The following is a 118,464-nucleotide window of genomic DNA, read 5'->3' on the forward strand; positions in this document are numbered from 1 at the left end:
TTGCTTTTTACCTACGCAAGGCTGAAATTGTGTGCAGTCATCTATTGGCTTACCCAGCGCATCAGGATGTCAAGTCTGCTGCGCACCTCTTCAACAGTGCGTCCGGCAATGAATGCCTCAACACATTACACGACTTACCAGACCATTGTAGGAAGCATTCCAGATCAGGCACTCGGGTGGATCTCTGTACTACACAACCCACTCCTCAATATACAGAAGATGTATCTAGATACACAGAAAAACATTTCTAATGTGTCTAAAATATCTGCCCATCTTATAGAATTGCTGATTATAGCGAACCATGCAACATTCTACTGGCATGAATGCCTTCTTCAAACGAACAATAAATACGCTGAGCTATGTGATATGCCAGTTTCTGTCTACATCTTTTTTTCATAGAGAGGACTGGCTCTTCCAGCTCTATCAGGACTCAGTGTTTGGAAACCACTCAAGTTGCTGGACATTGATTTCATAAGTGAATTTAGAATTGCTGATTATAGCGAACCATGCAACATTCTACTGGCATGAATGCCTTCTTCAAACGAACAATAAATACGCTGAGCTATGTGATATGCCAGTTTCTGTATCTACATCTTTTTTTCATAGAGAGGACTGGCTCTTCCAGCTCTATCAGGACTCAGTGTTTGGAAACCACTCAAGTTGCTGGACATTGATTTCATAAGTGAATTTACGACGTTTCCACGTCTCCGCCGTAAGCATTAGTTCAAAACCGCATTCGCGCTTTCTACCGTCAAACTTAACGAGTACAATAGGAACTTTCCGTAAAAGGAAAAGGAGAACTCTCCAGAGCCCCATTATTTAACCTCTCTTAAGCCCAGCATATTCAGCTGAAGCGTACTGTACTGCAATTGTCATTATATTTTCCATCGGGAAGTGAATGGGTATGCTGCGGGATTTTTATGTAGAATTTCCTTCGGTTTGTTCGAGAACTACTGCTCACTTGATATGGTAATAGCAGCAACATTCTTACCCACACATCAGAGATCTTAGAGCTTCTCTACCCCCTGTTAATAAAGGAAATTTGGGTCCACCATCCTCTAAAGAAATTTTCACGAGCACTTCTCTTTAAGCTTTGTAAATATTGAGCATTCGTGACGTAATTAGCTGAAATTGACTTTTTATTCCCACATTTAAGCTATAGACCGTTACAATGTCTTAACATAAATTTCCATAAATTAAGCTGCAAATGGAAGTGTTTAACTTTTCCCTTGATCTAAACAGTTGACTGTTGTCTTTATTTTCTCCTTCAAAAAGCGAAAGCTATGCTCGAATATAACCATCAAAAGTACACCACTACAACCTGTTCTTAGAATTCTACCACCCATTCCTTTAAAGTATACTCGATAGCCTTCCTCTCTCCCAATCGTACGCAACGTCTGAAATAAACGTCGATATTTCACAATTCGTCTCCCATATGCGTCTTCCGGTTGAGGTCCTTGAATTTTGACCCTGGCAACAGCGACGGGATAAATTAATGCGGTGGATAAAGCACTTGCTGCAAAAGCCGTTGTTGCTTCCGCTATGAACTCAATGCCCTCCGATTTTTCTTCTGGCATTAAATCGTAAATACCATGGTAGAATCCAAAATAAATCATATTAAATACCGAATATTTAGTAGCGAGAGCATCTACGCCTTTGAAAAAGCCCCGAACTCCTTCTTTCCTTAATGTATTCCTTACAATACACCAAGCTGACGGCGACTTATGGACAACTTCAAAATTCAACTGTTGAGTAATCTTAACTACTTCGAAGGGGTTGACCACAACAGCTTCTGTTGCTCCAGCCATAAATCCAGAAGTCATATAAATCTGTATAGGTGTGTAAAATATAATACAAACCATAAAAGCTTGACTAAAATAGAAATACAAGAATTTCACATTCTTAACTAAAATTTTAAACAAATCAAATGGAAGAATTATATCCTTTATAAGATGACTACTTACTAAATAAGGAGCAGTCTCCCAAAAATCGTGGTAAAACAAGTAGTCTTTATATTTTTCGTACGAAAAGAACCTAAGGGTTTTCCTTGGTGTAGTAGTCATCAGAAGTGGCAAGAACCCCTTCCAATACGCCAGGAAACCTTCATTTTTGAAAATTTGGAAAAGGCATCTAACAGCTGATGGATTATTTGGTCTCCATTTCATCCTAGTTCGGACAGTGTCAAACGGATGCACGATTGCCAGCTCTAAGACGCCAGCCTGGCCACTCGCTGCGATTAGAACCAAGTCTTCCGTCCATCCCGAATAGCAATTAAGGGAGTTTTCCATTTGTCCACGAAATATAATTTACATGTAAAGAAAAATCCATTAAAAAAAAACTAAAAAAATTCTTATCTAGATATACGGGAAATTTGACAAATAATGACTTTTGATTGATTGTCATAAAATCTAAAAGGATATGCTAGACTGTATGATAAAAAACATAATTCTATGGAAAACGAAGTACATTTTATGTACTTTGTACTAGAGCACACTCGAAATAAAAAATATTAAATTTTTCAAGGGAAAAGCTCTGTATTCATATTTTATCAAAATTCCGATATCATATTCTTCATTCTAGAAACAATTCATATTACCTTTGCATTGATAAAATCGACATTCATTTGAAATTTGTACACAGTCACGCATAATACACAACAATCAAAGGTCAAAATGAGATGAAATCAAAAGACTTAGGCGCGAAACCTGATTTTTCTCAGTACTTGATACTTTCGTGGAATGTTAAGAATTCATTCGACTATCAGTCATTTTTATTCGGTCGCTCAACGCCCGTCAAACTTTATCCAGAGAGCATCTCCGCAACATTGGATCATTCACGCTCTCCTGCAGAACCGCATTCACAGCTTACACACAGGTGTGCCTCTTTCTATTTACCTGCGTCTGCATACTAGTCCGAGTAACATGAACGTTGTAGAAAACACAGCACGGCATAAGAGGGAGCCTGATGCATGGTAGATCTGACTACTTTAAATTTTCTTAGACGAACGAATAATATTTTTACTCTAATTTTAACCATACAGTGCTTTGTCTTTTTGTTAGGAAATTGAATAAGAATCTTAGACAGTGAAATTGGACACAATCGAAAATTTATAACCATTTATAACCACGAAAGAGAATTTGCTCTGTTTATGCAAACAACTAGTTCTCTAAATTACAAGGCTCATTGACGTATATAAAATAAAGGCAGATACCCCTTAGATATGAAGCTAGGGCGGCAATCCCTCTATCTGAGAAAGGATGACGAATGGATTGTCCAAGAAACCCATAAAACTTAACCCTTAAAAATGATAGAGCATTGAAGTTGCTTCTCTTGATTTCTTATTATTTCTCCTCCCGAATTTCATTTCATACAATGTCCTTAGAAACAAGATGATCGGGTCGAATAACAAGCCTCAGAAAAATGCTAGGGCGTCCACATCAGTCGACGCGCCAGGACGAGCCCGGACCTGTTGAGAAATGGAGAAGGGTCCTTGACGCATGGACGGCATCAGAACGTAAGTGAATTAGTCCGAATAAAACAAATACATGTCTGCATGCTAAATGTTGTCACCGTAACTGAAAAGACCGAGGAACTCGCAAGAGCCCTTCAGAAAAGGAGCATTGTTATCTGCGCTCTGCAAGAAACTCGATGGCCTGGTGTCAAAAGCCGCAACATTGAACGCGAACGCGGTAAAAATGGCTATAAACTTCTCTATTTTGATAGCCCACACACTCAATATAGTGTTGGCATTGCCATTTCAGAGGGTTTCCGTGATGCTATTAAAGAAGTCGAACGATTTGATGATCAGCGGATGATGCTCACCATTATATCAGCTGATCGTACTATTCACTTCTTCACCGCGTACGCACCACAGACAGGTCGACCTGATGCCGAGAAAGATGCCTTCTGGCAACTTCTCGATGAAAAGACTTGTCACGTGCTTGCTGACGATTATATAATCATTGCCGGCGACCTTAATGGTCATGTGGGTGAAAAGGTAGACGGTAGCAGGTGCTATGGGGAAAAGGGGTTCGGAGCGCGCAATGGGGGTGGCGAGCGTATAATCGATTTTGCGAACACCCCTGACCTTGTACTTATGAATACATGGTTCATCAAACGATTGTCACCAAGACTTGGTGATGCCCAGAGCTCAACTATTTCTTCAAAAGGAAACAAATCGCGTACAAGCGTTTTAGGGCCAGATCAAAAACTACAAATTTTCTCATTTCAGAGGAGGCTACACGATTATGGAACGAAGAGATGCCGTGAGATTTGAACCGACCTGACTCTAGCAAAGGATGTAAAGTATTTCTGAAAATACATGAAAGTTATCCGTTACGACCTTAGTGACAAATCTCGTGGCTGAGACCCAAGGTGAAACCTTGAATATCTTGAATTTCTGGCTGGGCAACTCTGCTCCTCATCGCCCTCCCTGCCAGACTACCTAAAATATCCCACCGTTTCTCAGCCTCTCTTGGAAGAAGAGTTAACGACTGTCCTGCTTAGGCACAAGAATGTCTCTGCCCCTGGTCCAGACAATATTACTTAGCAGTATATACACTGGTTAGCGCCGGAATCTGCTTTGTCGCAAGGTGTAAACCTCATCTGGTGCAACTTAAGTCCGCCTGAGGACTGGTCTATTATTAGAGTGGTTCCCATCCCCAAAACCCTTAAGGACCCAGAACTTTTGACTGGCTACCGCCCAATTTCCCTCATGAATGAGTCTTTTAAAATGGTTAATTCAATGATAAAGGTTGGTATCAATAAATTCATTGAAGAATACAAAATCCTCCCCGCAAACTGTTATGAATATTCTGCAGGTAAATCCACATTCTCTTTCATCAATGATGTCTTATTGCACATCTCGACCGAAGTGTTGGCTGTGGGGATTAATGTGAAAAATGCCTATGAGAAGATTAATCTGGCGACGCTAAGTGACACAATGTCAGCGTTCCTTTTTCCTGCTGATATTCTTCAATGGGTGATAATGTCCAATCCTGGTCTGGACTGTGCGCAAGTCGGTAGTGGCATTCCCCAACCCTTTTTGAAATCATCCCACCTTTGCTGTTATTTATTATACGGTTCCTTCCTAGTTTCTCTTCGGAAGTCCAAAGTCAACCCGGATAGATGAGCCCTCGTTCCTATGTAGAGATAGAGCCTTATTCACTATAAGACCCAAGGGGCGATAGTACACACCCCGCCTTACTTGATGCTGTCCTAAAGGCACTACACCTCACAGCGATATTTGCCAATATTGTCCAATAATGTCCAATGCTCTGTCCAAGCAGGAGTCGCGTATAGCGCAATAGATGCTAATTGTTCTGCAGTGAGCACCTGGCGACTTTATTTTGGCACCCTGATATCAGGCATCTTCCCTGCTATACATGAACTACCATTATTATTATTGTGGTAGCAATAAATTTTTGGAATAGTTTGGTAACAATCCTATTTATTATTAAATTTAGGGCCTCCTAAGCCTTCATATCATTTCAGTATCACATTAAAGTGATAGTGTAAAATCCATGACGAAAAAAATTCTTGATAACTGAGAACCACTGGACAATCACACTCAAACATCAATGAAAATTCATTTTTAAGGTTTTGTGTAAAGCAAAACGTTATCAAAATTGGTTTACTGTCTGTCTGTGTTTCTCTTTTTTCTGCCGATGGAAGGTGGAAAGCTTCAAAAGCTACCGTTCCTGCCACATGGTTTTGTGGGGCTCTTACCCACTAAAATGACCTCCTTCTCATTCCACTCTCCCCGCGGGACTCCCATTTAGTATTGTGTCGCGGGACTGGATCAGAATTTTTTCTGCACTCGTGTTAACATTCGTGTTTCCCTCGCGTTCATTCTTTCGGGTGACTTCTTCCTGCCTAAGCTTCTTACCGATAGCAGCAGTCACCTTTTCGACTTCGGTTCGTATTCCATTTGCTTTCAACACATCTCCATTGTATGTTCGGGTGTAAAGTGCTCCCCGGTTGTAGCTTCTAATGGGCTGCGAATCTCGGGAAATAGAAAAAACGTGCTCTGCGTTCTCTGCAATATTTGGGCACTTTGGGCAATATGGCGAATCGTCACGCCCAAATCGATATAAATATGCTCGATAGCCTCCGTGTCCGCTCAAGAATTGAGTTAGGTCTAAATCTACCCCGCCTCGGGGGCGCTCGATCCATTTCCGGATATCCCATATGAATCTGTGAGTCCAGCTGCCTTTTTCTGACTCGTCCTACTTCTCCTGCCATTCCGCAAACTTTCGCCGACGGGCAGGAGATTCTCCGGTGAGATACGTTCGATCGTAAAGTGATTATCTTTCTTTCGCCAGAATCTCAATCGGGACCATTCCTGCGCTTCATTGGATATTGTTCTGTAAGCGCAGCATGTTTAGAGTACACTTATGCGATATGCAGCTCCAATCTTTCTCTTATTTGCTATATTTTTCAGTGCTTCTGCATACAGTAGGATCGAACTGACCACCTTTGAAATAAGGAGTCGATGGCTCGGTCTTGGGCCACCTGTATTAGGTAGCATTCTCGCAACCAGCACTCCGATGTTATATGCCTTGGTTGCTGCACCTTTCACATCCGATCTGAAGTTTAACCTCTGGTCAGTCATTACGCCCAAGCGCAAGCTTGGAATGAATTGTTTGCATTCCAACGTTGATCTTCATGGAAGTTCACTTTCTCCGCTTGATAATAAGTACTACTTTCGTCTTATGTTCTGCGAGCTGTAGACCAGCATTTTCTAACCAGGATTTAATCTCATTGACTGCTTCATTTGCATAAAACTCGACTTCTTCGAGAAAGCGTGCAACAACCGTCACACCAACATCGTCTGCGAAACCAATAGAGGGCGCACCAGTAGGAAGGTGTAGCGTCAGTACTCCGTTATACATAATAATCCACAAGAGTGGCCCTAGGATGGACTCTTGTGGAACTCCGTATGTCGTTTGGTATAAGTTCATTCCTTCATCTGATTCACAGCACAGAACCATATTGATTAGGAAGTCAGCAACGATACGCGCCACGTACTTCGCCACGCCTAAGTTGATTAGGGACTCAAGTATCTTACTTCATCTAGCGCAATTGAAGGCGTTCTTCACATCGAGTGTGATCACTGCACAACGTTTGTCCTTGTCAAATGCCGTCTTAGATATGTTAGTTACTAGGATAACTGCATCTGTTGTTGACCTCCCCTTTCGAAAATCGAACTGTTTCTCTGAGAGACCGACATCCTTTTCGGCAATTGGAAGTAATCTGTTATAGATTACTTGTTCGAATATTAGCTGTAGGACGAAGCTTCTCCCAAAGGTTGGTTTGGCTTGCTTGTTCCGTTGTGTAGGAAATGTCCCCTTTTTAAGGCATGTGGTGAACGCCTCGGCAAACATATTTCGAACTATTTTCACTACTGGCTTGAGAGCTTTATTGGGGATGCTATCCAAGCCAGGTGCTTTATTTCCAACAATTTTTCCGCAGCTTCAAAGAGCTCCTTTTCACTTATCATGGGAACTTCGGCGATGTCTATCTCGACAGTGGGAAGGTTAGCGGTACTCACATTGTGACCTCGCGCAGAATATCAACGTACTTCACTCTTTTTCGTTATTTTTAGCACATCGGGCCGACTTCTCTTCTGTAGCTTTTTCTTTTTTTCACTTTAGTCCAAGTGGAACCTTGATTGCAATTACCGTCTTTCGTCGTAGGGTCTGGTAGTCTTTCGTGTGATTGCTTACTTATTTGCCGTGGAGAAGTTTTCTCCATTTTGCGCTTTTGGCTGCGTTGAGGAGATTCCGCTTCCCCATTAGACTCTCTCAGTCTTTTACGGAGCTCCGGAGTTTCCTTTGTTGTGCTGCTGCATCCATAATAGTGAAGGGGCTGGCTCTAGATTAGATCACTCTTGGCGTTGACTGCAGTGCTGCAGTTTCTTACTTTCACTATATTCTTTTAGGCCCTCTCATATTTCAAGAGTCTCTCTGTCTGTCTGTCTGTCACACACATTTTTCTCGAAGACGGTTTTAGCGATTCATAACAAATTTTTGAAAAGGTGAGAATTGTGAACGTTCACGCATATAGTGAGTTCCAAAATTCTATATCGAATTTAAGGAGAGCAAAAGAGGGGTCTGAATTCATTTCACTACATATAGTCATGTGGGGTATTAAATGAAAGGTCTCGATTAGTACTTTCCGAATCCGGTATTAGTTTTGTCATTTTTTGGAAAGGTGAAGAATGCGGGGTTCGAAAGTGACCATTTCTTTAATTGACGCAACCAAAAAATCTGAAAAAAATCAGGAAGCTACCACTATATGGTGCCTAGGCTCCGAAATACCCTCCATACCGATGTCTATCCAAATAAAGTTAATAATTGTATATTGCTAGAATTTTTAGTAATTAGCTGCTAAATCGGAGAATGGCTGAATGAAATGCCGGCCACTCTCCAGTCATGCAAGTTAAGCTTTGCTGGGGTGATACTTATTTATTACGTAAAAACTTCCTTACATGCAGTTAATGCAAACATTTTATTCTAAATTTGAAGGGGTGTATAACTTTGTTAGGATATCAAATGAAAGGTCTTGAAATAGTTCTTCTGTCACGTTTAAAAGGGGACTGTCCATTTCCAGAAATTATTGTCCCGAAATATCTGTAAAAATTCACGGTCGTGTCTCTACATAACATCATCCTTCATAATAATTTCCATTCCGACTTCTGAGTAAATAAAATTATTAACAGTATATTGCCATATTTGTCATAAGTTGATACGAGAATCATAAAATGCTGCTGTAATATAAGCCATAAGCGATATCGAAAATTTTGGTGAAAATGCTACCATTGTTAACGAAATTATATTTCGTGTAAATTTACTATACCATAAGACATCATATGTACATATAAGATCCACAAAACCTTCAATACCTGAAGTGTCCAGTTTTTGATTTTAGACTTGCTATTTTAAGGACTTCTCCTTAATACCGTAGAACTTCACGATATATCGTCAGTTACGTATTCCGAAAACGATACTAACAAAAATTTGGATGACTATTTTTAAAATAGGAAATAATTAACTATCTTCCACTATCCCCAAAGCAATCTAGACTTAATAAGAGGAAAATATCTTCTGTGCACACACTCTGCACATAGAGCAACCTTCCAATTAGGTCCGAACCAGTTTCATACCAACTTGAACGGCTTACTTTTGGTCACTCTTCAGTTGCAGACAAACGGTTGAGTGGTAGTGACGTGGTGTTGCACGCGGGTTACGTTCGAACCCATCGAGACCCAACAGATGAAATTAACCATTTAATTTCTCCATCTTAACGTTGTTTTGATCGCGGCTTGATGCAATGAATGAATATCCGAGTGGTACTTCTATACTATCTATTAAGTTGGCTATCTAGTTAATTAGATGATTTGAATCAAATATCATAGAAATAGTGGTTTTTATGGAGAAATAGAAGAAGTTACGGCACTGAAACCGTTAAGCATGATTCTAGCCGATGATTGTGAGCTTGATATGTACGTTTTGTTATAAGTGAAGATGTGCTAAAACGTGGAGTCTTGTGATACTTCGAGTTGTATGTTGCGTGTAATTGTGAATCAATCTCATTAGCACTCGACAGAAGGTCAGAAACGTGAATTTTTTTAGACTCGACTTTCCCCTAAGGATACTTTCCCGGACCTGAACACGAAACACTGGTCACTCATCAAGGTAACAAATTTATTCAAAACTTGCGTTTATCTGAAGGTATTTCGTAAAGAGTCATTGTCCTTCGCAAGTTATCACAACCAGACTTGTTTGTATAAAAATATCTCAAGTGTCTGTACTTGCGAGCGGCCGACCTAATTACTATCTGCAACTTTTTATCGAATTATGTATCTCTGTATCTCGACTGGAAAAGACATTAACCCATTTTTGCCCAAACATATGAAGCGATCTTTGTATAATACGAGTATATTGGCTTAGGAGGAAGTTGCAATATTTTTACGAGTGGTTTCGTCGGTATAGCGCCCAACATTGCTCATTGCTACCCACATATGCGAAGTTTCGAAAAAAATTTATCGAAAAATAAAATCTTTGTTGAAGATTTCAGAGTTTTGCCTGGAAACGAAAATGTGTATTTATACATTGTTATAGAGTGGCTTCTGGTATGGAAAGATGTCAGTTTGGTTTTTAAAAGACTTACAGAAAGTTGGATTTTTAAGATTCTTCATAAACAACTTTCCTCTGCAAGCATGCTTTCATTGGAATATTGTCATTACTCAGTTCGTCAAATTGAAATGGATTGCAAAAAAAACCAGCTTGATATGATACTTTCTAATGTACAATCTCGCGATATAGTTTACATTGAACGAATTTAACATTTTTTTTCCTTCAGATATGGTACAAATATTCATACCGATCATATCAACCCGACACATATTTTTGCAAAGACAAGAATGCCTTAAGATAAATATGTATTCGCATTCATGCGAGAAAATTTGGAACTCATCGGTTCTTCCCTTGTTATTGGAGACAGATCCGCTGAGTTTTTCCATTGTGCCTTAGTGGAAAATATATATCCTTCTGGTCAATTCATTCAACCGTCAGCCTATTAATCTCCAATGAAACTGTATTGAAGTGAAGGATTCTGGTGAAATATAATAATAATCGTTGGTACGACAATCTATTTTGATCAGGTCCCAGACCATAAGGGTACACCACAGGATTATAGTACCCCATAGGAGACAGCATTACGCTCACCCGAGATTATTACCCTGACACAGCTGAGTCCGGTCTGGTATCAGACATCAAATCACAATACAAATCCCACTGGCATCACTGAGATTTGAAGCACAAGCTGCTCTAACCACTCAGCTATCCGGACACATAATGCGCTTCTCATTTAAGGTGTAAATAGCCCTCCCAAATTCAGGACGTTCAAATAAGGATGGAGTCAGTGTTCACGTAGTGTGGGCAAAAAAACTGAAAGTTTCGTCCAGAACAGAGGCAACTCATTAGATGGTGTCTCACCTCTGCCCTGTGAGTAGCGTGACTGAAAGTGGTTCCAAAATGTTCATTGTTCCCTTATATACGCCAACGAATACAACATGAGTACGAATTATAACTTGGACGAAAATTGCTCTGCGTAAGTCCAAGCTTGGCCAAAGCAAGTATCCTTGTTTAAGAACAAAGTTCAAGTAGGAAACTACGATTTATCCACAACAGATTTACTAGCTTGAACCACATTCTGCTTCTGTGTTTGTGACTGTAAGGAATACATGCGAATAACCCTCCATTTTTTTCTACTCCGGGTGGCATATAACCCTCTCATAGTGCCAACTTTTGGGAAAGGTCTTAGCTTCCTAGAATTTCAAGATAACCAAGTGCATCAATGTCCAGATGTCTCAATGGTCACAGAAGTTTAAAGAATAGCTTCCTGATATCAGTCTATGTTCAGGATAATAAACCCGGAGAAACGCAAGACTTTACTTATTAGTAATATGATTATTTGAATATATATACGTAACGGCCATCAATTAGTTCAGCCACGAAATGTGAGGGAATTGGATGCAACAAAATTTGGAATCATCATATAACATTCCTTCTATCAAAACTAGTTCTATTTTATGGTAGCACAGACTACCCGGAACGTCTGCTTCATCATCATGCCAGAATTGAATAGCGTTCTCACTTTTTTTCTCCAGTTCACAACAGTCTAGCCGTAACCCATCAAAGTATAAAAATATTTCCATGTTGCGCTCCCATACCAACAGCGGTGGTTACCAGAACTTTGGTTCTATTATAATAGGTCTGACCTATGCATTGTTTCAACCCATGTTGGCATTGAGTTGTTCTGCAATTATTATACATTATTATTTTCATCTTTGACTTCCGAGAGCTAACCGTAAAAAGTATCCTTACTCCTTGTAACGTTAATCTCTATAAGAGTTTGACATTGCAGGACACCATTATACAGAGGAAACCTATCAAGAGTTATGATATCAATTTAAATTGGAGCTCAAAAATATTTGTCTAATCGTTTTTATAAAAATCTATTTCGAACGCTATCCATGCTTCATATGATTCAGCATATGCTCCAAAATATTATCCGGCTTTACAAACACCCTGGCTACATCCTCCGATTTTGACCTATGAACTGTGAACCTCTGATCTGGAAATAATACCTGTTTTCACCATCCGCTACATTTCAACATGTCACACAGTACGGTGAATCGCTATATCTGAATCAACGGAGATAATCTTGGTAACCTTTACATCCACATAAAAGTTCTATTACCATCTATGCGTAGTTGATTTCTCTAAGGCCTCGTTCAAGACACCTGGAATAATTCCGAATGCCCTGAAACCTTCTCGTGACTCTACCCTTCTACTTTACAACTCTGTGATCGATTGGGTTTGGGCTGACTGCTGTCGAATGATGTTTGGTTCCCTACTTGAGAACATTGTGTCGTAGATCTGTAGGCTTAATAATAATAATCGTTGGCCCAACAGTCCAATTGGATCAGGACCTTGAAGTGTGCTAGAGCACTTCATTGCGCCCGAAATAAGTACCCTGATTTGACTCAGGTACTTCACAGCTGAGTCGACTGGTATCCGACGTCAATTAGAGAGATTTAAACCGCGACTTCCGTACGACAGCCTTGTGCTCTTACCACTCAGCTATCTAGACAGGCTTCCATGTGCCAATATGTCAGTAAGATTCGTCCCTGCTAACTCGCATACTGTTTCTGTAGATGTTATTCGATGGGCACAACTTACTCCGAGAGCACTTAGTCGCTGTGTTATCCTACTCACCTTCTTTTCTAACCAGTTGTTTCTGCTTTGACAAAACTGCAAATCATCTGTTAAAAGAATTGACTGGTTAACCCAAAATGGGGGGGGGGAGATCCTAGACCAAAACAGGGAAAACGACTCTCTCAGATCAATGCATTCCGTGACCAAATGGATGTAAACTCAGGATCCATTAATCGTTAAACAAAAAATAATGCAGTTACCAATACTGGCGCTGCATACAGTAAGGCTAAACCAATCACATTTAAGATATACATCCGATGGCTAGGCTGACCCTGACCAATGTGCGAGGCCAGATAAAAGCAGCAGGATCACTCTCGAGACCAGTCTTTAAGGTCAATATCTATGGTAGAAAAAGAAGACCCTGCCCCTGAGATAGAGCGATGGCGGGATATTGGATAGCGGATATCGAATTGGTGGACCTCGGCGCAAAACCGGGGTGTTTGGAGTTCCTTATTAAGGCAGGCCTAGACCGGATTCCGGTTGTTGCGCCGTTGATGATGATCCGATGGCTTTCCCATGGTTCCAATATATCTAGGAATATTCTTGTGAGCATTGAATTAGCTATATACTGCAGGTGAGGTTTGAAATTCTGCTCCGGTCAATCATAACTCTTAGATATAATATTCAAGTACCTTTAGTAAGTTCATGGTTTGTTTGCCAACTTTGACCATGAGGGATGTATTTTTCCTTTACTTACTCATCGGCACGGCCTTCCTTTTATGTTCTGCATGTGACAACATGCTCTAGTTATGGGGCAATATATATTAGGCGATGACGGCTTTTCGGTTTCTTACCAAGGCAGAGGCAAATCGTCAGACGCTGCCTCACCTCTGCCCTGGAAACAGCATGGCCAAAGCAGTTCGCAGATGTTAAGTGCTTCTTTATATAGTCCGCAGAACACAATATAACTACGAATTATATTGAGCGCAAATCCGCTTTATTGACCAGAGAGGTGAAAATATTTTTTTTGAGAATTGTGGGTCCTAAGTCCGCATCAACTTAATGCCGGACCGTGCCAAATGGGGAACAACTTACTCCCTCCCTTTTGGTCCACGGACCCCTCGTTTAGGGCTTAGTACCAAAACTTACTAAATATTAGGCGATGACGGCTTTACGGTTTCTTACCAGGGCAGAGGCAAATCGTCAGACACTGTCTCACCTCTGCCCTGAGAACAGCGTGACCGAAGCGGCTCGCAGATTTTAAGTGCTCCTTTTTGCCTTGAGATGAGTACTAGCTTTTATTCTTTGAAGAAACACTTGGGAAACCTATTTCCTTAAGCAGTGTATCGCTAACGAAATTAGGGTCTATTATATTATAGAACTTATTTCTCGCATTCACTTCAGGTATTGACAATACTCCCCATGCAGCCTGAAAATACTTCCCATCGGTGTAGGAGCTGCCCAACTGGAAATCAGGAAGAGAAGTTGAGGGTCACGTCGTCTTCCATCGCTGGCTACCATCAATCACTCTTTAGACTTGGTGCAGCGAAGTAGCTTTATATGTGTACTCGTATGTTTCCAATATTGATTAAGTAAATCAATTTCCTCAACTTCGTCTTCCTTATAATGCGATTTCCACAGGTCAATAAGGTCGCTTTGCTACGCCCACATGTTGCCTAGGCACTTCTTTCCGCATTTTTGGCACTCCCGGATTTATTATGTGCGCTAGTGCAATTTCGATCTGCACCTTGTTCTGCAAAATAACTTTCCTGGCAACTTCGATTTATAGGGTTATTTTCGCAATGTGCATCCTTCCGTCTACCTTTCTTCACATTATGATTTCATCCAAATCAATCAATCCTTATTAGATTCAATTTTCTCTTGAAAATCTTCCATTCTCCAGAGATGTTTGTAGAAGAGTATCATCGATAAGCTTCATACATCTTTTCCTGGAGTCCAATGGTTTCCTTTGTGCCTACGTCGGTTTAATTGCGTGAGGATTTCCGGGAAGCAAACGTGTTAGATGTCATTCTGGTTGTTGTCCTTTACAGTAAGTAGCCCTATTATCTAGTAATTAATCCCTGATCGCTCGTAATCTTTCATCATTTTTCCAAGTCCCCTGAACGTGGGGGGTTCATTTTGCTCGCTGTGCATTACATTTGTCCTGCGTAAAGCAACATTTGCCCTTTGATGCTGCATGTTTTCGTTGGTGGTCTTGCTAACGTGAATTTTGTCACTGGCGACTTCCGACTAGCACTCAAGGGAAACCTGCCAGTTTGTTTGGTTTGATGGGCATTTTACAGTCCTCCTGTTTGTGGAAATTTCTCTGTCGTCTCCCATTGTGTACAGATTCGTATATAGAATTTCCAGTGGTCCCCGTATGCAGGAGGCAGGAATTTGGCAGCTCGACCTGTAGGTAATACTTGTAGCACAGATATTTAACATGATCTACCCTGTGAGCCAGTACTATCTTGGTGCTATTACTGTTTATGTCTCCATTGGTCTACTCGGTCGTTCAAACACAGACTATTCATAAACCGTTCTACTTATTAACATGAAATTTGGTGGCTACGTCAAAATAATGAACTCTCACTCACGCTGTGAATGACATCATTTTACTCTAAAGGTCTCAATAAGTGCTTATCGAAAAAGGTCTCCATTCCGAGGTAATAAAGAAGGGAATGGCAGATTAAAAGGTAAATTCTTTTATCAAAGACCTATCTAAGAATAGAGTAAGGGAACAAAAACTGTTCATTAAATGTTCATTAAAAGTATACCATAGGTTCTACTATATTGTCCTACCTTACACAACCCTAAATTGAAGCTACTATTCACTCCCTAATATCAAAGTGACCCGGAAATTTTACGATTCAGATCATAAACTAGAAATATTTTAAATTATTAAAAAACAAGTCCAAAACCGGAAGCTGAGCGCTTCAGGTATGAATGTTTTCTTTTTTCAAGTACTTGAATAGTGCACTTATGATGAGAGTTTGACATTTTTTAACAAGCATACAGAAGTTTGAAATTAAAATAAACACAAAAAGTGGCTGAGAAAGTTATCTCTTTTGTTATTATTATTCTAATCTGTGCACCATTATTAATGCTCAAGTAACTAAATCTGTTTTATAGTTGACTAAAAAAAGTAGCGAAAATTAAAATTAAAGCACTCCCATATGGTTACCAATGTAAATATGATACTAACCATTCCCAACAACGCTTAATTTCTGATGAATAGCTCCCCGGCACTAACAAATAAGAGTGCGTGAGAAAAGAAAGGGGTTTTTACTTATAGTAATAGAGAATGAGAAGACCGATTACAATCGTCTAAGCGAGTGTGATAAATCTACTACCTTGTGCTGGACATCAGAGGAGGGTTAAGCGACTCCAGCATGCTGCGTCTGTCAGGCATGCGGTTTCGAAACCACGGCCGACTCCACCTTCCCGACACACAGCGCCCGAGGTCTGCATCTCCAAGGACTTCGAGACATGCTCACAGGACCTCCTCCTCGGAGGCCGCTGCGCCCACCATACGAAGACCCATTTAGAGTCGTGGAACGACCAAATCACTCCTTCAAGCTCGACGTTCAGGGCGAGCCCAAATGGGTCTCCTTGTCGAGGCTGAGGGCTTTCGCCGATGAGGGCCACTCCAGTAACCCCATTGACGGGATCACATCCCGGATTCCCCCACTGAACCCCATTGACGGGATCACATCCGGGTTCCTCCGCTGAACCCACGCAGTTTCAGCTGGGAGCGGAATTATGTAGCGGCACACGGTGGCAAGAACCACGACTGCATTGGCGGTGGTGAAATCACTTCAGCCGATGTTCTAAACTGCAGCGTGGCACAAGGGCGACGTGCGCACTTCCTCTTCCTTCCTGTGCTGACCGCCGGCGAGTGTGGACGTGGTGCTCCCGTGAATCCCTATGTACGTTTGGTTTCTTCCATTTGAATAAAACACATCGAATTTAATTAATGGTTAAAATCAAGCGGACTTGATTTTATTAAACCGATCCACATAAAAGAATACTTCTATTCGAACAATAAAGGAACTGAAAACAAAAGAAAGAGTGCTGCCCAGTGTAATGATAGGTGTGGAGATAGGAGATCAGGCCGATCATCCTGAGTGACCGATAACGACCTAGAGGGCAGAGCTATCCCAAAAAGCTAAACAAATTAGCAAAATTGACCGTGAAGGTCCGCCCACAAAGATTGAAGCTCTATCAAAGTGCTCGGTCGACACGTTCTTGCACGCCTCTGTGCTAGCCAGGCTCGGGAATGTGGGGGGGTCCTTTGAGCGCTTTGATCCCTCACGCTTCATTACTTAAAACAACGTGCCTTTTCCGATGCGTGGGTCCGCACCGGATTTTAAATTCGATTTTAAGTAGGATTTCGCGACGGCCTATCGAATGAACAAACAGAACGCGAGCTAAATTGGAAAATAAAAAAAAACCGGCTCGACCGCGCGCGTGGAGCCGTAAGTCTCCGGACCCGAGTGCCGCGATCAAGGAGGGGAAGATCCACGACGGATCACCGTCTCTTCCGCCTCAGATCTTGTACGAGGCGCGGCCTCTGAGGTTCCCACCCTTCCTCGACATCCTCCGGCCAGTGATTCGTTTAGAGGATGTCCCTTTTATAAGAATTCTGCGGGAGTAAGGAGGAACTAAGGGGAGGAACTCCTCAAACTACTTCAGATTATTCAAAATTCATTGTTTATAAAATTCTATGATATTAGCCATAAACACAAAAATGAAAATAAAAATAAACAATTATTCAAATACAAAAAAGAAAATAATAAAACAAATGAAAAATAAATAAAAAGAAAAAAGAAAATAAAATAAAAGAAAATCCAAACAATAACTCACCCAGGTCGTCACGCCGAGCTCGGTTGGCGGCTGGTGTACCTATTTTTTTGTTTTTAAAATTCAAAATATTAATTATTACAAGATATATAATCACACAGCGCGGGAATTCCGAACTCTACTTCGCCGCCAAATATTAACTTTAACTCATTTGAAAATTCAATTATCCGTCCCTTCAATTGTTTTCTATGTCTTTGTTTCAAATCACTGTGCCTTTATTATCTGCTAACGATTGAACTTATTCACTGCACCTCTGCTTGAAAATCACTTGCGCTCCCGAACCCTCGTTCAACAAACACTTCCGTTCCTTTTTCCTCTTCTCCAAAACTTTTCCAATTCCTTTTTCTTCTTCTCCCAGACTTGTCCAATTCCTTTTTTCTTCTTCTCCCAGACTTGTCCAATTCCTTTTTCTTCTTCTCCCAGACTTGTCCAATTCCTTTTTTCTTCTTCTCCAGCCAGCAAACCAAAAAAACCAAACTCTTTTCTTTTCTCCGTCCTCACTCCGCCACCCAAAAAACCAAACTCCACTTTTATCAAAATTAAATTCCGTTTCTCTTCCTCAATTCTTTAGCCAAAACCCGCTGCTTCTTTTTCCTCTGTCTTCCACTCCACCTCCAAAACCAATCTCCACTTTTATCAAAATTCAATTCCGTTTTTCTTCCTCCTAGTTCTCTAGCCCAAAAAAAACTGTTCCTCCCAGCAACATTCTCGCTGTGCTTTGTTCGTGCACCGCTTCTATTCCCGCTACATAGCCTTTCTCACTCGGCAATGTTGCGGCAACATGCGCATGCGCCTGCAGATGCGGCAAATCATTCCCCTCCTGTCAAGATCAATTCGCTCGAATACATTGAATAATGTGCAATCTGCGGCGAACTTTAAGGCAATTGCACACTATTAAATGCATTGTTTAAGCAAATTAATTAAGAAAGAGCCGAATGAAATTCCGCTCCCGTCGCGCAGCCGCGGTCACTACACCAGTGGAAGCCTAAATGGGAGGCATCGCCCCACAAGAGCATACCCTTCCTTTCGTCGCCAGGTTGAGATCTGAAGTCTTCATAAAATCATCTGGTGTCGTTCGATTTTGGCTTTCACCATCTTAAAAACGGTGAGAACTCATCGTGTTTGAACCATCACTTAAGCGGTCAATGTGCAACTCTAGAAACCATTCGGCATTATTTTAGATCATGATGTCGTGCCATCATCATGTATTGCAAGCAAAACTGTATCTTCTTTTCCTTTTTTGGTAATAAAAGAGGAATCGGCACTAGTTCCATGCAGCGCGTGCCACGTCAGTGTATCCGTGGTGCGCCGGTTCCAGCATTTCGATGTTTTTTTAAGGCTGTCCAAGTTGCAACTTCCGTTACTCCTGTCATCCTACCCCTCAGATTAGCTGATATAAATGACTTCTTCTTTCAGCGCATTACCCTGATCGAACCTAATCTCATTACTGGGCTGAATGTTTCACTAAAGTCAATTCTCTGCCTCCTGGCAATTCCATATTTCTCCTTATTCGACATATGATCGATTTGCCTTGATATTACTTTTTGATAATCTCAGGTATTCATAAGGTTGCATCTCCTCGTTAATTCGCAGTTATGTACGGAACCAATGCGACCCGACCCGGATCCTGGCCTAAGTCATCGTTTATCTTTGAAGTTTTCCAGCTTGCATCTGCGTTTTTCGTGCTTTTTAGGCCCCATTCATTCGTCTTTCAAAATAAGTCCATTTATTTTGTTTATTACTTCTCCAGCAAGGGGTGGAATTGGGACCTGGTTCGGTATCTCAGCCATTGCTCCTCATTTATATCTTCTTTATTTGCCATTTAAGTTTTTTACCAGCGCATCATGTGCAAAGCTTCTGCTTTTCGCGCATCTTCTACACTCCATGTTCACCTGTAATACGAAAATGAAAAATAATTAGTAACGGATATAAACTCGGAGACAAAGCCCCTACCCCAGTTCCCTGAGGCTCGATCTACGCTTAGCTGACCCCAGAACTCACATACGGATCAGCGCTCGCTCGGAGCAACGCCGTACACTAATTCCGGTTCAATAGACACTTCCCGACCCGGGCCCCGAAGGGGCTAGCTCCTGACACACACCACAACTACCATCTTGGCAGAGTTAGGCTGACAACACTCCATAGGCTCCGGGGACTCCAGTGTATCCCAGCGTGGATCGCACTCCAGACTACCACCTAGAACGCAGGTGTTATGCCAGATAGAAAGTCTAAACTACTTACTCGACCACCTCGGGGATGCCACCCTCCATATCGTAAGCGACCCATTAATGATCTCTCACGCCCCTGAGGCAAGAATCAGGAATATTTGATCACCCTCAGAATTCCTTAATCAACCCTTTGCAGTACCAGTGATTATCTGACTTTGTGCAGCTAAGGCCACTGAGCAGCTGGGCTACTTGAAGGTTATGATAAATTCGATTATGCTTTCGGTTGAGAAACACTAGCATGTCTCTGACGAATTGTGCGCCCATAAATCTCACTCCCGGAGTTGTTGCCACGCGCTGAATGTATGGTACGATCTTTCACTTTAAGAGGAATTGCTTCGTTGTCAATGTTATCTATTCGAGAACCTAAGGTTTATTCGGTGTGGCCTCTTGCGCATTTTGTAATCCGCTGCATCGTCTACCCTTGATTTGTTGGTATTAACGATTCCGTACCAGTGGAAATGCATGGAAGTTACCGATGCTTACGCCTGACGTCGATCTCCATGTGACTCTGGTGTTGCTGTTTTTGTCAAACTTCTGCTAGGAAGAAGAAATATTCCATTTGAAAGTTATAAACATACAAAAACACTGAAACTAACCTTTGTCTTCGCCTAAATCAAAAACCAAAAAGGTTGCTTTTCCGACTACAAAGGCCTCCGTTCATGGTTATTCATACGATATGCTTCTGATAGCTACTCGTAATTTCCTTCTCCATTACATACCCTAAACGCAACTTGAGCCTGCGATGATGATGTGAAAATTGCCATGCAAATGCGATGCCTATGAAAATTATCCATAATAGTAACTAGGAATTAGAATGATCTCAATCTGTAATCTGCGCATCAACGAATGTATTAAATGCAAAATTGACCCCAAAGTTGTCGCCCTGTCTTCCTCTTTGGTTCTGAGTGTTAGCCGACTATCAAAGACAATGAACAGTGCCTCACTGTAATCGAAACAGATATATTGCGCTGGACCACTGGCATAACGGGTCATGACCCCGGCGATACATATGAGGTTGCACTGATTGTGAGAAACTTGTAAGACTAAGAGAGAGTAAGTCTTCAGTGGTATGGACATTTATTTCGCACTGACAACTCACTTGCCAAAACTGGTCTAAACACCGAAGTTCATAGGAAACTACCCCATGACTGATGGAAACAATGATGTCTTGATACGCTAGATGGTGGTATGAAAGCCTTTCGACTTTATCTATATCAGGTTTATGGCCGAGCAAAATGGCGCAATCGATCAAGACAAGACGAATCGGCTTCTGATAGTCACAAAGGCTGAAAAAGAAGAAGAATTTCCTTCCATATTTTGCCATGCAACAGCGAAATTGTTGTTTGCTCATCTACATATGCTTAATTTCCCAAAACAGCCCCAAAGAACTATATCTACTGGGATTAGGCCACATGATTTAGGTATCCAGTTTATCTATCCATTACAGGCAGGTAATCAACCACAAAGCTTAGATGGCAATGGTGCAATATTTTCACATGATTTCTCATCTGTTATCCATTTTTTCAAGTTGGGACTATTAAAAATCTCGAAACATTTGGCTCCGACAAGAGCGCCGTATACAAGATCTCTTGCCTAGACTATGGAATAGATTTCATAGGACAGACCAAAGGACTGGTACACCCCTAGATAGTGGGAGGGCGAAGCAGCTCAAAAGAAGAACAGCTCATACAAAGTCTGCAATAGGCAAACACGTAGAAGCACGAAGACATGATTTGACGTGGAACACGTCCAGATCATAAAAAAAAAGCTGGACCCATATGAAAACCTCTATATTTCAAAATTCCCCCGAAAAAAAAGGTTTAAACATTGATATGGGCAACAATTTTCTTGTTTAAGTGGAGCCTTCAGAGGACAATCAGTAGTAGTCTCTAATTTCAAATTGAACGCCAAACACACCTCCCGGATTTTCTATTCATAGCAACAGCACATTTCCATTTAAATCTTTGGAAAACGACAGGCTGATTCTATATGGTTGCTATTCACACCTTGCAACCACGCTTATGCTGCATCGTTTGAGATTACCTCAAATCTACAATTCGTCCCAGGACTTTCGGAGATCCCTGCACTCCTTCGCTAAGTGCGCTTGGAACGACTCACTCTTCAGCCATCTCGGGAGAGGGAATTCCACTGCATTACGTTGTCAGCAATTCAATTGCCACCCTTCCGTAATATGTAATCAATCAACTGCCAATTTCCCCTTCTGATCATATGGCACGCAGGTGTCAGGTATCCTCTCTCTCCAAATCCAGAGCGAAGGTCCATGACCCAATAAAAGAGCAAACCGAGGTCGTCAGCGCAGTCGAAATATCTGACAAAAGATGTAATCATACATTCAACTGTTCCATGCTCCCCAGACATGCTAACATGAGAAACTTCTAAGGTAACAAGAAGAAATAACATGGATGACAACATGCAACTCTGGCGGACTCCCGTTTCTCAAATCACTCTAAGATTTTACCCCGGTGCAGCAGGTGCCATTTTGTGTCATCATATGTCGCTCTGATAGTAGCTATTTGCCTTTTCAGAGTGCATCTTTTGCGTGAAGCATGAAAATACACTTCCTGCTGATGCTGTCAAAAGCTTTCTCTAAATCGATGCAGGTGAAGCGAAAATCTAAACTCTGTGCACTGCAAGAAATGGATGAATGCCTGATTTCTTAACTTGTCACAATCTCGATGACGAAAGCTCTCCAGCAACGCTCTCAGTAGCACATCAACTTTTTCGACGAGCATTTGGATGATTATCTCCCAGATAAAAGCCCCAGATTAGTCGTTTGCATAGCTTTAACGCATTGTGCTAGCATGTAAATATGCATGACTAAAATTCCACATTTATATACTTGTAATGCGTCAAAGACGTAACACACACAGAACGTAAAACTAAGCACTACCAATGTCCACCACGAATTGAGCAAGACCCTTAATTTTAATGAAGACTGAACAATATTCAACTTTCGACAAGAACTGAAAATCGACTCATCGCTACCCCTGTTAAGTTTTCTTGCGCAAAGTATGTTCAGGTACTTATATTATTAGTAAATGCTCTCTGAAATCTCTATGATGCTAAGGGAAAAGAGCCCTAGAAAAGTTCCTTTATTTACATAAGAGGCTAATAAGGGTATCAGACAAGTGTGTGTAGTATCCACAGCTTTGCGACGTAAGCGGTATTTCATTCGCTTTCTCGAAGGTCAAACTGACAAAAGAGTGCATTCAATAACATATAATATTCTCCCTTTTCTGCCATTTTAACACACCTTAGTTTTCCCAATTACCCCTCTAAATTTCATAATTCTCATCCCGACAGCCATTTATATTCAACATCTAACATTTAAAATAATTAATTTTTCTTATTTGAAAGAAAACCTAACAGTTGGTCGCTTTCCCCTAAACTCAAGAATCCAATTTCATTTGAACAAATTTCGAATTACATTTAATAACAATTCTTTATTGCAAACGTCCGGGAAAAATGTGCAGTGACCCTATTTGTTTGTACCTAAACTTGCCCAGGTTACATATTATTGAACGTGTTGTACATATGCAGAATGGTTGCCCTGCACTAGAGCGAATATGTATGCATTTCGGAATGCAAAAATTTCCGCTGAGCCGACATTGAATTTGAAGTTTAAGACCGGGAACGGTGGAATCAAAAATTTGCGGAACCGGCTGATTGGATGGACAGCTGATCGGAGAGTTCGTTTTGGACTAAAGGAGGAAAAAACGAAGGTGACGCGCAGTCGAGTCGTTATTTTTTTTATTTTCACAATCCAGTTTAGATCGTGTGATGTTGTTTCGGTTGATACGCGCAAACATCCATTCCAATGCGGACCCACACATTGGAAAGAACATGTGAATTTTTATACGATGACACGTGAAGAATCGAAGTGCTCAAAGGACTACCCCGCCCACATTTCCGAGCCTGGCTAGCACACAGGCGTGCAAGCACATGTCGACGAAACACTTTGATGGAGCTTACTCACTTCACGGTCAATTTTGCCATCGTTTTAGATTTTCGGGATAGCTCCCCTTTCTTGGTCATCTCCAAACCCATTTAGTTATTTTAAATGGATTCGTCATTAATTTTGACCTTGTTTGGCCGCGTTTGGTAAATTAACTGTTGAACTCCACACGAGTGACCCCTTTCTTTATTTTTTCTACTTTATCCACCATTTCCCATAAATGGAAAAAACTTCGGAAGATTTCATTTCGAACTAACTTTTGCCTTTACTTAAATCATGCAAGTTGTTTTTCTCAGCACGAAAGCCTCCGTTTAGAACGTACAATATATTTCTAACAACTAATTTCCTTCTTCGACACTCCCACTAAATTCACTTAACTGAAACATCTGAAAATTCTTATAATAAGCAAAGATTGCCAAAGAACTGAGATCTTCGGGGAGAAGAAAGACTGACAAAAAAATAGTCCACTCTATCTGAGTGTAATTATGCGGTGTTTCCAACAATTAATTAAAGTCCACTCTAAGTGAACGCAACGAAATAAACAATAAACAAACAATAGCTGCAGATTAGAATTTGGGCAAAGCAGATCAAACTCCTTTATTAAAAAACATAACATCAAAATTGTTTCAATTACTGATCACTAATTTCGAATAAAGAAAAGGTTGTACTTCAATACTTTATTGAAGTTTTCCGAATATAAACTCAAAAATGTGAAATTGATATTTATATTTAGCCAACACCGATATATCATAAGCAGAAGGAGTTAAACCTCAACAATTAGCATCAGTAGCAGACTCTAAAGTAAAAATAGGAGAGCAAACGTTTGGAAACTAATAAATTGCACCCAAAAAAAGAAATCGAATAATATAAGTTGTGCTTATTAAAAAAGAAAAGCTAACCAAAGCTATTAAAACCAGTGAATCATTTAATAATAAAATCCGTATTAATAACAGCAAAATAATCGAACAGTTGCATAAAAATCAATTCAAACGAAAGATTTAAGCGTGTAACCCGATATGAAAATTTATAAAAAAGTATAATTTCTTATAGAAGAATCCCGCAACCACGGTAAAAACATGATCATTACATCCAATCATTAATAAGCATTAGCTAAGATTATAAATACAAGCAACCATGGGCGAACAAGTTAGTACTAAGCCATTTTACAAATTACCTCGTTGACCATGATTGAACATTAACGGGTTAAAATGCAAAAAAGCGAGATCAAAGTCACATTTCTCATTGAAATCTACCTAAACGATACCAAAACTTGGCTGTTGTTCCACTATTTGATTCCGATGTATACGTGCATTCCACAAATCATGTTGGTTTTGAAACACCTAGAATAATAAGGGGTTTGCAATCAAATCACCAGACCATATACTGTGGAAGACGTTGTCCGTGCTTCTTTTTATTTTCAAGTCGATTTCTTCTTTTTTCCACCTATCGAGGCTTCTATTGTATATGCATATAAGATTGGAGCTTTCTTTTGGTGTTTCATAGCTTCAATTTGAGTGATCCCCCGTGAAGCGTTATGCAGTGCACAAGATAAGCCAATGCTAAAATAACTGTACCGTAACCGTGTGATTTTTTCACACATAGAGTGTGATAATGAAACTGGAGTTTGTCTCGTAATGCGGCTGGAATCTTTGCAGACAGTTTGTGAATGTCAAACAAGTATTCCGGGCGCTTTAAGATGTGTTATACATACTTTATAAGGTATTGTGTCTATTAAACTGGCGCATTATATTTGCTGATGATCCCTTCTGAAAATTATCTGAAATTAGATACTATGTTTCGTTCTTATTTATGTCATATCTACTTATATTATGGAGCTAGAAATATTTGTGGAGAATATTTTAACCAGGAATTTTGAACAAGATGATTCATGGAGAACCATTGGGCTTCTTCAAATGTATTTATGAAATTTTATAATACATTTCCATTTGCAATAAAAAGGTACAACCGATTGACTCATAAATGCAGATAACATTGACTAGTATTTCTCATGTGACAAAAGTATTTAAATGAATGTGAGAGATATTTCACGAAATACCAGATAAGAGCAGAGTTGAACACACTGATTAAATGAAATAATAAAAACTTGTTGTTTCTTTTTTGTTGGTATGAATGTTTATTCTTGCACAACAACTTGTTAGCACTGATGAAGGGAACAAGTGGGTCCCGAAATATCGCTATTTGCAAGAATAAACATTCACACCAATGAAAAAGAAACAACAAGTTTTTATTATTTCAAATAATTAACCGTTGGAAACACCGCATAATTTCACTCAGATAAACACTGATTAAAGCCAAGAAAAAAAATTGACACAATAAATTCAGAATATTTGCTTTAGCTTCATCCCGATTTACGCCATTCATTCTCTCACACACTGTATACGTATCTCATGAATATACAAATGACACCTCAAAAAGATGCATCCACTGCCTATCAAGCGATGAGCGTGGTCCACATTCTATCACCACAATCATTGCTTCGCGTGATATTTCCATTTTAATCTTAACTGAAATATGAGAAATGCAGAGCATTGTATTCATAAGTAAATTAGCTGCTTTCTGTTTTCTGAATAGACCGCTGACTTCAAATATTAATTTAACGTTCAATACAGAATGTTATGGCTTTCTTGTTATTCGCCACTTCAGCTCATCACGGTGAAAGTGAAATTGAGTTTGTTTTAAAAATCGTAATTTTGATGTATGTATAACGTAGATTCGAAACTTGGAATAAATTATTATTGACTTCTGAAATAAACTAGCATGTATTCGTGTTAAATGATTTTGAGGTTTTAACTCTCGAATTAATTCCGATAATTTAGTAGAAACTTTCTCGATAACAACTTTACGATTGCAGCTCGAATTGCAGTGTGGAAATTTAAAAAGAAACTCTCTAAAGTATCACCTTCCATAAAACAAACTCTACTTAGAGTCACTTGCAAACGAAAGATTCAAGCGAGTAACCCATTTAATAAACTACCTGCCTCACTCTTTTTCTTCAAGCCTACATATACGTTGAATGCTATTTATTCCATGCATATATAATAACTTGGAATCTTTTTGTTCATTGGACTTGTGGACAGAATAACATCAATTTTACTACGTTTTCTATGATATAAAAGTACTTTTTCTCGGAAAATACCAAATATGAATACAACAAGTTCGAATCGCGAAGACCAAAAACGGACACAAAATATTCCACTGAAATTAACATTCAACAAAGTTCATCGCATTATCAAGGTTATCAGGTCTGAGAACTGCGGAAAGAACTGGATGGATCGTTTTCAAAATTACGTTCGAATTGAAAATACAAGTTTTTGAAAATCTAGTTTCTTATATTTATGTATCTTGGGTGCCCTGAAATTCTGGTGTTTATAAATTTAAAATATTTTAACTCATCTTACAATTTACTGCCCCTGAATAAAGAAAGATACTTGTGTATCTTTATACAAATTAATTGTAAAGAATCATAACTTTATCATTAATCTTAAACACTTGGGGTCGGAAACTTTTGTATGAATTATGAATAACAATGCAACGGCTCCCTCATTTCGTGCCGCTAAGTCCTTAGCCGCCAACCGCCTTTTCATCGACTTACCATTCAAAGCACCAGTGATGATTGCGTAGTTGTTGATTGATAAATAAATATCAGATAAAATAAGCCTTTTGTCAAGCAGTTATCAGGGGCATTCCTGTTCACCTTGAGAGAACTTGCCTATGGCTCATAGGGATGAAGAAATGAATATAGTCCGTTCAAATGTTAGAAATTTTCATCAAGAATATGAGGATCGATCAACTAACTTAAAGGCATTGTAAAAATTCTGAAAGCCATTATATTCCTTGGTTCGGGACCCTTGAGTGTAAAGACATTGGGCATGCTATTCCATGTTATCATTTTCTAGCAAATCGGTGGTCTTTCACGCTATTATGTTTGAGAATCCCGCATCACAGTTTCTCCATAAGTTCAGCCTACGTATAAGACCTGACGAGGAGTAGCTGGAAAGGGAATGAAAATTTCAATAAAAAAATGTAACAGCCAATGGTGAACAATGTTATGAAATTGCTTTACCCATCAGCTCAATTTGAATGAAGTAGCATTCTACCATTGGCGCTCTTTGTGACCGACGTATCTACGAACGTGTCAAATCAAAATTTTACCACTATTGTTCAGAGTGTCGGCCGACTATAAAAAACAATGGACGGGACCTTGTGGTAATGGAGACAAAGATGTTGCGTTGGGCCAGTGATGGTGATCATACCCGAAATGAGAACATCCGCAAACAATATGGCAAAAAAGGCGTTTTTAATGCTCTGTTCATGTTTCTGCCGAGCCTACATCCTGCTTCCTACAGACTCACATTTCCAATGCATCCTCCTAGAAACTTGGTGATAGCAGTGGGAAATATTCCTGATTACAATATTGTTAAGTCACACGACACCACACAGCTATTAGTCGAAATTCCGGACAGATGCTTCACCCTAACAACACAGATCCGATTTAATGTGCATTCACTCCTAACCTATTCCGGTTAGTAAGGTTAATTAGCTTTAATTCTCCTGTCCAATAAGACGGACACTAAGACTCGGTCTACCAGCGTAAATACAGAAAGGGGAAAATGATTGGTCTAATGCTTCTTGCACATTTTCAGTATGGCCATCTTACTGAGTTTTCAAGAGCCAAAGATGTTTTCAATACTTTAACAGTTGTCTGCCAAGAAGGTTTTCAGCAGTCTTGATGCCACTTTTGTTCAACTTCAGGCAGTCCTTAAATGGCTTCCAGTATTTATGGTTGCAGAAATTTTTCGCGAACATCGTAGTCATCTTCCTGAGGGTTAGAAAGTGCATAATTTCGCACCGATGGCTACGTCATTTTGGCTATATTATATGGGACACGACACTCTATAGGCAATTTTGAATTGGAGGTCTGGGAAATTTAATTCCAATGACTAGCTCCCCGGGGTCTTGATGAAGGACTTCAATAAGTGTGCACTGTTGAGCAACCATTTTTTTTTATTTTTTTTATGGGATGTAGCTGCACAAACCTTACTTCTTTTGCTAATGGGATTATCCTCTGCAATGACATCGCGTAAATTTGGCTAATCCATTGCAGCTCCTTCTGTTGGCTCAACATTGTGTTTTACTCAACTATGAGAGGTCAAAATTGTCATTAGTCTTATCACTGGATGTTACGGTTCTGAAGAAATTTATCATATTTCTTGCTTCTGTTGAATTTATGTTTAGTTTTGTGAGCAGCCTGGCTAGTTCAGCCATTATTGTAAAGGTCTTTAATGGAACCAAAGTTGCCTAGAAAATTCGGGATTCACTAACTCACAACCAAGCTCTCCTTAGTAAGCCAGCCTCAACGTTTCATGTTCCACTATAACTTGAGGCCCCTTCGACCTCTTTTGCGGCATAAAGAAAACAGCCATTCATCAGCCAAATCTACTTGCCCCGAAAACAAAGCCCAAAAGGATCATTACCGGCAAGATGTATTAAAAGCAGGCCTGCACATTCTTATCCTATCAAAGGCGACTAACATGAAGAGGTCTGCGAAGACTTGTCCACTGATGTAGCCTTAACCTGAATATAGCCTGATTGACGTCGTCTTGTATTTTCCTCGCTGAGCACTTAATGTGATTATAGTGAAACTGAAACACAATCTCAATGAAATTGGAGGAAGAAAGAAAACAATGAGATTAAGCAATTGTATGGATACCCTACACCCCACAAAGAAGTTGGCAGTAGGTATTCACACCTTGACCGGATCGGCTATCGGTACTTGACTGGATTTTCTGTTCTTCCATTTATCAGCGTCGGTTGTAATAATAGTCAAAATCAGGTGCAGAACCGTAAGTAATTACATAAGATTTAACCAATAACCAATAAAGGGCAAAAACGATTAAAAACCAGAAAATAAAAAGAAAAAAGTATGTCATGCGGTGATCAATACCGAGGGCCAAACCAAACGAGAACGCAATATTAGAGCCACGAAATATCAAACCCTAAATCGGAGGCAAAAGCAGGTATTAGGTCATTATGAGTTTACCTACCTCGACTACGGTACCCAGCTTTTTTACATATTCCATACGATACAATAGCAATGAATTATTAGATTCAGTGCCCACTCAAGGTAGATAGGTTTGACAAAGACAGAACTGTTGGAGGGATAATCCTCCTGGACGAACTGTGTAAAATCCGCGAATTCTTTGCAGTGAACGCTGCTGTCCGCATCCGACCATGAAAAATGGTGGAACTGCGTCAACAGCTTAAGTGGTTTAAAATATTGAGCCAAAAATTTGTCCCAGAGGAACCGTTTCACAAAACTTGCTCCTGTTGATGGGTCTAACACTGCCCAGCTGACGCCATTTGGTGATGCGTTAATGACGCATGTGATGAGATCCTGGAAGGTGTTTACGTGGTCTTTTGCTTGATCAGGCGAAAAATTTGGTCCGGGGCGAATTTAGTGTGTCCCACTAAAAGTAAGTTTAAGGAAATATCATACTCCCATTGTGTTTCATGTGAACTCGCCATGTTAGGTACTGTATGACTGTATTGTGCTTGTTCTATACCAGAGTATTGTCACAAAATAAGGCTAATTCGTTGACAGGAGGCGCCTTCGGTAAAAAGTCATGCAACATACTAATAACACCATTGGCCCCTTTGCGTGTGTGGTCTGCCTCATTCATCATGTATGTATGCTGGATTTTTTTATCGTCGTTATTAGCTTCCCGGGTTGCCTTAAAATACGACGAACCAACAGCCTGCGGGGATGCAAGGTAGCGCACATTTGGCCATTTGTTTTTGGCCCGTCAAATCTCATCTTGGTAGAATTTGCGGTGGACTTCGGCACGATTCAAATGATGGAAATAACCGTCTAGTGAGGCTTTTTTGTTTGCGTCCTGTATTTAATATACACGTACGGCAGCTGTATTTTGCTGATAAACATCACATGAATCATCAGCTGGCATCATGCAAGCGATATAAAGATCTAGTTCATTTCATGTTTTCAAAAATGTTTTCTTGTGCATGGCGACTTCCAAATTCTCCTATTGGCACGCTTCCACGCTGCCTTGGAGAAGGCTGACGGCAATTTCATGATTTGAAAATCTTTGCATGTAGGTTGGCGGCCTGGCATTGGTATGGCAAACGGTGCTGCGAATGAATGACGAAATCTGACAGCGTACTCCACGTCAGCTTGAGTGTACACTCGGGAAGTACGACGTCAGTGCCCACTCGCGGTTTCAGACATCCTTGAACAAAATCTTTAACGACAATCTTGAAGCACTTTACCTCCACGTCATGCAGAAACAAATACATGGCGCGACAGACTATAACTTAGCGAAACAGAAATGTAGTTATCAGCAAGTGCCTGGAGCGACCTTTTTTCCACTTTGCATCTTACTTTGTATGTTCACTTTCGTACACTGATTCTAATGCTGCTTTTTGGCGACATGCATCCAAGTGGCCTTTTAAAATCAGGTATTTTCCTTCTTTTGTCAGCTATCTGAATGTTTGTCTCGTTTCTTGCACCAAATCTTGCGGTATTTTCGTGCTACATCTTGCACTGCAACGGGCCTGGGAGTAGAATGCCCCCACTTCCTCCTCGGTAACCTCTTCACGGGATGATTCAGGTAAAATAGAAGGTTGTGCAGAAGCTGTACTCGTACTCGGCTGCGGACTAGAACTTAGAGCAGACACATCCATAGGCTGTCTGGAAGCCCTACCTTGCCTTCTTTTTTTAGAGACTCATGTTGAAGTAGCCGCAATTATTTCTTCATCGCTACTATTTGCTCGCTCACTGTCACTTTCCTTCCTCATCGACCACGGATTTTCCAAAGGAGGTTCCAAAGGCTATGCTTATTCGCGTACTGTTCACATTACACTTACTTAGCTAACTGACCAGTCTGGTATCAGTCAACCGGCTAGAACACAAGCACGCGTACTTTCACACCGCCTAAATGCCAAGTTAAACACAACCGTACAACGTATGTCGTGTAACAGTCTTACTCAAATTTAAATGCGTTTTTCTCGAAAAATACCTTTTTGGCATGGGGAAATAATACGAAAAACAAATTCAACATATTTCATATGTTTCACTAAGAAAATATATTGATGAGGAACGTATTACATCATCATCATCAACGGCGCAACAACCAGTGTCCGGTCTAGGCCTGCCTTAATAAGGAACTCCAGACCCCCTGGTTTTGCACCGAGGAACACCAATTCGATATCCCTAAAATCTGTCTGTCCACGGCCAGGTTAAAGAGGACGTATGATGGGGCATCTCCTAGTCGTAGACCGTTGTTGATGTCGATTGGGTTGGGGAGTGATCCCGCTGCTTTTATCTGGCCTCGGACATTGGCCAGAGTCAGCCTAGTCGTATTACAACCTCTTTATAAAAGCTTCAATGCGTTATACGCTTATACAAAAGAAACAAATTTGATCTATTAAAACTTTATTATTAATGTTAAGATTTCGACCAAACTTTCTACTATTGCGCTTTATATGACTGTCTATATTACTGCATTTTATGACTCTTCGATGAGCTCATACTCTAAGAGGCGACTTAATGAATTTTTCGCATTTCCCGATTGAGTAGTTTCTCAGAATGGTTCCGTAGTGCATGGATTCACTCCCTTCCCCCCTTTACTACCAGTTTCTCCGAAAAGTGCTCGTGACAGACACACAGAAGAGTAGACAGACAGCAAATCGATTTAATAAGATTTGGTCCTATACAAAACCTTAAAAGCAGGGTAAATAGAGTTTTCGTCACCCTCGATAAATAAGATAACAGTTAAATTTCTTTTAAAGGTAGATCCCGTGAACATCGTAGCACTTGTAATTGTGGAAAATCAGGGATCTGGGCAAAGAAGCGACGGAATAGAATTTTCCAAGCAGAGAAAGGAAATCCCGAACCGAACTAAGAACCATGCGACATTATGATGTGCCTTAGAATATAAAATGGCACAAAATGGTAGTCCCATGAGAAACTCAAAATGTGGCAGAAACCGGTCCTGCGTCATCTAATACAAATAATATATAAACTGACGAGCAATAAATTACAATGATTTTTATTATCAATCGTTAAAACCTTAAAACAGCAAATTACACAAACGTCTAAAAATATAAGGTGACTGACTAGATAAGAATTATTGAAAGCAGAATAACAAGATAATTGAAATGTCACTTCTTCAAGCCATCATTTAATTTAATCGATCGAGAATGTCATTTTTATCTTGAAAATTTTCATTGGCAATGGTTCAAATATACACCAAAAAATGTTATATAGATGCATACGGGAAAGAAAAATGTATGTCAAATTCTCCCTAAATTCAAGGTTTGGAAAAGTCTTCCTCCAAATGAAGAGCAGCCTTATCCAGAAGGCACCAAAGCCCTGAACAAGCTTCAAATAGTCAATAAGTGAAAAATGAAGAAGAGAAAGCCACAATAATGGTCCGAAAAATAATACTTTCTTTAATTAATATGATTTTCATCTAAAAACGAAAATTGCTTTCTCAATATGTGAGCTTTTAACCTTTTCTTTTCATCAGTAGATATTGTACATGATTTTTAAATGCCAAAGTCGCATTGATTTGAAAGGACTAAATGTTATATACAAATCTATACTATATAGATTGTATGTACTTACGAAATATCTTAATGCCGATACATATCTTGCAACACTCCTAACCCAACGCATTAAAACTGGACAAGCGAATGCAATAATCGAAAGATTGAAGCGGGAAACCCGTTTCTATTGAACATCAACATATGAACTCGTGTGTATTTTTTGTTATAAAAGAACATAAACCCCAATCTTCTCTGAATTTAGATGTTATCACCATTTGAATTCATTGATACCTTCACGCATAATATTCATTTACATTTCCTGAATGCAATGAAATGAGAGATTCGTTTGTTCATCTGTTAAAAAAATGAGGAAAATCAAAACATTCCTCGTGAATTGCATAACGATCCGTCTGATCTTCAACCTCTTAAACGTGTTTATCATGGTGCAAACTGTAGATTTTTATTTAATGATTATGTCATTTATCATCTTTTCCTTGATTTTAGCCGATTTAAGTAAACATTGAATGCTATTTTGAAAAATTTGTGTAGATATTTTAGACTTGTTTATGCAGACATATATGCGTAGATGAATAAATAAAACTGCAGAAAGCGGGAGCTGTTCGATAAAATAAAAGTTTAGATTATAAATGTTTATGCCAGTAAAAGAAAATGTCAAATACCTTCTTTCGGTTATTGTAAATTACAAAAAACAATAGCATATGATTCCATTGACACGTATAAGCAATTCTTCATACTTTAAGATATCTTGAAACTTTATCAACACTACATCTGACAATGATTTTACTACTTTATTAACTACTATCTTATGATGTCATCAGTATATCGTTTGACCCTTGGATAGAACCATTTCAATAGTTTTATTTTGATGCCGATCTTTCCTACTACACAATTATTAGAAACAAATCTAGGGCGAATTTTCATCGTATCACTGATATCTACTAACATTTTCTGCATGACATTACTCATTGATCTTCACTCCTTTGTGAATTACAGGGCATCGCCGTAGTCTTCTTCTGTGATTTATTTTTTTTTTTATATTTCGTTTTTATGTAATTGTTCTTCAGTTTCATTATCGTCACACATAATGTTGCGCAAGTAATAGGCGTTCAGCAAAGGAGTCCGGGGTTTGAACCCGAAGCAACAAGATCATGAGGTTAAGGCTGTATCAACTCGGTCATCTTACCGTCCTAGATATTTCCTGCGTTGATTTTTAAGGTTTTATGTAAAATCTGTCTGTCTGTCTTTTTTGAATTTTTTGTTTTTAAGGTGAAAAGCGTCGAGAGCTTCCGTAGGGTTATGTGCGACTGCTACCTACAGAAACCACCTTTTTCTCCTTCTACTCTACCCGGAGGAATCCCGTATGGCATTACGTCGAGGGGATGGAACAGAATTTATACTGCGCTCGTGCTCCCCACTCGTTCTTTCTTCCGGCTGATTTCCTCCTGTCTAAGCTTCCTGTAGATAGCTTCAAACACTTCTATGACTGCAGTCTACACCTCCATCGATTTTAACATATGACTCAATATATTTTCCAAAGTGAAGTGCTCCCCAATTTTAGCTTCTAATGCGACTCTTTTAACTGCGAACTTCGGTCATTGAAATAACACGTGTTTTCGTCCTCTGTAATGTCCAAGCACATTGGATAATATAGCGACTCGTTATGACCAAATCGATAGAAGTATGCTCAATAACCTCCGTGTCCGTTCAAACTTACGCTTGGTCGAAACCTACTTCGCCGTGCGGTCGCTCGATTCATCTTCGAATATCCCATTTGATTCAGTGTGTCCATCGGCCTTTCTTTGACTCGTTCCCCCTCTCCTGCCACTCGACGAGAGTTTCACTCCGCGCAGACTGCCGCCGACGGGCAGAAGAAATCATCCCTGCTATCACGCAGGCCACACTTCGTCGGATATTGCATGATAGGCGCAACATGTCCGGAGTGCAGTTAAGCAATATGCAGCTTCCATTTGTCTTCTATTTACGTCGCTTCTTTTCCGGCGCATCCGCCTATACTGTGGCTGCATATAGTATGAGCACCCTTGAAACAGGAAGGCCACGGCTCGGCCTTGGACCACCTATATTCGGTAACATTCTCGTCAGCAGTGTTCTGGTGTTGTATACCCTAGTTGCTGCACTCTTCACATGCAATTTGAAACTTAGCCTCTCGTTCTCGTCAATCGCCAACACTGCACAGCATTTTTTCTCTTCGAGGGCAGCTTTGACTATGTAAGCCACTAAGTTAACCACATCAGTCGCAGATCTTTTCTTTCGAAATCCAAACTGGTTCTTAGAGAGTCCACCTTCCTTTTCGGTAATCGAATGTAATCCGTTGTAAATGATTCGTTAAAATAATTTGCCAGTATTATTTAAAAGACATCGCGGTGGGTATGATGAAGGTTCATCCAGAGGTTTGTCTGGCTTGGGTATGAGAATCAGTCTCTGCTTTTTCCACTCTGTGTGAAATGCTTCCTCTTTAGAATATGCAGTAAATACCTCAGCGAACATATTCGGCACTATATTCACCGCTGTCTTAAGGGCTTTGTTTGCAACTTCTGCATGCAACCTTTTGAGTCTTCTGAGACCTTTCCATCGCTTTCCATTAGGATTTCGAATCCCCTTTTACAATAGCGGTATTCACATTTTATGGGAAATGGTCCATCACTATTTCATCTAGAATGTTAGGGGCAGTAATCGAGCGATTTCCTTTGATTTTGCACATCATTGATTTGTAAACGCCTCCCAGAAGGGCCCGAATCAGTTTCCTGTCTATCCGTTTATCCATCTGTTCGTCTTTTTTTAAGGAGGTGAAAATCTTCAAAAGATTCTGGCCTGGACACCACCCCCCCACTCCCCCTACTCCGTGGAACCACCTTTAGGTACTACACCACGGAACGGAGTTAGCTTACTTTAGTTAGATCTCCGTCTGCCCGCGGGGTTCGTAAACGTGCGAATGCTGCGATCATGGAAGTGACCGCATCCCCATCCTCCAGGCAAGCTACCATTCCCCGGACAAAATTTTCTGGTGATAGCACTTCACCTAGAGTTTCCTTTAGGTTCCTCCTTTCTTCCGCGAACCTAGGACATTAGAAGAATACGTGTGCTAGGTCCTCTGGGACCCCGTCGCAGTTTAGACAATTAGGTGAGGGGTCCAATTTAAACCTGTACAGGCATTGACGGTATCCTCCATGGCCGGTAAGAAACTCCCCATGCTTTCTTTCCAGCCATTCCGCAATGGAAGGGATCAACCTATAATTCCAACGATCCATTTCTGGCTGGTCCCATCGCCGTTTCCATCTGTTTATGGATCTCTCCCTTTCGGCTTTTTTCACCTGCGATGAAGGAGAGGTGCACCGGGTGTTATAAATGTTCATCATCTCGATTACCAAAATATCATTTGAGATGAAGAACGCTGCATCATCTGAGACGATCCCGAGGGCAGAACACACCCTTAAAGCTGTTCTTCTGTAGACCGTGCACAGTTGCATGTGCATTGCCTAAAACCTGCAACGCTTTTCCCCAAAGTGGGACTGTATACAGCGACATAGAACTCACCACTGCAGATATGCTGTGGTCCTCCTACGTTCGACATCATCTTTGCCAGAGCCATACTCGTGGTGGATGCTCTTTCGCAAGTATGCCCTATGTACTGCTTAAAATTGAGTTTTCCGTCTATCATCACCCCTAAGTATTTCATTTGAAGTGATGAGGGCCGCTTTCATATTTTCCTCCGCGATTGCCAGTCCAGTACTCTCTAGCCAAGACTTAACAACAATGATTGCTTCGCTTGAGTACAACTAAGCATCCTCGAGATGCTTTGCGACCACAACCAGTGCTATATCGTCGGTATAACCCACCACCGTGGCCTCCTCCGGAACCAGAAGGTTAGGTACATCATTGTACATGATGCTCCACAGTAGTGGGGCCTGAGAGACACCCGCGGAAACAATTTACTCCTTGGGTCCATCATCGATATTATACCAGAGCGTCCGCTCTTGCAAGTAACTATCAACAATAGCAGCGGGGTAGGTGGAAACACCAATCGTCCCCAGAGACTTTCGTGTAAGGTTCCAATTGGCCGAGTTTGGTGGAAATCGCAATATTACTAACAAAGTTATAATAGGTCAAAGTTGCCGCTTCTGTGCAAATTCAACGCTTTGAATGTCAATATCACACGAAAGTGGATATTCTCACATAATATATGCATATATTACGTGCTGGGTACCAAATGTCCACTCAAATGTTTCTCACCTTGTTAATAGATACTTCACTAGAAAATTTAGTTCACATTGGTAAGAATATAGTAATGGACTATGGGTACCTTATATCTATAATATACCTGTCTTTATTGGAGGAGTTACATCCTACTCTATACCTCTTAATAAAGATTCTTTATGCAGACTGGAATAACCCCTTATGTACACTTCCTTCCTTGCTAGGTTTGTAGATAAAAATGTATATTAACATCATCAACAAGATTTTAAGTCCAAACACCTCACTGCCTCCTTTGTCGGCCTCACTACGTTAATTGATTCTTTCATATTTATTAATTAAATTCTTCTTCCACTTTTTCATGATAATATCTGCATATTTTAATATTCAATGTGTTTTTCTTATATTCTAGGTAGGACTGCTTCTCTAATCAATACGAAGAAATGAAAATCAAAAGGTTCCATCAGACAACATGTGAGTTTCGGGATTAAGCATAGATTGTTTTATGGATCTCGCCTGAAAATGAAAAATTTACAAATTATAGATAACTGCAAACTAACTAAAAACATGCTATAATATTAATATCAGTGGAACCAAGTAAAATTTATCTTCTCTTACTATTACCAAAGAAACCCGATGAGGTAAGATAATCCATTGGGTATAATTTATATTTAGATGATTTACATATTTTTTGACAAATTGAATCATTTCAGAGTTGGTACAATCATTTCGTTTATTATGTCACATAAGGTTTTTAAATGTCAATCCATTTGGTTAAAATTTTTCGAGAAAAGATTCAAATTTTTGCCTGCTCAAATACGAAAGCTTTTTCCATAGATGCACTAAGCAATAACAAATTTTATGCGGCCAGAATAATAAAAACTGCAACTAATGTTTGAATCCAACACATTTCAAAATTTATCAAAGATTCTTAAACGTCTTCCCAGTTAAAATCGAAAATAAAATTTTATATTCTTCTGCTTCTTCTTCCTCCCTTACTAATTATGACACTATGGCATACTTAAATATATTCTGTAATCTACACTTACCCGCACACACTTACTTTTAAATACTAAAACAAATTTCTCCCTAGTCACTATATTGATGAATGGAAATCGTAACAACTTCAAATCTCGCAACTTATCTAGTTTTCAAGTAAGCACTCCTCCCCCTCATTTCACTTTCTATGACATATTTGGTCACCATTTATTCTCCTTCTTTCGAACTAACTACCCTTAAAATAAGGAAGTGCGGCTCAATGTTTAGTGTTCCCTGTTAATTCCTTAGTGGAGTATAGGACCACATAGCAAATTGTGCTTCATTTTCACTATCATCATATTGTACAAGTGATAAGCTCACAGAAGCTATAGAAACACAAGACTAACACAGAGCGCCCATGACGACTGGGGTTCGAACCCAGAGCGGCAAGATTGGGAGGTTGACGCTCAACCCCCTCAATCATCGCCCCGCGACTCAACCGCTTCGAGGAAGCGTGCAACAGTTGCAGTTCAATGATGACTGTGAAAATAATAGTAGGACGATCTAGTATCAGTACTCTACTACACGTAGTTATTCATAGAAGTGGACCTAGGACGCACCCCTATGAGACATCGCATATCGTACGATATGATTTCGGTCTTTCACCTGAACCGCAGCACAGAAAACTATCGATATCGTACTTCGGCGCGGTTAATTTGATGAGAGCCTTTAGATTTTGCTTCTTCTCGAGAAATTGAAGTCATTCTTCACAGACAGTACTTGAGCGCATCTTTCGCTCTATTAGCCACTATCAGTCGTAGATCCCTCCGCCTTTTGAAATACGAACTGATTTGCAGAAAGATCATTCTTTTTTCGGCAATCAGAGGTAATCTATCGTACATTACCCGTTCGAATAGTTTGCCAGAATTATTTAGAAAGCAAGGGTTTGTTTGATATGGAAATGGATATCACTTTCTTCTGCTTTCACTATGTGAAATATTCTCCTTCTTTGAGACCTGTGGCAAAAATCTGAGCCAAAATATTTAGCACTATCATGGCCGTCGCCTCTTGAACTTTCAGGAAACCGAAAATTGTTCTTCGTTGAAACTAAACGGATCAATTTCTGGGACGATTTTTGTTCGATTGACATGAAATTTTTAGTGTATATTCAGAATAATTTGCTTAATAATGCTTAATAATTTGAGGAATTTTTTTCTTTATATTGCATGGTTCAATTTTTATTAATAATTTTCAACCAATTCTTTGATTTTTTTTTTTTAAACTCAGTTTTTATCTAAGTGTAATTTCGCGGTATTCCTAGCGATTAAATTATTTGAAATAATAAAGGCTCGCTTAGCACTGATGAAGGGAACAAATGATTGCCCAAATATCGATATTTGCAAGACCAATGAATAACACTAGCGAATAGAAAAAAGCAGGCCTTTATTATTTCAAATACTCGCCATTTGTCTTGAACAACTTAGGTTAAATTTACTAGCACTCCACAGTACTTCTGTAATAAATATCTTTTTACCTAATACTGATATGTTGCGTAGTTTCTTTGCAAAATCCCATAGTTAGCTTTATTTTTGAGCCTCCCTCTCAACTCAAATCAGGCATCATATTTTTGGTTATTTTCCTCGCAACTTCTAGCATCTAGGTTTCTCCTATTAACTTACAATTGGAACTTCGGCGGGGTTTCTTTGGCAAAAACAGGTATTAACGGAGGCTTAGAACTTTCGAATGACAGTGGGGGTCACTTTTCATGTGCTGCTCCCATCCCGCACGAAGATGAACATGGTGCAGAACAACCCCAACTTGATGTTAGTGTTGCGGGATCTGCATTTCCGAATTTTAGACAAAATAGCAAAGACGAATGTAGGCTGTTAATGCGTCGGGTGACACTAAGCTCTCTGCCACCGTCGGCAGAAACAATGCTACTGAGATAGACAAATTCACCGACAGCATTAATGATGCAGATAGGAAAAGTACGATAACCAATCAGGGTGAGAACCTTGATTTTGTTGGTATATATCGTCGGTCCGGCTCCGCTTGCCTCTCTATCCAAATCCAGAGCCATTCATTTGGCCAAGCTCTATGACTTGGCAAGATAGTAGACAGATATCATCATCGAATTGGAGGGGTCTGAGGAAAAATTTCATGGTCCATTCACATCTTTCACGCCTCCGAACAACGCCTGGAACACGTTGCCGATAACAAGGTATAACAGCGGTGACAGAATGCAATCCTATCGGACTCTATTTCGAACTTCAAAGCATTCACCTGAAACACAACCTGTTTACTCCTTCGACAGCCTTCTCGAAATCGACGAATGTTACGACGACTAGTAATTTCATCCACAAGAGGTGAAACTTCACCAGATGCTGTACGGTTAAGAACCGTGGTGAAATGTTCTCTCCACCTCTTAAGCTGCTTGTCGTCGTTGCTAATAAGGAGTCTCCCGTTAACCCCCCTCATATAACTAACATTTAGACCACCGAGATGCGTTTTACGGCAGCTTCCCTGACTAGCGCAATAATGATTTTCCATTTATCACGATCCACGCTATGTTTTACTTTTCGAGATTTTCTGGTGTACCGGAGTTAAAACGTATCAACTTTGCCCGCAATCGCAACGGTAATAAAAGCCTTCAATTCTCTTTGCTCCCCGATTCGCTCCAATGGCCCATGTCAGCGTCCCGGTGACTAGCGCTATTCACATTTTACGAGAAAAGATTCGTCACTGTTTCATGTAGCAAAATAAGACAAATAATTGACAGAAAGCGTTTGCCTTTGGCTTTCGACGCTACTGCGGCCTAAGTCAGCTTTCTTTCGCAGTCGCATTTCGCATTTACGTTTAAGAATGGTGGCTATTTTTTCCGGGTCAATTTGTATTGCTCATAAAGCTGCTGGTATCCAGGACAGTTTCCATTTCGCTAATTGCCTGGCCTTGAGGCAGGCCTTGCTGCATTTCTCGACTTGAAGTTCCACCAAAAGAAATTGCTCAATCAAAAAAACTCGAATAACAATGTGAAGCTGCCTCAGTTGCCTGTCTAGAAATCAGGCCCTCATCTAAACATCAGTTCGGAAAGTAGTTCCGAGCACAATACTGAAAATTCTGGTGGAAGTTCTCCTATTATTTAGAAAAATTTTGCCATCTTTGTTAGGCCCTAACAAAATGTTTAATAACTTTCTTACTATTAATTCTGTACTGCTGTCAAATTTGCTTTTTCACTTTACTACCAGAATATAGTCGAATTGTACTCAAAACAATCTCAGCGAGAGTTAATGAATAAGTGTCAAATTCTGATAATTCTATAACATATAACACAATAATTACGGAAGAATATGCAGACATTGCAAACATCTTTTCACACTCACTCTTAAACCACGAATTCATAATGAACAATCAAGCGAAAGGTGAATTCAGGACTCTCTCAATCCTAAAACAAAATGGATGGGTGGATAACTTATGTGGAATTGGCTTTCTGGTTCCTCACTGCAGACTATTGACTAAGCATTTAAGTCTTACACGATTCACTAAGCTCAAAAAATATTCGACTGGAGACACTACCTGGAAAACAACAAATGCTGAAAAGGAGCTATTTAAGCCATTCTATTCAGTTCCAAGATTTCGACAGTTTAGAATCGCTGTCATCCTATATCATAGATTTGCTACCCTTATAACCTACACATTAGTTCATTTTAAGCTATTATGTTGTTACGCTTAAGTCGGTAGACGGTAACTAGGCTGACCCTGACCAATGTGCGAGGCCAGATAAAAGCAGCAGGATCACTCTCAAGACCATTCGACATCAACAACGGTCTACGACAAGGGGATGCCCTATCATGCGTCCTCTTTAATCTGGCCCTCAAGAAAGTGATCCGTGATGCTGAGGTAAATGCAAGAGGTACGATCCTCTTTAACTCCACCCAACTACTGGCCTATGCTGACGATATCGACATCATGGGAAGAACCACCCGAGACGTACAAACTGCCTTCCTCCAGATCGAGCAGGCGGCAATGGGTGCCAGATCTTGGGCTGCACATTAATGAAGGCAAGACAAAATATATGGTGGCAACGTCAGCACCGAAAACCAACCAATCAACAACATCGAACCACGCTGATCAGAAGAATAAGGATTGGAGAATACAAATTTGAGACCGTTGACAATTTCTCCTATCTAGGGTCGAAAATCAAAACCGATAACAGCTATGGCGATGAAACCCGGACACGGTTGTTGGCTGTCAACAGAGTCTATTTCAGCTTACAAAAACTGTGCTGCTCGAAACGTTTCACCATAGGGTCAAAGCTCTTACTGTACAAGACAATGATCTTGCCAGTCCTCATGTCTTCTTCGGAGACTTGGGTTCTTATCAAGAAGAATTGTGAACTCTTGGCCGCGTTCGAGAGAACAATCCTCCAAAGAATTTTTGGCCCCTTACATGAGGATCGACGATTCTGTAGCCTACATAACGACGAAATCTATGAGCGATATCATGACCGTCCGGTTGTGGATAAAATCCGGCTCAATAGGTTACGGTGCATCCGTATGGATGAGGATGATCCAACCGAGAAAGTCAATAAGGGCAATATCTATGGTAGAAAAAGAAGACGAGGCAGACTCTGCCTAAGATGGAGCGATGGCGTAGGCCAGGACGCTAGACAGCTTTTAGGGATATCGAATTGGTGGATCTCGGCGCACAATGAGAGTTCAGCATTGCATCACCTTAGCACTAACACAGTAAATAAGGCTGTCAACCAACCAAACTCCTCTAGAAGGTTTGCCAGTCCTGAACACCGACTGCGCGAGATAAAATGAGAAACCGGACGATACGTGCTGGAGTTAACCCGAATGCTTGCAGTTCGGTGAGATGAAGACCGAGGTCCTTGGTTTTCAAATATTACCTGTTGCAAGGCCACAGAGATTTTATCACACAAAAGCCAGAAAAAACTAAACCCACCCGGGGTAAATTATTATGATAGAGATGTGAAGTCTGAAAGCGGGCTGATACTACCGCCCTACGGCGGCCCACCTTGGAACCTTGATGTTCACCCCTGTTTTGTGAGGAATCTAAGTCCCTCCCAGACTAGGGATGGGGCGATGGTATGGCCATCCTCCCAACTTCGAATAGTCCGGCCAAAACTGGAAACTACGATCTAAACCAGACACCCACAGATTCAACAAAAACCTGTCGACGAATTTTAATTTTTAATATATGTTGAGTCAATAATTTCAGTTACATCCTCGCCAAAAATTTAAAAGGTGGGGCTCCTGAGCTTTGGATGGACAAGGTCCATTTTACTTCTTACTACATCCTCCAGTCAGGCATGTTGGTAATAATTTCAGCCAACTATGAAGAGGATTTCGCTGAAGAGCCCTGTTTTGAGGGTTAAGCTCGAAATTACAACGAATGTTCACCTGATCAACAAAACCCTCCTAAGTTCATTTAGGATCGGTGTAAACACCAAAAAACAGCGGAAATACGACCTTTCGGGCCCCACATTGGGCACCATATTTATTGCATAGGTAACAGAATTGGCGACCAATGTGGAGTCACAGTTATTGCGTGTGTAACAGAATTGACACACAACGTGAGGCCAAAGTTGCCACAGTTGTTGGTACATAACCGAGTAGGCGCCCAATGTGGGCCACAGTTGTTGAGTACGTAACAAGTTTCGAAGGTTCTTCTTCTTTAACTCCGCAGTCTCCTCTACAGGGGCCTAAACGTTTCAAGTGCAGGGTGCATAGCGGTTCGCTTATGTTCTCAAGGCCAATAAAAGCAAATTTAATTTCTTTGTTAACTAGGAAGTCTATTCAGAAAACATAGTTTACTGGATGATATGGGATATGGTATAGCCGCTCCCAGAAAGGATCCCTATCCAGCGCATTTCTTAGAATGCTTTGATATCCACCTTAAAGTAAGATATTGTGTCTAGCCGCTAAACAGCTCCTGTTCTGTACAAGAATTGTACCTCCTTTTTTTTGCCGGTAGTCTCATTGTGTGCCCAATCCAGTCCAAAAGTGTTTTTGTGGTTCCACAGATGTATTTTACGAGCTAAACATCCGGTGAAAACTTTAAATAATCCTCAATTCAAAAAGTAGTATATGTATATTTCTTGTTGATTTCCTTATAGAGTCCAGGATATCCACATAGTCTCCTCCTTTCTTTTGTATTTTTTCTTCAACAAAACTGTGTTTCAGATTCAATATTTTCGTAATTAATGCTATGCAAGTTGTTCAGTTGCCCCCAATAGAAGGAAGACCACAAAGACAGACACGAGATCGAGAGGCTGACTCTCAACCAACTCAGTCATCGCACCGTTCTTGCGAATATATTCACGCTAAATTCATGTTAATTTCTATCAGTTTGCCGGAAAAAAGGTTTTATTTTTCATAAAATATTGTAGGTGAAATGTCGTTTTTAATTGTGAAGTAGTTTGTCACGTTAGATACGGTATATAAATATTTAACCAGATTCATTATAGATTAAAAAGAAGCGGAAGTTTTTTCTTCAAGGAGAAACTCTAAACATAAAGTAACATGGAGTAACTGACCAATAAAGTAATTCGAGTCCTTGGAATTCCGCTTCATTAAATTCATCTCTCGTAAGCCCGTTAAGTTGGCGGATTTGGCAAATTCTTCTTCACCATTAACAAGATACAAATAATATTGTAGTAGGCCTCTTACTTTGGTTCCTCTCTTCAACATTTCGCTTTGCACATGCATTTTTGCTGGTAAAAAGCAAGTTAGTATTTTTTGGGAACTCACATGGCTAAGGTCAATACCACATTCAATTATTGCGTTTACTCAATAACATGTAATGATGGAGAAATAAATAATTTTTACCAATTGTAACCATGCCGAATACTCTTCATTTCTCATTCTTAAACAGCGTTTTCGTAAACATCGTAAATTGAAAATTAAGATTAACATTCGTAATCCAAAGCATGTAACCTGGTTCCCCAGTTTGGTGAGTTGCATCGAACCAATAAGAATCGAAAGTGACCCCGTTGCATACTTTTACATGGATCATTTTTCGACATTTTACATAGAAAATCTACTTCCTAAGATACTTTCCGACAATATTCCAGAAGCAACATGACAGTTTTTGAAATTCGATCTTAAGCATTTAAATTGCAAATTTATTCAAATCAATAACTGGTTTATCGAAAAAATTCACCGAAGCTATCAAACTGGTAAAGAATTAGCCAAAAATAACCGCATTTCAAGGTGAGACAAATCAACTTTCGATAAGGTCAAGTCGGTGCACATGCCATTGAGGTTCTCCATGGAAGGGACCGAACAACACACGCGGCACTTCCGATAAGTGTTAAAACACATAATTTAAGTAATTTTTAACGGTATCTGTTATATACGATTATATGCCTTTTTTTCATGTTTACATACAAACATTTTTATGGAATTAAATTTCAATGTTACAATTGTATAATTTTTTGTTCACTTGTAACTACACATACATCGGCTTTAACAGGTTTGGGAAGTTGGGAAAAGTTGTCTGCTCACAACGGTGTTCATACAAAGGCAATGGTTTTTCGGAAATTAAGATAAAAGTTGAATAAACATTTTTGTATGTACCAACATGTTTGACAAAAATACCTCAACTGCACCTTGATAAAAAAAATCTGGTATTGTACTTTCCCAAACCACCATGACCATGTGAAAACAAACTTCATGAAGTATTTCCGCAGTTGGTTTTGTTGTCGAGCGTTTCCATTAAAAATAAAACTTGGACTAAATGTAAAATTAATGAGCCTTCAAAATACTAAAATTTATCAACATTTTCCCGCAAGCAAGTATCAAAACAATTTTTAGCATTTTCTATTTAGAAGAAAAAAACTGGAACGAAATCTAAATATTTTTAACTAATCTCTGAAAAAATATATAAATATAAATAAAAATAATAAGGTACCCCTGAATATTAGCAAATTATTGCATCCAAGAAGAAATTGCCCTCATTCCTCCAGTTGAACTTTCCTTTCCCCAATTTCATCTCTCAATTGGTCTGTGGAATTCATACCTTCATTATTTTCCTCATTCGCTTCACGCGACCAAAGGTAGGTCATTGTTGGTTTTCGTGAAGTTCATGGTATCATCATTTTCTGCAGGTATCATTTTAATGATGAGAAAATGGAGAAGGAAGGCAGTGCTCATTCAACAATGTTCGTTTTTATTTATTTACGTTGGAAGTTAATGATATCAAGTAATTGGCTGAATTCTCACATTTGTATTGTGAAGCGGGACTACAAAAGCTGCAAATGTGATGACGAATTGCAAGCTTCTAACTCGAGTTCTTTGAAATGTATCATCAAAAGAGTAATTTGGTTGCACGTTATATTAGTGCCGAAAACATTTTTTTATTTGCACTTGGTTTGAAATGTAAGAACAAACGATAATAAAAGTAAATTGCGGAAGCTAAAAAGGGGATTTCTCACTGAAATTAGACCACAGGGAAGAAACCAACTCAAGAATTGGTAAGTGTCCGAGACATTATCGCCCGAATCATTTATATATTCTTTTCTTATAAATATCATTAGCATTTCCATACCAAATGTAGGACTTAAGCATGCGCGTGTAAAAATCCGCATACCATTCATTGCCATGACATGAAATGAGAAGACGCTATCTATCCCACATTTCATTTCATTTTAATGCAGCATCATCACTATATTCGGTAAAACCGGGTCACCCAATTCCGGGCTTATATTTGTTTTTACTTTAACTACTTTTTGCAACCGATCTGTTTATTGGATTTCCACACCAATACCATTTTGCTTGGTACTGAATATAAAATAAAATTTATTGATAAATTTATTGCGTTAAAAAATTACAATAAATTTATATATTTCCTCCATCAACTTCAATGCAGAACAACGCTCAGAGCGGACAAAGATTCCCTGCGGAAACAGGTCGAGCACCTGTTAAATTCTTGACTTAAAATCGTCAAAGTTGGTTAGTTGTATAAAGTGGATTATCAGCTTCTCAGCTCCCCTAGGAGAACTTCTCTACTTATGTGTAGGTATACTGACGAATCTCCTTTAACTTCCTACAGAAAAGCTTTTTTCGGTGTCGTCTACCTCACTTTAAAATACGCCCAACAGTTCAACCACGGTCGAAGACATGGACTACCCTACAGTTCACTCCGCTCTCAACTTATTTTCCCAAGAGAGTTGAAACTCACCCAGTGTACGTCATCGTTCGTCAAAAGCACCTTCAGCTCATAGATGCTCTTGCGCTCCAAGCATCAAACCATACTTCTACGTCGTAGAGCAGCACGAACTGCAATGGGTTCCTGGGAAAGCATCTCCTGATAGAAGTGATCCCATATATCTGTCCTTTTGACAAAATTGAAAACATTTATAACAACAAGCGTTGCGAGGAACACTATCCAAGATCGACGGCTGTATGCCTCAATTTGATTAACCGCATCAACCCCCAAATTCCATGATACCATCCACTGCAGATCCTCTAGCTCCAAAACCGAACTACCTTGGGAATAAGTCCCTATCGCTTTGTCGAATCTATTCTGGATGAACTTTTCGAAGACCTTCCCTGTTATATCAAGTGTGCAGAATGGCCGCTATGCAGACGAAAGCTCAGATTCTTCTTTATCTTTGCAGAGGTGTGGAGGAGGGAATTATATGCGCAGGGAATAAGGCCGTATGTAAACAGCTTTTTGTGTCTACTTTTGGATGGTCTCATCTCGCTCGACTAGCTCTTCCAACAGCGAGCTTCACTTTTAAGCACAACATTGCATATTCTCCTTTTTGCTGATTTATACTCTGTAATTTTGTTACACCCCCAATTCCGATCTTTTAAAAACGATGGAGTTTACGATATTCTATAAACACATGTCGCTAGCTGAGTGCCCTCTAAGGCATGGAAGTTCCGCTAGATGTCTAATTTCTACTTCGAAGTAACCTGCAGCGCAACTCAACCTTTTCCAAGAACTTCCATGAATCACCCAATGTCCTTCTTTAGGCCGCGCCACGCTAAAGAGGATGCTTGGTCGGTTTGTGTGGGAAAATTACATCAACCACTTCAAGTGCGATATATTAACAGTCGCTTGCCCCAAACCCATCCAGACTACGTTGAGAATGCTTCCTTCGCCGGAAGATTGCCCTGAATATAATGTTCAAAACTGCGTACCGCGTCGGCACCGTCACCACCTGGATCCGTTGCTTCCTAGAGTCCCAATGAGACATGTCCCATGTAAGTCTCCCTCGATCAGGATTCGTAATTTCATACCCAAGACAGCGTCCTCCATAGCATCAAACCTGATTTATGTTTCTCCTTCTTCTCTTTCCTTTTTGTGATATCTAATGCTTGGGTCGTGTTCGTCTTTGCTGTGCTGTGCTATGCTCTCTTTGGAATCAATTATCTGTCGTTTAACGTTTTTGATGTTCTCAGCAGAAATCCCAGCGCATCTTCCGCTATTGCTTATCTGCGTTACTGATAAACAATGCAGTCCAACAGGTATTCCTGTCCCATCGGCCCATTTGCACACCTTCGATGGCATTTTTCTAGAAAAAAGTTTCATCCCCAGTCTAGCAAGAGCAAGAACAGGAGCATTGCAGTGTACTGGCGTTGCTGTCTCCATGCCAGCATAGATGAAGACTTTCTCTATATTTGGCCACGCAAATCGTAGAATCTTACCGGTGTTCCAGCCATATATATTTTCTTCCCTGGACGCTGCGGGAAACAACGCAACTATCCCTCAGTTTTGGTTAATTCTCCAGGAAATTTACAGCAGTCCATCGTGTGCGAGGTGGCTGCGTGCAATAGTCTGGAAAAATTTACCATACATTCGGAGAGTTTCCTCAGTTTCCAGAGGTCTGTTCAACGCTTAGGTAATCGAGCATATCAGCGCTCGTTCCGGACGATATGTTCTACTAATGCCGGTTCAATGCACACTAGCTCACGAAGGTCCCGAAAAAGCAGACTTATAATTCGCACCTCAACTTCCACCTTGGCAGAACCAGGCTTATTTTACCCCAGCGACATTCGCACAGAATTGTCTACGGTTCTGGGGACTCCCAATATATTTGTGCGTGTACCGATCAATCACGGTTGGTTCTGTTCTGCTCAAGGTTGCCAAATGGGGCACATGTACATTAGCAACTAAGCGGTTAGGACTACTTGAACTAATTGGGAAAGTATTGCGCTCCCACGAAGGGGTGACCAGATTGAAAAATTATAGTTTAGGCTACCCGTCAGCTTTGATTGGTTCAGCGAGCCACGACCGGTGAAACCGGGCCGTAAAATAGGCTGAATTTACCTATGCACCCCCAACTGCACTGGTTACACTCAGGATCATCAGACGGTAAGCAGAACTCACCGAATTTCATCTCTGCAAGTTTGCGAGCGCCTCCCTCCCTATTCTTCTACTTTGACCATATTTTCCTTTCTACGGTGTATTATCAAGACCGCTTTCGTTTTCTAAACAGCCTACTAGTTTCCTTACCTGTAACCCAAAAACCTCGTAAACGATGGTCTAAGTTTTTTAACGGTGGCGATTTCCATGTAGAAATCAAACAGTATCCAATAAAAAAAGTTGATAAATGCAGATTCGCAAATACAGATACATCCCATTGAAAAGAAACAAATTTGAAATTACAAATACTGTATTTCAGGAACCAGCTGCCATCTAAAAAGAAATAATTTTGGTCTAGGCTTGATTTGTTATTACTCTCCATAGCAACATTTTCATTCTTACGAAAAGTTAAATTCAGATGTTCCAAAACACACACTTTTTCTAGCACTATAAACCAGGGCAAATTCCCAATACCAAATGACTTGCCAGAACTCTCTCTATGAATTGAGATTTGTGTTCAAACCTAGTTTGTCTTATAACAAGGCACGTCCAAGCATTAATATTGGTATTCTACTTTTTTGATAGCTATCATGATATCATCGGTGGTTTTTTTCAATTACTTGAAATTACGCTATGTCACCATCATGAGGCGCTCAAAAATGTTTACAACTCTTACTCGGCTGGCTTTTAACGCAACAAACTTTGTATATAAATAGTAACGGCCCCGGCATTAAAAGAATAGCGAAATTCGTGAGATTTTCTGAAATTTCTGAGTTTAAGATGACGCCGAAAACGGCAGAAACTACTCAAAATTTCACATTCACCAGACGGACAATAAAGGATCGGATAACTGAACGTTGGCTTCGGAAATTCGGAAGTGGTGATGGATGTTTCGAAAATAGGGTACGTTATGGATGTCAGTAGTTCATGGATCGGCTCAGCGGTTGAATCGCGGTAAAGTACTGCAACATTTCCCAAAACCGAATTAGTACCCAAGGAGAAAATTATTATAAATATTTTGTTGCTGCTAGGGCTATCGAATACACCTTTCTAAATCCAGGCGAGACAGCAGATAGTTGCTATCGGCTTATTTATCAAATGCGCTAAAACGTTCAGCGAAGTGCCCGGCTATGATCCCAAAAAAAGTCTTGACCAACTACTGCATAACATAAAATTACATTACATAACTCCCATCCTTATCGACCACCGAAGTTAAGTACTGTTCAGGATGATTAGTACTTGGATAGGGAACCAAATGCGAGTATTTAAGTTTTTCTTTCTTTAACCGTTTTTAATTAATTGTAAATTAGACTCAATTAATCGAGGATATATCATATAAAGGTGCACAATTTAGAATAGGAAATGAAATAGCTACTTTTTCTCTTTAATTTTTTGTTTTATATATAATAGTATCTAGAATTGATGAATTTGCATTTTAAAGTAGCAAAAAACACCGAAACAAAAAAGTGCCAATCCAATTATCGGCCATTGTATTATACATAAAAATAATATAACTACAGATGCAGAGTTCAATAAAATTTACATAGATTGGCTTCGCACCATTAGAATTAGAGATTTTTCTACTTTAGTATATTACATAATGGCAATCTAGAAATCGACCCGAGATTCATTCACATTGAATGTATTATAGTTAATTATCACTATCGATTCAAATTATTTTGAATTTTAATTCCACTGTGGAAAGATTTTATGAGCAATCTAAACAGAAAGAAAATAAAGAAAATTATTTTTCACATCAGATGGTTGGTAACTTATTCTAATTTCTGTCAATTAGTCGCTGTAATAGTCGTGACGAAAGAAATTGATTGCTTCCTTTACAGCCTTCCATAGCTCTTCAAACTCAAAACAAAAAAAAACAGTAATAAAATCAATTTAATTAAAAATGATATGAAGTCCGTGTGAAAAGGTAGAACCGATTTTGATATTTTTTAGGAAACTCTTGCCTGTAAGCTAATGAATATACGATTTCTGATTAAGATCAGTAATGAAAGGCAAACCTTTGCCATATCAAATTTCAACCGAATCAGGCATCTAAATTTGATATTAGAATACCTTCAATGGAGAAATATCAAATTTAAGAAGAGATGCTAATGATTATAATTTAGGGCGTTGTTAAGATATTCTAATCGTTTAAAAAAAGTCATATGCATATGCAAAAACTGTATTGCATAGTTTGTAACTCAAAAATGTTTTAAAGATATTCAAGAATGTTTTTTCTGATATTAAAAAATTTGATCGATTAATCTGCAACACAGTTTTTAGAACTTTTTTATATCTTTTTGTACTCTTTTGTGATGTTAACATGAATTAGTCGTCATCAGAAATTACGGAATACAATAGAACGCTCTAGTTCCTTTGAAATAATTGGGATTCGCCATTCCTATTCGTTAGTAATATTTATTAAGCTTGCAAATACCGGTATTTCGACCAACTCCAAACACATATTTAGGAAGTTTCCTATCTTCGGCTCAACATTCAGCATATACTGCGAGATCTCAGACACGGGACCAAGACCATATATTTCACCCAATTTCCGGAAGGAAGTATTTCACGCTGTTCACGATCTAGCGCACCAGGCATTCGAATAACGTATCGGTTAACCACCGCAAAGTATTTCTGGCCGTCCATGAACAAGGACATTAAATCCTGGACCAGGCAGTCCATCGCATTACAAAAGTGCAAAACAACAAAGCATGTCAGGAAAGAGGTAGGAGTGTTCCCTGGATCCACCAAGCGTTTCCACACAATCTACCACGACATCATTGGTTTTTTGCGAGACTCGCACGGTTTCAGGTATCGCCTCACAACCATCGATAGGTTCACACAGTGGCCTGAGGCAATACCTCTGAAAGACATTACTACACATTCCTGTGCAGAGGCGCTCTGTCAAGACAGGATTTCACGCTTTGGTGCGCCGGCACTTATAATCATAGTTTGAGTTCTCCCTTTTCTCAGAATTGGGCAAACTCCCCGGCTTCAAGCACCACCGGACAACCGCATACCACCCGCAGTCCAATGGGATGCCCGTTCTTCCTGCCTCCGACCAGCCAATCGCGATGAATTTCCTGCAACTCCCGCAGAGCTGGAAGAACCTGGGGCTCCCCAACGACCCTGTTCTTGACCTTAGGTTGGAACTCAACGCTGCCGGTCTGTTGCGTTCGCCCAAGGACGCAATGGCAAAGTTAAAGCCGTCACCATCCAACATCATCATCATCAACGCCGCAACAACCGGTATCCGGTCTAGGCCTGCCTTATTAAGAAACTCCAGACATCCCGGTTTTGCGCCGAGGTCCACCAATTCGATATCCCTAAAAGTTGTCTGGCGTCCTGACCTACGCCATCGCTCCATCTTAGGCAAGGTCTGCCTCGTCTTCTTTTTCTACCATAGATGTTGCTCTTATAGACTTTCCGGGTGGGATCATCCTCATCCATACGGATTAAGTGGCCCGCCCACCGTAACCTATTGAGCCGGATTTTATCCACAACCTGACGGTCATGGTATCGCTCATAGATTTCGTCATTGTGTAGGCTACGGAATCGTCCATCCTCATGTAATATGATAATAATCGTTGGCGCAACAATCCATGTTGGATCAGGGCCTTGAAGTGTGTTAGAGCACTTCATTCAAGACCGTAACGGTACACTAGGAGGCAATGTGGTCAGCATTGCGCTCGCCCGAGATTATTACCCTGATTCGACTCAGGTACTCATTCACAGCTGAGTCGACTGGTATCCGACGTCAAATCACGATACAAATTCCACTGCCACCAGTGAGATTTGAACCGCGACCTTCCGCTACGACAGCCTTGCGCTCTAACCACTCAGCTATCCGGACACATCCTCATGTAGGGGACCAAAAATTCTTCGGAAGATTCTTCTCTCGAGCGCAGCCGCAATTTTTCTTGCTAAAAACCCAAGTTTCCGAGGAATACATGAGGACTGACAAGATCATAGTCTTTTACAGTAAGAGCTTTGACCCTATGGTGAGACGTTTCGAGCGGAACATTTTTATAAGCTGAAATAGGCTCTGTTGGCTGATAATAACCGTGCGCGGATTTCATCATCGTAACTGTTATCGGTTGTGATTTTCGACCCTAGATAGGAGAAATTGTCAACAGTCTCAAAGTTGTATTCTCCTATCCTTATTCTTCCTGTTTGACCAGTGCGGCTTAATGTTGTTGGTTGGTTGGTCTTCGGTGCTGACGTTACCACCATATATTTTGTCTTGCCTTCATTGATGTGCAGCCCAAGATCTCGCGCCGCCTGCTCGATCTGGATGAAGACAGTTTGTATGTCTCGGGTTGTTCTTCCCATGATGTCGATATCGTCAGCGTAGGCCAGTAGTTGGGTGGACTATAAGAAGATGATGCCTCTCGCATTTCCATTTGCATCACGGATCACTCTCTCGAGGGCCAGGTGAAAGACGACGCATGATAGGGCATCCCCTTGTCGTAGACCGTTGTTGGCGTCGAATGGTATTCAGAGTGATCCTGCTGCTTTTATCTGGCCTCGCACATTGGTCAGGGTCAGCCTAGTCAGTCTTATTAGATTCGACGGGATACCGAATTCTCTCATGGCCGTGTACAGTTTTACCTTGGCTATGCTATTATAGGCGGTTTTAAAGCCGATGAATAGATGGTGCAACTGTTGTCCATATTCCAACAGTTTTTCTATCGCTTGCCGCACAGAGAAAATCTGATCTGTTGCTGATTTGCCTGGAGTGAAGCCTCTTTGGTATGGGCCAATGATGTTCTGGGCGTATGGGGCTATCCGGCCTAGCAAGATAGAGGAGAATATCCTATAGGTGGTACTCAGCAACGTGATACCTCTATAATTGCTGCACTGTGTGATATCTCCCTTTTTATGTATGAGACAGATAATGCCTCATTGCCAATCGTCAGGCATTGATTCGCTGTCCCATGCCTTGGGCACAAGTTAATGAACCACTTGGTGTAACTAGTCGCCTCCATATTTAACTAATTCGGCTGTAATTCCATCGGCTCCTGGCGACTTATGATTTTTTAGCCGATGAATTGCACGGGCTGTTTCTCCTGTACTTGGTGGTGGCAGTATTTGTCCGTCATCTTCAGTTGGCGGGACCTCCAACTCGCCGATGTTCTTGTTGTTTAGTAGCTCATCAAAGTACTCAACCCATCGCTCCAATATGCCCATTCTGTCGGAAATCAGATTTCCTTCTTTGTCTCGAAAGGATGAGCATCGGAGGTGTATAAGGCTTCCTCCTGCTGACTTGTTGGTAAAACTTCCGTACCTGGTGCGGTTACTCCTTGTACTTTTCTAGTTCACAGACCTGTTGGTTCTCCCAGGCTTCCTTTCTTTTTGTTTTTTCACCACCTAACAACCATGCGAAAGCCGTGGCTGACGAATCCTGTACGCATGAGTAGCTCCTCGCAAGCCTCTTCAGCCACTCTATGAAGGCCCCTTCGAAGTCCTCGAGCGAGGCCAAGATTATTATAGCCTCAACGTCGGGAGCACGGTCAAACGAATTTCCTTGGCTCGACTAAAACCCTTCGTTCAGAAAGAAAACACGACAGGGTGAAAGGCGCGCGGCGCGTCTGTTTTAACTTGTAGCAACCGGATTGAAGAGGCCGTGCTATTGGTTCCTCGCTGAAACCTTCCATGGTTTCAGCTGCGGGTGCCGCATGCACCTAAGAGCGAATCACGTTAGCCATGACATCGTCCACCAAGTTTTGACAGCGAAAATTTTTTTTCATGTCAGTTGAAGTTCGATAAGTCAAGCAGGAGCAGAGAGATCACTATCCTCAATTAATTTAAACAACTTAAATTAAGTTAAAGAAATTAAAATAAAAATAATTAACGTTCAAAATTAATAAAATAAAGTGTTTAAACTATAAGAGATAATTAGTTAGACATCATATGACACCACTCTACCCTACACGCTCTACGCAAAGTCCAGGGAATTTTCGTACAGATATTTTGGCTAAAGCTGATGACTATGACTACGCGGAACGTCAAGGCGGTCAGGTAGATCAAAACGTTCCAAAAGTTGAAAAACCATACAGCATCTTTGATGACCCGGTTTGATGAGTGTTGAAACGATTCAATTTGTTTTATGACTAACCAAATCGTCATACATATTTGTTTGTGTGGATCTCACTAACGACCTATTAGCGTTTAAATGTTTACAAATGTTTATATGGTTTTTGGTTTTTCACGTGAATTCAAAGATAAAATGAGGACATTTCATCCGCATTCATCACAGCACATTTCTGACAGGATCACCGGTACTGTGGCCATATGTTAAAGAACATTATCTGATGTAGATAGAAGATAGAGGAAGATTGAAGGATAATTCTTTAAAAAAAATGAGTTTTTCTTTAAATATTTATGGGCCGAAAGTTCAAATATCGTCATTCCTTACTGCGTTTATTTAAAAAAAAACCCTTTATCGATTTTTAACTCTGTATCTTTTCTTTTATAACTACCAACCATTACCCTTGGGGATAACAATCAAAAACCGTTTGTGTTCATGGCGAAAAGTCCACTTGGTGAGTGAAGTACTGTCTCATATTCACGACTATGCATATTCAAAACTCACATTTAGCGAATATAAATATTTAAGAAACCTTATTATTGCGCTGATGACATGATAAAAGCCCATTAGAAAGTGAAAACTGAGATTTACCTTCATCAATGATATATGTACATATTAATTTACTATAGATCCTAGAATCATAACCCACCTTTAAATGTCGGGGTAATTTGTAATTGAGTATATCTAAGGAGGTATCTAGCATTAAAAGTCACCATAAAAGTAAGATAAAGATAAAAAAATAAGATAAAGTAGCAAACTGCTACCTTGGAATGGAAGCAAAAATTACAGTTGTGTTTATAGTCATTTTATTGGCGTTGTTTAGATATGTGAAATAACGTTAGCTACGCTGATGACTATGTGGAAGATGATCATATAAATTTGAAAAAAAAAATGGTTTGAACTTGAGAATTAGAAATCATTCAATATTGATGGTCAAGGCAACTATAATTTCTAGAGTATCTTTCACATGGTTCGCATTGATGAATTCAAAAATTTTAAACGAAATATTTCTACAGTTATAACGATATATTTATGCATTAGACCATAAAAACGCCATGTGAGTTTTAACTAAATTAGCAATAAACTATTTCCTGTGACAGTTTTTAATAAAATCCTTATGCAAAATTTTGAAATTCCACGGAGAGGATTTTTGAATGTCGGCCCAGAAAATGTAAGATATGCATATGACGGTTAAACATGGCTAAAATCTTTTTAATAATATTGCCGAGATCAATAAAAATCTTCATCGGTTCGCACCATGAATTTCCGCTACTTTGCAATTGTATAATACTTGATCAGATACTAAGATACCGAGAGCAAATTATATGCAACATCCGTTAATAATTGCTTTAGATTTATGAAAACAATTTTCCTACACTACTTACAATTTCTGCCGAGTTTATTGAAGAGAACTGACCCGGCAACCATCTCAAGGTCCGACTCTGACAGTGGCGATAATTATTACCTGGCTCTTGTTTCTAGGCTCGAAATACACACATATGTATAAACGGTTAGTAACATCTTTCAGATGACTGTATAATTTTGTAATTTTCTATGCACGGCTGCTGAAATTGTGCAATGCATATTAAAATGATTTAATGACACCTGCATGATATTAAGCCTTTAACAAATGATAGTTTCACTTTCAAGATATATCCAGTAAAAGCTGTTACTTTATAATAATTTATTTTTGCTTAATAAGTGTGGTAGTGATGCAAATATTATGCAGGCAACCGAACTGGTTAGAAGATAATGCTATTATCTTAAAAATATTCATATTCATATAGTGGTTTATATCTATATTACATTTGGTATTTGAATAATCTAGTTTTTCAAGTAAATGGATTCAAATAATTTTCCAATCTTAGTATGTCCAATTCATGTGGTAAAATCCATTCTTTGAGCATCTATTGCAAATGTTCCCCATCAATACTAGACTTCGCATCCGAAGTTTATTTTACTTTCAGCAATAACAAACGCCTTTCCATCTATAATGGTGGCATTTAAAAATATGAAACATTTCACTTCTCTCCTCTTCTCCCCTAAACTTGGCGTGGTGACTAGGCTGAACGAGTAGAAGGTATTAATAGCCTCCGATCAAATCGGTAAAAGGACAATGACTTCACAACAGAAAATAAAATACTAGTTTTGTTTTTAGGGACGTTTAGCCACTAAACACAGCAGGAGCAGCAACAAATGAAAGCAAGTCGATATACCGGATGTTGGATATAAAGGTTTTGTGTTTTGTTCTTATGTAACACGGTTTTCCATTCGTACAGAACAGCAAATGTAAAATATTAAGTCATTAATTGCTAAACTCCAGATATACATATGTACATACAGACGTAAATATTGTGTGCATCCTAAATAACCAAAAGTTGCCCAAACCTCGTGCGCCAAATATATGTATATACTTGAAGTAAATACCACCGGCAGTAAAGTACACACATGTCTATTTTCTTGAACAGTTTCCCCGAAGCTTGAACGTGTATTGACAGATTTTGCAGTTCGCCTAGTAGTGAGTTGATCAGCATACTCCACAGAAATGGCGATAACACACTTCCTTGAGAGCAGCGTTTCGTCGCTTCCGCTGTTAGGTAGCAATCAACACCCACTTCAACACACAGCAATCTCGGCGTTAGCATAGCGTAAATCCACTTTATTAGAGTTTCGTCAACACCATGGAAGGGCGCATAGTCTAAAGCCCCTTCAATGTCTACGAATATACCCATCGCATACTCACCCTTCAGAGTTGCATCCTCTATCTTTGAAACCAAAGAATGAAGAGCAGACTCACAGGACTTTCCAAGTTGATAAGCATGTTTCATTTAGTGGATACGTCCTTAGCGCCTTCCCACGAATGTGACGCTCAACCAGTCTCTCCAGACATTTCAACGAAAATGATGTTAAACTGTTTTGCCTGAACTTCTTTGGATTAAAATAGTCATCTTTTCCAAGCTTTGATGTGAAGACTACCTTCACCTGCTGCCAAGAGGAAAATATAATACGTAGCCTCGAAAGAGACATCTTTGAAAAATATTTCTTAGAAGTTGCTCTAAGTGCTCTATACCCTCCTTTGGCATCGTTGGCTCTCGCCTTTTCATTGGTAACAACCGCTCTCGCAGTGTCCCAATTCTCCTTGCAACAACTTCGTGTTGAAGGATTTGCAGAAACCGCCAATTCACTTCTTCCCGCTTATGAGACCTGTTCTCCCGGGTGGTGTACTTCGAAGAGAGTCTGTATAGACTCAACTCTGCATTTCGTGCAAGTACCATCCGGTTTTCTGAAAGAGTCCAACTTGGCCGACTCATCTTTATTAAGGACTCTACACAGCCTGGAAGGCTCCGTTTCACCTTCCAGTTCCTCATAGTGCGCTCCAAAGGAGACTCGTTTGCTACTGCCCCAATAAATATGCTGCGCGTTTGCATCATAACCTATTATAATAAAAGTTCAAGGCCACTTGATTCTGCATAAACTACGAGATCCCTTAGTTCCTGCATCGACGGAGGACACAAAGTAGTAAGTAAGCAGAGTCAACTATGACGTTTCTCTTCTTACCATTAACCTGGTATTGTAAGTTGACCGCAACAAGGTCCTGGGAACAGAATAGTCTCAGCATGGTTGCCTCTAACAATTTTCACATCAGAACGCAGGCCGTCGGTCTTGTCATCGTCGTAGTCGTAGTCCCTTTAACTGATCCAATACCACAGATTCTGTTAAAACGAACCCATGGCTTGAATCAGAAATCTATAGGGACGGTCCTGTAACTTTGCCATCTTTGCCGTCAGTAGATAGTAAGAAGCTTTGGCATGCTGCAGGTTGATTTGACTAACTCATATGTTTGTAGTTATTATAAGTGCAGGCTCATATGAAAACCGCCGCTAACTGAGAAGTCTGCTGCGTTCAGTGTGGATCTCACCGGGATTACCAGGTTGTCACACATCTTCCGCCGAAAGTTCTGCTTTCTTGCGTCCGATTTCTCTGGATATCACCACACTTGGTGATGTAGCAAGGTCCATGTCTTAATTTCGAAGAAACTTCGCCTTCTTTCGCAGTGCCTTCCGTTGTCGACGGCTAGGAACCCTCCCAGGTTCACGGTGTCCGGGCTGCGTTCTCTGTTCTCACATACCAGCATTCGGCCAGTTGCATACACATTACCAACTTCCCTTTCTTCCGTTTTTCCGGGTACCGGCTGAAGAGAAGATTATGACAAGCAAACTTGTAGTCCCTTCTCCTTTGCGGCTAAAGTTTCCTGCTGTCGAGCTTTCCCTCCCGTATTTTAGAAGAGTTAGGCAACAGTGTCATCGACAAGCCGGCCGTAATCAGATTTCCAGTTCCTCATTAAGGGAGGTGCTATACTATCTTTTTTGGCTGACCGCGCCGTAAACACCAGGTGTAGGTTTTCCACTGAAGCGGAGAGCCTGTCTTCCACAAATTTCTCCGTGGAAGAACATGAATTAAGTAAGGCCTCCAATATCCATGCCTCGGCCACGGCCCAATCTCTCAAAGTCGCGGGTAAATTCGAAGTCTGTAACTTTTTACCACTTGGAGAATTACAATCCTTTGTTTCCATTTTCATGTATTTTTGGACACCCTTAATATAATAGTAAATTACCACAAGTTATAATTGTTGAAAACGGATTTAATTAACTTATTACCTTTTTCAATCTCAACAATGAAAAATTATGTGGTATTCTGATGAAGCAACTTTTTTTTAATAAATAAATGATCAACAGCACCAACCAAAAGGAAGAAAGATCTAATCAATAATGAATGATGACTACCCTTAAGGTCACAGGGGTTAAGATGTGGCCGTAAACGGTGAACTCTGGGTACCAGGTGACCCCCAGTTTCAACTAGCCTTGTCTCGGCAAAAAGGGGCTCTGCCGAGATCGACTTACTTTCCCCGGAAAAATTGAGGCCATGGCAGCCAACTATGAAAAAACAAAAAAACAAAAACACAAACCTACTAAGCAAACACAATTAAACTTCGATCGTGACGATCCAACCCCGAGTGAAGGGGCAACCCTGAGCTCATCGATGGAGAACCTGAGCCTAGACTCAGATTCTCCACTTATTCAAGTGGGAACCAATTCAATTGGGACCCAGTCCTTAACGGATGAGCCGAAACAGGCCCCTTCTGTCAGCATTCCTGACCCCAGGATCCAATCGGCGCCACCTGCTGAGGCTAAAGTCTTGCCCATGGGTAAGCACCTGTCCACGGACAGTAAACTGCCTTCGGGCAAACCGCCTTCGGGCAAACAGCCTCCGGGCAAACCGCCTTCGGGCAAACCGCCTCCGGGCAAACCGCCTTCCGGCAAACCGCCTCCGGGCAAACCGCCTTCCGGCAAACCGCCTTCGGGCAAACCGCCTCCGAGCAACGCACAACCAAAGAGCTGTGCCAAGGTTGAGGGGAAAGGAGCGTTCGGGGCACCTGCGGCTAAGGGGAAACCGAAGCGGCAGCGGTCCTCGGACGATCCTAACTCTTGGACACAAAAGGCGGCAAAGAGGGCTCGGCCGGCAACGGCTAGGCCTTCATTTGCAGTCAAGGCTATCGAAGCCGATGGATGGGTCCTGTATGACGACTCTAATCCATCCGGCTACGATACGGAGCAGTGCGAACAGCTTAGGAGGAAACTCCTCCTAGCTGTAAGGACTGCGTCCGCGCAAGGCATTAAGCTTTGCTTTGAGTCGGTAGGTGTATACCGTAAAATGTTACGGCTGAACTTTGCCGACGAAGACACGAACGAGTGGCTCAGGCAGTACTGCTCCTCCCTTAACGATGTGTGGGAGGGTGCGCGACTAACCTTGAAAAGGGTCTCTGAGCTGCCATCGATCAAAAAGTGCTTTCTCTGGCTTCCAGAAGAAGAGCGAAATGGTGTCGGGGTTCTGGAACAACTTGGTGTACAGAACAACCTTAACACTTCCACCTGGTTGCTGCTAGGCAGCAAAACAGGAGAGAGAACCGATAGGCCGGGAACTTTTCTCACTATCGGCGTTCCCGAACCTGATGTTAAGACAGTTCGGGAAAAATCGGGTTGCCGGCTCTACTATGGGCTGGGGACCGTCACGTTACAAGTGTCGGCTCCTAAAACCATTGAAGGTGACATGCAGCCCCCGGCATCTACATCTGAAACATAAATGAGGTGCCACATTTCCCAATTAAATTTGCAGCATTGTAAAGCGGCGACTGCACTTATCAGTAGTCGGATCAATAGAGATACTATGGTGCTCTGCATACTTCCCCTACGACACAGAAGACGCTCCCAGTGGAACATTCATCAGAGCTATCCAATATGCCAAAAGTAGAGGCATGGGGGTAATAGCAAGATGTGATGTCAACGCTCACCACATATGCTGGGGAAGTTCGAACATCAATGCAAGAGGATCGAGACTACTGGAGTATCTAGTAGGAACCGATTTGCAGATCCTAAATGTGGGTAATGAACCCACTTTCTTCAACGTGGTCAGGCGAGAGGTCATCGACATCACGGTGGCATCTCCTGACATCGCGGCTCTGATCGGAGAGTGGAGAGTATCAAACGATATCACACTCTCGGATCACAGACGCATTGATTTCGTTATGGGCATGGATCTACCTCCACCCATTCCATTTCGGAATCCGAGGAAGGCAGATTGGGTAATGTATCAAACAGAATTGAACGCCCGAGTCACGATCCCTGGGAGGCGCATCAAATCCATTGCTGGAATTGAGAAAACAACCCAGATGATCACAACCAGCATGAGAGAAGCTTTCGAAGAAAGCTGTCCACTCAAAATGCCAAAGAAGGGTAAAACACCATGGTGGAACTCGGATTTGGCAAAACAGAGGAGAACGACAAGGATGCTCCTTAATCGTGCTCTGAAGGGTGAATCAAGCACTAGCTGGAATCGCTATAAAGAGGCACAGAAGGCTCTAAAGAAGAGCATAAGATCGGCTAAACGATCATCTTGGAGACGCTTTTGCGAAGAGACTAACTCTCTTGAGGCAACCTTAAAGCTGAAGCGGATTCTGGTCAAAGAACGTAGCCAGAAACTGGGTTACTTACGTTTACAGAATGGGAAGTACACAGAAAGCGATGAAGAAACGGCAAATCATTTGCTTGAAGTACACTTCCCAGGCAGCATCCAAAATCTAATCTCGGGGCCAACAGGTGCATACAGCCCTCAACCGAGAGATTGGAATCTGGCATGCAAAGTAGTATCACTGGAGCGAGTGAAATGGGCATTTAACTCGTTCCACAGATATAAGTCTGCAGGTCCGGATGGCATCTTTCCTGCGCTAGTAATAGAAGGAATGGATGCCCTGGGTCAACACATTCGGAATATATATCGGGCATGCCTAGCACACGCTTATGTTCCAATTATATGGCGGGATGTGAAGGTGTTGTTCATTCCCAAACCATGAAAACCCACCTACACAGACGCAAAAAGCTTTCGACCGATCAGCCTAACGTCCTTTCTGCTAAAAGGACTAGAAAGATTAGTAGATCGATTCATAAGGGATACACACATTCCTAAATGGCCACTTCACCATAGGCAACACGCCTACCAGAAAGGCAAATCCACGGAGACAGCACTCCATGAACTTACGGCAAAAATTGAAAAGGCGATGTCCGATAAAGAATACGCTTTAGGCGCATTCATGGACATCGAAGGTGCCTTCAATTATGTCTCATTTGCGGCAATTTGTGATGCGGCAAGACAGCATGGAATCGAACCGCTGCTAATCAGTTGGATCCTTCACATGCTACAGTGGAGAAAAATCCACATATCGGTCGGCCAGAAGTCTATTGAAGCAGGATGTCTCAGGGGCTGCCCACAGGGAGGGGTTCTCTCTCCACTGTTATGGCTCTTGGTGATGGATACCCTGCTGTGGCTCCTGGAGGACAAAAAAGTCTTCGCGCAAGCATTTGCGGACGACCTAGCCATAATAATTACCGGCAAATTTGCGGACACAGTATGTGATCGCTTGAATGCAACTCTGCATGTAATCCACAGCTGGTGCCTCCGCAATGGACTCACGGTGAACGCTAGAAAGACTGGACTAGTTATGTTTACTAGGAACGTCAGGTGGGGCAGCTATACGCTACCCACCTTAGCAGGGGTGGAAATCCAGCTGGCACAAACAGTCAAGTACTTAGGAGTACATTTCGACTCCAAGTTAACGTGGAAGCATCATATCCAGGAACAATACCAGAAATCCTGCAGATTGCTCTGGTGCTGTAGGAATGCGATAGGTAAGAACTGGGGACTTTCACCAAAACGGATATATTGGATGTATACATCCATAATAAGACCCATTTTGATGTATGCATGCATCGTCTGGTGGCCAAGACTGAACTTTGCTAACAGCAGGAAGCTGCTGACGCAGATTCAGAGACTTGGTTGCCTAAGTATTACTGGAGCAATGAGTACTACGCCGACTGCGGCACTTGAAGCCATCCTAAATTTACCCCCCTTCCACTTGGAGGTGAAACGGAAAGCAGCCAATGACGCATATAGGCTCGATACCATTGGGGCGTGGAAAGGCGGCCAATCCAACGGGCATGCGTCTATATGGAAATTCCTTGAAAAACATCCGGTAGCCCTGATGCTGACCGATCATATGGTTTCCAGATTCGTCTTTGAAAAGACATACACTGTCGTAACCACCGAAAGAGAAGAATGGTCGACAAATGGCCATGAGTCTTTTCAGATTACAGACCTAATAATCTTCACCGACGGGTCAGTCACGGAGGATGGATCGGGTGCAAGCATGTTCTCGGAGAATCCGATTATAGAACTGGCCAGACCCCTCGGAAAAATGACGACCATATTCCAGGCGGAGATATATGCCATTTCATTGGCAGCAGAAGAATATCTGCGACAAAAATGGAGGGGTCGCACCATTCGAATCTGTTCCGACAGTCGGGCGGCATTATCGGCACTAGATGGCAACAACATATCAAGCCAGTTGGTGTGGAGTTGTCATCAGGTGCTGCTGAAACTTGGCCGACTGAACGAAACATTCCTGATGTGGGTGCCGGGGCACTCTAACATCGATGGTAATGAGGGGGCTGATAGACTGGCTCGCCGAGGGTCTGGATCCACAATGGTGGGCCCAGAACCAGCTCTTGGAATCCGACCATCTACTGTCAAGTCTACTCTGAAAGGTGAAATTGCAAGGATTCATGCAACCGAGTGGAGAAATTTGGACTCTTGCCGGCAAGCGAAAATCCTTGTGAAGGAGCCTAGGGCCACTAGAGCGTCCCTTAAGAAGGGGGACATGAAAACCCTAGTAGGGCTTTTGACGGGACACTACCCCTTAAACTACCATATGGAAAAGATTGGGGTAGTGGTTTCGGCTGTGTGCAGCCAATGTGATGAGGAGGAGGAAACTGCCCTGCACTTTTTATGCAGCTGCCCGGCATCCTCAGACCTCAGACGAAGACACCTTGGCAAGGTTTTCTTCAATGAAGAATATGCACACACTCTGCCTCTTGAGAATGTTCTCAGATTCGCTAAAGCCTGCGAACACCGTAGGCGGGAAGCCATTGAATAGGCAACTTACGGGGATAGTACAATAGGCCTAATAATGGCCTGAGTGCTCGGAGCTGCGGCTCCCCCCATTTAACTAAACTAACTAACTAACCCTTAAGGGCGTATGATTTGGGCCCCTGAAACTGCGTAAAAATCTTATTAAGGAACTCGCGATGAGTGGGCAGTCATCCTGATTGATGGACATAGTCGCTATTAAGTTCCCTAGCAACAAGAATATGATTGTAAACCCAGCGGGTTCCCCACATCGCAACGTTCTTAGAGGATCCTGAAAGCCTCCCGATGCTCAAAATCTTCTAGTAATATATCACATAACAGGTTCAGATCCAAAACTAGTAGAAAACCAGAAGCTCGGTGCTTCAAATATGGAAGGTTTTGGACATTTCTGATATAAGAATATTTGAGTGAACATTTGTCTCATCTGCACCTAGCTCGTAATGTATATGCAATGCAACTTTGTCCTTTTAAAATTTTGTTAGTAATAGTGCGGTTTCCGGCAAAGTCAGTAGAATTATACTCTATATACATTACAGCGTATACTAATGTAACATTTTATGTCTCTAGGGTGAACTTGACAGGAATTCGCAGACAATTTCTGAAAAATATGATAATGTACTATTATTAACTTTATTTGAATATTTTTTTTTGTTGAGGGTACTGAGAGTCCTGGGTCCACATCCACTTGATGACGGACCATACCACTTGGGAAGCAACTTAGTTCCTCTCTTGTGCTCCACGGACTCCTCTTTTTGGGTTAAACACCCAAATTCAAAAAGAAAAGAAGAGGCAGGGTCTGATGAGTTCCCTCGGCCTGGACGAAACTGTCAGTCAAGATTTTTTCTTTTTTATTTGAACAGATATTGGTATAGAGGATATATATAAAAATTCCGGGTAATCCTATGACAATTATTTTAAAATTAAATCGTAATAGATGATTGTCAAGATTCATTCTAAACCCAACTTATTTGAAACTGTGACGGTGCGAACACCACCTATGTATGTAGGTTGCCTCAATGAAGAGTGGAAGTATTTTAGAGTTCTGCAGCTTTCATGGCCTTCTCATTAGCACAACACAACCTGAGGGCAAAACTTGTCTTCAGATCAACTGAGTTACTGTTGATCAATAATGGACGTCAACACACGTCATCCACACTACAATCGACAGTAGGTTAATAGTTGTTAATAAAGGTTTTTCTTTGTATGCAATAAAACAGGAGATGAAGTCAGCGCAACGATGCATCAAATTGTAGACACCTCTTCGTATTTTTCGATCAAATTTTTAGAATAAAACTTTATTTTGAAATACTTGAAATGTGATATTCCCACGAAAAGTTAGATGTTTTTTATGTAATATCTACTATTAAAAAAAATCGACTATGGAATGGAATTTACTAATTTTTCACAGGAAACCATTCACTTGTGATTATAAATTCATCCAACTTAATATCTACACCCTGGACAAACGAGATGGAAATTTCTTTTTTCTCAATAGAAACAGGTTTTATTTGTCCAGTTTATAATATGCAGTCATCTAACACTTATCGGTCCACTATACTCTCCAGATGAGTCAAGCCACTTCGCAGTAAGCATGGAAGAAAGAACAACAATAAAGACTTTATACTACCACAATATCAACAATTTCTTTACCTGGTGCGGTGAATCTTATATCGAATTGAAATTTTAATGGAAGAGATATTGGAGTCACAACCGCAATATACATTTGAGCTCAAAGGTATCGCATTTCACATATGATTGTGAAATTCTTTCCTAACGACGATGGGTGAGTTGATACTTGTGAAGCCGGTCAAGTTAATCAATTTTGTACGTTAAGGTGGAATATTGATGGTGAAGATCAGTGAGGAAAGATGCTAGCAGTTGTTGGATGCAATAGGTACAAATAGTACTGTCTTACTGCCACAATAGCAGGTCCATAATGACACTTAGTCCGTGGCTTTAGACTCACCTATTGGAAGTTAAACATAAAATGGGTTTTAATTGTACATTGATATGGCGTTTCTCTTCGGACGTAGTTTCTCTTAATGTTATGTCTAATCGCTTTATACATGTTTTTTTAGCAGAATGCTAACATATCAAACCAAACCAAAGACATCTAACTACAAAACTGACCATAAGGCCGATTTAAAATGGTTCTGCTCATTACAGCTGCTACACTTTCTCCAAACTATCAAGTCAACATGTTACTGGAAGTTCTGCAGAAAACACCAAAGCCCAATTAATGTGTCAGCGACTTTTTTTAAACCCTTTTGATTAAATTCACGACTGCAATGCTCTCGACTTTGTTGTGACTGTAAATTTGTAAATTGAAGAGAACAAACGACGCTGAGTACTCAAACGATTTGGTGTTGTGAAGGATCCAAAGGAAAACCACCATCACTTGTAGATTGTACCTTCATTTCACTTTTATTTAATATGAAAAATTTAATAAATATCTTAATATAACTCAATAAATATTCTAATTTAACACAAATAAAAGGAATTCACAGAAAAGGTTGCAATAAACTTAAGAATCGGGCTATCTCTTTGGGTTCACGCTTATTAACCGGAAGGACACAAATTTAGCTCCATAAAAGTTACCACTGGCAGCAGAAGAAAATCAGTTTAGGACTTCTTCTCCGATAACAAGTCTGGTAAAAATGAGTTGCCAAAGTCAAAATTTTATCATTTAGGATCCTCAATATTCCCATTGAAAGACATGTTCTGCACCTCATGGCTTTAATTTAATTCAATGGATCAAAACGGATTACAACAATAATTAAAATAGTAATATTTTGTTATTTTACTTTATGTCAAAAGTTTAGTAAATAGCACTTTAATAATTATTCCTGATTCACGATTAACGTAAATTGGTGCTTAAGTAATCTAAGGCAAACATTGCTCACGACGAACGATTAGTCTAAGTGAATTACCATTATTATAGATTAATCAGTTGATCATGATTAACAATTATTTTAAACTAATCGGTAATCGATTAACTTAGATTTGCAAGGTTTTTGATTCACAAATTTATTTAACATTCGAACGGAAAAGTAAGAAAATTCTAAGATGTGTAATGTTGTAATGTGGCCAAAGGGTTGTATAGGTCCCAAGGCGTAACATGGATTGGCCCCACGATGGAGCAGAAAACCTGGGAAACGCCTGCTGAACCAACACTAACGGTTCTACTCTCCACCTCCACGTGGTGACCGCTGGGAGCTCTTTCTTAACGAAAAGCTACAAACGGAGAAGGATAAAGGCGAGTATCCCGCGCCAAAAACGGGGCAAATTGAACCAACTGGTCCTCCAGGTTGAGGGCCTGGTAGCGCTGATAACCCTAAACGGAAAATCAACGTTACCAAGCCGCAGAAGGAGCCTCGGACAGGACGGACTCTACAACGACGAACCCGGCAACGATAACGGAATAACGATTTGCGCATTTTCTCATCGAACGTGCACTCCCTGTACAGAGATGGAGCTGTCAAGCAGCTAGCCGATACCCTATCCCAATATAGCGCTGATGTAACAACGTTGCAGGAAATGCGTTGAACAGTGACTGGTTTCATGGAGAAGAGCCACTACTTCATATATTACAGTGGCCATCCAGTAAACCATGTGCTCGGAGTAGATTTCTTAGTCATCTAAAAAATGAAACTTGCTATTATCGGATTTGAAAATATAAGCGAAAGACTATGCAACTGCACTCTACGTTTCCGAGACAAATTTAGAAATATATGCCTCAGAAACGTTAATGCCCCTACAGAGGAGGCTGCAGAGTCTACGAGGCAATTGAGCGGACCCTCCAAGCTTGTCCCAAGTATAATACCAAAATTACACGAAATGGTTTTTGGAAGTATCTGGTTTGCGCCGGAAGCGGTCCAAAAATATACGTGCGCCTCTCCAGACAGGACCACTTTCAACCAAATTCACCCCCATGCTGATTGAATGCCGCCACCTCTCAGCTCTAATGAATATCAGAACATATAAGGGGGCCATAATAGACTCGGATCACTATCTCGTTGGCATGGTGCTCTGAGCTCGAATAACAATACCGCCTACAATCCCCTCTGACAATAAAGTGAGAGTGAATGCTGAAACCATTCACAACACAGTCCTCCGTAACACCTATAAGGGGAAAATGGATGGCGCAATAATCGCAGCTAACAGACGTCCTGGAGATGAAGCATCAACAAATGATCTTCACAAGCACCTGAAGAACGTTATCATTGATACGGTCTCAAAGATACTTGGCCCCAGCCACAAGAAAAGTCGGAACGGCTGGTTCGACGATGAATGTAAGCTAGCTATGGAACGAAAGAATGTTGCATACCGAGTAATGTTGCATTCTCAAAGAACACGAGTACGCGCAGAAACCTGCCATGAACTCCGTCGAACGAAGAAGCGACTTTACAGACGAAAGAAAGAAGCCTGGGAGAACCAACAGGTTTGTGAACTCGAAAATTACAGGGAAAACCCATACCAGGCGCGGAAGTTTTACCAATAAGTCAAGAGGATGAAACCTTATACACCTCAACGATCATCCCGCCGAGACAAAGAGCGAAATCTGATTTCCGACAGAACGGGCATATTGGAGCGATGGGATGAACTGCTGAATAAATATGGAGACGACCGACTACACCAAGTGGGTCATCAACTGATGCTCAAGATGTGGGCCAATGAAATCCGCCAGCTCACAAAAACTATTTCGCTCGAAACGTCTCACCATAGGGTCTTACTGTACAAGACTATGATTTTGCCAGTCCTTATATTTTCCTCGGAAACCTGGGTTTTTAGCAAAAGAAACTGCAAACTCTTGGCCGCGTTCGAGGGAAGAATCCTCCTGGAGTTCCTTATTAAGCCACCAGGCCTAGACCAGATGCCGGTTGTTACGACGTTGATGATGATGATTATTTATTTGAAAAATGGGACCGTATCGCACCATTCGAAGCGCTGGGCCCTAGGCTTACAATATAAATATTCAACTGCAAGAAAGCTTCAAATTAGTTTTGGATATGTCTTCTTTTCTTTTTACTACAATACCTTCTCACCCTAAAACTCGCCAAAACCGTAAAATCTATGGCGCACTAATTTTGAAGAACTACCTATTCCTTCTGGCTAGCACACGGATCATTCCTTTTGTGCGAATGCTACGACCACCCAATTTCTAAACAAAAATTGAGTCGTTGACTCGGCTCCGGCCAGCTAAAGTTCCAAATCGGCGGTCGTTATAATCCATACCCATGTCGGGTTTTTGAATTTATATATATTCGGTGCGAATTACACCTGTAGCCACCTTCGGTTACGCTGCTCCGAAAGGCAGATGTGAGCGTCTGATGAGTTTGCCTCTGCCCAGACGAACGAAATCGTCAGCGAACATATTTAACTATTATTCAATTACATAGATTTTCAAACATCAGTATAGTTGTTAACCATAGCCTAAAAGTACGAAGTGCCTGAAGAATTGAAGCATAGAAACAACGAACATCTATCTATTCGCCAACTGATACCGTATACTTACTTATACACACTTCCATCATAATTCTGAATTTATCTTCCTCTGAACTATCCAGTTTCGTTTTTCATTCATTCACTGAATGATTTACTTTAGAATATTACACTGAGGAACTCATTCCATCTCATTGAATTGGCATTAAAATCCTACTACTACCAATTCATTCATCACAAAACTATTCTTACCATTCGACACGACACGCGACTGTCACGATTCCTTTCTTCCTCCAAAATTCGCTCTCTCTACACGGTCTTTCTTCTTTTCTTCACCCCGAAATTCCCCACCAACAAACAGAAGCAATAACAGCCGGCTCCGAAAAACTATACCTCGTCCCAAACTCAGCACCTCAAATGCAAAAGCTCCTCCCTTCTATTCCATGAAGACCACCAACTTTTAATGACTTAAATGAGATATGCGATGGTCTAAGGACTATCTTGAATGGCCGGAGGTGACCAAGAAGAAAGAGCTGTCCCCAAAAACCTAAAAAGACTGCGAAAGTGGCCATGGAGGCCCAAACGCAAATATTGAAGCTCAAATGGAGTGCTCCGTCGACACAAGCTTGCTTGCCTCTATGCTAGCCTGGTTCGGAAAAAAGGGGATGGAGGAGCTTCCTTTGAACAGTTCGATCCCTCACGTGTCTTTAAATAAAACCGTCGGTCCACACCGGAACCTGGAAATTCGACAAATATAGGAATTCACGCGAACCTACCGGAAAATCAACATACAATCTACACCTGAAAAATGAAAATAAAAGAAAAACACGGCTCTACTCCGCGATTGGAGCCGCAAACTTCTCGGTACTTGCTTTAAACTCCTACAGCAGGAATATCCTATGTTTTTATCAAAAACAGTTCAACCAATTTTTTCCAAATATTTCGCTAATTCCATTTTATTTCCTCGAACCGACTAACTTCTACCAAAAACAAACGACACGTCGAATCCAGCTAATGTGTCTCTGATCTCATTAACCGGTCCAGATATGGCTAATTCATGATTCTGCTGATTCCGACCTTGAACTACAACTTGCAAGTCGGGACATCAGAAACAAAAAATTCGCCTCAGCTAAGAACATCGGTGGTTGGTTGGTTTTCTTCAATTTGAAGATCTCGTTTCCCACTCCTCCCTAACTCCCACAAATAATAATAATAATAATCGTTGGCGCAGCAATCCAAATTGGATCAGGGCCTTGAAGTCTGTTAGAGAGACTTAATTTAAAAGACATCCGACATTATTATGGTCCCAGGATACCAGGGAAAGTAGGAATCACAGAGACTGTACTTCTGAAAATCTGAGGTAGGACGACATCGATTGAGGATGTGATCTCCGAGCACGATCGAGCCGGAATTTTTTAATTTATTTTCTCTAAATTTAGTTTTATGTTTTAAAGGACACGCAAAAATGTTGACTGAAATATCAAAACAACTCCCACTCCCCCCAAATTTTCCGGGCTAACACGCGAATATAAGCGCCTGGGGATGGGACACATTTAAGGACCTGCATTAATTTCGGCCGAACCTTCATGATCACTGTCACTACTTTCTTTGTATTTTTAAAATAGCTCTGCGCTCTGAGTTGACCTTCACTAACTCTTGTTTTCCTTTAGCCATTCCGTTATCCAAAAAGGTATTACGAGCATTATATATGCTTCATTGTTACATTAAGATTCTTCCTACAGCATCATCATTAATTTAGCTAAACATGGAGCAACAATTAAAACAATTTTGGCTAGTATACTAAATACTAGCAAGAAGCTGCAAATCTTTCCATTTATCATGGTTTGTAGTGATTTGTTATTTCTAATATCTTTTCTGTTGTTAATGTTGTAATTGGTTGCATAACATTATTTGCTTTTTTTTACTAATTACGTACAACAGATCAAAACATTGTTGGAATAAATTACGTGATACTCATGGAACCGGATACCTCGAACCAACAAAAAGATAGGTATCATACATCTTTTGCGGCTAGTCAGCGCCCTCTTCTAAAAGGAGTTGTTAATTTTTATTTAAGACAGTGCCACGTAGTGGTTAACCAACCAATACCTTCCACAAGTTTTTATAGCTTTGTTTCATAAGTTCGTTCACCATTATCTATATTTTTACTAAATCTAATTTAATAGTCTTCCGATTAAACCAAAGCCTCAGTTTAAGATTAGACGCATACATAATTATTAATGCATTTCCATATGAATTTCGTTCTCTCAAAATAGGATCTAAACTACAAACAATAAGATACAATCATAAACTACAACTTAAACACAAAAATCATCAATGCTGGATTTTCAGACATTTAGTAATGGCAACAATCGAAAAGAGGATTATTCTTTTTTTAAAAAAAGCGTACTTAACTTTTCTCTCAGTAACCTTACTGAAGTTATCTTATGTGTGGCGCATATGACCATTTGAATTATGAATGTGGATACACAGGCAGGTTTCTTTGCAAGTCATCTCGTATACTTTCGATGTTTGAAATTTCCTAATAAGCCAGCAGCTGCCAAAGTTTATACTATAGCGATGCATTGAGAATAATTCCGAACAATTGAATGTAAAAAATGTTAGTCTTATTTGAATCTCACCTGAATCAACTTATATGAAATTTAGACAAAAAAAAATATATGAAACCTAACCAAACAAGGTCCAATATGTTTCATAATTTCCACAAATATATGTAGCGTATAGTGTCCGATAGTGATTGTATTAGGCTCCGTAACTTAGATTTGATTTTAATGACGGTCATCGTCCTTGACATCCTGCTAATAACAGAATTTGCTAAACAAGAAAACTTAAATTTTACACCGTAACCATCATTGATCCCTGAAATTACTTATATATTGAGCCCTGTAACCAATAAGGGAAATAAAGTGTCCTATAGTGATCAAATCGAATTTTCGATATTCACCCCTTTCCCATTATTTTATCCAAACAGTTTCATATAGTAATGTTGATAAGAATTTGAGAAAGTCCTTCTTCAAAGACAAACAAAGTTATTTAGCTAAGATGAAAGGCTAAATCAGTCAAATAAACGGTGGTCCTGTGGTTAAGAAAGGAACCATATTTTCGATTTTATGAAATTCCATCCAATCATCTTCCTGAATACAATCGCCATTCACATAAAAAATAATGTAAGATGGCATGCGGAGCAGATAGGATTGTCGCAACCAATTCCATATTCAAAGAATGTCATTTTATATACTCTATATCCTCTAGATCTTATGAAAGATCGTTTGTGGTGAAAATCTCTCTCAGTTAGAGAAATTTCTACATTAAAAGGCATATACACTAAAAAAATATCAATATAGGTGTACAAAATAAAAAAGTATAATCCTTAAAGCCACTTTAATTGAAACGAAAAACCAAGTCAGACTACCTGCAGCTCTGCGTTCAGAATTCTGCGTTTCTTGTTATATTTGCTCCTAAAACTCCTGAATTACGTCACATGGATTACGGAAGAATTCCCCCTCGAGACGGAAATAAAAAATTTAAGGAAGACCTGCAATTACGGCACATGTGTTACGAAGGAACTCCCCCTAAATTTCCCTGCCAGAAAAGCTGCAGGAATCGCCTTCCCCGAATTGGTTTTTTGCCTTTGTGTTTATATCATGATTAATACAATTTATTGAAGGAAGTAATTCAACCAAAATAGTGTTGGGGTCACTTTTATCTTCTCACTTTGTTAACTGAGTGCATGCTGCGTTTTCTTATTTTCTTGAAAGACTACAGGCTCCACCTAAACAGTGCTTCTTCTTCGTCAATAGTCGCCTGTGTACGCTGGGAACTCCCACAAAACTTGCGCGCCTGGTGCGGTTGCTCCCTGTACTTTTCGAGTTCACAGACCTTTTGATTCTTCCAGGCTTCCTTTTTCCGTCTGTGAAGTCGTTTCTCCGCTCTCCGGAATTCGTGATAAGTTCCCGCGCGTACCCGCGTCCTTTGAGAATGCAACATTATTCGGTATGCGGCATTCTTTCGTTCCGTTGCTAGCTTACATTCACCGTCAAACCAGCCATTCCAACTCCTTTTGCGGCTGGAGCCAAGTATATTTGTGGTCATATTTATGATTACGTTCTTCAGGTGATTATGAAGATCATTTGTTGATGCTTCATCTCTAGGATCTCTGTTGACTATTGCGGCATCCATTTCTCTCTTATAGGTGTAGCGGAGGGCTGTGTTGTGGATGGCTTCAGTGTTCACTCTCACCTGATTGTAGGATTGTAGGCTATGTTGTTATTCGAGCTCGGAACACCATACCAACGAGCTAGTGATCCAAGTCCATATTGGCCCCCCTATATGTTCTGGTATTCATCAAGTCTGCGAGGTGGCGGCGTTCGATCAACACGTGGTCAATTTGGTTGAAAGTGGTCCCGTCTGGAGAGGCTCGTGATTGTTTGTAGACCGCTTTCCGCGAAAACCAGGTACTTCCAACAACCATTTCGTGTGAAACTGCCAATGGAATAATCAGCAGTCCTTTATCATTTCTATTTTGATATATGGGAGCCAACCTATCGCCTAAATACGGGCTTTGTCCCTACTTGACTGTTGAAATCTCCAAGTATGATTTTGATATCATATCTGGGGCAGGCTCCGAGGGTTCGTTCTACTGCCTCGTAGAAGGTATCCTTCTCCGATTCTGCAGTCTCTTCTGTAGAGGCGTAAACATTAATGAGGCTTATATTTCTAAATTTACATCGCAAGCGCAGAATGCATAGCCTTTCGCTTGTATTTTCAAAACCGATAACAGCAGGTTTCATTTTTCGGCTGATTAACAAACCTACTCCGAGTGCATGGTTTACTGGATAGCCATTATAATATATAGTGTAGTGACTCTTCTCCCTGCCCAACGCATCTCCTGTATCGTTGTTACATCAGCCCTATATCGGCTAGCTGGTTGGCAGTTCCATCTCTGTACAGGGAGCCACGTTCCATGAGAAAATGCGCAAATCGTTATTCCTTGTCGTTGCCAGGATCGTCGTTGTATTATCAGTCCAGTCCAGGGCTCCTGTTGTTGCTTCAAAACAAGCTATTTTCCATATAGAGTCATCAGCCCTACCCAACCACCAACCTGGTGGACCAGTTGGTACAATTTGCCCAATTTTTAAGCCCGAGAAACTCGCCTTCATCCTTCTCCGTCTGCAACTTTTCGTTAAGAAAGAGCTACCAGCGATCACCACGTGGAGGTGAAGATAGAGTTTGGTAGTAGAGCTGTTGGCGTTGGTTCAGCAGGACCTATACTATCCTTTGACCACCATGTCATAGAAACGAAAAAATAACACCGTGTACATTTTCGAACATCAAACGAACAGTCGATAACACATCGCACATAGAGATACAAGATTCCGTGATCCGCAAGGAGGTGGTAAACATTCTGGCTTTCTGGATGGGCAGAATGTTAAAGGGTAGGCAAAATAGAAGTGCCGACAGTAAAAATTCTTTTGTCATGAATACTACTCAAAGTTATCAACAGGGCGAGGTACTACCACCACTCATGTGGAGTATGTTAGTGGATAAATTCCTGGACGAGCTAACAAATTCTGGAACACAGGTCTAGGGTTATGCGACGACATTGTTTTAATCTGTACAGGCAAATATACTGTATGCGATATGATCCAAACTGGACAAAGGGTTACTAGTGCCTGGTCCAAAAAAAGCAGGGCTGCACCTCAATCCAGTCCAAACCACCATAGTACCATTCATTGGGAAGAGTAAGCTTCATCATTTGAAGCCATAAGGTTACTAGACATGGAGATGAAACGAGAAACAGAGGCCAAATATTTGGGAATTAAACTAGACCAAAAATTACCCTGGAAGACGCATGTTGGAAACACTTGTCAAAAGACTGTAAGAACTCTGATGACTGAGGATGAGGTCAATGGCAGGAAAAAAATGGGGTTACACTTCGAAGATACTACTTTGGATATAGACTGCATTAGCAAGGCCAATGATTACCTATGGGACGGTAATCTGAACAGAAAGAACTTAACACACAAGCCAGGGAACTAAACAAAATCTAAAGAATAGCTTGCGTGTGTCAGTGTGTCAATGAGAACCTGACTAATGGCGTCCCTGGAGGTCCTTCTGAGATTAACCCCTCTCCATTTGCACATAAAAATACAGGCAAGGAGAGCAATCCTCAGGATGGCCGGGAGTATCAGTGGGGAGCTGCTTAAATCGAAGGAAGATTGATATTTTTTCTAGGCGGTACCGCGAATTATTGATAGCAAAGGATAACGAGGTTTGATTTCGAAAAAAAGCTTAAAACTCGTTCGAGTAACAGGGCAAACTAGGAGAACGTGACTGATACATACGGATTAAACCAACAACTGATTACTTGGTTCACTCAAGGATCACTCACAGCCGAGAGAGCGGTCGCCGGGGACATTGGTCCAAGAAAAATGTACTTAGAAGCTCACTAACATATTCCAAGCGGAAATATGCGCCATAGACAGATGTGCCTCCTTCAGCCTAGAAATGAACTATACGGGACAGAACATTACTATTCTGTCTGAAAGCCAAGCAGCGATCAAGACACTTAAGTCCAACCAGGTGATCTCTAAACTGGTTTGAGAATGCCTTGAGAGACTGAATACGCTCGCACAATTGAGTCTGGATACTCTGGGTTCCAGGCCAAGTTGGGTTTGAACGCAATGAGGCAGCGGACGAACTAGCTATGAAGGGAGTAAGGACTCGGGCCGAAACCCTTCTGTCGAATCGAAAATCGTTTCAAATGAAGAGGAACGACTGAGGGAACTATACAGGACGAATCTATCAGCAATGGAGCAGTTCAGGGTGCTTATGGCAAGCGCACAAAGGACTGTTTAAACCTCACTAATAAGAACCTTCGGATTATAGTGAGAATACTCACTGGTCACTGTCGATGGGCTCTCCCTACAGGTTCATCCATAAAGGTTTTGGGACAGTATCTGGCAGTTGTATAAAGTAGGTCAGGCACCTGGGAGAATACTTAATATCAAAGGCCAAACTGAAATACTTGACAACTGAAACAAATTGAAAAAAGTGCCATTTTTAGCTAATTTTTTTACTGATATTCCACAGATACTATATTTCGGGGCTTACTTGACGGAAATAGTTGGTTCTCGATAATTCTATCGAGGTTTCATTCAACTTTTTCATTTGCTATTATCATATATTTTATACAATGGAAGTTACCACCAAGAACAAATGTTAACGAGGTCTCAAGATAACCCTGCCTGGTTGCAAGATACAATAAATTCAAAACTATATAGAACTTCAATGCCCTTAAACCCGCGAAGCAAAAGAAGTTAGTTTAGCCTTTAGCGATGTTACAATAGTTATGTGCATGCTAATATATACAATTAACGTTTGAAAAATCAAACATTCTCATCATTCTCAAGTGATTTCCCTACTAACATGCTATGGATATTATTGCAAACTGCCTCCCTCTCCACTAAAACAACCTGTTATTTCTACAACAACAATGGACTAGTTGGAACAGCAAAAATCATTTTCTGATTCCAAAATGCTATTAGTGCAAAATGAGCTGAATTAAAACTTAATGATTTATTATCAAAGTGAAATAACATGTTAATCTTCGTGCTAACAATAGCCGTTTTGTGCTCTCGTATCTTTCAACTTTCATCTGGTTTTTTAGACACAATTAAGTTACCACGCTACCATGTTGCTGGCAGCCACCCAGGTGATCATCATCTGCTCATTACCATCATCATCATGATCCCTCAAGTCATCTATTTTGTATGTCCATTTAGGCATTCACTCAACTCTTCAACACTGAATGTTGGACATTGATAATGCAAAAAAAAATGGGTCTGAGAAATTCTTAGTGAAACAAAGTACTTTCGTACAATCATAATCAGTTCCCGTCGTCACTTTTTCTTCCTTGTGAAATGATAGCTTGATGGTTATGCGAATGGTAGAACATGAAATTTCCCGGATTAATTTGAATATGAACAGTGGAAACTTTCGAAAGTAGTAGTTTGTTTCTCACAATTTTTAATCGAGGCCTATGAAGCAAAGTTATATAATTTTTGTATTTTTTAGGTATAGTGGTTAAAACCACAATAGTGTAACTTTTCATTAAATTTTCGTGTAGCAAAAAAATACCGATCAATCTGAAGTGCACGTATTTTAGCCCTCTAGATACAGTTGAATTCTAACTCCCCAAATTACACAGAGATGACACCCACATAAAATTTTTCACATGCATTATACCCAAGACCCAAAGGCGTGATGACCCTAAATATCTTACGCAACACCAAAATGATATTCCAGACAGTGACATTACCCATGTTATTATTATTATTACAAAACAACCCACTTATAATTCAGATGTTACCATAAAGCTTTATCATTCAATTCAGTCATGACGATTTTAAATTGTACATTTGATGTTTCACTTTCTAAACTCGTTAATTATTTTTTCTGAATGGTTAAAAATGCCTAGACTCATCATTTGCTACTGCTGGGAAAGTGAAAACATTTATCATTGCGCACCGTTGATTATAATGATGGTGGATTCGTGTCATAGTCGGTATGAAATCAATTAAAATGCACCGTGCGACACGCAAGATGTCTAATTACATTTTTTCGATAGCAATAATTTTGATCAGCGAAAAGAATCTAATTTTACGGGACGCTGTAACAGATATGTATATGACGTGCGTGTCTCCGTTCGAATTTTTATATAATAAATCCAATAGAAACAGTGGGTATTTATATTGCTTAAATGCTCATCAATTTTATCTAAAAAGTTGAATATCTATGGCATTGCATCAGGCTTGATATGTTGGAATTTTATCTTTCCAGTATTATTCAACCATTCAATTATACATTATATAACTTCCAGTATCGTAGACCAAGAGTTATCAAAACCTATCGAAATTCAAATTTTCTAGGCGATTTTCCAATTATAATACCAAATTTCCGTAGAATAATTAGCTTATTTAATAATTCGGGATTTCCGACCTGATATCAATATCAATCGAATTAATTTTATAGTATTTTAATTCCAAAATTGATTTTACGGTAACGAATCCATGTCATAATTGTTATTAAACATTTGCCAAGCTAGTAAAGCGCTCGTCTTTGTATATACAAGTACCTTAACAATTTCCGACTGTTCCTACACAAGGCCAAGATGTGGTCTACCCTTGAGAGTCCTTCAACCTCACCAGTACTAGACATCAATCATAAACTCGATAACAAAGGGTTCAGTGTTTATGCTATGTAATAATATAGTACATTGCAGAAAAACCACTTCTTGTTAATTCCCCGCAAGAAACTCGTACACGAGTCCATTGCACTATTATATCTTTAATGTTAAATAATTGCATGCATTACAACTGAATACATAACTAATTAAAATTCTCATTCTTCTCTTCAGATCTCACCATGTCTCGAATACATTGCTGCCGGTCTGCAATAATGATTCTGTTGCTTTTAGTTTTTGCCTCGATATCGAATGCTTGGCGACCTTGCCAAGAACTAAGTCCAGCCTTAAGATTTCCTTGCAAGTAAGTAATCCATAACTATTTTTAGATCAACAAAGAATAAAGCGAAATTGCATTTAGATAAAGATGGTTTTTATTCGATCTTGTTTATTTAGAAATAATGGGCATCTAATCATTTTCCAGTTTTTATGTGATACAATATAAGTGAAAAATGAACATGCATGAAGTGGTAAAAAGTTGAGAAGTCTAAACAAATGTATCTAAATATGTATGACCCAACCAAAGAAATAATGTGAAAAACTGGAGATCAAATATTGTTTTCTTCTGGACTACAAGGTTGATTGTCTGTAATTGGCTACCACTATGAACTAAAGCTTGAAAACCAATGAAGAAAATCATCATCATCATCAACGGTGCAACAACCGGTATCCGGTCTAGGCCTGCCTTAATAAGGAACTCCAGACATCCCGGTTTTGCGCCGAGATCCACCAATTTGATATCCCTAAAAGCTGTCTGGCGTTCTGTCTTACGCCATCGCTCCATCTCAGCAAGCTCAGCCTCGTCTTCCTTTTCTACCATAGATATTGCCCTTATAGACCTTCCGGGCTGGATCATCCTCATCCATACGGGTTAGGTAGCCCGCCCACCGCAATCTGTTGAGCCGGATTTTATCCACAACCAGACGGTCGTGGCATCGCCTATAGATTTCGTCGTTATGTAAGCTACGGAATCGTCCATCCTCATGCAGGGGGAGAGAAATTTTTCGGAGGATTCTTCTCTCGAACGCGGCCAAGATTTCGCAATTTTTCTTACTGAGAACCCCACATAAGGACCGTCAAAATTATAGTTTTGTACAGTAAGAGCTTTGGCCCTATGATGAGAGAGCCTTGGCCCTATGATGAGACGTTCCAAACCGAACGATTTTTGTAAACTGAAATAGGCTCCGTTAGCTGCCAACAAATGTGCGCCGATTTCATCGTCATAGGTTGTATCGGTTGTGATTTTCGACCCTAGATAAGACAAATTATCAACGGTCTCAAAGTGGTAGTCTACTATCTTCTACTACTATCTATCTACTATCGTTTGATCAGTGCGGTTTGATGTTGTTCTTTGGTTGGTTTTTGGTACTGACGTTGCCACCATATATTTTGCCCTGCCTTCATTGATGTGCAGCCCAAGATCTCGCGCCCATTGCCGCCTGCTCGATCTGGATGAATGCAGTTTATACGTCTCGGGTCGTTCTTCCCATGATGTCGATATCGTCAAAATAGACCAGTAGTTGGGTGGACTTAAAGAGGATCGTACCTCTTGCATTTACCCCAGCATCACGGATCACTTTCTCGAGGGCCAGGTTAAAGAGGACGCATGATAAGGAATGCCCTTGTCGTAGACCGTTGTTGATGTCGAATGGTCTTGAGAGTGATCCTGCTGCTTTTACCTGGCCTCGCACATTCGTCAGGGTCAGCCTAGTCAGTCTTATTAATTTCGTCGGGATACCGAATTCTCTCATGACCGTGTACAGTTTTACCCTGGCTATGCTATCATAGGCGGCTTTAAAGTCGATGAATAGATGGTGCAACTGGTGTCCATATTCCAACAGTTTTCCGTCGCTTGCCGCAGAGAGAAAATCTGATCTGTTGTTGATTTACCTGGAGTGAAGCCTCTTTGGTATGGGCCAATGATGTTCTGGGCGTATGGGACTATCTGGCCTAGCAACATAGTGGAGAATATCTTATAGATGGTACTCAGCAACGTGATACCTTTATAATTGCTGCACTGTGTGATATCTCCCTTTTTATGTATGAGACAGATAATGCCTCTTTCCCAGTCGTCAAGCACTGATTCGCTGTCCCACACCTTGAGCACAAGTTGATGAACCGATTGGTGTAATTGATCGCGTCCATATTTAACCAATTCGGCTGTAATTCCATCGGCTCCTGGCGACTTATGATTTTTTAGCCGATGAATTGCACAAACTGTTTTTCCTATACTTGGTGGTGGCAGTATTTGTCCGTCGTCTTCAGTTGACGAGATGTTCTCGCCGATGTTCTGGTTATTCAGGAGATCATCAAAGTACTCAACCCATCTGTCGGTAATCAGATCTTTGTCTCGGCATAATGAGTATCGAGGTGTGTAAGGCTTCATCCTGCTGATTTGTTGGTAAAACTTCTGCACTTGGTGCGGTTGCTCCCTGTACTTCTCGAGTTCACAGACCTGTTTGTGCCCGCAGGCTTCCTTCTTCCGTCTGTGAATTCGCTTTTACGCTCGCCGGAGTTCGTGATAAGTCTCCGCGCGAGCCCACGTTCTTTGAAAATGTAACATTACTCGATATGCAGCATTCTTCCGTTCCGTTGCTAGCTTACATTCATCGACGAACCAGCCATTCCGATTTTTCTTGCCGCTGGGGCCAAGTATGCCTGTGGCCGCGTTAATGATAACGCTCTTCAGGTGGTTGATTGCTGATGCTTCATCTCCAGGATCTCTATTGACTGCGGTTATTGCGGCATCCATTTCACCTTTGTAGGTCTTACGGAGGACTATGCTGTGGATGACTTCAGTGTTAACTCTCACCTGATTGTCAGAGAGGATTCTGGGTGGTGTTGTTATTCGAGCTCGGTGCACCATGCTAACGAGATAGTGATCCGAGTCTATATTGCCCTCCCATATCTTCTGACATTCATCAAGCCTGCGAGGTTGGTTGGTTGAAAGTGGTCCCGTTTGGAGAGGCCCACGTTTCTTAGTGAACCGCTTCCCGCTCAAACCAGGTACTTCCAAAAACCATTTCGTGTGACACTGCTAATTGAAAAATTCACAGTCCGTTATCATCATTGTCCCTACGTACTCGAGGAAGGCGATCAGACCCGAGTTTGCAAGGAACTCATCTGAAGTGGCTCTACCACGAAGCCTCACCGGAGGTTGTCTGGTACCATGGGAACCAAGATTGCCCTCTGAGAGCATATGCTCCAGGAGAATTCCTGGAGGATGTGTTCTCGGCCCGGTTATTTACGGTTGGCCCCCTAGTGGGAGTTTCATGGTGGTTGTGGTTATGTCTACATCGCGGGCAGAGCTCCTCGGAGCTCAAGCGTGAAGTTGCGCTGTACAACTCGGGTGCCGTACCCCTTAGTTGTGGGAGAAGTGTTAGATAGACCTCGCATCTACTGGTATGAATGCTGAACCTGCACTCTGATTGTGGTCCCAAAATCAATCCGTGTCCGAAGAGGGCCGTGGGATTATGGCTACACGGTAAACCCCCAAGACTTTCAGTCCGTTATCATTGATATCCTTATATAAGCTATGAGGGCCAGCATATCGCCTGAATACGGGCTCCGTTACTACAGGACACCAGACAGCTTTTTATGATAACGAATTGGTGGACCTCGGTTCAAAACCCGGATGTCTGATGTTCCTTATTAAAGCAGGCCTAGAACGGATACTGTCTCTTGTGGTGTTGATAATGATGAATAAAAATTCACTAACGAGAGGCTTAAATCCGTTCAACCTGTTTCGGGAATGAATTTAACCATCCAATTTTGCTAATCATTGAGTAGTATGGTGCCATTTTGTCTACGAAGTAATAGGTAAAATTGTTCGCAATTATTCACCCTCTTTGCATGTAGACAGTAGTAATCCCAGGTTATTGATGATAGTGAGGTCAAGAAAGGGAAATTATGTATCCTTCTTTACATTCATGATAAACGTTATATTATGCACCGAGTTCAATCGTTCCAAACTGCGTGTACATAGCTCATCTTTGTGGACAATAGCGAAGGCACCGTCCATAAATCGTACGAGTATCTATCCCTTTCAATCCTTTTTGGAGACGTTGTTTTTTTTTCCACGTCAAAAATGAAGTGTTTTTGAAAAACATGAAAAAATACTCCATTAAAAATTAAAAAAATTGCAATGTCTTCGCGATTGAATCTATAATAAACTGAATAAAAAAACCGGATAGATAGAAAACGCACGATTAGAATGGAATTTTGAAAGGTAAAGGGGGAATGGTTATTGCCTATTCAACCACAGCCCACAAACTAAAAAATGTTTTAGTAGGGGATAATGGAGTTGGTCTCTAACAGGGCGGCAACATCTTGTTCGCTTTGTGATATGTACTACATAGGACAAACGAAAACCGTTAGGGGTACGACTTTTGGTAAAACACCTTGGCAATGTAGAGGCAGTGGCCAAGAAAAGGATTGTTGCTATGGTGTCCGTCAGATGTTGTAGTTCTTCTGGCGGAGCTGATCGGTCGTGAGCATGTAAGCCGAGGAAATATACACGTTCTCTACCACTGCCTGCTCCAACTTGACTGAAGCTCAGGTCCGGACACAGAAAAGGGTGCAGACTCTTCCTCCCGAGAATACATGCTCTTGGTCTGTCCTAATTAGCGTCTCCTGTGCTGTGGAATAAATTAAAATATTTGCTTTGGAGCCCTTTGATGGTTCGGTAACCTCCGACCCAGGGCTCCTGTATTAGTCCGATGTCAATATCTTCTTCTAGGAGCAGGTCAGACTGTCGATCGTCATCTCCTCCAACAGCTCGTTGACGGCGTCGATTGGACCTAGGTAATCAGTCGCCGGTTTTGCAAGGCCGAACACTTCAATCTTTCCGTTCCTGACCCCGAATCGCACTTTATAGTCTACCTTTTCCAGCGCCTTCGTTTATACGGAGTAGAAAAAGTTGGCTGTTTGTCTGGGGTTCTTCCTCTTTGACAATAACCCAGCCGTCCATGGGAATCCTGGGGTTTTGAAGACGCAGGGATTGGACGAGCTTGTCCTTATCCATACGGATCTTCGGCAATCAGATGCGAGCGACCGGTCTTCTCGGAATCTCGTCATAAGGGATGACATTGAGCTTTATGCCGTCCCAAGCGTTGCTGATCCTAGCGACGCACGAACCGAGAAAGTCCATAGAGAATTGGTCCTCGCAAACTATGATGTGGAACCCACCGACTACCTTAGAGAAATCAAAGCAGGGGATTAATCCCGTGTGTTTACCTTCGGTGTCCAGGAGATGTTCAATCGCTAACAGCCTGGCCTCAACACTGGTCCACACCCCCGGCGCTAGTTTGCCGCTAGCGAAATTTTCATTCGCCAGCGCCACACATAAGTGGCTCCTGGCCACGTCGCTGAAGGGTTTCGCAATTCGTGGCCCGTCGACTGGCTGTTGCTGCGTACTTTTCTTCGGATGATGCTTAGCATCGAAGCTCTTGCCCACTCTGCTTCGCTTGTGATCTTGATCGACCTCAGTTAACAATCGCCTGGTATCAAACGAGGTTTTTTTCATCCCGCTCGTCGACAGTACCACATTCTCCACCCTGGCTAGCCAGGTCACCAAGGTAAGGGTCTTATTTGAAACTGAAGCTGCCCAAGGTATTCAGAGTTCGCATACTAAAGACCAAGCTCGCCATTAGTCACGCGACCCTCGGCGTATGCTGTTGCACCTTGGCTTGGTGTCCTATTAGCACCTTCTCCGATGCAGGGAGGACGATCCCCGGGCTGTTGCTTCGGTCCATTCCCCCGCCAGATCTACTTGCCTCTAATATATGACCAGCAGACAAGCAGATCCTTGTCAGTTGCATGAGCCTACTCGCAGCCCGGCCCTACACACTCTTGGCCCATCCAAAGCGGGTTTCCAATTCGGCCACCACGAAGAGATCGAGTGAGGACTTGCCGAATTATGCAACTTTAACCTGAAACACAATCGAACCAGGCCGCCTCCTACCTACCTACCTACCTCCTCCTGAGGGCAATAAGTAATCGGAGTTTACTCTGTTTATTATCCATTAAATTAATAAATACAATCAACGCAGGAAATCTTAAAATTAGCCAAAGACTTCTTACCGAAAATTTGTTTGCTTATAACTGCTTTAGTGCTTTGTGGTAGAATGTTCCTCATTTTTTATCCTTCAACTAATATGTGAGTGATTCTGAATTTTAGAACTCCGGTACTTTCTTAATAGGTCAAATAAGAAAATTAATATCAATATAGAACTTACATTAGGCGGTTGGGTTTTGAAAAAATATGAAACCACCTTCGAGAAAGGTGGGTTATTTGCATTAGATACAATAGATAGGGCTCCCATTTACTGCTAGAACTGCAAGCGTTTAATTGGTGTATGTAGATTGATGATTCCTCTTTAGCCAGTGCTAAACTTTGCAGTAGACGTCCGCCAATCCCCCTTTTTCCCTTTTCTTGCTCCGTCAACCCATATTCCATTCGTATCAACTATGGTTGATTCTTTGAATAGGCTTGAGAACTCGGTTTTATTTTGTGCTTTACCAAAAACGTCTAATATTCGTCATCTTTTTCCTATTTTCTGTTCTTCGGGTTGGGGAAATAAACGCCGTAAACCAGAGCCTACCTCAATTTCCTTCGGTTTCTCTCTTTATTCTACCTCCTAGCAACATTAATAGTGGTTCAATAATATAAATTCATTTGGCAGTATATTAAAGTATCTGTCCTATCTAATCTTTTCGACACCAGATTTAGTTCAACATTCATATATACTTCATTTGGTAGTGAGTTATTTTACGAGAAGCAATATCACAAATTTTACTTTATCATATTCTCAGGTGTAATGTAGAACCATTCGGGCCAAATGGGCAACTTGGTGCTGTTGCAATGGATTGCGATCAGGTCGTTTTTCATGGTGAGGCTCCGCAACTTCCAGTTGGTGCTCCAATCATTTCTTATTCGCAACGATTTAGCGGCCAACAAGTCTTGCCCGCTCAGGTATGTACATTATTGCGAAACAGCGTTCTTTATTGTTACAATCACGTCAATGCTTACATACAAGAGGCATAGAAAAGAAGGTTGAAATGCTGTAAACTAAAGGAACAATGCTCACGAGCGTAATACCTAGCACCATATATATGTTATGTACTTGCGGATATGTTACAATAATACTATAATTTCTTATGAATTGCTAGCATTGCATCTAATAAATTCATTCCCGTTAATTAAAAATTTAACATTAAAGTTTTAATTGCGCGGTGCCATTGAAAGTATTAGAGCGTAAAGTGCCTAGGTCTCATTGTATCTTAAGGAATATGCAAGTATTATTAATTAAAATTTGGAAAGAGAATTTGCTATTTACATGCATATATTTATGTATACGCATAATGGTCAAGCCATTGCCTTTTATTTGAATTTTTAAAAAAAAAAACCTTCAATTATTTCAAATTAAGACATTTTCTCAATAACTGTGCGCACAGTTAATTTTTACACAAATATTATTTAACTAATCTTTATTTTCAATTCGATAGGCATTTGGGGCATTAGATCTTCCAATTAAAAAGCTGGACTTCTCCAACAATTCTGTCCGTCGTCTTTCAGAGAAGAGCTTCGTCGGCTTAGAGGTAAATACCACATCAAAGGTTAATGAAAATCCCCAAAAACTCAATTTTCGACATTATCTTTCAACATAGGAAACTCTGAACGAACTGCGATTAGCCAACAACCTACTTGGCGATAGTCTAAATCCCATCTTTTCGTCGGCAGAATTTCATCCGCTAATCAATCTACGACTACTCGATTTATCAGGAAACAAGATTAAATCCATTGAGGAAGGTTTATTAAAAGGTTGCTCGAAATTGGAGGTAAGTTCGGCTTCAGATGTTCTTTTTCGTTAGCAGTTAAGCGATCTAGCGTAACGATACGTAATAATTCATAAAATCTGCATAACGGCCCATTGGTGAAGCTCAGTGCTATGAATAATTGCATAGGCTATAGTGCATGATGAATTGTAGGCATACCGTAACGGTCTCTGTAGTATAAGTGAAACGAGCAATCAATCAAGCATCAAATCTCAAACTTGCATCTATCATAAATTTGCATCGATGATGCGTTACACGAGTTGGTAAGCTATTGAGACTAAGAAGGATTTTGAATATAGGTTGGTCGATATATCACACATGCGACCGTTAAAATCTGAAACTTTGTTGGGATTTCGAAATTTAGATAAATCAAGTTATGTTTTGATCAAGCTCTAGCAATCTTTTTTTTTTCATTGAATCTCAGTTTAACTAAGTCAAGTGCCTTGAAAAATGAACAAATAGTTAACCACCGAATACATTCGTTGGAGAAATTCCGACATGGACAAGGCATTCCAGGCTTGAAATATGCGAACAATTACCTGAACCGCACTTGGAGCTTATAATATCAACATAAAAGAGCACGTACCTAAATCTAACTAGCTATCTGGTGGGTACCCAGATAGATGAATAGCAATTACTGCTTAATTGTGATTAGGAAACATATTTTGCATGCTTGGGTGCATTGACGAGTCTACTGAGAACATCATTATTTATTAGTCATGCTATCAACGGTTCGACACCGTACAATTGCCCTGTAACTCTGATAATTGTTATTCTTATGATGTATTTTACGTTTATGAGGCATTCAGCATTTTCCGATGAACTTTTAAAATTCCTGAGAAATTGCAATTGAAATAGATGGTGGCAAATTTGAATTAATTCCAAGTTGCTTTTTACCGGTTTGAATGTTGATAAGCGTAATAATATTACATTAATTTATTCAATTGCAAATACCTTTGATATTAACTGAATAGTAAACAATGATATTCACTTAATAAAATATGCAAATTTGACTAGATTTCTTGATGACATTAACTTTACCATTTAATGGTCAATCAACTAAACATTTACATTCAATCACTAGGAATTCCTCGTAAGCCATGTATGACTCTTGTAACTAAGATCAGCTGGTTATTATATTATTATTAAATAGATTGAATGCAAGTCTGGCGAGAGGGGGTGGGAAAGAGAGATTCCCTGGAGAGTTTTCTCGAGGACCCAGGATTGAAATTTGAGTGAACAAAAGGGATAATAGTGGATCCAGATAATTTTTACCGCGTGCTCACCTTTTCCGCATAATTTTCATCCCGGGCCCGGATTTTCTCTCCACGGCCCTCGTCACGTTGACGCAAGCTATGACACAATTCATCAATGAAAACCATGTTCCAGGAGATGATACGTAATCGGTAACAAATGATCGAGCTGAAAATCTGTTATTGGAATGCAAATGGCATCCGTCAAACTGTACATGATCTGTACAAATTTTTAATAGGCAATGCTATAGACATTTTGCTAATCTCCGAAAAGCATCTTGTACAAAAAAAACACTCCCAGATGCAAGGATACAAATTCTATGACAACAAGCTTCCAAATGACAAGGGTGGAGCCGGTAGTCAAATATAATCCCGGCTTACACCCTTCACTCTGAACAGCAACTGCAAGGAATACTCTCACCCTACATCTATCCGCGTAACTGAATCTAGTGACGAAATCACCTCCAAATTTTAAAATTACAGCACATCATTTTACTGGTTTTTTCGGCACTCTTGGTAAGAAATTTTTAGCGGCCTGGGGCTGTAATGCCAAGCACACCCATTAAGGATCAAGAATAATCTCTCCGAAAGGCAAACAACTGTTCGACACCATAAGCAAGTCCAACAGGCTTGATGTTATTTCTTCAGGACAGCCAATGTATTGGCGCACTAACCTGTGCAAAATCTGATCATAACGATTTTGAGGTTACAAAAAATATCGTCGAGGCCAGATTTGCCCCCCAGCCAACTTTAACTTATATTCGGATCACTCCCCTGTTAGAATCACTATCACCAGCCAAGCAATAAATTGGCTGGTTGAAGTGCAAAAAATATATCAGCGCTCATTTCCACGTCAGAGTTCCAATGCACCGTCTTCTCCTGCGCTGAACAATAGTGTTGGGTTCAGAAAAATATCGTCGACGGAAATCCAACAGCTTACAAAGAGTAGACGAAGTTTGAAGCGAGAATGGCAGGAACATCGATCCCCGAGATTGAAGCAGGAGCTCGCAAAAGCTACCAACAAACTAGAAAATGGTCTAAAAGCAGAAACAGAAAGTATTTTTTTTTTTGGGAATTGTGCGGTCCTAAGTCTGCATCAACTTAATGCCGGACCGGACCAAAGAAAGTGGCATTTCATGAGTAATCTCCCTCCCTATCACAGACTACTCTCTATGGAGGGACCAAAAAGCTGAATCGACCGGTACAGACTGAGCCACCATTAGGGCTTGCTAATGGGCGAGGAGCGATGCCGATAACTGCAGTGTTTTTAACCAATTTCCTCGGGCAGTGATCTATTTATTCCCAGATTACCCCCTGAGCTGAGCTGAGCTGAACCAGTAAGCGGATTTTGCATAAGAACGAAAGACCGCCTCAATTGCGCACTGCAAAAAGTGAATCCAAAAAAAGCTCCTGGCCTTGCCAACGTTTCCGACAAAACTGTCAAATAGTTACTACTTATCGCTATCAAGTATCTCACCCATTGATCTAATTGGAATATTCAGGTCGGTCACTTCCCACGGAGCGGGAAAACATCGCTCATTCCCAAGGCTGGCTAGGATTTGACGCTAGCAAACTCATATCGGCCAAACAGTTCGCTATCCGTAGTGTGAAAGTTTTTGGGGAGCCCCCTCCCTTATTTGAGGTCTCGCAGAGTTAAGTAAGAGTTTGAGCCGAAAATAGGAAACCCATTGAATTTATATTTGGAATTTGCCTTCAAGCTTTGAAGCTCTGCCTCGCCCTTTTGTGCCTCGGCGATTGCCGTATAATCGATCGAGGCGGGGACTGTGACCTCCGAAATTCGAGACAAAACGTCTGCAACAACTTTGTCTTTACCAGACACATGTTGGATATCAGAAGTAAACTATAACTCAAGTGTTTAAGTTGGCAAGGAGACGCTTGTGGTCCGTAAACACAGTAAACGGTCTCTCAAGCGAGAAGCGGAAGTATTTTATAGCGAAATACGCGGTAGTAGTTGCGTTGAGCTGGGTTGAGTTGTTTTGAAAACAAGCTCAACGATTGCCAAATTTGATTTAGCCGTTGGTGATGAGTGGCCAACACCATAGTATCTGATGTATCGACGAACACAGCTAGGGGAGCATCTGACTGAGGAAATGCTAGCAGTGTTTTCTCAACAAGCTGTTGTTTGTCTGTCTCAAACGCATGGACGTCCTCAGCAGACCACGCAACATCGCGGGAGTCTTGAGTTTTGGACCCAGACAAGTAGACATTCAGGCCCTGAGAAAGAAACGACGATAGAAATTTAACATGCCAAGAACCTTCGCGGATCCTTCACCGTGGTTGGTAATGGAAAGCTCCTAATCGCCTCAACCTTGTCTGGGTTAGGTTGGATACCGCCAGGGGTAACTAAGTGGCCAAGAAATTTCACCTTCTTCTGTAGGAATCTGCAGTTTTCAAAGTTTCAGATAAGTCCGGCCCCATAGAGACGTTGAAAAATCTCGAGATGCTCTAAGTGCTCCGATTCGGAAGCGGGAGCGACCAAAACATCATCCATATATGCAAAACAAAAGTTTTAGTTTCGTAAAACAGAGTGGATGAACCTCTGGAAAGTCTGCACAGCGTTGCCCAAGCCGAAAGTCATCCTAGTGAACTCGAAGAGTCCGAAAGGTGTGCAAATAGCCACCTTCGGAATGTCTTCGGGTGCTACAGGGATTTGTTGGCTAGATTCAAGGTCGTAAAAATACGGCAATTCGTTAGTGAGTGCGGCAAATCATGGATGAGTGGTATGGGATATCGCCCTGGAACTGTCTGAGCGTTCAGACCCCTATAACCTCCGCATGGCCGCCATTCACCGCGTTTCATCAAATTTTCAAACTCCCTTTTCGCAACAGCAAACTTCTTGGGTGATATGGTGCTGCACATTGTACCGGCTTGGAGAAACTACTTACTACTACTGACGTTGGTAAACTTTCGGAGGAGTGCGCGAATGGGATGGTCGGCAACGTCCTCGAAAATTATCGAGAGTGTCATCTCGGCAGGTAGAAATGTTCGAGGTTGCAGGGTCTATTAATGTCTAGTTCTGCAAGTCATCCAGCAGCCCACAATAACACAGGAAGTCTGCGCCTAATATGGGGATGCTGATGTCTGCTAAAATGAAATGCCTATAGATGAGTTCGCGGCCGCTAAACACAGGTTTTATGGAATAAGGGTATGGGAAATAATAAAAAAATATGGAATAGAGATTTGAAGGATCGGTGTTGAACGGAGCATTGCGGAAGTTGGAACCGTATTTTTGTGTAATGGGGTTTAATGTCTTCTTGATGCGGGGAATGTTGGAAAAGGGGATTTATTGTTGAGTCAAGGCAGAGTAGTTGTCTTAAAGTGAATATAGAGTTGAATTCTCAGGGATAAATTCTTCGGTGCCATTTCCATTCTTCTTCGAAAGAATCTTCTGATATTCCAGGATATTCAATCACAAATCTCCGCTTTCATTCTTGGTACTGACGAATTAATCTCAATTATTTCTTATAAAACGCAGTTCGAAGTTCCAATGCTTTCTAAATCAGAATGTGCTGATTCTTAATAAGCTTAATTCACGTGGTTATCCCGCCTTGTTCATGCTATTATAAGGGAATCAGACACGTGAATGTTTTCCGTCACGACTCCACACCCTCAATCTCCACTCCCTGCAGCAACGCCGTATCTTCCCTGATATGTGTACTCTTTTCAAACTCTGCAATTGCCTGATGGACTGCTTTGCCAACTCTGATATTTCTTTCCGTATCGCGACTCCTCATAATACACGTAGTGCGGACATTTTTGATGTGCCCTTCGCGGAGTTCGAAATTTACTTCTACTCTCCGATCCCGAGGCTATGACGATCCTACAACGACCAACAGTTTGGGTCCTTTGACTCTATTTCCTTATGTAGCTTTAAGCGTAAATTAAGCCATTCACTTGCTCCTCCCTCAGAGGACAATATGTAATAAGCAATTTGTTTTTTGTGTATTGTCCTCATTAAATAAATAAATAAATATTTACTAAAGTTTGACCGGCCAAATTTTCAGTTCATATGACAGTTCAAACTTCTTAGACAGTAATAGAAGCAATGTTCATTAACGACTCATCAAACAAAGTCCACCGATTACAAAAGTAAATATAAATTGGAATAATTTAGGTTAATCACCTGATCAAAAGCCATAGCTATTTTTTAGTATAGATACATATGTAACTACTGCTGAGCCTTTCAACTACAAATTCATGATGGAGGCTAATTCTAGCCATAGACTACCAAGTCTGCTAATTAGATATAATTTGGTAGTTTTTGCGTTTCACTTTCTAACATTAGTTACCTACTTTTTCCAATACTCTAATGATATTAAAAATTGATAATAAGCCTTCGGGTCTTTTGAAGAAACTGATTACCCACAGCATTGCATGCTGCTCATAACACTATACCAATATGCCTTTTATGGCAAGAAATATGTAAGAAGAAATAACTCAAGATCATTAACAATACAATTTGTTTTCTTATATCAAATAATATCTATACCATCATTAATTCCGATGAATAGAACAAAATCAAGTCACGCCTTAGTGCAAAAACTTTTCACTTTTTAATAAGCGTTCGTAGTGATTGAAATGACTATGAAAGACAATCCAAGCTTAAGGGGGGAAAGTGTTGTGAAACATTACGAATTTATGAAACAGATGCGCGTGTCACATGAAAACCAACAGTGAGATATTATGTGCATGGGTAAAAAACGCAAATGCAAGTACGCGGAAAGATGATTGGAGATAGTATGCCTGCATTAAGATACTTGAATCTCATGTTCGTTTACTTAATTAGGAAAATGTCCCATGCGTGATTACCTTCTCTCAAATAAAGAAAAATAATAATAGACGCTCTAGTGAATATCTTTGAAATGTAATCGTTATTTGCATCATCCAACATATCGCCCAGATATGAAGTGGCAGAAATTTCCCTTCAGTCACATTTATTTTTTAAAAACTATTTCGAATCAACATCAACTTGTTTCTGATAAAAATTACTATTCCACACAAACTTATAAAATGTGAATTAAAACATTCCTTATACGCCAACGCATATGTGACTGACTAGCCGCAATCAATATCGCATTAACAGTTTATTTGCTGTCCACTCTCTTGCGCTGAAACTGTTTTCCTACAAAAAGTTGGCTTCGAGCAAACTTGCCTTTCAATCTTATTCTGTTTATTAACTGTCCGCTTTACGAATAAAGCATTGGCACTGTGGAAACATTGATTAATGTTTTATTTCGATTGGCTATTAACTTTTCGACTAGTTTTCAAAAATAGCTCATTCAAAAAATCTAGCTTCCCGTGATACTTCTAGAAAGATACTTTCAAAGAAAATCTATCATACAGAGGTGTCAATGTGGTTTACCTGTCCCTAGGGCATGTAGAACAGAGGAACCGTAGCGATTAACAAGAAAACGAAGCTTCATCATCATCAACGGCGCAACAACCGGTATCCGGTCTAGGCCTGCCTTAACAAGGAACTCCAGACATCCCGGTTTTGCGCCGAGGTCCACCAATTCGATATCCCTAGAAGTTGTCTGACGTCCTCACCTACGCCATCGCTCCATCTTAGGCAGGGTCTGCCTCGTCTTCTTTTTCTACCATAGATATTGCCCTTATAGACTTTTCAGGCTGGATCATCCTCAGCTATCCGAATTAAGTGACCCGCCCACCGTAACCTATTGAGCCGGATTTTACCCACAACCTGACAGTCATGGTGGCGCTCATAGATTTCGTCGTTATGTAGGGTACGGAGTCGTCCATCCTTATGTAGGGGGCCAAAAATTCTTCGGAGGATCCTTCTCTCGAACGCGACCAAGAGTTCGCAATTCTTCTTGCTAAGAACCCAAGTCTCCGAGGCATACATGAGGACTGGCAAGATCATTATTTTGTACAGTAAGAGCTTTGACCCTATGGTGAGACGTTTCGAGCGAAACAATTTTTGTAAGCTGAAATTTCATCATCGTAGCTTTTATCGGTTGTAATTTTCGATCCTAGATAGGAGAAATTATCAACGGTCTCAAAGTTGTATTCTCCTATCCTTGTTCTGCCTGTTTGACCAATGCGGTTTGATGTTGTTGGTTGGTTGGTTTTCGGTGATGACGATGCCACCATATACTTTTTCTTGCCTTCATTGATGTGCAGCCCAAGATCTCGAACCGCCTGCTCAATCTGGATGAAGGCAGTTTGTGTGTCTCGGGTCGTTCTTCCCATGATATCGATATCGTCAGCATAGGCCAGTAGTTGGGTGGACTTGAAGATGGTGCCTCTCGCATTTACATCTGCATCACGGATCACTTTCTCGAGGGCCAGGTTAAAGAGGACGCATGATAGGGCATCCCCTTGTCGTAGACCGTTGTTGATGTCGAATGGTATTGAGAGTGATCCTGCTGCTTTTATCTGGCCTCGCACATTGGTCAGGGTCAGCCTAGTCTGCCTTATTAATTTCGTCGGGATACCGAATTCTCTCATGGCCGTGTACATTTTACTCTGCTATGCTATCATAGGCGGCTTTAAAGTCGATGAATAGATGGTGCAACTGTTGTCCATACTCCAACAGTTTTTCCATCGCTTGCCGCACAGAGAAAATCTGATCTGTTGCTGATTTACCTGGAGTGAAGCCTCTTTGGTATGGGCCAATGATGTTCTGGGCGTATGGGACTATCCAGCCTAGAAAGATAGCGGAGAATATCTTATAGATGGTACTCAGCAACGTGATACCTCTATAATTGCAGCACTGTGTGATATTTCCCTTCTTATGTATGAGACAGGTAATGCCTCGTTGCCAATCGTCAGGCATTGATTCGCTGTCCCATATCTTGAGCACAAATTGATAAACCACTTAGTGTGACTGGTCGCCTTCATATTTAACTAATTCGGCTGTAATTCCATCGGTTCCTGTCGACTTATGATTTTTAGCCGATGAATTGCACGGACTGTTTCTCCTATACCTGGTGGTGGCAATATTTGTCCGTCGTCTTTAGTTGACGGGACCTCCAACTCGCCGATATTCTGATTGTTCAGTAGCTCATCAAAGTACTCAACCCATCGCTCCAATATGCCCCATCTATTATACAGAGGAGTTAATTTGGAAAAGTGGCTTACATGTCCACAACCAAGGCACTACCTCATGCTAGTCTTGACGAAAGTGGTGATGAAATGTGGCGAAAAAGTAGGGATGGTATTCAGAGTGGAACTAAAAACACCCTTGGGCATGTAGAACAGAGGAACCGTAACGAATGGTTTAACGATACTTGCCTGGAAGCGGTTAACAAGAAAAACGAAGCTTACAGACTACTAATCGAAAGGTGGAAATTGTCCAGTGTACAGAAAGGGTAATCGTCTGCGTTGCGAAAAATACAGGGAACGACGGCTGAGAGAGTATACAGACAACATCATCAGGGAATACCAAGGTTGCTTCAGATCAACAACTTACCAGATATTCGCAATTAGGCAGATGCTTGAAAAGTGCTGGGAATATGACATCGATGTGCCCCAACTGTTCGTTGATTTCTGTCAGATGTACGATAGTGTAAACCGTAATGCTCTGTACAGAATAATGATCGAACTGAAAATCCCACCGAAGCTAGTCCGGCTAGTAAAAGTCACAATGATAACGGGGGCCAGGTAAAAATCTAAAATCCTCAAAAGAGGATGCTCTTTAATTTGATACTCGAATACGTGGTGGAACGAAAAATATGAAAAAAAGGGAGATTACTGCTGCTCATAGAAACAACATGATCTAATCGAGTAACAAGCCTCGGGAAAATGCTAAGGCGTTCACCTTAGTCGAAACAGCAGGACGGGCCCTGCTCCTGTCGAGAAATGGGCAACTACACACATACACGCACCACATTCCAAAAAAGCTGGATGTTTGGGTGCCACGCAAGTTGACGTAAAAAAATTTCTTGGACCGAATCAACGCCTGCGATGCACTGCTGAAACGGAACGAATTCGACCCATTTTTGAAGCGGATGGTGACTGGTGATGAAAAGTGGATCACGTACGATAATCTCAAGCGAAAAAGATTATGGTCGAAGCGCGGCGAGCCGGCCCAAACCATCGTCAAGCCCGGATTGACGGCCAGGAAGGTTTTGTTGTGTGTTTGGTGGAATTGGAAGGGAATCAGCCACTATGAGTTGCTCAACTATGGCCAGACCCTCAATTCGGTCCTCCACTGTGAGCAACTCGACCGTTTGAAACAGGCGATTGGCCAGAAGCGGCCAGAATTGGTCAATAGGAATGGTGTTGTGTTACACCAGGACAACGTTAGGCCTCGCACATCTTTGATGACCCGCCAGAAGCTACGGGCTCGGATGGGATATCCTATCGCACCCACCGTATAGTCTGCACCTGGCACCAAGTGATTACCATCTCTTCCGGTCCATGCAAAACGCTCTTGTTGCTACTAAGTTGGCCTCAAAAGAGGCTTGCGAAAACTGGCTGTCCGAGTTTTCTGCGAATAAGGAAGGGGGGTTTTATAAGGGGAGATAATGAAGTTGCCTCCCAAATGGCAACAAGTTTGCGAACAAAACGGCGCATATTTGACTTAAATCGGATAATTCTAAGTATGTTAAATAAAGCGTCAAATTTCGATCACAAATACGGCATTTCTTTTTCCTAAACCCAATATAATTCGAAATACAAATAAATTCAAAAACAAGCATTTACATGCTGGTTTTTATTTACAACAGTCGCCAGAAATACAGGGAAACCTGTGTCTTGTTTGAGTGTGTTTTGGTTTCAACGCGTGTATCTGAATTGCACAATTACTGGCACTAAACCGCCATTTAAAGCTCTGCAAAGGATGACCTAACACTGTGGCTGCTCTGGGAAGGGCAAGAGAAACAGAGTCTAGCCTGATCAAATCTTCAGAACCAACCTGGCCTATTGTTGGGAATCAACGCGTACATGCACTGAACTATTAGATTGGTGAGTGTCACCACTAAATATAAAGCCTTAATGATCGCTTAGCTCTCGGTTAAAATGACTATGTCACAATCATACCCCGGCGATTGACGAGCCTTTAGTATTAACGGTATCTCCACTTGGAATGTACTGCCGGATCCCGGAAAACCGTGCATATTCAAGTATACTCACGCATCGACTTCCCATACCATCTTTAATCCGGCGGTAAGAAATACAGTGACATAACCTCACAACACATCGCTGGTTTTCATCTTTGCCCCGGTTGAAAAGACCTCCTCTTGAAACTCGGCTTACATGTGACGTGATTTGCAACATCCGGATTCTTGAAGTCTGACAGCGCTGCACGATATGACAAATTTAAAATGGGGTCCAGTGTCAGAGTACATTAACGTCATACGGCTGGCAGCACTACAAGGTCCCATTAGCACTGCACATACGGTCTATTAGATCCTATTTTAGATTCGTATCATTTGCTTCACTGACGGGAGCTATACTACAGTCTAAATAAGATCACTAACTACGGCCCTATAGCCGCCAAAGTACCACAAAGCTTAATGCTAGGATCATTATTTAAAAAAATTATATATGATTGCGTGGTGCACCTAAAACCCACTGGACTAGCAACCGTGATGGAATATGCGGACGACATAGCGATCATGTTTTCCGAGAAATACAACTAAGATGAAGAGTAGGCAGTCAATAAGCCTAACCGAATTGTCAAAAAATAATTCGAGACAGGTGGTTTGACAGTACTTACCAATGTGTCGAGGGAGAACACAGTCTTCAAAATTAAAATTGAAGAATTTCGGATATCACTAAAATATCTTGGGGCAGACATAGACAAAAGGCTGTCATTCACAAAACTGTGAGTCTTCCCTACTTGCATAAAAGGTAGCTGAAAGCGGTAGAAATTGGTGAGCTAGCAACCTGCAAATTTTGAAACTTTGCTGCTACTGAAGCCTTAGCAACGCTTTGGTTTTGTATGGATTTGCACGTTGGGAACAAGAGCTCACGCGATCGAGTTTTGTTATCAGCGGGCCAAATCTTCCTTGACTTGGCAGAGGTGATTACCCTTCGTCATCTAAGGTCCGCGAATAGAAGTGCGAATAGATTCCACCCTTGACAGTCTCCTGCGGAACACAGACTATCCCACCAAAGAGGCTGCCAAGAGCAGAGCCCCACCTGGCCAGCTGATCAACCCGCTCATTCTCCTCTATGTTCCTGTTACCGGGTAGCCAGAAGAGGAGGAGGGTGACCTCAAATGGTACACATAAATTCCTCCATCACAGGAAAGAGCTCCATAGCACATAGCAATCTGTTCGATAAGTGGAGAACGGCAAATGACTGCCAGAGCTAATTCTGACTACACCCCACTCAAACAATTGAGAGATCGATCCTTCACGCTAAGTGGAGTCAATCCGCCATCTGCCTTACAAACAGCCGCATGTCCACACAGGGACTTGCCTGCTTTGTGCTGTAAAAATAAGTGCGTAGCAAGTCGGCTTGGCGGTGTCCTTACGCCGCAACAACCATAGTATTTATTTGTATCTGCTTCGATCCTAACTTGCATATGGAAATCACCAATGCTATGTCCGGCATGTGTGTTAATGAAATTCCATCCGGATTTTACTGCTGAACATGTTTACTATTTGAAATAGACTTCTAAGATGGTCATGAATACTAGCATATAGCTTGACGTCATCTAAGCACATCAAGTATGACAGCTTGTACTTGGCAGGATACCCATATTTAATTGCAACACCATACCATCTAGCATTATTCAGTAACCATGAAAGAGGGTTCAATGCCAAACAACATAAATAAATTCCCTTGGAAAATGCCTCTCCGTATACCAATAGGCTCTGAGATGCTAGTACCTTGAGATGGTATACCACCTTCCGTGGTATACCAACCAAGGCCAGAATCCTTCTGTGGAATCGGAAATGGGTTCATGGCTATGGCATTAAAACATGAAGAGGAAAGGTTGAGGAAACCCTACTGAGTGGGTTTACCAGGAATTGAGCAGTCCAGGGTCCTTATTAGGGAATACGAACCCAAGCGCACAGAGGACTGTATCTAATCAAGAAGAACTTCCGAATCATAATGGGAAAGCAAGGATTGTCTACGGACACTGCCTGCAGATTCTGTCCGGAATATGTCAAAACCTTTCTGCACGTTCTGGGGCAGTATTCGGCAATTATGCAAAGTAGCTTGAGGCGCCTGGGAGAATACTTAATACCAAATGCAAAGTTGAAAAATTTGAAAGTAGGTAATATACAAAAATTCTTAACAGTTATAGGCTTGCTTGACATAATATAGTTAATATATACACTTAGGAACTAGCCTGCCGAAGATCGAAGATCTTTACCCAAAACTCCAAATCATAGTCCAATTGGTTTTTGGAATGTACGCAGGCAACCGTAGCCAGGGTCCTCAGAATACTCACTTTCTCCAATTCGACGCGAGAATTCCAAGGATATTAACTCCACATTCTGGATCCAAGCGAAGGAAGATGGTGGGACTCCGGGGAGTCCTCCTCTGCCTCTTACGGCAATGTGCTTCTGTATTCTCGAAGGCCGGAGTGGTAGCAGACGCAAATCCGGTTTCGGATTGTTTCTGGCGATTACCGTAAGATGCAGGATTTCCGTCCAGGTTAGGGAGCAATACAAGCCTTATAACCCTTTGAAGTACTTTCCGATGTCTTCCAGGCTATTTCAAAGATTGTTTTAATGTAAACTAATAATCAGGCCGAAATATGATGAGCGCATGTTTTGGCTGCTCAGTTCTCAGTTACTCTGGGCTGAGACATTGGTAGGCATATAGGAAAAATTCAGTTTGCAAGCATTATTCATGTCACGTCAAGCGTTTTGAAACTTGCACAATATGAAGCCATCGACTGCAGATACAGATTTTCCAATTATCAAATCAACCATTCATCTAACTACATTTCATCTCTTCCACAGGAATTTTATTTAGACAACAACAGCCTATCCGAAGTGCCATCGAACTCAATTAACGGGCCAGATACATTGAAAGTTTTATCGCTTCAACGAAATAACATAGGTGATTCATACATAACAAATTATCTTCCTCTTTAACTTGGCTAATCAAACTAAACAAAAAATATATTGTTAACACAGCGCAATTAAAGTTTGAATCGTTCGCCGCTCAACCATATTTGGAGAAAATCAATTTGGCACATAATCAAATCAAAACAATCGAAGGCGGAACATTTGGTGGATTGGACTCAATTAAAGAAATCAATTTAAATGGGAACCGCATCTCGAAAATGAACAGTGATGTTTTTGAAGGGGTCAATAGTCTGGAAGTGTTGGACTTATCGCAGAATTTTATTTCCCTGTTTCCAGTTGTTGCGCTCGAAACAATCGAATCATTGAAATCGTTGAATTTATCATCAAATATGATCCAGGTGAGTCATTTTAATAGAAATAAATTGGTCAAGATGACAGTGAAATCATTTAATAGACCTTAAACCTACTAATAAAAAAATTGCTTCAACCTGGCTTTGGTTTTTAAGAATTCTGAAAAATAATCATTTAAATCTCTAGAAAAATTGACACTTTGATTTTAACCCCAAAAGAGGTACAAAAAGCTAATATCTGGAAAATAAGATCTATTGGTTTCAAAGTTGGATATGGAAGTTTGACGTGCTGTTAGTTGACAAGACGGGTCGCTCCACGTCTATTATTGATTTTGCTATCCCCCAAAATAGTGACATTGAACGGAAATACCAGAAGAAGAAGGTGAACTATGAGGCACTAGCTCGGGCGTCTCGAGAAAGTGGTTGTATAATAGTTCCCATAATATTGTCAATTACAGGCATTGTACCTAAATCCCTCACGGCTTCCCTTGATATCCTGGGACTCTCACACGGTCTGATTCAAACTGTGCAGAAATACACCATTCTGCATTCGTGTTAGATCTAGTGGGGAGTTCTCGACGGATTATCTCACTAACCCACTATCAACCACCACCACCAGAGCCCCTTTATCTTTTAACTAGGTAGGATCCGGTCCGAGCGTAAATGTTGGCACTTAGTGTTAGTATTAGGCAAAATCCGGCATCTTCCGAGATCGTAATAAATGGGAAAAATAATAATCGAGAGCGTAATCAAAATCGTAACGGTGCACCATAATGGACGTTATCATCATCAATTATGCTTCAACCAAGGTTCAAACTAGGCCTCTCTGAGTAAAAAACTACAAACATACCGATTTATGCCGAAATCCTTCATCTGATCGCTTTATCTGAGGTAGGATCTGTCAAAAAAGAGATTTTCACAGCATTGGTGGAAACTTACGTCAGTGCATAAGGCTGTTAAAACTTCTAGCAGATCATCCTTTTCCCATTGATCGCGTCCTCTAATTTTTAAGTCCAAGCAGCGATGCACTGTCTTCGTCAACAGAATTTACGAAACGCTTTCGGGTATTTTCAACCGGTCTTCGTCCTTCTGCTTTTACCTCGAATACCCTTTTATGTTTCCGAGTGTTTTCCATACGTTGAACGTGGCATTGTGCCTTCCGAGTCATAAAATATTGTATTTCGTACAAGTCATGGTTGTATCTGATTCCCCGTCGTCTTCTCGTTCAGCTCCTATTATTCTCTTCCGGACCCTCCTCTTAAAAATATGAACCTGTTTTTAAGGTTTTGTGTGAAACAAAACCTTATTAGAATGGTGACGGTGTCTGTCTGTCCGTCTGTCCGTCTGTCCGTCTGTCTGTCTGTCTGTCTGTCTGTCTGTCTGTCTGTCTGTCTGTCACACCCGATTTATTCGGAAACGGCTAGACCGATTGTCACGAAAATTGGTGAGAGTATGTAATCTGGTGATCCCTTTACATGCAGTAAGTGGCGCCATCTTGCGTTAAGTTTAAGGGGGGGCTCTCCGTACATGTGAATGGAGGGTGCAAATTTTTTTTTCACAAAATGTAGCCAAGTAGGGTATCAAATGAAAGGTCTCAATTAGTACTTTTCGAATCTGGTTCAATATTTGATATTAGATGAAACATAGGGGAGTAAGGGTTGAAAATATGACCCACAAAAAGTGTAACAGGTCTCGTTCTCAGAACCTATCCAACCGAAAAATCTGGAAAAAATCACAGTGGTGCACCTCTACGAAATCTAGGCCTCAAAATATATCCGGTTCGGATATCTGCACAAATAAAGTTAATAATAGTATATTTCCATATTTTAGAAATTTACCCGGCACCCCCCCTTATGTTCATCCCAGAAATACAAAATTTGGCATGAGTGTAACGAAGAATATAATGCACAGTTTGGTCAAGTTTGAAGAAAATCCAACTATTATTAACAAAGTTATTGGGGGTGAAACTTTACAATTTTTTGTGAATTTCGTGCACTCTACAACCCGCATGACGTCATCATCACATATCAATTCGTCAATACCACAACGAAATGAATTCTTCTGAATTGGGTCGCAGACAATTATTTTGTTTTAGTTTTTTAGTTATTTGTCAACCAGACATGTGTATATGTAGGTATATAATATATGCGTGCTAATGAACTTTGCGGCTAGTGCCTAATTCAGATAGATATAAGACGTAAATCGGAAATATGGGTACGATAAATTTAGATACGTGCATATATGTGTACAGCAGGTAATAGGCAGTTTGTTTGTTTAGGGTGAGCGTGATATCTATGGCTCTAATATGTACGTATGTCTCGTAGTTTGGAAAAATATGAAGGATTATGTTGGATTTGTAGCTATATACGGACAGGGAAATGTGCGTCTCTTACATAAGATGAACACAAAACCTTTATACCCGAAGCGCGAGCTTCCGGTATTCCGACTTGTTTTTTTTAAATTTGTGTTAGGGTCCGTAGCATAGTGCAGGTCTTCTTATCGTTTTGTATACTCGGAGCTTTACTTTCATTTGTATGCTGCTGGTTTTTAAAATCAGCAGGGCCGAGTAGAAGGCTCTGTTTACGAGCTCAATTCGGCATTTTATTTCATCAACTTCATTTTCATCTTTCGTCACTTGTACCTAAGTATATACATTTTCTACTCGTCAATTGTTATCTTTGTCTGGTGGACATCATTTTTAAGGTTTTGTGTAAAGAAAACTTATTCAAATTGGGCTAATGTCTGCCTGCCTATATTTTTTGTGAGGAGGTGGAAATTTTCAAAAAAAGTACTGGCCTGGACACGCCAGCGTCTGGGAACCACCATAGGGTATTACATCACGAGGCAGTGCCAGCTCACTTCAACTTGGTTCTTCGTCTGCGATAAAGGAGAGCTAGACTTCGCATTGTATATGTTCGTCATCTCATCTGTCAAGATGTCAATACGCATCATTCCTGAGATAACGAATGCTGCATCATCTGAGACAGTCTTGAATGCGGAGCACATTCTTAGAGCTGTTATTCTCAATCATAAGTCGCCAGGAGCCGATGGAATTACAGCCGAATTGGTTAAATATGGAGGCGACCAGTTACAACAAGTGGTTCATCAACTTGTGCTCAAGGTATGGGACAGCGAATCAATGCCTGACGATTGGCAACGAGGCATTATCTGTCTCATACATAAAAAGGGAGATATCACACAGTGCAGCAATTATAGAGGTATCACGTTGCTGAGTACCATCTATAAGATATAGGTAGCCCCATACGCCCAGAACATCATTGGCCCATACCAAAGAGGCTTCACTCTAGGCAAATCAGCAACAAATCAGATTTTCTCTCTGCGGCAATCGATGGAAAAACTATTGGAACATGGCAATCAGTTGCACCATCTGTTCATCGACTTTAAAGCCGTCTATGATAGCATAGCCAGGGTAAAACTGTACACGGCCATGAGAGAATTCGGTATCCCGACGAAATTAATAAGACTGACTAGGCTGACCCTGACCAATGTGCGAGGCCAGATAAAAGCAGCAGGATCACTCTCAAGACCATTCGACATCAACAACGGTCTACGACAAGGGGATGCGCTATCATGCGTCCTCTTTAACCTGGCCCTCGAAAAAGTGATCCGTGATGCTGAGGTAAATGCAAGAGGTACGATCTTCTTTAAGTCCACCCAACTACTGGCCTATGTTGACGATATCGACATCATGGGAAGAACCACCCGAGACGTACAAACTGCCTTCATCCAGATCGAGCAGGCGGCAATTGAGGCGAGATCTTGGGCTGCACATCAATGAAGGCAGGACAAAATATATGGTGGCAACGTCAGCACCGAAGACGAATCAACCAACAACATCAAACCGCACTGGTCAAACACAAACACGAAGAAGAATAAGGATACGAGAATACAACTTTCAGACCATTGACAATTTCTCCTATCTAGGGTCGAAAATCACAACCGATAACAACTACGATGATGAAATCCGCGCACGGTTGTTGTCAGCCAACAGAGCCTATTTCAGCTTACAGAGACTGTTCCGCTCGAAACGTCTCACCATAGGGTCAAAGCTCTTACTGTACAAGACTATGATCTTGCCAGTCCTCATGTATTCCTCGGAAACTTGGGTTCTTAGCAAGAAAAATTGCGAACTCTTGGCCGCGTTCGAGGGAAGAATCCTCCGAAAAATTTTTGGCCCCCTACATGAGGATGGACGATTCCGTAGTCTACACAATGACGAAATCTATGAGCGATACTATGACCGTTCGGTTGTGGATAAAATCCGGCTCAATAGGTTACGGTGGGCGGGTCACTTAATCCGTATGGATAAGGATGATCCCGCCCGGAAAGTCTATAAGGGCAATATCTATGGTAGAAAAAGAAGACGAGGCAGACCATGCCTAAGATGGAGCGATGGCGTGGGTCAGGACGTCAGACAGCTTTTAGGGATATCGAATTGGTGGACCTCGGCGCAAAACCGGGATGTCTGGAGTTCCTTATTAAGGCAGGCCTAGACCGGATACCGGTTGTTGCGCCATTGATGATGATGATGATGATGATGTTATTCTGTAAACTTCACTCAATTTGTTAGCTAGAGTTAGTTAAATGTGACCTGCAATGCCTTTCCCCAAAGTGGAGCTGTGTTGAGAAGGATCGAACTCACTACCCTAGCTATAAGCAATCTGGAAGCATGCCGTGGCCCACCCACGTTCGGCATCATCCTTGCCAGAGCCACATTTGCGGTGGATGCTTTGTCATAGGCATACTGCACGTGTTACTTATAGCTGAGCTTCCCATCTATCATCACTCCTAAGTATTTGATGGCAGGCTTAAAAGTGATGATATGATAATAATTCCTTTTACGACGCATAGTGATGAGGACCGCTTCCACTTTCTCCTCCGCGAGTGTGAGCCCAGAACTCTCTAGCTAACCCTTAACAGCACTGCTCGACTCGGCATGAGTATAACTAAGCATTTTCGAGATGCTTTGCGTCTACAACAAGCTCCCTCTTGCCCCGTTGGATGGCGAGCTTGAGAGCTTTGCGGGCTTCCCTAAAGGCGCGCTCTTTTTGCCCTTGGTCGATTCTGTCAGAGCCACTCTTCTGGCTTGCTGACAAGCTCATCGAAGGTTGGTCAATTCAGTATTGCACCAGTAGTTTGGTCTTCTACTGGGGAATGAGCACCTCCTAGGCATGAATGCATCACATGCTTCGGCGATGCATTGGGCCACATGGTCTAGCCACAGCTCTATAAAGGTCAGCTCATCCAGACCTTTTGCAGACTATTCAGACATCTTCCTCGGTTTCGTGTATGATGGTCCTTTGCCCTGTGGCTCCACTCATACGACAAAGAACATTGCCTGGTGATCGCTGTGGGTGTAGTCCTTAATGACGCATCAGGACATACCACGCACCAATGGAAACCTGACAAAGGTTAGGTCTACGATTGAGGCAAACCCCCCTCTTTGAATTATGAAGTCACTAGCATTCACCCGTGGACTACGACCCCTTGAGTCGAGAACAAGACTGTCAAGCATTTCTTCGAATTCGGGCAATGTCAAACTTGGTAGAGCATAACAGCTGTACACATATATCCCGTTTATTTTCGCCCACACAAAGCCACTGGCTACCTGACCCCCCCCCATAAAAGTCAGCGCCTTCCTAAATTCGTGACATTGACCACCTCCGGCAATATACAGGTAATTCCATCCCTCCCTTTCATCCCACAATAAGCATTTGGGTCCCCTATTGCACTCTTTGTCAATATAGCGTTTCTTCAAATACCTTCTGCATCGATCGAACCGACAGCATTGATTGCATGCCTTCGCGAAATGACCAAACGCGCGACATCTGAAGCACCCCTTTAGAGAAAACTGATCTCTCAGACGGCAGACAACCCATCCGATTCGAACTTTCCCGGCCGCTAATAACTTCTGCGCTGCGTCCACTGTTAATCGCAATGTGGCCATTTGAGTATTGTCATAGGCTCTCCGCAAACTCACAATGGACTCATCGGCAAGTTCCTTCACCTTGAACTGTTCCTTCAAGGCAATGGAAATTTTTCCTTTGGATGTCACTCCATCAAAATATTTGCACTGTATATAGACCTTATGTTTTTGGGCCCGTACTGTGACATTCTCCCCAAGTGAGTTCTTAACTTGAGTTCGGAAGCCAGCACAAACATGAGGTCACCCTCCTCACCTTTTTCGATACCTCCGTGTAGGACAAATTTTCCTTGCTCGAGACCACAATTGCCTCTGGACGTATTCGCACTTTTGCTTTCTTCTTCGCCTTTTTATTAACTATCTTGCTCCATCCACCGTTTTCATTTCCCTTGGATTTTGCCGATTCGATTGCTCGCACTTGGGGGACCTGCTTTCTCTCTTCGGTGCCTTTAGTTTCGTTTTGAACTGTTTGTATGACCTTCTTGATCTTAAACCCCTGCTGATTTACCAGAGGATTCACATCTTTTGCCCGCACTCTCTTGTTTGGTAGCAAGTTGATTGCAATAAAATTAGATATCATTTGGGTCGCATGACAGCAGGCTTTGGTTTGTCCTCTTTAAAAAAAAATATACCGGGATAGTACGTGAGAAGAGAAGAGAAGAAGGTGGTTCCCCATTGATTTATAATTTTTCGGATGCCTCAAATAGAAACACAATGAAATAACTCAAACTAACTATAGGGGTAATAAAGGGGCCGGCATAACTTTCTTACCGGACCCGGATTTTCTCTCTACGGCCCTGACCTCGTACCGCGCCAAGGACGGGCATTTTTGAATATCTCTTCGCGGTATTCGGGTTCCTAGATTCGTCGGTGTTCTAGAAACCTGCAGATTGATTCCTTTGACTCTCTTCTGACTCCCTTCTTAGTTTTAAGCATGTATAACTGGATTTATATTTTTTGTATATTACCCCCCTTAATTTAACAAATAAATACTAATAAACTGAAACCTTTCAGGATATTACTCAAGCAAGAAAAATCGATTTTTTAATTGAGTGCACCACAAGCTTATGTTCGTTACATATATAACATTTATTACAGAAATTGGATTCATCACACCTGCAAGTTATCAAAGACATCGAAGTTCTGGATCTTAGCCGAAATGGAATAACTACTGTGCCACCAGGAACGTTCCGTGACCTTAAATCATTGAAATATCTTGATCTCAGCTTGAACTCACTACGAACGGTAAGACTTCTTCCTACATATAACCAAGCACCATAGACTAATAATAACCCTCCATTTTCCAGATTGAAGACGACGCACTTGAAGGACTCGATAGCCTCCAAACTTTAATTATCAGAGATAACAATATCCTCCTCGTCCCTGGAAGTGCTCTTGGTCGCCTTCCAAGGCTTTCTAATCTCTATTTGGACTACAATCGTGTTGCAGCTCTATCATCGGACATTTTAGGATCTATCCAACCTGACGACATCAAGTTGTTATCCTTGTCAAGAAATGTTATACGCGAACTGCCACCAGGAAGTTTTCAATTGTTTAAGAATCTCGAAAGTTTAGATTTATCCGGAAACTCGTTAGCTCTTGTGACTGCTGATATCTTCATGGGTTTAGAAACATCCTTACAAGAACTCAAGTTATCACATAATAAAATAACAGGACTAGGAAATGTTCCTCTGTCCTTAGGAGAACTGAAAAGTTTGGATCTCAGCGGAAATAATATTGCTGATATTCCGAGAAATGCATTCGCTGGATTGGAAAATCTGATATCCTTGAATCTAAGCGAAAATTACCATATCTCTCCGTTGCCATCGAACATTTTAACTTCTCTCACGAAACTTCAGATTATTGACTTGAGTAAATGCAGTATCAAACATATATCGGGAGAATTGTTCGCTGGTCTGGAAGATCTTGAGACTGTAATACTCAGCAATAATCATATTCAGGAACTTCATGATGGAACTTTTGCAGATCTTCCGAAAATTAAAGCCATTGACCTTTCCTACAATCGAATTTCCTCAATTCGTTCCTCTACTTTTGTGAATGTAATGAGTATCAGAAAACTATCGCTGAAAGGTAATCAGTTGAATGCATTCAAGGGAGAATTTTTCAACACCGGAACTGGTTTGGAAGAACTGGATATATCAGAGAATGAACTAAGCTACCTGTTCCCATCATCTTTCAGAATTCATCCACGTTTGAGGAAATTGATAGCATCCAAGAATAAATTCAGTTTCTTCCCATCTGAACTTATAACATCCCTTCAGTATCTTGAGTTTATTGATTTATCTTACAACCAGTTGAAGAGTATTGATGAGTTAGATTTCGCACGTCTACCAAGGTTGAGAACGCTTAAAGTTTCAAATAACCAATTGGAATCATTGAGCGAAATGGCCTTCCACAACTCCACGCAACTGCAAATCATCGACTTGGGTTTAAATAAGTTGGACCGAATAGGAGAGCGAACCTTTGAAGGACTGATAAGGCTTGAATGCTTAAATCTTGAAGGAAACATGCTTACAGAACTTCCAGACACTCTATTCGAACGAAACAAACTGCAAATGTTAGAAAATATAAATTTGTCCAACAATAGTTTCGAGTATGCCCCGCTTAAATCTTTGCAGCGTCAATACTTCTTCGTATCCTCAGTGGATTTGAGTCACAACCGAATTAAATTGATCCCATCCGATGATAGCATCATGGTTAACATTAAAAATCTGGACTTGTCTTATAATCCACTTAGTGAAGACTCAATTAGAAATATTTTAAGTGAACCGAAAACGGTAAGAGATCTGAATCTTGCTGGTACTGGGCTTAAAGCTCTTGCTTCCCTGGAAACTCCATTCCTTCAGAATCTGAACTTATCACACAATCACCTAACTGAAATCTCTGATGATGTATTCCAACGTTCAACACTTTTAGAAAGTTTAGATCTCTCAAACAATATGCTTTCTGATCTTGAACATCTTGCTAAATCGTGGGCTAGACTACCAATGTTACAAGTTTTGGATCTTTCCAATAATTCATTTGAAATGATTTCTCAAGGCGATTTCGATCATTTAGATATGCTTCAAGAACTGAACATTGTTGATCTTGAAAAATGTACCAAAATTGAGAAAAATGCCTTCCAAATGCTTCCCAATCTTGCCAGACTCAGTGCATACAATTACCCACTTTTGGGCTATTTGGATATTAAAGGCATACTCGAAGCTATCCCTGGAATAGAAAAGATCGATTTGGAAGTCAAAGACGCTGCAATTGGCACTGATCAAATTCAGCCTGCAAAACATCCAAGACTTAAGGAAATAGGCTTAAGAGGCGACCGCTTGAGAAGCATTTCCTCTGGTACTCTTGCTGGACTCAAGAGTAGCGACTTAACCATAAGGCTGAAAAATACATCACTTTCTTCACTGCCGCCAGCACTTTTGTTCCCAGTTCCACGTTCCTCGAATCTCAATCTAGACATTACTGGGTCTAAAGTAACAGTCTTGTCACCGCAATTCCTTACGGCCCTCGAAGATCGGCGAAATAGTCTCAAACTCAAGGGGCTTAGCAGTAATCCAATCCATTGTGACTGTAACGCTCGTGCCTTACGTCGCTGGCTTCCAAATTCTCATATGACTGAAATAGTGTGTCAATCACCTGATTTTCTGAAGGGGAAACTTTTGATTGAAGTTGGTGATGATGAACTTACTTGCGATCCTAGAAAAATGACAACATCTACCCTTCGTTCAACGAGCTACAATCACCAGCAGACATCAAAAATTCTTACTCGACCAACTACTCTTGAGCCAGTGATCATTTGGAGCCTTGAACCAACCCAGCAACCTGCTAAGATTAAAACCAAGCCACCACAAATCAAACAAGCTGCCCTGAACAATGACGACACCTTGATCATTGGAATAGTTGGAGGGGTTGTTGCGTTTATCGCAATTTTGATTATCATCATTTGCATCGTTCGCTTGAAGATGAGTAGCTCTCAATATCAAAATGCACCAATGATGGGAATGCCTCCACTCCAAATGGGACCAGGAAGTATACCGGTCAATTACAAGGGAGGATCTCAACCTACTCTCTATGCTCTCCCTCCATATGCTCAGAATTATGCCACACTTCCGCATAAGAACATTCACCATTCACAACAAAATTTGACTCAACCCAGGCCGGCGTATTCCACTATGGGGCGGCTATCTTATTATCAACAGCAAACACCTTCACAACATTCAAATAGTCAACCGTACGTTATCTACGCAGACGAGAAAGCTTATAGATAACCAAATCCCACCAAACTTCGTTAATTCGAGATATCATCAATTTTACGGAAGTAAATTTGATGATTCGAAAACGCTTAAACAGTCAGTCGCGTAACATTTACGCTGTAAGTTAGCTTTTATGTTTTTTAGATTTTTTTCGAGTAATTTTTCTATTTTATTTTATTTTAAATGTACTTTAAAAGTGTTTTCTCGTCTCTGTATATATAAACGACTAATAACGAACAACAAAAACATAATTTTACTAAGAACTAGAGAATACCCCAATAACAAATAGTAGCTAATTTGTATCTAAGTTAAAGAGAATTTACAAATCGAAACGAGAGGAATATTTTCAGTAGTTTAAATGATTTTATAATGAAAAGACATATTGAAAATAAATAAAAATATATTTAAGGTAAAACAAAATTTTCACTGAACTCTTAACAATAATTGCTACTAGAATATTACTGAAGGCACCGAAAAGTTGACATTTTCAAAAACTGGCTACACCTAAAATACTGATTAACGTCAATTTTTTTTAAATAAAAATTCTATTCGTTTTGAGAATCATGGGGTCCTAAGTCCGCATCAACTTAATGCTGGACCGGACCAACTGAGGAGCAACTTACTCCCTCTTTCCTGGTCCAAGGACCCATCGCTTAGGGCTTGCACCCAAATTTTTTCAAAAAAGTCAAGCGATGACGGCTTTACGACTTCTTACCAGGGCAGAGGCAAATCGTCAGCCTCTGCCCTGGTAAGAAACCGTAAAGCCGTCATCGCTTGACTTTTTTAAAAATGCTATTTTATGAGATGTGAACCATCTTTCTTCAAAAGGAGCTAACCTCAAATCGCATCGGGCCTGATGTGTATCCCGCCAAAGGCCCAACACCGAAGGAAACCACTAGAAATAGGCAAGCACTATTAACCCGACCCTTATATCTATGCATGTACCATCAATAGCGGTCTAAGGCAAGGGGACGCTCTATGACGCATCCTTTTTAACCAGAGCCTGAAAAAAAGCTATCAGTGATGCTGAGGTAAGTGCCAAAGCCTTTTGAAGTTCGTGTACCTGTTGGCTTTATGCTAGCGATATCGACTTAATAGAAGGAACATCTCGAAGGGTATAAACCTCCTTTATCCAGTTCAAGAAGGCGGCGCGTTATACTATACTCTAATGAAGACGTCAGCACCAAAAATAGGAGGCTAGAACTTTGAAAAAGTTTACAATTACTCCCATCTAGAGTCAAAAAAGCTGCCTACTTCAAATTACAAAAAATATTGGCCTCGAAACGTCAAACCATGATGTCCTCCTGCAAACGATTTTGCCAGTTATCATACATTCCACGGAGGTTTGGATTCTAAGCAAGCAAAATTACGAGCATTTAGCCGCGTTCGAAAGAAAAATCCTCCGAAGATTTTCTAGCCCTCTACAGGAGGATGGACGATTCTGCAGCCTATACGATGAAGAAATCTATTAACGATATCGCGACTGGTTTGTTGTGGATAAAATCCGACTTAATAAGCTGCGATGAGTGAATTATTTAATTCATAGTAGTATCCATGGTAGAAAAGGAAGCCGCTACACAGACTACTTAAAATAAAGCAATGGAAAACGCTAGAACGCCAAGCATGAATATCGATTTGGTGGAGTTCGGCACAAAACCGTACTGGAATTCTGCACTATGGCAAGTGTGAACTAGGCATCGCCGTTTATGATGATGTTGAATGTTCGTTAACGGTGACCCTCATTGTACGAAGTCAATCAAAATTAAAAGAATTATATTCCTGTACTTTCTTACTTTACTTACTTTATTTAATTGCACAGGCCTCAATTGGGATAAGGAAAATAATTATTTGTATGTGAATTTCCTGTCAAGTGCTGTGGAAACCACTGCTCCCTCGCCAGGGAGTCCTGAAGACAGAGGACCAAGGACTGAGAAAGATAGGGGACAAAAGGGACAGAAAACGGAGAAGGAAACACAGAGGACACAGATTTCCACTTGACGAGATTTTGCAGCTTCGATGGACCAGGCATATTTTTCAACAACAAATTTCATATGACTCTTCAACGTGACCTAACGGCAGGGCCGTGTGGGAGATAATCCAAGTCCGAATGAAAATTACGCGCTAACTCCGTTATGTGTCTCTATTCTGGGCCCCTGAGAAAATTTCCTCTATTGGTCGTTAAGCAATCAAGTTTTAAATTTTGAATCAGTAATTTGAATGAAAAGTTTGGATTTTTATGTTAAGTGCAAACTCCCGATGACCACCTGTTCTGTTCTTCAGTATGATTCCTTCCAATTTTTCAGTTTAAATAGAAAACATCTATCACCAAGCTTTTAGAGAAGGGTTAGTAGGTACTACAACTAAGTGCACTCTATTCAGTTGCAGTTCAATAGCAATCATATCCACCTATTACAATCGACCTAAAGAATTCCACACTTCCAAAAGCGAATATTTATACCAATTTGGACTTTAATATTTACTTCCCGAATATCAGTGTGATCCAGCTGTCGTTCGACAATGGGAGAGAGGGACGGCAGTAGTAATCCTCCTGAGAATAGCGATGAGCATTGGCCTGGGATGGTATTGAAGACTCTGGCGACCGCTACGAATGATGCCGGGCGTGACCTGATCGAACTACGATACCATGCGAAATGCCGAGACGTTCAACCTAGTTTACACCGAGACAAAAGGAAATTTGTTATTTCGCTGGTCAGGGAACGAAAAATTCCGCAAAACGCAATGATTTGAGAAGTGTATGCCACATCATGAAAGAACTTGCATCTGTTCACAAATGGGCGACTGCTCCTCATCCATGATGACGAGCATCTGAAGAGGTTGAAGGAACACTTCATCACAGATCTTCGCTTTACCTGCCCGTCATCGATTTTTAGGAAGCGTTCGACAAGGGGGGCAGAGGGTGTATCTGGAATGATGCTACACACGTACTAAACCGAGGTAAAATCTCAGAGGATTTTCAAGTCCAAAGCGGAATCAGTCAGAATTGTATCTTGTCGCCGATATTATTCCTTTTTATACGTTACGCTCTTCATGCTGCTTTTTCCGGAAGATATGAAGTTCAATGTACTATGACATTCTTCCTCAAACACCTCGACTACGCTTATGACATCTGTTTGCTATCTCACCAAGTCATGGACCTTGGCTAAATTGCTCTGGATTTGAAAAGAGGGGCAAGTAGAGTTAGACTGAAAATAAACACCAACAAAACCAAGGTTCTCAGTCTGTCGTCTGACAACAATTTCCCTATCGGCATTAAAGCATCAAAGGCGTCGACCAAGCAATCACGACGGCATTAACAGCATTAGATCGCTGCCTTGTCTAAAATCTGAAAATGTAGTTATCTCAACACCAAGATCAAATTAACACTCTGCTTTGCTAATGTCCTTTCCGTGTTGCTTTATAGTAGCACATGAAAAGTGACCACCACTATTACGCGAAAACTCCAAGCCTTTGTGAAGAACTGTCTGCCTCGTATCATCGGAATACACTACCCTCACACTATTTCAAACGAAGAACTTGATGAGCGCACAGGACTGGGACCCATACACGATGTAATTGAAGGGAGGAAGTAGCAGCAATGGGTCATACCAGGTGTACAACTATGAAAGGCAGATTTAAGATAACAGAATGCCCACCAATGCCACGTGAGGTATAAAAATTTGACATTCATGCCATTTTATTAGGCCATTAGCAAGCGTCAAACACGAATACGTGATAATCTAAAAAAATATTTACACAGTGTTGTGTAATTATATTTAATATGTCGCATTTTACACTAAATTAGGAGCATTCGCGGGAATAAACTAATTTTTTTGTTCTCATTTGTGGAAAACTTCTGCCGAACGATAATATAAGCGTGCTCCATCGCAGGATAGTCGTGAAAAATAGTTTCGTGGTTTCAAAAGTGGTGATTTAAAAAAAAAATGCAAAGATGTGAAATTGCAAGCATTCTTGGACGAAGATAAATTGCAAACACAAGACCGTCTCACAGAGCAAATCGGCCGTAAGTTGGCAAGCAGTTTTCAAGTGTTTACGAAAGATGGGGAAGATTCAGAAGGTCGCAAAAGGGTACCACACGAGTTGAACAAGAGATGGAGAGACGAAAAAGCTCTGTAAAATTTTGTTCGTACGACACAAAACAAAGTCGTTTTTGCGTCGAATCATTATTAGAGAACCTTTCTCAAGGCGCTCATTCCCGAAAGATGAACATACTCTTAAGATGGTCGACGAGGGGGTCGTCCCAAGAGCACTTGGCGGAGAGCAGAAGAGGAGGAGTGCGAACGTCTCGGGAAGTCCTGAAGGGAGTTGAAGCACATTTTAGGGAAACCATGAAAGATAGAACGTAGTTTTGGTTGACAGACTATATTCCACCAAAGAGTGAACGGCAACCATATATATTAAAAGACTATTTTCAAAACCTATGTGATTTTTTGGTATACGATCCTACCTACTCTTTATTTTTGATGCCAAAAATATCATGAGGCTGTCGAATTAAAGGTCCTACTTTGAATTGTAGGCGTTTGAGCTTCTTCTTTGCTCATCCAGCTTTGTGAAAAGGGACATCCAGTCCTATTTTCAACACTCATGCTAATCATTATCACAAATCACTACAGCTTTGGATGGAAAAATCGTAATATGTCGGAGGCGCCAAAGCAACCAAACCTTTTATTTTGTATCCTCACCGTTGCTTTATATACACATTCTCTTCCTTTTTTTTAGCCTTTGTCCCGTTCAGAAGCGGAGTCGGCTCATCGTTATCGGTTACGTCATTTTATTCTATCACAGGCCTAATCTGAATGCAGTCGGGAAGCTTCAAATCCCCATCCAGCGTATCAAGCCATCGTTGATTCGGCCGGCCATCGACTTCGACATTCAGACCAATCTTGGTGAGTGGATCCTCTTTAGCGCTAATTACGTGATGCGTCTCTCGCAATTTTTCCCGAGCCGGTGCAACCTCATATCAATCGCTTATATCCACATTTGGGATGTGATCAAGGCATGCCACGCTATTAGTCCAACGCAACATCTTCGTCTCCATTACCGCGAGGCGTCGCTCCTTGTTTTTTTTAGTCGGCCAACATTCAGAACCATAGAGGGCGACAGGACGGACAACACTTCCGATTTTGGACAAGTTGTTAGGTGTTGTCGTAAAGGATACCAGAGAAATTTGTGTGGCACACGATCAAACGTCTTCTCCACATCCAAAATGCAATGTAAAGAGGGCGATGCTTCTCACGGTGTTTCTCCAAGAATAATCGTGAAGCATGTAATGCATCAATTCCGCGGCTTAATTCACGGTTATCTGAGAGCAATCAGATCGGATGCTAATCTGAACATTCTGCTGCTTCTCAAGCATTTTTGACCCAACAAGTGTTGATTTCGTGGTTGCTACATTTCCATTTATGATGAAACCGATAAATTTAAATTTGGTCGATAAAATTAAGAAAAAATTGCAGGACGAACATTCCTCCCACAAATTTCTGCAGTTAGGTATATCAATTAGCACAGGCAGAAAATATCAAGCAACCATCATAAAAGAAGACTTGGACGCAATACCGCAAGCACGAAATGGATCACTACTCCAATTAACTGACGTGACGCAGCACAAAATTGTGAGTGGACATGGGGCAATTGTGGAGAAAAATTGAGACCACATTATTGTTAAAGAAAAGCAAGTTCGGTGGGGGTAATGTGATGATGTGGGGGTTACATGACATCAGAGGGGGTCGTATGTGCGAGGGTATGGGGAATGTGCTGCATTGCTGTTTTAAATAAATCAATATAAATATAATATAAGAATAATATAAATAAGTTTGAATAGAGATCTTCGCAAATGGGGAAAAGTGTTTCAGGCATTATATTCTAACACAACAATGATCCCGGAAGTATCCTGCCGGGAAAACGAAAACGTAAACATGGCAACAAGGTCAGCCCTTGGAATGGATCGTCTGACCACCACAATCGCCTGATTTAGACCGGATCGAGCACCTTTAGCAACAACTAAAACGGAAAATAGCGCTCTATCTGACCCCCAAAGAATTGAGATTGCTTTTGCTATTACAGAGTGAAATACAATTCATCCAGATGATTATAAGAACTTAGTTCACAACATGCCGTCCCCCCAAATTGAAGAAATTTTAAATGCAAAAGACAGACATAAAAAATATCAATGCAGGATTAAACTAAATTTAAGGCAGTCACAAAATTAATTGTATTCCAGTTTTTAGACATTATTTTTATATATTATTGTTAAAAAATTTTTATAAAACTGAACTGTGTTTTCTATTTGTATACCCTCCAAAGTATTTAATTTTAAATTATAAAATATCGAGTGAAGCTATCTAAGAATTTTTTTTCATATATTTCATAATTGCAAACATTTGATTGGACTTGTGAAGCCTTGGACTTTTGAAGCCTCCCATGTATAGTTAAAATTAAACAATAAATACTTACTCAAGAAAAGCTACACAACATTCACCTTCATCCCGTAGTTGGTAAAAAAATTCAACCTAGCATCCTTCTCTCTTATCAATAAACTGTTTTATCTTTAA

At 40.8% G+C, this 118,464-nt stretch overlaps 2 protein-coding genes across 4 annotated transcripts; one reads left to right on the forward strand and one right to left on the reverse strand.

Annotated features, from left to right (window-relative positions):
- Positions 1-1,118: 1,118 nt before the first annotated feature.
- On the reverse strand, positions 1,119-2,404 carry LOC119651879 (mitochondrial 2-oxodicarboxylate carrier-like). Of its 2 annotated transcripts, XM_038055695.1 has the most exons (3): positions 1,965-2,404; positions 1,626-1,829; positions 1,119-1,570 (listed from the first exon to the last, which is right to left on the reverse strand). In XM_038055695.1, exons 1-3 carry the CDS (start codon positions 2,286-2,288, stop codon positions 1,541-1,543), a joined length of 558 nt encoding a protein of 185 aa, XP_037911623.1. In that variant the 5' UTR covers positions 2,289-2,404; the 3' UTR covers positions 1,119-1,540. The 2 variants fall into 2 exon arrangements, with proteins under 2 accessions (XP_037911623.1, XP_037911622.1); XM_038055694.1 differs by having other exon boundaries at positions 1,119-1,829.
- A 6,806-nt stretch (positions 2,405-9,210) lies between these two features.
- Positions 9,211-112,309, forward strand: LOC119651676 (chaoptin). Of its 2 annotated transcripts, none has more exons than XM_038055371.1 (9): positions 9,211-9,698; positions 80,435-80,564; positions 87,074-87,233; positions 87,767-87,859; positions 87,929-88,099; positions 101,259-101,358; positions 101,436-101,725; positions 108,720-108,866; positions 108,929-112,309. In XM_038055371.1, exons 2-9 carry the CDS (start codon positions 80,443-80,445, stop codon positions 111,908-111,910), a joined length of 4,065 nt encoding a protein of 1,354 aa, XP_037911299.1. In that variant the 5' UTR covers positions 9,211-9,698; positions 80,435-80,442; the 3' UTR covers positions 111,911-112,309. The 2 variants fall into 2 exon arrangements, with proteins under 2 accessions (XP_037911299.1, XP_037911298.1); XM_038055370.1 differs by lacking the exon at positions 9,211-9,698 and adding an exon at positions 38,035-38,081.
- The last annotated feature ends 6,155 nt before the right edge of the window (positions 112,310-118,464 follow it).

The sequence above is a fragment of the Hermetia illucens genome, chromosome 3, assembly GCF_905115235.1.
Source record: "Hermetia illucens chromosome 3, iHerIll2.2.curated.20191125, whole genome shotgun sequence".
In the NCBI taxonomy this organism is placed as follows: domain Eukaryota; kingdom Metazoa; phylum Arthropoda; class Insecta; order Diptera; family Stratiomyidae; genus Hermetia; species Hermetia illucens.

Excerpts from the sequence above, each read along its gene's own strand:
- LOC119651879 (XM_038055694.1), bottom strand. The coding sequence starts at position 2,288 with ATGGAAAACTCCCTTAATTGCTATTCGGGATGGACGGAAGACTTGGTT. Across the intron at positions 1,830-1,964 it reads GGGAGACTGCTCCTTATTTA|ATTTATATGACTTCTGGATT; the intron begins GTAAGTAGTCAT and ends ACACCTATACAG.
- LOC119651676 (XM_038055370.1), top strand. The coding sequence starts at position 38,051 with ATGAAAATCAAAAGGTTCCATCAGACAACAT. Across the intron at positions 38,082-80,434 it reads AAGGTTCCATCAGACAACAT|ATCTCACCATGTCTCGAATA; the intron begins GTGAGTTTCGGG and ends TCTTCTCTTCAG. Across the intron at positions 87,234-87,766 it reads AACAAGTCTTGCCCGCTCAG|GCATTTGGGGCATTAGATCT; the intron begins GTATGTACATTA and ends TCAATTCGATAG.